This window comes from Phragmites australis, chromosome 19, assembly GCF_958298935.1.
Source record: "Phragmites australis chromosome 19, lpPhrAust1.1, whole genome shotgun sequence".
Taxonomy (NCBI): Eukaryota; Viridiplantae; Streptophyta; class Magnoliopsida; order Poales; family Poaceae; genus Phragmites; species Phragmites australis.
Genome location: NC_084939.1, coordinates 26051123 through 26181827, shown reverse-complemented (window position 1 = coordinate 26181827; position 130705 = coordinate 26051123). Strand labels below are relative to the sequence as shown.

At 46.4% G+C, this 130705-nt stretch overlaps 8 protein-coding genes across 11 annotated transcripts; 4 read left to right on the top strand and 4 right to left on the bottom strand.

Moving 5' to 3' along the window:
* Positions 1-35330: 35330 nt before the first annotated feature.
* LOC133899890 (uncharacterized) lies at positions 35331-38283 on the bottom strand. The gene is made up of 2 exons (XM_062340924.1): positions 36875-38283; positions 35331-35646 (listed from the first exon to the last, which is right to left on the bottom strand). Exons 1-2 carry the CDS (start codon positions 38172-38174, stop codon positions 35597-35599), a joined length of 1350 nt encoding a protein of 449 aa, XP_062196908.1. The 5' UTR covers positions 38175-38283; the 3' UTR covers positions 35331-35596.
* Positions 38284-42679: 4396 nt separating this feature from the next.
* Positions 42680-48803, bottom strand: LOC133900077 (nuclear pore complex protein NUP98A-like). Of its 2 annotated transcripts, none has more exons than XM_062341178.1 (11): positions 48574-48803; positions 47697-48005; positions 46416-46907; positions 45958-46173; positions 45163-45689; positions 44948-45017; positions 44785-44845; positions 44277-44415; positions 44014-44127; positions 43713-43890; positions 42680-43520 (listed from the first exon to the last, which is right to left on the bottom strand). In XM_062341178.1, exons 1-11 carry the CDS (start codon positions 48590-48592, stop codon positions 42913-42915), a joined length of 2733 nt encoding a protein of 910 aa, XP_062197162.1. In that variant the 5' UTR covers positions 48593-48803; the 3' UTR covers positions 42680-42912. The 2 variants fall into 2 exon arrangements, with proteins under 2 accessions (XP_062197162.1, XP_062197163.1); XM_062341179.1 differs by having other exon boundaries at positions 42680-43508; positions 48574-48802.
* Positions 48792-50756, top strand: LOC133900319 (uncharacterized). The gene is made up of 2 exons (XM_062341404.1): positions 48792-48872; positions 49143-50756. Exons 1-2 carry the CDS (start codon positions 48792-48794, stop codon positions 50754-50756), a joined length of 1695 nt encoding a protein of 564 aa, XP_062197388.1.
* Positions 50757-62782: 12026 nt separating this feature from the next.
* On the top strand, positions 62783-63680 carry LOC133900318 (uncharacterized). Its single transcript, XM_062341403.1, has 2 exons — positions 62783-63154; positions 63255-63680. Exons 1-2 carry the CDS (start codon positions 62783-62785, stop codon positions 63636-63638), a joined length of 756 nt encoding a protein of 251 aa, XP_062197387.1. The 3' UTR covers positions 63639-63680.
* Positions 63681-67534: 3854 nt separating this feature from the next.
* LOC133900513 (protein TONNEAU 1a-like) lies at positions 67535-75917 on the top strand. The gene is made up of 8 exons (XM_062341673.1): positions 67535-67795; positions 73433-73565; positions 74140-74228; positions 74316-74438; positions 75044-75174; positions 75274-75299; positions 75387-75543; positions 75622-75917. The coding sequence occupies exons 1-8, from the start codon at positions 67709-67711 to the stop codon at positions 75644-75646; spliced, it is 771 nt and encodes a 256-aa protein (XP_062197657.1). The 5' UTR covers positions 67535-67708; the 3' UTR covers positions 75647-75917.
* A 959-nt stretch (positions 75918-76876) lies between these two features.
* On the bottom strand, positions 76877-78874 carry LOC133900546 (WRKY transcription factor 44-like). Of its 2 annotated transcripts, none has more exons than XM_062341721.1 (4): positions 78763-78874; positions 78292-78507; positions 77538-78046; positions 76877-77217 (listed from the first exon to the last, which is right to left on the bottom strand). In XM_062341721.1, exons 1-3 carry the CDS (start codon positions 78856-78858, stop codon positions 77612-77614), a joined length of 747 nt encoding a protein of 248 aa, XP_062197705.1. In that variant the 5' UTR covers positions 78859-78874; the 3' UTR covers positions 76877-77217; positions 77538-77611. The 2 variants fall into 2 exon arrangements, with proteins under 2 accessions (XP_062197705.1, XP_062197706.1); XM_062341722.1 differs by having other exon boundaries at positions 77538-78040.
* Positions 78875-80172: 1298 nt separating this feature from the next.
* Positions 80173-88275, top strand: LOC133900111 (uncharacterized). 2 transcript variants are annotated; one of them, XM_062341238.1, is made up of 14 exons: positions 80176-80499; positions 80881-80980; positions 81067-81194; positions 81438-81606; positions 81707-81819; positions 83177-83260; positions 83336-83384; positions 83471-83562; positions 83989-84118; positions 84269-84345; positions 84429-86044; positions 86300-86836; positions 86917-87662; positions 87915-88275. In XM_062341238.1, coding segments are annotated over exons 1-13 (3639 nt in total). In that variant the 5' UTR covers positions 80176-80497; the 3' UTR covers positions 87459-87662; positions 87915-88275. The 2 variants fall into 2 exon arrangements, with proteins under 2 accessions (XP_062197223.1, XP_062197222.1); XM_062341239.1 differs by lacking the exon at positions 87915-88275 and having other exon boundaries at positions 80173-80499; positions 86907-87079.
* Positions 88276-88518: 243 nt separating this feature from the next.
* LOC133900112 (probable LRR receptor-like serine/threonine-protein kinase At1g67720) lies at positions 88519-102199 on the bottom strand. The gene is made up of 15 exons (XM_062341240.1): positions 101758-102199; positions 100911-101448; positions 100052-100557; positions 99793-99925; positions 99639-99710; positions 99490-99558; positions 94038-94109; positions 93722-93790; positions 93398-93549; positions 93082-93323; positions 92512-92638; positions 89657-89722; positions 89339-89522; positions 89111-89246; positions 88519-89020 (listed from the first exon to the last, which is right to left on the bottom strand). Exons 1-15 carry the CDS (start codon positions 101843-101845, stop codon positions 88667-88669), a joined length of 2808 nt encoding a protein of 935 aa, XP_062197224.1. The 5' UTR covers positions 101846-102199; the 3' UTR covers positions 88519-88666.
* Positions 102200-130705: the final 28506 nt, after the last annotated feature.

Below are 130705 nucleotides of genomic sequence, written 5' to 3'. Positions count from 1 at the left end.
CCCTAAACCCTAAACCCTAAACCCTAAACCCTAAACCCTAAACCCTAAACCCTAAACCCTAAACCCTAAACCCTAAACCCTAAACCCTAAACCCTAAACCCTAAAACCCTAAACCCTAACCCTAAACCCTAAACCCTAACCCTAAACCCTAAACCCTAAACCCTAAACCCTAAACCCTAAACCCTAAACCCTAAACCCTAAACCCTAAACCCTAAACCCTAAACCCTAAACCCTAAACCCTAAACCCTAAACCCTAAACCCTAAACCCTAAACCCTAAACCCTAAACCCTAAACCCTAAACCCTAAACCCTAAACCCTAAACCCTAAACCCTAAACCCTAAACCCTAAACCCTAAACCCTAAACCCTAAACCCTAAACCCTAAACCCTAAACCCTAAACCCTAAACCCTAAACCCTAAACCCTAAACCCTAAACCCTAAACCCTAAACCCTAAACCCTAAACCCTAAACCCTAAACCCTAAACCCTAAACCCTAAACCCTAAACCCTAAACCCTAAACCCTAAACCCTAAACCCTAAACCCTAAACCCTAAACCCTAAACCCTAAACCCTAAACCCTAAACCCTAAACCCTAAACCCTAAACCCTAAACCCTAAACCCTAAACCCTAAACCCTAAACCCTAAACCCTAAACCCTAAACCCTAAACCCTAAACCCTAAACCCTAAACCCTAAACCCTAAACCCTAAACCCTAAACCCTAAACCCTAAACCCTAAACCCTAAACCCTAAACCCTAAACCCTAAACCCTAAACCCTAAACCCTAAACCCTAAACCCTAAACCCTAAACCCTAAACCCTAAACCCTAAACCCTAAACCCTAAACCCTAAACCCTAAACCCTAAACCCTAAACCCTAAACCCTAAACCCTAAACCCTAAACCCTAAACCCTAAACCCTAAACCCTAAACCCTAAACCCTAAACCCTAAACCCTAAACCCTAAACCCTAAACCCTAAACCCTAAACCCTAAACCCTAAACCCTAAACCCTAAACCCTAAACCCTAAACCCTAAACCCTAAACCCTAAACCCTAAACCCTAAACCCTAAACCCTAAACCCTAAACCCTAAACCCTAAACCCTAAACCCTAAACCCTAAACCCTAAACCCTAAACCCTAAACCCTAAACCCTAAACCCTAAACCCTAAACCCTAAACCCTAAACCCTAAACCCTAAACCCTAAACCCTAAACCCTAAACCCTAAACCCTAAACCCTAAACCCTAAACCCTAAACCCTAAACCCTAAACCCTAAACCCTAAACCCTAAACCCTAAACCCTAAACCCTAAACCCTAAACCCTAAACCCTAAACCCTAAACCCTAAACCCTAAACCCTAAACCCTAAACCCTAAACCCTAAACCCTAAACCCTAAACCCTAAACCCTAAACCCTAAACCCTAAACCCTAAACCCTAAACCCTAAACCCTAAACCCTAAACCCTAAACCCTAAACCCTAAACCCTAAACCCTAAACCCTAAACCCTAAACCCTAAACCCTAAACCCTAAACCCTAAACCCTAAACCCTAAACCCTAAACCCTAAACCCTAAACCCTAAACCCTAAACCCTAAACCCTAAACCCTAAACCCTAAACCCTAAACCCTAAACCCTAAACCCTAAACCCTAAACCCTAAACCCTAAACCCTAAACCCTAAACCCTAAACCCTAAACCCTAAACCCTAAACCCTAAACCCTAAACCCTAAACCCTAAACCCTAAACCCTAAACCCTAAACCCTAAACCCTAAACCCTAAACCCTAAACCCTAAACCCTAAACCCTAAACCCTAAACCCTAAACCCTAAACCCTAAACCCTAAACCCTAAACCCTAAACCCTAAACCCTAAACCCTAAACCCTAAACCCTAAACCCTAAACCCTAAACCCTAAACCCTAAACCCTAAACCCTAAACCCTAAACCCTAAACCCTAAACCCTAAACCCTAAACCCTAAACCCTAAACCCTAAACCCTAAACCCTAAACCCTAAACCCTAAACCCTAAACCCTAAACCCTAAACCCTAAACCCTAAACCCTAAACCCTAAACCCTAAACCCTAAACCCTAAACCCTAAACCCTAAACCCTAAACCCTAAACCCTAAACCCTAAACCCTAAACCCTAAACCCTAAACCCTAAACCCTAAACCCTAAACCCTAAACCCTAAACCCTAAACCCTAAACCCTAAACCCTAAACCCTAAACCCTAAACCCTAAACCCTAAACCCTAAACCCTAAACCCTAAACCCTAAACCCTAAACCCTAAACCCTAAACCCTAAACCCTAAACCCTAAACCCTAAACCCTAAACCCTAAACCCTAAACCCTAAACCCTAAACCCTAAACCCTAAACCCTAAACCCTAAACCCTAAACCCTAAACCCTAAACCCTAAACCCTAAACCCTAAACCCTAAACCCTAAACCCTAAACCCTAAACCCTAAACCCTAAACCCTAAACCCTAAACCCTAAACCCTAAACCCTAAACCCTAAACCCTAAACCCTAAACCCTAAACCCTAAACCCTAAACCCTAAACCCTAAACCCTAAACCCTAAACCCTAAACCCTAAACCCTAAACCCTAAACCCTAAACCCTAAACCCTAAACCCTAAACCCTAAACCCTAAACCCTAAACCCTAAACCCTAAACCCTAAACCCTAAACCCTAAACCCTAAACCCTAAACCCTAAACCCTAAACCCTAAACCCTAAACCCTAAACCCTAAACCCTAAACCCTAAACCCTAAACCCTAAACCCTAAACCCTAAACCCTAAACCCTAAACCCTAAACCCTAAACCCTAAACCCTAAACCCTAAACCCTAAACCCTAAACCCTAAACCCTAAACCCTAAACCCTAAACCCTAAACCCTAAACCCTAAACCCTAAACCCTAAACCCTAAACCCTAAACCCTAAACCCTAAACCCTAAACCCTAAACCCTAAACCCTAAACCCTAAACCCTAAACCCTAAACCCTAAACCCTAAACCCTAAACCCTAAACCCTAAACCCTAAACCCTAAACCCTAAACCCTAAACCCTAAACCCTAAACCCTAAACCCTAAACCCTAAACCCTAAACCCTAAACCCTAAACCCTAAACCCTAAACCCTAAACCCTAAACCCTAAACCCTAAACCCTAAACCCTAAACCCTAAACCCTAAACCCTAAACCCTAAACCCTAAACCCTAAACCCTAAACCCTAAACCCTAAACCCTAAACCCTAAACCCTAAACCCTAAACCCTAAACCCTAAACCCTAAACCCTAAACCCTAAACCCTAAACCCTAAACCCTAAACCCTAAACCCTAAACCCTAAACCCTAAACCCTAAACCCTAAACCCTAAACCCTAAACCCTAAACCCTAAACCCTAAACCCTAAACCCTAAACCCTAAACCCTAAACCCTAAACCCTAAACCCTAAACCCTAAACCCTAAACCCTAAACCCTAAACCCTAAACCCTAAACCCTAAACCCTAAACCCTAAACCCTAAACCCTAAACCCTAAACCCTAAACCCTAAACCCTAAACCCTAAACCCTAAACCCTAAACCCTAAACCCTAAACCCTAAACCCTAAACCCTAAACCCTAAACCCTAAACCCTAAACCCTAAACCCTAAACCCTAAACCCTAAACCCTAAACCCTAAACCCTAAACCCTAAACCCTAAACCCTAAACCCTAAACCCTAAACCCTAAACCCTAAACCCTAAACCCTAAACCCTAAACCCTAAACCCTAAACCCTAAACCCTAAACCCTAAACCCTAAACCCTAAACCCTAAACCCTAAACCCTAAACCCTAAACCCTAAACCCTAAACCCTAAACCCTAAACCCTAAACCCTAAACCCTAAACCCTAAACCCTAAACCCTAAACCCTAAACCCTAAACCCTAAACCCTAAACCCTAAACCCTAAACCCTAAACCCTAAACCCTAAACCCTAAACCCTAAACCCTAAACCCTAAACCCTAAACCCTAAACCCTAAACCCTAAACCCTAAACCCTAAACCCTAAACCCTAAACCCTAAACCCTAAACCCTAAACCCTAAACCCTAAACCCTAAACCCTAAACCCTAAACCCTAAACCCTAAACCCTAAACCCTAAACCCTAAACCCTAAACCCTAAACCCTAAACCCTAAACCCTAAACCCTAAACCCTAAACCCTAAACCCTAAACCCTAAACCCTAAACCCTAAACCCTAAACCCTAAACCCTAAACCCTAAACCCTAAACCCTAAACCCTAAACCCTAAACCCTAAACCCTAAACCCTAAACCCTAAACCCTAAACCCTAAACCCTAAACCCTAAACCCTAAACCCTAAACCCTAAACCCTAAACCCTAAACCCTAAACCCTAAACCCTAAACCCTAAACCCTAAACCCTAAACCCTAAACCCTAAACCCTAAACCCTAAACCCTAAACCCTAAACCCTAAACCCTAAACCCTAAACCCTAAACCCTAAACCCTAAACCCTAAACCCTAAACCCTAAACCCTAAACCCTAAACCCTAAACCCTAAACCCTAAACCCTAAACCCTAAACCCTAAACCCTAAACCCTAAACCCTAAACCCTAAACCCTAAACCCTAAACCCTAAACCCTAAACCCTAAACCCTAAACCCTAAACCCTAAACCCTAAACCCTAAACCCTAAACCCTAAACCCTAAACCCTAAACCCTAAACCCTAAACCCTAAACCCTAAACCCTAAACCCTAAACCCTAAACCCTAAACCCTAAACCCTAAACCCTAAACCCTAAACCCTAAACCCTAAACCCTAAACCCTAAACCCTAAACCCTAAACCCTAAACCCTAAACCCTAAACCCTAAACCCTAAACCCTAAACCCTAAACCCTAAACCCTAAACCCTAAACCCTAAACCCTAAACCCTAAACCCTAAACCCTAAACCCTAAACCCTAAACCCTAAACCCTAAACCCTAAACCCTAAACCCTAAACCCTAAACCCTAAACCCTAAACCCTAAACCCTAAACCCTAAACCCTAAACCCTAAACCCTAAACCCTAAACCCTAAACCCTAAACCCTAAACCCTAAACCCTAAACCCTAAACCCTAAACCCTAAACCCTAAACCCTAAACCCTAAACCCTAAACCCTAAACCCTAAACCCTAAACCCTAAACCCTAAACCCTAAACCCTAAACCCTAAACCCTAAACCCTAAACCCTAAACCCTAAACCCTAAACCCTAAACCCTAAACCCTAAACCCTAAACCCTAAACCCTAAACCCTAAACCCTAAACCCTAAACCCTAAACCCTAAACCCTAAACCCTAAACCCTAAACCCTAAACCCTAAACCCTAAACCCTAAACCCTAAACCCTAAACCCTAAACCCTAAACCCTAAACCCTAAACCCTAAACCCTAAACCCTAAACCCTAAACCCTAAACCCTAAACCCTAAACCCTAAACCCTAAACCCTAAACCCTAAACCCTAAACCCTAAACCCTAAACCCTAAACCCTAAACCCTAAACCCTAAACCCTAAACCCTAAACCCTAAACCCTAAACCCTAAACCCTAAACCCTAAACCCTAAACCCTAAACCCTAAACCCTAAACCCTAAACCCTAAACCCTAAACCCTAAACCCTAAACCCTAAACCCTAAACCCTAAACCCTAAACCCTAAACCCTAAACCCTAAACCCTAAACCCTAAACCCTAAACCCTAAACCCTAAACCCTAAACCCTAAACCCTAAACCCTAAACCCTAAACCCTAAACCCTAAACCCTAAACCCTAAACCCTAAACCCTAAACCCTAAACCCTAAACCCTAAACCCTAAACCCTAAACCCTAAACCCTAAACCCTAAACCCTAAACCCTAAACCCTAAACCCTAAACCCTAAACCCTAAACCCTAAACCCTAAACCCTAAACCCTAAACCCTAAACCCTAAACCCTAAACCCTAAACCCTAAACCCTAAACCCTAAACCCTAAACCCTAAACCCTAAACCCTAAACCCTAAACCCTAAACCCTAAACCCTAAACCCTAAACCCTAAACCCTAAACCCTAAACCCTAAACCCTAAACCCTAAACCCTAAACCCTAAACCCTAAACCCTAAACCCTAAACCCTAAACCCTAAACCCTAAACCCTAAACCCTAAACCCTAAACCCTAAACCCTAAACCCTAAACCCTAAACCCTAAACCCTAAACCCTAAACCCTAAACCCTAAACCCTAAACCCTAAACCCTAAACCCTAAACCCTAAACCCTAAACCCTAAACCCTAAACCCTAAACCCTAAACCCTAAACCCTAAACCCTAAACCCTAAACCCTAAACCCTAAACCCTAAACCCTAAACCCTAAACCCTAAACCCTAAACCCTAAACCCTAAACCCTAAACCCTAAACCCTAAACCCTAAACCCTAAACCCTAAACCCTAAACCCTAAACCCTAAACCCTAAACCCTAAACCCTAAACCCTAAACCCTAAACCCTAAACCCTAAACCCTAAACCCTAAACCCTAAACCCTAAACCCTAAACCCTAAACCCTAAACCCTAAACCCTAAACCCTAAACCCTAAACCCTAAACCCTAAACCCTAAACCCTAAACCCTAAACCCTAAACCCTAAACCCTAAACCCTAAACCCTAAACCCTAAACCCTAAACCCTAAACCCTAAACCCTAAACCCTAAACCCTAAACCCTAAACCCTAAACCCTAAACCCTAAACCCTAAACCCTAAACCCTAAACCCTAAACCCTAAACCCTAAACCCTAAACCCTAAACCCTAAACCCTAAACCCTAAACCCTAAACCCTAAACCCTAAACCCTAAACCCTAAACCCTAAACCCTAAACCCTAAACCCTAAACCCTAAACCCTAAACCCTAAACCCTAAACCCTAAACCCTAAACCCTAAACCCTAAACCCTAAACCCTAAACCCTAAACCCTAAACCCTAAACCCTAAACCCTAAACCCTAAACCCTAAACCCTAAACCCTAAACCCTAAACCCTAAACCCTAAACCCTAAACCCTAAACCCTAAACCCTAAACCCTAAACCCTAAACCCTAAACCCTAAACCCTAAACCCTAAACCCTAAACCCTAAACCCTAAACCCTAAACCCTAAACCCTAAACCCTAAACCCTAAACCCTAAACCCTAAACCCTAAAACCCTAAACCCTAAAACCCTAAACCCTAAACCCTAAACCCTAAACCCTAAACCCTAAACCCTAAAACCCTAAACCCTAAACCCTAAACCCTAAACCCTAAACCCTAAACCCTAAACCCTAAACCCTAAACCCTAAACCCTAAACCCTAAACCCTAAACCCTAAACCCTAAACCCTAAACCCTAAACCCTAAACCCTAAACCCTAAACCCTAAACCCTAAACCCTAAACCCTAAACCCTAAACCCTAAACCCTAAACCCTAAACCCTAAACCCTAAACCCTAAACCCTAAACCCTAAACCCTAAACCCTAAACCCTAAACCCTAAACCCTAAACCCTAAAACCCTAAACCCTAAAACCCTAAACCCTAAACCCTAAACCCTAAACCCTAAACCCTAAACCCTAAACCCTAAACCCTAAACCCTAAACCCTAAACCCTAAACCCTAAACCCTAAAACCCTAAACCCTAAACCCTAAAACCCTAAAACCCTAAAAACCCTAAACCCTAAACCCTAAACCCTAAACCCTAAACCCTAAACCCTAAACCCTAAACCCTAAAAACCCTAAACCCTAAAAACCCTAAACCCTAAAACCCTAAACCCTAAACCCTAAACCCTAAAACCCTAAACCCTAAAACCTAAACCCTAAACCCTTCCGCCGCCCTATGTTCTTGGCGTGAAGTGCATAGGGTGGCGGAATTCACACCTTGGATTCTTAAAGGGCCGTTTGTGCACGATGATGGCTTGGTGGAGGTACATCGCTTGGGGAGTGAAGTGGTTTTTGAACTTCATTTTCGAGGTTTAGTCGGCGATGGCTGGGAGATGATTGGGGCCTCGAACAGACTCTTGATCATAGTCGAATGGTTGGTTCTCCGACCTTCCCCCGCTTTCTTATGTTGCGAATGGACAGAAAGCACGCTCATGACCGAGAGCGCGGCAATTCGAATTGAGTTTACACCTTGGAGAGTACTCCTGGACCCACACGACACGAGACAACCGCCCACACGACCCGTCAGTCGCGAGTGATGATTCAAGTATCAACCTTTCACGTACCCACACCGAACCTTTGTTCCCCGGTCGAGTTAATGTGGAGGCTACCTAGATCCCGTGCGTACGATGACTTACCGCTACAATCTCAGGCACCCCTAACAGCATTCTTGCTCACACCTAGACCTCGGGGTCAAATGAACGCGGCGACTAACGGTACTCAGCTTACCTTACCATTATATCAGCATGTGGCGAGTACGGAAAGTGCTTAAGCCAACGGCGGCCAACGATCGGTGCTTAAACGATGCAAGCGGTCTACAGCATCAGAGCTCCTCTCTCGAACCTCCCCGAGGAACTCCTTTGAGGCAGAGAATACCCCTAACACCGCCCACATCTTGTCTCATCCTCACGTCTCATCCCACCATAGACATCATAAATAATTTTATTGTGAACAAAGGTAAGCCCTAAGCTCGCGAACAATGGCAGCGCCGTCGCTCGACTTCTACTGAGGACCTAAGCATTGCTAAGCATTTCGAACGACTCTTAGTTAGACACCGATCATGCTACCAAGGCTACAAGTATATGGATAAACAATATCATCAAGGTAGAAGTAATGCAATCAACATAGGTTCTACCCATACAAGCCCGACACCGACTCGCTAAACATGTGAACATACATAAGTATAATTTATCAATTTTAGATTCCACAATTCAAATCAAAGGGTGCAATATGCTTAGATGCTTGCCTTGCTGCTCCAGGTGCTTCGCTCACGTTCAGACTTGGTTCAACGTCAATCTCGACCACGAAGAACTACATCGCATCACTCTCCAAACAAACATACGAATGCATCGAATAAATAAATGAATAATGGAAAAATGGGGTGCATATAATGCATGCTCATTTAATAATATAGCACTGATTTTCAAAAACACTTGTAAAAGAACACCAAAGGATTAGGGTCTTGAAGTTTGAAACCCCGGATAGGCTAACCTAGGGTTGCACATCTTTGCACGGCTGGCGGTCAAACCGACCTTGAGGTGACGGTTAGACCGCCGGCGTGATGAGGGTTTTGGCCTTTGGCAGCCAGACCAGCCCTTATGGCGGTCTAACCCTTGTATAGGGTTCTCACTTGAGATCTTCTGGCCTATAACTAGCGGTCAGACTGCCAGGCCTTACTGGCAGAACTTTGGAGGGGTCGCTGGTGAGGTTTCCGGCGAGGCCTTCGACGACGAAGGGTTCTAAAATGTTCTATGGGACTTGTTGAGTGCGTCTAAAGTGATTTGGACAACATTCACCGAGCTAAACTTGAAATACCCCATGGATGGGATCTAGGCTAGGTTAAACTTGGGTCTATACAACATGATGGTCGAATCGAGCTCGGAATCGACAGAAAAACGGTGGGGAATGTCTCACCGTGTCATATGGAAGCTTCTTAGTGGATGAATTTGCTTCGGGGAAGCTTTGATTCGGGGATCGGCTCCCAGAGTGGTGGTGGAGCTTGAAGTGAACGGCGGGTCTCCAGCAAGGGAGAAGAGGGGGAGACGCTTGGGGAAGTCCTTCGGGAGCTTGTGGGAGTCCCGTCCTCCGATCTCTGTCCTTCGAACGCGACAAAATGGGATCCCTCTCTCTTACTGAGGCTTAATGGAGAGAGAGAGAGAGAGATAGAGAGAGAGAGAGAGAGAGAGAGAGAGAGAGTGAAATGAGAGAGTGAGGGAGAGAGGGCAATCGACCACTTTAACCTGAGCCTCTATGCGCTGGTGGTCAGACCGTGGATAGCTCCAGTCGGACTGCGGGAAAATCCACGTGGCAGCCCCGTGGCAGCACAACTGGCGGTCAAACCGCGGGTGATCCCGGTCAGACCACGAGGGGGTTCTTGTGCTGAAATTGTCTAAGTGTTCCCTCCTCCCATTCTTCTTCACTACCAAAGCATTTGGGGCTTCTCCAAAGTGCTCTAAACCATTTCTATGGAATATTGAGACGTGTTGAACTCCTCTTTGATAGGCAAGCGCGCATAATCACATGCGATGATGATTAAGCTTTCCCAATTGCGTGATTAACTTTTCGGGACGTCACAGTCCATATGAACATTGCACTTTCTTTTTTCCCTCTATTTCTTTTCCTCCTATTTCCTACTCGAATTGAATCATCTAAAAGGCTCCAAAAATTATGGAAATTTTTGTGGTGATACTAGGTATCACACGAACCCATTTTAACTAAAAAAACTTGAGGCAACAAATAAACAAAATTCATCAAAATGGTCAGCTTTTAATTCTTGCATGAATTTTCAAGGGTTCAAAATAATTCCCAAAAATCTGGGGAAAACCATTTATATTTATCCTAAGGGATGAACTAAGTACAGAATTATTTTCAACCATAAGTTGTTTAGAGAAAAGTTGAGTTGCTTCACAACACACCATGTTTAACATTAAAACAGAATGCATAAAAATAAATGCTCAAAATTTAAATATGATGCTTATGAGTGCGCAATGACTTGAATTGGGTTTTTGGGATGTGATAATTAGGGAGAGATCACAAGTACCACAAAGAATGTCAGGAAATAGATTTGAATATCACATACATTCAGTCCTTACATAAAGGCAATTAGTCGTTAGATTCACGTACTAAAGAATCTGAACAAGAAGTTTAAGGATTCTTAAATTTGCAACACATTACAAATATCTGCCATATGCATTTACTGACAATAAAGGTGTCACTCAATGTGCCAGAAGGAGTGGAGGTACCTAATAAAACAACTCAACTCCCAAATAAAAATAAGAGAGAGAGAAGTATCGTCACAAGGGATAATGCTTGTTAAAAGCATCCGCGGAAACACAGAAAGTTAACTTCTAAAAGAATAAATGTAAATCAACCTGAAGTTAATAGACACCTTATGGATACTCAATATCCAAGGCCTACGGATGCTCTACATCCAAGACCCAGCACAAATGTGTGCACTACTTTAGGTGCTGGGACATCGGAACACCCTACTCTATTGTTGTGGGAAATCACAAGGAGTTGAAAGGGGTAAATGAAATATCCACAAATTATATTGATTCAGTATAATCACAAAATAGAAAGACTACAATTGCCGACAATTATTTCTCCTTAAAATAGCCAAAAACATCGAGGTAGATTCAGAACCAAAGACCATGGCAGAGTGCGTGAAGCGCTCAGACTGGATCAAATGGAAGAAGGCAATTGAGGTAGAATTATGCTAGCTTAAGAAAAGAGGGGTATTTACATCAGTAATACCTACTCCCCAAGACACCTTCCCAATGGGATGAAAATGAGTTTTCATCTGCAAACGAATGAAAACAATAAGGTGATGAGATACAAAGCGAGGCTTTTGCACAAGGGTTCATGCAGAGACCCGACATCGATTTTGATGTAACATAACATCTAGTTTGAGTGGAGTAACGTTCCGATATTTAATATTATTGGCAGAATCTGGTCACTTGATTCGAAAATCTATACGAAAGTTCCCGAAGGACTTAAAATTCTGAATTTCAAAGTAAATTTGCAACATGTATTGTATAAAGTCACTCTATGTCTTAAAATTGTCGAATAAAATATGGTACAAACCGACTGAATGAGTTCTTTCTACAAAAAGGTTACTCAAATAACGATGATTGATCATATGTGTTTATAAAGAAATCCTCAACTGAAATTTGTATCATTCCAGTGTATGTAGATGATCTCAATATCATCGGAATACACAAGAAGCTTGCAATCATCTTAAGACAGAATTTGAGATGAATAATTTGGGTAAAACCAAATTTTGATTAGGTCCACAACTTGAGCATATTCCCTCAGGAATACTTGTATACTAGTTTGCATATATCCAAAAGATATTGAAGAATTTCAATATGGATATATCATATCCATTAAAACACCCATGGTCATTCAATCCCTTGAAATGGATAAAGATCCATTCAAATCTCGGGATGATAAAGAGATATTTGGACCTAAAGTTCCATATCAGTACCTTTGAAGCGCTAATGTATCTTGCAAATTGCAACATGCTTGATATTGCATCTGCAGATAACTTACTAGCTAAATATAGCGCAACTCCAATAAACGTCATTGGGCAGGAGTAAAGAATATCCTCAGATATTCGCAAGGTACAAAGAATCTTGATTTTTTTTCTCGAAAGGACAGCACGAGCTCTACCGATTTTATCATAGAAGAATAGAGTTTGACCCAGTTTATAAGGGAAACCAGGCCCAAAAACCTTACAACTGCATGGTTAATTAGAGGGAAAACCGGCTAAAACCCCCAACAACAGGCGATGGAACAACTAAAACAACACGGCTTGCACACCACTCAAAATACAGCTCAAAAATGACGGAGTCCAAAGTAGGTCATCATTGCCAAGCTTGCTGCTCCAGCGGAAAACAGCTCTGACTTCCCGTAGAAGACCACAACCACTGCCTCAATGTCATCATGACTGCGTCCACGACTATCACTGGCACCACAAGAAGGAGCCATGCCTCGTGTCATTGTTGCCAAGCTCCGTCAGACCCCATTAACACAGCAGCTCCGACTCCACCACAACATGTTCCTCTTAGTGTGTTAGCTGTCCACCGGAACACAAAGCGAAAATAGCAAGAAGCAGCATCCCCGTTGATAACTCCAGAGCCTCTATCGAGGGGTGGTGTAGCGAAAGTTGTCGCCGATGAGACCAGTGAGCACCTCGGTTCGGAGATGGACCTCCAAGGCAACACCTCCAAGGAGGACATGACATGCAAAAATGCCACCGTCGCCCGTTCGAAAGCCCGGACTGGGTTTTCACCCTGAGAGTCCGGTAGGGGGGAGGGAGAGAGAGTCACCACGACAATGCCTCCTAGGAGGAGAACGACACCCAAGGGCGTCGCTGTTGTCGGTACCGGACAACCAGCCGGGCTAGGCTTTTGCCCGTGACTCACCAAACCCCACCCACCATGCAACATAGTAGACACCGAGGCAGCCGCCCACGTAGCCATGCACAGGCTGGAGCACCGCAAGCGAAGGAGTTGGCTGAAGCGCGGAGGGTGGAGCACGGCCAAAACTTGGAGCAACATGGCCGAAACTCAAAGCCAGGCCCTTGCCCCCGCTGAGCAACACCCCACCACGCAGCCCAGCCGGCGTGGATCCGAGGCGCCGAGCGCTGAAACCCGCTGGAGGACTGGCTAGATGTGTAGATCCGATCGGCTCCCCATTGGATCTGGTCACCCACGCCCGGGGCACCACGGAAACCAGCCGCCGACGCGCCATCCCAAACCGCCAGATGCAGGGGAAGCAGATCAGGCCGCACTAGCCACACGGATGCCCGCGCACGAACGAGGGAGGCACCACGACGGCCACCGCCGCCTGAGACCAGAATGGGGAAGAAAGGAGGAGGGCGTAGAAGGAGAAGACCGCAATGGAGACCGCTTGGCTCCAGCGTCGACCGCCGCCACTACCGTTGGACAGCAGTGGTAGCAGCTGCCACGCCAAGCCACCCGACGAAGAGGTTTGATGAGCGAGGCTTCGTCGCCCCCGAGTCGCCCAAACAAGCAACACGGGAGCCCCAAGGAACAGCTCCAACAATGATATGTTTTTCAAAGAAAGAATCTTGGTTTATTCTATTAGAAAACCCAAGATATGATTATGGTTGGATACACATATACTGGCTATTTATTTGATTCCGATAACGCCAGATTACAAACAAACTTTGTGATGAGGGGACGCCCGATCTTGAGTAGGTAATATGATAAGTCAATTGGTGGAGTTTCGACATTGATGATCCAAAGGCTCTGATCAGAACAAATTGAGAACCCTCGCAACTACTACACCACTACTCCGTGGTTATCAACCGTGCCAAGACGTGGTTGACCTCGCCAAGAAGGCTTTTCCTACAAGCGAATCGAGAACACAAGCAAGAACAGGTAGATGCAATCTGAATATTGCTAATTACCAATGAAACACTCGAGTTGGGGTTCAACAAACCGATAAATGGCGAAACTGTCTAAAACAGAATAATCTAAGCTAAACCCAAACCTAAACTATGGCGGCTACTATATATATATAGGAGGATGTGAGGAGGTCGACCTAGGGTTGTGCAACCATGGGAAGAGACGTGCACAACCTGGACTCCGACCCCAACACGCTTACAAGACCCGAAAAGGCCCACATCAGTGATGCAGCACCTTATTTCATCAACTCTGACTAAACTATAAGGAATATTTGGTCGAGTATAGATCCATTGGAAAGGGATCATCGTAAGCTTTCCAACGAGTCCAAGATCGCATCAATCGGACTTCGTATGTGAGAGTTATGCCAGTTTTTTTGACGTGATGTCCTGGGACTCCGAGTAGAATTTGGAGTTCGACTAGGACTCGATTTTGACTCCGAGTAGACTTGGCCTTCGAGTGATAACGTCCAGACTTGGTCTTCGAATGATGATGTCCAGGTGAACTTTGTGATGCTTCCAGGTAAGGCTGTGGTGCTTCTCCTATGTTCCTAAGCAACAAAACAACACGAAACTTAGTAGTATTCTATTCTCTACGAAGAAAATATGAGCAATAAGGAACGAATCTACCATGTGTGTATCCGAGGGAGCCATGGGCTCATCATACTCCCCTTCTTTACAACAAACTGTCCTTGGTTTGCGTATGGCATTATCTTGTCCATAAACTTCTACACAAAGCAAAATGCGCAAGGAACTCTCGTTATGCAATATCATAAGTTCTTTATCAAACAATTGTAATTCTCTTTGAAATGATTGTACCTGATCATCATTGGCCATAGTAGACAGCACTGGTACAATGTATGCATGTATAACTTCTTTCTCCCCTTCTTTAAAAGAAGTGATGTTGCAAGGCATCCTGTTATCAACATGCATCTTTTGCACAAAGAAAGGTGAAACAATGGTGGTGGTGTATGGCAACACTTGATGGTTGTATGGTGGCAGCCAACAACGCTTTCTTTCTTGACAACTATTCTGTAGATTGCAATTAGAACTAGAAAAACTTGACATGACATTATTAGTGCTACTGCAATCCTCTAAATGTTCACTTTGTGGCACAATAACAAAAGATTTCAGATTTGAACAAATATAAACTCGATGCACCATATACTCTAATTTATCATTGTATTTTTCAATAACATGAAAAGTATTTTGTGACAAGCATGGCAAGTCAAAAATTAGTTTTAAATTCTCCTATAAACTATTTAGATCACAAAGCATCAAATTCAATATAACCTAAAGTGTTTAGAGAAGATAGCAATTTCAGTTCGTCTTGCTCACTAGCAATGCATTGAACATGTTTAATTTCAGAACAAGTATTCATTTGTAAAACAGAATTAATATATTCATGCACAAGTTATGGTTGTGATATAAGTAAAGCATTACCACACAACTCTTCTTTTTCACAAGGAACAACAAGCAAACCTTCATGTGACAAAGGTAAATCGGCAATAGGATCCACTAATGATTGCTCTACAATATCATGGGCAGTGGTCAATTTCAGCACATCAAAGTATTCATCACCTTGTGTGAGTGTAGCACCTTGTTTATTACCTTTGTTTTCTTCCTCGGTTGATATAGGTGCTTTAGCATTTGTACCTTTTTGAAGCATGCATGGAGGAGCAACTCGCTCCTCTGTCTCCTTGCTCTTCTTCTCATTTTCCTTCTCTTATTTGTTCGTATTTTCCTACAAAATGTTAGGCACATATAGAGGTGCAGTAAGGGGTTGCTCCTCTGAAAGATGCACTTCTTCTTTACAAATAGATGCATGAGATTGAGTAATAATTTTTTCTCACATAAGAATTTTCATCTCTTTCCAAGTTCGTGGAACCTTTTTAGATGCACACAAATTCTTCTACCAAATGGATGCACAACTAGTTAAAACACAAGCGGCATTCCTAATCTTCCTCTTTTCACACATTCGACATTGTGCAAATATTTTATCTATCGCTATTTCCCAATCAATGTACTCTTCGGCACCAAAACCATCATAAGAAGGAGTTGAAGAAAGGATATTATGACCTGTGGGAGAAGATGTAGCAGTGGTGGTGTGGCTCTCAAGAAGCTTCTTCTTCTCTTCATTCATTGCTTTGTTGATTTTGCTATCCTGCAAAAGGTTAGTGATAGCAGGAGACAAAGAACTAGAAATATCCTCCGTTGGAACTAAGGATTTTTCGCATTTCAAAGCATAGCATGGCACCTCATTATCAACAATTTTAGCAAGGTCGGATTTAGTGGTAAACATAACACAGACTTGCTGATTTTCAGATTCTTGCTCAAGCGCTTTTCTCTCATTTTCAGCTATCTCTTTTTCAGCACATGGAGATGAAAATTTCAGCAAGGTGGCCTCCTTTGATTCTTCTAGTTCATTCTGCAAAACATTATTTCCAACAAGAGGCAAAGCAAAAGGTGGTTGAACTTCATTTTGTTCTTTGCAAAGAAAATCATCACATGCATTTGTTGTCATCTCTTTTTGCAACATCTCGGATTTAATTGCAATATCAGGGATATTCTTCTTATGACTCGATGCCTCATTATGTTTAATCTTCGCCCTTTTTAGTTCATCTTGCAAAATTTCAGCAGGAGTCATAGGTGTCAATTTAAATTTTCTACCCTTATGTTTGATCTTGTATGTATTATCTCTCACATGGTGCAAAACATCATTTTCATATATCCAGGGTTGACCTAGCAACAAAGCACATGCTTGCATAGGCACTACATTAAAATCTGCACTACCATGATAATTACCAAGTGAGAATTGGACTCTGACCATTTTATTTACCTTTAACTTACCACATGAATTGATCCACTTGATGTAGTAAGGATGCGGGTGTGGCTGCGTGGACAAGCCAAGCTCCCTGACCATCTCGGAGCTTGCAAGATTCTTGCAACTCTCTCCATCAATGATGACTCGACAACATCTCTCCATCACCACAAACTGAGTCTGAAATAAATTGTAGTTCCCCGAGGACCAAGAGAAGGGCATATTCGGGAGAGAGTGCTCGGGGCTGCGAACAGTAGCCCCCGAGCACTCACAGTTCCCCAAGGGCCTGAGAAGTCCATCGCCGGTGGTCCCCACAAGGGCTCAGCGGTGAGGTGTCAGCTGGTGAAAGGCCCGATGTTGCATTTAAGAGAGCGCGTGGCCTGTCACTTCCAACCACTCCCCCCACGCCTGTTGCCAGTCCATGCCACAGACTGGTAGGGAGGCGTGGGGGCATTTAATGCATGGGTCCCATCGCGCGTCATCCGGCGCCCCTCGGGATAACGTCGCAAAGCTCGAGGCACACCGCCTGTCGCCCTGCTATGTCAGGCCTGCTCTGATCGGGCGGGCACGCCGGGCTGCCCAGTGGCTGCACGGCGGGCCCTCCCCGCTGTACCGCTAAAAAGCGGGATGACGACGACGACGATTGAACGGGGGCGCGTTTTCAACCCTCCCCGTCACCTCGCGCAGCAGTCCATAATAGTTGCTTTCCATTTATGGCGCCTTGAAACTCGCGCCATCCTTTCTGGGCACGCTACCGCCCTGGTGGGTATATAAGCAGGGCAGGCTCCCCGGAGAAGGACCAAGTCTGGACATCGGACACACCCGCAGAATCGACGACAAACACCGAAGCACGGAACACATCAGCGAGTCTTGAAGAACAAGGAGCACGAAGCTCTAGACTTAGATATTCTTGTAACTCAGCAGATCCTCAGAGAAACATTCTCAGAGCATTTATAGCATACACACAGGAGTAGGGTATTACGCTCACTACGGCCTGAACCTGTCTAAAAATCCCCTGAGCATTTACTCCTTCCTGCATCCGATCATTCCACCTCCACCTGCATCTCATTTACTCCCATTTATTTCACGTGCAAAGTGGATTCAGAATCATCCCCCCGGCCGAATCTCAAAGGGGTCCCTCCGGATCCCCGCTTGAGGAGTTCACCCTCTGACAGTTACTCCTCACAAGAACTAGTGGTCGAACCTGAAAGGATAGTCGAATCCGACTAGATGGTCGAATCCGAAAGGATGGTCGAATCCGAGGAGGTGGTCGAAACTACTAGTGATCGACCCCGAGTAGATAGTCGAAACGACTAGTGGTCGAACTCGAGTAGATGATCGAAACAACTAGTGGTCGAACCTGAGTAGATGGTCAACTCAACTAGTAGTCGAACTCGAGTAGATGGTTGAAGCGACTAGTGGCCGAACACGAATTGATGGCCATTATTTCTACGCGCACCCAGTGCGCGTACCAGAAAGGTTACCAACACAACCTTTTGAGCTAAAAAATTTTCCATGCACCAGCCTCGTACCAGGGATTTCTTTTTTCAGAACCTATCACAAATTTTGATCTACAATTTTTTTTTCTCTCCAATATGTCATCTATTAAATTTGACATTGAGAAGTTTGATGGCAAGATCAGTTTCTCCATATGGCAGATACATATGAAAGCTGTTCTCACGCAAGTTCTTGCTTCTCCCGCTGCATCAACAATATACCAATGCTGTCGATGTATCAAGAACCAGGGGTCCCCGAATCCCGAGGCCAGGCCAGCCATCCGCCACATGGCGCCATCCCGTGAGGTCTCTCCTGTAGGATGAGAAAAGGTCAAGTCCCGGGAGAAGGTGCTCGGGGCCACGGTCGGCGGCCCCCGAGTATCCCAGTTCCCCGATGATCCACGAAATCCAAGTACCGGGAAGAAAGTGCTCGGGGAGGTGTCCGGTCACCCCCGAGCACCCTAGTCCCCCGACGATCAGAAGAGCAAAGTTCCGGGAGAGAGTGCTCGGGGCTGCGTGCGGCAGCTCCCAAGCACTCGGTTCCACGAGGATCCGTACAAGAGTGCTCGGGAGAGAGTGCTCGGGGCTGCACGCGGCAGCCCCCGAGCACCCGGTTCCCCGAGGGTCCGTGCAAGAGTGCTCGGGAGAAAGTGCTCGGGGAGGTGAACAATACCCCCGAGCACCCGGCATCTCGAGGACAAGGATAGGCATTCTCGGGAGAGAGTGCTCGGGGATGTGAACAGTACCCCCGAGCACTCGGTACCCCGACGACCCAGAAAGACCCCCGAGGGGCCTACCGATGAGGTGTCAACTAGTCAGAGGCCCGAGGCCGCATTTAAGGAGCGTGCGCGGCCTGACACCTCCAACTGCTCCCGCCGCGCTCAGCGTCAGTTCCTGCCATATTTTGGCAGAGAGGCGTGGGGTCATTAATTGCACGGTTCCCGTCCCGTGCCATCCGGCTTGTCTTGGGATAACGTCGTAAGGATCAAGGCGTTTTGTCTGCCGTGCTGCTGTGGTAGGGGAACAAGACAGGGCGAGCACGCCGGGTTCCTCTGCAGCTGCTCGGTGGACCCTCTCCACGGCGCCCGTTGCCAGGGCATTTATGGTGACGGGTGACCGGGCGTGCGACGCATTTTCCACCCCCGGTCACTTCACCCAGAAGAAATGATGACGCCCCTTCCATTTATGGCGTCTCGGAACTCAAGCCCCCTCCTTCCGTTCGGGGCATGTCGCGGCCGGCGAGTACTTAAAACAGTCGGCAGCACAGAAGCAAGGGGGCGACAGAACAAGAGATGAAGAATAGCAAAACAGAGACCAAGAGCCGACACGAAGAATACAGCACAAGAGAAACTCTATGAGGAAGGCTAAGCCCAGTTCCAGCCGAAGAACAAGGAGCTCCAAGCTCTTAGATAGGCCCATATTCTTGTAACCAGCAACATCCTTGAGGGACTTCCTCAGGACAGTTATAGCATCCATACAGGAGTAGGGTATTACGCCCCCGTGCGGCCTGAACCTGTCTAATTTCCGGTGCAGTTACTTCTTCTTGCACTAGGTCAACACCCCCACCACCGACCATTGCATTCATTCCCATTTATTTCTCCGACGAACTTATTCAGGATCATCCCCCCGGCCGAATCTCTAAAAAGGGGTCTCTCAGGATCCCTGCGACAGGAGTTAATCCTCCGACAGCTGGCGCGCCAGGTAGAGGGGAAGCATCCCTAAATCTGTTTGTTTATTTTCTTCCACAGAAAAAATGGCCGGTGGTCACCACCTCCAGCGTTCCGGCTCCAGTTCCAGCGGGGAAATGCAGCCCCTCGCACAGGAGGCCCTAGTCGCTGCTGCGTCCCAGCAGCAGCCGCGATCTGCACGTGCGGTGTTCCCCTCCCAAGGGGACCAGGGCGCTGGGCCCAGCCGGGCCGCCGCCGCCGCCGCCGGTGCACCATCCGACCCCTAGCTGGCGGTTGAGACTCCGGCCGCCAGGTCCGCATCTGGATAGCGCCGGGTGCCTCTCCGGCGCAAGCTCGCCTTCGGCGAGGCCAGCCCCGGGAGCGCGCTGCTTGCGGCGCACGCTCTCCTCCGGCACCCGCCTGTCCAGGCGACGGCGGAAACCCCGAAGGGCCGCTGGCTCCAAGAAGTCACTGCCCTGGTCGGCACTGCTCACCGCTAGGTGTTGGCCGAGAGTTCTCGTGCCACCACCCAGCGTGGCACCGCCAGAACCGGCCCATCGTCGGGTAACGTTCGCACAGGCAGGGGGCCTCCAGGCGGAGCGCCGCCCCCCTGGCCGCGTCCGGAGCCCAGGACCTCCGCTTATGTCTCAACGAGCGGAGGGGCCTCGAAGATGCACGTGTCACTCTCGAGCGCCAGCGGGAAACCCGGCAGGAGGCCGAAGCTGAGGACCAGGCTTTCTCTTTGCCGGCCTATAACCGCCAGGATTCCCCGGCTCACCAGTGTTCACCGCCAAGGAATGCCACCTGCGCCACAGGGTACGGCACCGGCTGCCGTGCCTTCACTAGCAAGCTTCGCTGGGTCAAATGGTCCTCCAAGTTCCGCCCTGAGCTGCCAAAGAAGTACGACGGGTCCATCGACCCCGTTGAGTTCCTCCAGATATACACTACGGTCGTCCAGGCGGCCGGTGGCAGTGAGAAGGTGATGGCTAATTATTTTCATGTCGCCTTGAGGGGCTCTGCCCGTTCTTGGCTCATGAACTTACCCCCAGGGTCTATTAGCTCCTGGGATGATCTTTGCCACCAGTTCGTGGCTAATTTTTAGGGCACGTTCACGTGCCCCGGCTTGGAGTGCGACCTCCACACCGTCAAGCAGCAGGAGGGGGAGACGTTGCGGTGCTTTATTCAGTGCTTCAGTCAGGTCCGCAACACTATCCCACGAATAGCCCCCCACACTGTTATCGTCGCTTTCTGGCAGGGCATCTGCGACGACCGGATGCTCGAGAAGCTAGGTACGCACGAGATCAAGACCACTGCGGAACTCTTCGTGCTGGTCGACAAGTGCGCCAAGGCGGTGGAGGCGCGGGCTTGGCACGCTCCGCTCCCCGAGCGCCCCGCCACCGACCAACCAAGTTCTTCCCGCTCCGACAGGCGGGAAAAGAAAAAGAGAAGGAGGCGGAGGCTGCTCCCGTCGAGCCGACCCAGGGCCCCGCCCACAGGCCGGTCCAAGAGGCCGACCGTCGGCAAGAACGCCAGGCGGCCGCCGACAGACGGCCTGCGCACGCGAGAGCCCCGGCCAGGGCCCCTCCTAGGACTCCGGCTCCCGCAAGGGCTCCGGCCCCAGCCCGGGCTCCCGCTCCAGCAAGGGCCCCCGCTCCTGCGGGGCCCGAGCCAGGCAAATGGTGCCCAATCCACCAGACCAGATGGCATGACCTCATAGAGTGCCGTACGGTCAAGGGCCTCATCGAGCAGCGCCAGAGGGAGCGCGACGAGTCCCGCGGGGGAGGCGACGCTGAGGCCGCCCCCGGCAACACAGAGCTCAGCTTTCAGGAGCCCGAGCACACCGTCGCCTTCATCGACGGAGGCGCCTATACGCCTTCCTCGCGGCGCGGCATCAAGACCATGCGCCGTGAGGTATGCTCGGCAACCCCGAGCGAAGAGGCCACAAGGCCCCTGAGATGGTCGGACGCTCCGATCATATTCAGTATAGCCGATCACCCTGCCAGTACTGCAGGCGTGGGGCGACTACCCTTGGTGGTGTCCCGCACCATCTGCAATGTAAGGGTCGGCAGAGTGCTGATCGATGGGGGTGCAGGCCTCAACCTCCTCTCCTAGGAGGCCTTCGAGAAGCTGCAGGTGCCCTCCAGGCGCTTAAAGTCGTCGCTTCCATTCTACAGAGTGACACCCGGGCACTCCCTGCCCCTCGGGCAGGTCGAGCTACCCGTGACCTTCGGGAGTTGGGACAACTTCCGCACGAAGAACGTCCTCTTCGATGTTGTGGAGCTCCCCCTCCCCTACAATGCCATCCTCGAGCGTCCGGCGGTCGCAAAGTTCATGATGGCTGCGCATTATGCGTATCTCACAGTCAAGATGCCGGCCTAGCAGGCCCCATCTCTGTGACTGCCGACTCCGGCGGCGCCGTCTCCTGCGCCGAGCAGTCATACCTGGCTTTGGTCTCATCTCAGGCCGAGGTTGAGGGCTGTCCAGAGGGCCCGGGACCCTCTTCATCCAAACCCCGACTCGCCGCCGACGCCTCCGTTCCTACAAAGGAGGTCGTGGTGGGCGAAGACGCCTCCCAGGTCATCTGAATCGGCGGTGACCGGGATGGCAAATAGGAAAGCGCGATTGTTACCTTCCTCCGGGCTAATGCTGACATGTTTGCATGGCAACCGTCCGACATTCACGGGATCCCTAGGGAGGTGATCGAGCACCACTTGGCTGTGCGTCCGGACGCACACCCGGTGAAGAAGAAGGTCCGGCGGCAGGCGCCTGAGCGACAGGAATTCATTCGGGAGCAGGTCAGCAAGCTCCTTGACGCCGAATTTATCCGAGAAGTCCTCCACCCCGAGTGGCTGGCAAATCCAGTTATCGTCCCGAAGGCCAACAGCAAGCTCCGCATGTGCGTGGACTACACCGACCTAAACAAGGCTTGCCCTAAAGATCATTTTCCTTTGCCCCGCATAGATCAGATTGTAGATGCAACCGGAGGATGTGATCTTTTGTGTTTTTTAGATGCAAACTCTGGTTATCACCAGATTCGCATGGCCATAGAGGATGAAGAAAAAACTGCTTTTACCACCCCGGTGGGGACTTATTGTTATATGTTAATGCCTTTTGGTTTGCGCAACGCTGGGTCTTCTTTCCAGCGCGCTATTCGCATGACCCTTGATTCGCAGGTTGGTCGCAACGTCGAGGCCTACATCGATGATCTCGTGGTCAAATCCCGAGACCGCGTCACCCTGCTCGAAGACCTTGCCGAGACTTTCAATAGTCTCCGCACTACCCGCCTGAAGCTCAACCCTGAGAAATGTGTCTTTGGGGTACCTGCGGGCAAGCTGTTGGGTAACGGGCAGGCTACGCTAGCACAAAATAAATTTTCTCTACCGCATTCAACCAGGAAGCCATGCGAGTAGGGGATCATGAATCGTTACCACTTGACGAGCAGTGCAGCAGAAGAAGAGTTGGAGCAGACCAAACCAACGTCGTGCGCGTCAAGTAGTCGATCGTCAACCTCGTCCCGAGCACGTCCCGAGCACCTTCCGAGTATTCACGAGTACGTCCCGAGTACTCCTGAGCAGATCAGCACCGCAATAGTAGCAGCGCCTCTACGGTATCCACACGTACAAGGATGGAATCGCCGTGCGCCGGTGTGCTAGCACCGCGCGCCCGGCTAGGGTTTCGAAGGGAGTTCGGGAATAGGAGGCGGCCAGGGTTTTTGGTGGCAAGATCTGTTTTTCTGGAAAAAAAACTCAATGCGCCTTGGCCCCTGCCTATTCTTATATAGAGCACGCTAATGGGCCTTTAATCAACATTAAAGCCTATTATGACTCTAAACCCTAATGGTCCTTTAATCAACATTAAAGCCCATTAGCAGATCCAATCCGCAAACTCGATCGCCTCTAGGGCACATCACCAACACAAGCTCCTCGGTTTCTTGGTTTCCAGCTGAGGAATTGAGGCCAATCCAGAGAAGATCCGGGCCATCGAGCAGATGCGACCCCCGGCTCGACTCAAGGAGGTTCAGTGTCTCGACGGCTGCATGGCGGCCCTCGGGCGCTTCATCTCCAAACTTGGGGAGCGGGGGCTCCCCCTCTTCAAGCTTCTGAAGAAGACCGGTCGTTTCGACTGGACGCCGGAGGCCGAGCAGGCCTTCCGCGATCTAAAGAAATACCTCACCTCACCACCCATGCTGGTGGCTTCGTCCGAAGGTGAGCCACTGCTACTCTACGTATCGGCCACTCCTCAGGTCGTAAGCATGGTGCTGGTGGTAGAGTGCGACGAGTGCGCGGGGCCAGGTGCTGGGTCCCAGCTCCCGGCCGCCCCCGAGTACTCCCCCGTCCTCTCGACTCCCCCCGAGCAGGGGGTCGAGCCTGAGCACTTGGCTCCCCCTGAACAGGGGGTCGAGCCCGAGCACACGGCTCCTCACGATCAGGGAGTAGAGCCCGACCACGTCGCCCAGCCTGGGGGCTGCAACAGCCCCTCGGGTGAGGGCGCGGTCCGGGCCTGCCGGGTACAACGACCGGTGTACTTCGTCAGTGAAGTCCTCCGGGAAGCCAAAACAAGGTACCCCCAGGCTCAGAAGCTGCTCTACGCCATTCTCGTCGCTTCCCAGAAGCTGCGTCACTACTTCCAGGCGCACAAGGTCTCGGTGGTTACCGCGTACCCACTGGGACCTATCCTCCAGAACCGAGAAGACACTGGGCGTGTTGTCAAGTGGGCGGTGGAGCTGGCGGAGTTCGACCTGCACTTTGTCAGTCGCCAGGCGATCAAAAGCCAGGCACTCTCTGACTTCGTGGCAGAATGGACACCCATCCCTGAGGTTGTCCCAGAAGAGATTTCTGCATATCCCGGGCACGATGCGCCCGGGTACTAGATCATGCATTTCGACGATTCCCTCTCGCTGAAAGGCGCGGGGGCCAGAGTGGTTCTCACCTCCCTAACGGGTGAAGAACTCCGGTACGTCATGCAGCTACAGTTCCGCGCATCCAACAACATGGCGGAATATGAAGGTCTCATCGCTGGCCTCCGAGCCACGGTGGGCCTCAGGATTCGTCGCCTCCTGGTCAAGGGAGACTCCCAGCTGGTGGTCAACCAGGTGTCCAAACAGTACCAGTGCACGGATCCTCAAATGGTGGCATACGTGGCGGCAGTCAGGAAGCTGGAGAAGCGCTTCGATGGCCTGGAGCTGCGGTACATCCCTCGCCGTGACAACGCTCTGGCCGACGACCTCTCCCGCCTGGCCTCCTCCCGTGCGCGCGTCCCTGCCGGAGTCTTTGAAGAAAGACTCACACGGCCTTCCGTCCTGCCTGCCGAACAGGGCGAAGGGGAAACCTCGAACTCAATTCAGGGGACCCCGGCGGCGCCCTCAGTGGGAAGCCCCGTCAGGGTGCCGCCGTCCGGCGAGTGTGCTGCACTTGCTGAATGTTCTCAAGAAGCCTCGTGGATGGACGACATCCGAGGGTACTTGAAGGAAAAGTTCCTCCCCGGGGATTAGGCGTCTTCCGAAAGAGTTGCTCGGCAGTCCAAACGCTATACCATAGTAGATGGGGATCTCTACCGGCGTAGCGCAGGCGGTATTCTCCTGAAATGCATCTCCCGGGCAGAAGGCGGCGAGCTTCTCGCTGAGATCCATGAGGGCGAGTGTGGTGGCCATGCATCGTTCTGCACGCTGGTCGGGAAGGCCTTCCGGCAAGGTTTCTACTGGCCTAAAGCCCTCCAGGATGCTTCCGAGCTGGTTCGGCGCTGCAGAGCGTGCCAGTTCCATGCAAAGCAGATTCACCAGCCAGCTCAGGCTCTTCACACCATCCCCTGTCGTGGCCTTTCGCGGTCTGGGGGCTGGACATTCTGGGTCCATTCCCCCGAGCAATCGGGGGCTATGAGTACCTCTACGTCGCCATCGACAAATTCACCAAGTGGCCGGAGGCGGTCCCAGTCATCAAGGTGACCAAGAACATGGCGCTCCAGTTCATCCGCGGCATCACCAGTCGCTTTGGTGTCCCGAACCGGATCATTACCGACAACGGCACCCAGTTCACAAGTGCCCTGTTCGGGGACTACTGCGAAGACCTCGGCATCAAACTCTGCTTCGCCTCCATCGCTCATCCTTGAAGCAACGGGCAGGTTGAGCGCGCCAACGCGGAGATACTAAAGGGGCTCAAAACCCGGACCTACGACGTGCTCGCAAAGCACGAGAAGGGGTGGGTCGATGAGCTGCATGCCGTGCTATGGGCCAATCGGATCACACCAAGCCGCGCTACCGGGGAGACTCCTTTCTTCCTCGTGTACGGCGCTGAGGCGGTCCTCCCCTCCGAGCTCACTCTAGGCTCCCCTCGGGTGCATGCCTACTCTGAAGGCGAACAGGAACAGCAGAGGCGCGACGACGTCGACTACTTGGAGGAGCGCCGGCGCTACCATCAGTGCCACGTCTGGGCCCGGTCTCTCGAGGTGGGGGATCTAGTTCTCCGACGCGTCCAATCACGCGAAGGAAGGAATAAGCTGTCCCCTATGTGGGAAGGCCCCTTCACCGTGATCGGAGTCCCGCGAGAAGGCTCCTTCCGGCTGGCTGCAGAAGATGGGCAACCGCTCCCCAACCCATGGATCATCGAGCACCTGCGCAAGTTCTACCCGTAGATGGCCATGCTCGCGGCTCAGGTCAACCAGGCCGGGGGCTTCCCCCCCCCCCCCCCCAAGTTGACCGGGGGCTACCACTAACTGGGTAAGTCACCCAACCTTGTAAAAAATTATCAATACAGTATGAATGTTAATGTGCAATCATGTGTCAATTTCATTTTTCTGGATTCCATATGTTTAATCTGTCTGGTGAGATGCTCGATTGTGCGAGAAAAGTTCGCTCTCTCTTTTTCCCCGCTGATAAAAGAATCCCGATCGGTATGCGCGCGGGCAGTTGCCGCTGGCTTACGTCTGTTGTGGTAGGCTATGGTGTTCGGGGTCGTGGCAGGCTCCCGGGCACTACCGAGCCCCTAGGGTTCTCGGGTAATCCTATCGCTCGAGCTGCTCGAGTAGTCCGGAGCCTAGGCCCCAGGGGCGGGCTGTCGGTGCTCGGTCTGGTCTGTCATACCCGGGCGCCACCGAACCATAGGACCTCTGGGTTATGCCTCTGCCTGCTCTTGTCCGCCGGTCTGGGTATTCGAGAGGTCTCAGGTCAAAAACGAGAGCAGTCTATAACGAGTACCGCACTAACAGAGCGCACCAAGCAAAGAATTTCTCCATTTTCTCTTAAGTCACAGATCGACAATCAAAGCTAAAGCAGCTCGACCGTGAGGGCCTCAGTGCCTAGGTCGCTGCTCGGCCCCAAGGGTCCTCGGGTGGTCCTACCGCTCAAGTGTGAGTGGTCGAGATCGCCTGACCCCGGGCTCCTCATGCGCCCCTTGATGCTCAGGTGCCCCGGCTGCGGGAACCGAGTCCCCGGGCACCCCGAGCTCGGAGCGCATGCCGCTCCTGGATCGGTTGGCCGAAAGGCTGACAGCTGTCCGGTGAGTGGTTAAATTCAGATGAATTTACATTCAATAATATTTTGTTCCCGAGTCATCCTCGGGGGCCCTCGTATTCTAATCTGCCCGGTGAGATGGTCTCCTCACGCACAAAACCCTACCGTGTGTCCACTCTTTCCTAGAACGACAGAACGGTCCATAGAAAGGTGTACCGTACGTGCGGTAATGTCCGATCGAAGTCTTTCATGGTGGTCGTGGTGTTCGGTCCGTTTTTAGGGCCCCGAGCACTACCGAGTCCCTAGGCGCCCTGGGTAATCCTATCGCTCGAGTTGCTCGAGTAGTCCGGAGCCTAGGCCTAAGGGGCGGGCTGTCGGTGTTCGGTCCGGTCCGTCCTAAGCCCGGGCACCACCAAACCATGGGGACTCTTGGTCGCATTCCCGCCCGCGCGTGTCTCCGGTCTGCTGACTGAGTGGTCGCAAGGCGGAAAAGTGTTCACGGGTCATGGCGTGCTCTGTGCTGGATCGATCTATCTCCCGAGCAAGGAAGTTCGTGCCTTTGTCTTTCGACTTAGCCGTTGCGGACTCGTGAGGGCTCGGGGGCTGAACGCACCGAGAAGGACAGCCGGGGCGACTTCGTTCTCGGGGAAGGAAAGGTCGGGGTCGGTCCGACTGAGTACTCCTCGAGGCATCAAGTGAAAACAGCGGAAACTACACTAAGTACTCAAAATACTGGAGTTGCGACCCCAAAGAAAGGCTTCCATTATATTCACAAAGAAGGATAGATGTTCTGAGGGATCACTCTCATATTTACATCAAGTCAAAAGAAAAGAAGAAGGAAAAACTACTACAAAAGCCTAGTCGGAGTCGGAGTCAGAGCCTTCATGGCCGCTCCTCGGGACTGGGGGCGGCGGCACCTCCCGCTTGAAGCCGGCCGCCACCGCGGCGGCGGTGCTCCGAACTACCTCCCGGGCGGCCTCCTCCTCGGCTTCAACCACCCCTTCCCGAGCTGGCTCCAGCGGGAAGTTCGGGTCTCGGCTCCGGTAGCAAGCCAGGACGTGTTCGGCCACTGCTTGGGCCAAGCCACGCCCCTCCCAGGCGGCGAGTTCCTGGACGGCCCAGGGCAGCGCCTCGAGGCCCTCGCAGACCTGCTGGAAGCCTAGGGCGTACCGGCCAGGGCCTCCCCCCTTCGTCTCCACGATGAGTTGCCCGAGTCCAGCCACCGCCACGGACCGCTGCATCCGCCGGAGGGTGTCCTCCAGCATCAGCTGCAGGCTGGCCCGCGCGACCAAGGCGGCCTCGAGCTCCTCCTTCGCTATCCACAGCCGTTCCTCGAGCCCCTGGCCCCCGACCGCGCCAGAAGAGTCGGCACCAGGTGCATGACTCGCAGCCATCTTTACCTGCCCCACCAGGACGGACAAGGCCTGCTCGCGGGCGGCCAGCTCCGCCTCGGACTTGGCGATTCGCTCCTCTCTAGCAGCAGCGGCCGCCGCTGCCTCGGTAGCCTCCGCCTCCCGACGGGCCAACAGGTCCTCGTGGGCGCCCAAGTCCGCCGTCGTTATCTCAGTGTCGGTCTCCCAGATCACGATGTCCTCCTCCCGGCGTTGCAGATCCCCATCGACGTCCTGGAGTTCCGCCGCAAAGTGCTGGAGCTCGGCGCGGGTCCGGTCGACTTCGCCTTTCTCGCGAGCTAGATCAGCCTGGAGGGCCTCCACTGCCCTCTCGCGGTTCCCCGCCGCCTCCTCCTGCTCCTGCGCGTGCCTCTCCCTGGCAAGGGCCTCAGCAGCCTGCGGCCGCGACGCCTCGGCCAGGCGGGTGGCGACTTCCCGCTCCCACGCAACCTCCGCGCGGGTGTCCTCTAGAACTTCCGCTCCTGTGCAACCTCCGCGCGGGCCTCCTCCAAGGCCTTCCGGCCCTCCTCCGTGGCGCACCGCTCGTCCTCATTAGTGGCGTGCGCCGCGGCGAGCTGCGCTCTTTCCGCGGCCAGAGCGGCGAGCTCTACCTCTCGCCGCGCCATCTCCTCCGCTACGGCCGCCTCCAGCCGCCCGATCATCTCCCGGGTGCTCCCCAGCACGACCGGGAGAGGTTCAGCAGGTTGGATGGGCGGCGGCTGGGCGCTGGGTCCCCTGCGAGCCTCCCCCGGGGGGCTCGGGGTCCCCAAAAATTGCCACGCGGTCGCCAGCCCCGCGCTCGGCGCGCTTGGGGCGGGCTCGGACCGCGCCGGACACTCGGGCGGTGGCTGCGTCTCTGTCTCAGCCGCCGCATCCGCCGGCCCCCTCTCGGTCGCCACGTCCGCCGGCCCCAGCACCGCCGCCGCGTCCACCGGCCCCGGCTCTGCTGCCGCGTCCGCTGGCTCCGGCTCCGTCACCGCGTCCGTCGGCCCCGTCCCCGCTGCCTTGTCCGCTTGCCCCGGCTCCGCCGCCGCACTTGCCAGCCCTGGCTCTGCCGGCGCACTCGGCTCGGGCGCGCTCGGCTCGGGGGCTAGCGCCGGCCTCAGCGCCTCCGGCCGCCCCTGGCCCTCAGTGGCGCCCGTAGGCGGCCTGCAGGAGAAGGACAAAGATCAAAATCGAAATCCAGAACTTAGTTCGGGCAAAGCACGCCCAAGAAAGAATGAAGGACAAGACTTACGCGGTTGTGGGTCTTCGGTACTGCCATCGTGCTGCCGGAATCCTGAACTCCGGGCTCGATGGCGCCGGCCTGGAGTCCTCCCTCCTCCTCTTCCACCGGGGGTTCTGCGGGGCCGTCGCATGGTCTCCGGGTGCCGGATCGGGCCCAAGCCGAACAAGGCGCTGTTCCAGAATCGCAAATGCCGCCCCCGCCGACGGCGACGGCTGCGACTCTAGCACAGGAGTGAAGAGCCGGGGGTGCTTCCCCAGGTCCTCCGGTACCGGTGCCGCTCTGCTGCCGGTGGTGCCTCCTCCTCCGGTGCGACGGCTGCTGCCCGCAGCGGCCCCACTGCTGGCCTGCGGCTCGCCGCTCGCGGCGCCCGGGCCACCAGTCCGCGCCGGACCGCTTGCGGCCCCCTCGCCAGCCGCCTCATCCAACCCGGGGATCTCAGTGGCCTCGGGACTCCGGCGCCTCGGCCGGTCGACCAACCCCTGGGCGTCAAACTCCGGTAGCTTCGCCTGGATCGCCACCCGCTCAGGATTGGCGCAGAGCGCCATTTCTTTCCACGGGAGCTCCGCCCGGCTCATCTCATCCACCCCGGTCACCACCCGGAGCATGCCCCTCAACTCCGCCGTGCCCAGGTCCCAGTCCTCACCGATTTGGGTCCGGTTGATGTCCTCAGGGCCGGTGTAGAGCCAGCAAGGCCGGGCCCCCTCCCGTAGGGGCGCCAGGCGGCGGCGTAGGAAGTCCGCCACCACCATCACCAAGGTGAGCCCGGTGTCGCGCAGGAACCCGATGAGCTCCAAGACTGGCTCCAGCCGCGCGTCCATCGGCGGCGGTACCTCCCAAGTCGCCTTCTGGGGCTCCGCCGCCACCTTCGGCAGGGTGAGACGGTCGTGGGGGTCGACGTCGACGTAGAACCAATCGCGCCGCCACTCCTCCCACTTGCTTCGCAGCACTTGGGGGATGTATCACTCCCCCAGGCCATCCCGCAGCCAGAAGCTGCAGCACCCCGCGACGTCCGCGGTGGAGAAATCCCTCTTCTTCCCGGCAGATCGCAGCGCGAAGAAATGCCGGAAGAGTGTCACCGATGGCTGCACTCCCACGAACATCTCGCAGAAGTGAGCGAAGACCGCCAGGATGACGACCGAATTGGGGCTCAGGTGCACCAGCTGAATTTCGTAGGTGTCGAGGATTTGAAGAAAAAACGTGGAGAACGGCGGCACCAGCCCGGCCACCACGAAAGAGGTGAACAGGACGATGCGCCCCGGGCGGGTCGTCGCCGGCGGGAAGCTCGCCGGCATCACCACCAGGGCCCCCTGCTGGCCCTCGGGGACCAACAACTTCCTGATCTTCCCCGCCGCCTCTTCGTTCATCAGGTGAGACTTCGGCAGCACGCAGTCTGGAGTCCTGTCGCGGTGGCTTCCTCCAGCTCTCGTCATTTCGTCGGGGGGGGGGAGAAGGTCTGGACGGTGGAGAGGGAGATGTGCTCTGATCGCCTAGGGAGATTCTAAGGGCTCAAGAGCGTGAGGAAAGCAAGGGCTGGATCACGAGATGGCATAAAGAGGAGGGCGGTTCGCTCCCCTCCTCCTTTTATACCTCAGGGAATTCAAACGTCTCCTGCCACAGCACACTCGGCGGGACGGTTTCCTCGATCGACGCAACTGCCAGGCGAGTCTCCCACAGGTCGTACGGTGTCAGCAGTTGCCAGGCGTATTTTCGTCGATTTGCGCGACTGCCGCGCGTGCCGCCTGCTCTGTCATCACGCACCGCCCGTCCCGTTGTCATACCCTTCGGGAGTTGTGTGGACGCGTGTCCATTCAGCTCCCCGTCGGGCCGTACCAAAGGCCCGGATCGAAGGGGCCACCTTCTGAAAGCTTGCCACGTGGCGTCCACGCCAGCTTCGGCCTCGTTCGCGACGAAGGGCCCATCCGCAGTCTCTGGGTCATCGCCTGCCAATGGACCCGGGGGCTACTGTCGGTGTATCAGGAACCAGGGGTCCCCGAATCCCGAGACCAGGCCAGCCATCCGCCACATGGCGTCATCCCGCGAGGTCTCTCCTGTAGGATGAGAAAAGGTCAAGTCCCGGGAGAAGGTGCTCGGGGCCGGTCGGCGGCCCCCGAGTACCCCGATGATCCACGGAATCCAAGTACCGAGAAGAAAGTGCTCGGGGAGGTGTCCGGCCACCCCTGAGCACCCTAGTCCCCCGACGATCAGAAGAGCTAAGTTCCAGGAGAGAGTGCTCGGGGCTGCGTGCAGCAGCTCCCGAGTACTCGATTCCCTGAGGATCCGTACAAGAGTGCTCGGGAGAGAGTGCTCGGGGCTGCACGCGGCAGCCCCCGAGCACCCGGTTCCCCGAGGGTCCGTTCAAGAGTGCTCGGGAGAAAGTGCTCGGGGAGGTGAACAATACCCCCGAGCACCCGGCATCTCGAGGACAAGGATAGGCATTCTCGGGAGAGAGTGCTCGGGGATGTGAACAGTACCCCCGAGCACTCGGTACCCCGACGACCCAGAAAGACCCCCGAGGGGCCTACCGATGAGGTGTCAACCAGTCAGAGACCCGAGACCGCATTTAATGAGCGTGCGTGGCCTGACACCTCTAACTGCTCCCGCCGCGCTCAGCGTCAGTTCCTACCATATTTTGGCAGAGAGGCGTGTGATCATTAATTGCACGGGTCCCGTCCCGTGCCATCCGGCTTGTCTCAGGATAACGTCGTAAGGATCAAGACATTTCGTTTGCCGCGCTGCTGTGGCAGGGGAACAAGACAGGGCGAGCACGCCGGGTTGCTCTGCGGCTGCCCGGTGGGCCCTCTCCACGGCGCCCGTTGCCAAGGCATTTATGGTGACGGGTGACCGGGCGTGCGACGCATTTTCCACCCCCGGTCACTTCGCCCAGAAGAAATGATGACGCCCCTTCCATTTATGGTATCTCAGAACTCGAGCCCCCTCCTTCCGTTCAGGGCATGTCGCGGCCGGCGAGTACTTAAAACAGCCGGCGGCACAGAAGCAAGGGGGCGACAGAACAAGAGACGAAGAATAGCAAAATAGAGACCAAGAGCCGACACGAAGAACACAGCGCAAGAGAAACACTGTGAGGAAGGCTGAGCCCAGTTCCAGCCGAAGAACAAGGAGCTCCAAGCTCTTAGATAGGCCCATATTCTTGTAACCAGTAACATCCTTGGGACAGTTATAGCATCCATACAGGAGTAGGGTATTACGCCCCCGTACGGCCCGAACCTGTCTAAATTCCGGTGCATTTACTTCTTCTTGCACTAGGTCAACACCCCCACCACCGGCCGTTGCATTCATTCCCATTTATTTCTCCGACGAACTTATTCAGGATCATCCCCCCGGCCGAATCTCTAAAAAAGGGTCTCTCGGGATCCCTGCGACAGGAGTTAATCATCCGACAAATGCCGAGTCACAGGCGTCAGTTTCAACCATAAAAGCATGGGCAAAATGAGGTAAAGCCAAAACGGTAATTTTCCAATTCCTGCCTCTCTTTTGATGATTAAGAAAAGGCAATCCAGTTCAAAAAATGGAAGCAAAAATTCTTCCCTTTTTCTCCTTGTCGTATGACGATGCAAAAATTGCCTATTTTTATTGAATAGTTGATAGATTTGGGTACTTTGAAGTTTCAACACTTAGGTGGGATCAAATTGGTGATGAATTCTGATCTTTGCTGTTGCGTGGTGCAATCAAAACTGATAAAACAAAAGTTTTGATGCAAATGTGGATAGGTATGCCAATTTAATGCAAGTTCAATCAGAAATTTGTTTTGAATATTAGTCCTACAGACTGCCTCCTGCAACGATGTGTGCGTGCTTCCGGTGGAGAAGCAAATTCTGGTTTTTCTGGTTTGTTGCATAGGTTACACTTTGCTATGGCCATATGTAATTGCAAAGCATGAATATAAAGTACGATAAGAATTATCTGGTTTGTTGACCTATCTTCCACTAATTTAAAGACAAGCATATAAATTATCTGGTTTGTTGACCATATCTTCCTCTAATTTAGAGACAAGTATACATATCTTCCAGGATAGGTTGAGATAATGAAAAATCTGTGTGGGGACCATGAGAGGGTTGAACTTCTGAATTTTCTGAAGTAGGAACCATATCTGTGATAGCATAACAAAAATTTGATTTGAACCTATGACATAACCTAACCACTAAATCATGTTGAAAGACGCCCGTTTTTATGTAGCAATTTAACAAAGATCTTTGAGTTCATATCATACATATTATGAGTAATTCAAAAAGAAACCGCCTACTCATTTCTTGGATTTTGCAGGATGGAGAAGTCATCAGGCCTCTCTTGGATTTTGCACGAACATTGCAAGAACAACAAAAAAAACATGATTCATCCCCCATTTTGTGATTTGGACATGTTTAAACTCTGTTTTGTAGTAGCAGATAACTTCTAGTGGAAGGCATACCGTGCTGATTGTACAAGTTCTTAGTTTCGTGGCAAAGTAATGTGTTCCTTCTTTTTTTGACGCAGCCGCAAATGAATTAGTCTCATTTACCAGTTCACTAGGAAGAAGATGAGCTCTACTGGTATTGTTAAACAATTTGTTGTGTAAACTTGTTGGGTGGCCATGATATTGCTACTCTCTTGCATGCTTATTACAAATATGGTGTATGTTGCTAATATGGTTGGTTCGCGATGTTAGTCAATACTTGGCCTATATTTGTTTGTCATGTGGAAGGACAACCAAAACATGTTCATAATTTGCGAAACAAGTCAATTAATTCATGTAGGGTGATCAAGCACATGAAAAAGTGCATCATATAACTGTCATGTGCATGTGCTCTGAGGATTTAGTGAAATCCATTCCATCAAAACTCAGGGTAAGAGGGTAAGCACACCACACCTTAGGTGTATGATCATCATAACCATGTGAAACAAACAACCTATTAGCTTCACAACGCATCCAACCCCCAACCCCCTACGGCCAACCAATCAAAAACCCAACTCGGCCTGCATCCGCAGCACTGGCCTACCAACATTCTTTTTTTTTCTCAAAATATAGCTTCCCTCAGCCTGCTTCTACTCATCCAAGATATGTGTCGCAGCTCTATGAAAACTCATACAGACAATCAAACATACCCTAAATATGCGCGCTGCAGCATATATTGAGGTGTTAAATTGACGGTGTTAAGCATCTTTACACTCGGGGGCAGCTAGAGCACATTGTTGACGATTCTGGTGGCATATATGCATGAGTTTAGGATCTTTCCGGTGGCAAATGTGCAGAATCAGAACCGAAGAGCCAAAAGTGCGAATCACCCACTATATAAAAGTGTTTTGAGTAGCAAGCAAATAAATCACAAAAGAACAACCAATTCTTTAACGGTGACTTCATGACCACAAGCTGGTTCGACTTAGAAAGGCAAACATAAATTCACAAGCATAGGTCCTCCAACCTTACTTCTATACATATGTCACAAGTGACATCATGAGATCACTGTGAACACTAAGATTATTAAAACACCCCTGGCAAGTGAGCATCACGCACATCATTGGAGCACAAATTACTCCGCAGCACTGTCTTGATCATTTAATCCCGCAGGACCCTTCTCAACTGTTATAGCACACAATGAAACAACATAAATACTTGGTGAAACAAGAAGCTTATAAAGTACATCTTTCTTTTTTGAAAGGAAACATCACTTTCATTGAGAATTTTAGATACAACAGAGCTTTCCCAAAAAATAGTTGCATTTCCATATATGTTTATCATGGTAGCTTCACAAACGCTACTAAATTCAACTGGGTTCAAAGGAAGCATAATCTCAATAGGACATGTACCTTGCTGGAGTAGGTTGTAGATAAAATAAAATGTTTTCCTTTAGCAAGGAAACATCATTTCAATTCATATGCAACAAAGCCTTCCTAAGAAATTGTTGCATTTGCACTCTGTCTTATCCTTATCTTTATATCTTCACATTCGTTACTAAAATCAACATGGTAGTAGGTACAAAGGAAACATAATCCTTCAGAACAATGCGCATCATCATGGACCTAAGGCTGGGCCACATTAACCGACACATGACACTAGTTATATTTTCAACTACGTCCACTGCCCGTAATATCTAGTTGTGCAATTTCAACCATGTCCGCTACCCCTAATATCTATCTAATTGTGCAACCATTTGTAAGATTGCTAATTGAGGTGGAATAAATGATAAAGAGTCTCATCACCAGCCATTTCTGACAGGGAAACTCTCGATCTCGCGGACTCTCTCGAGCTCACGAACACTCACGAACGGAAGGTGGAAGACAGAGAATTTTTGCGGGTGTACTGTTACCCGTTTGTTTTCTGGTTTTCTCCTCTTATTGACTCTGTTACATGCAAAACTGAAAGGCATGCCGTGACTCTAGGCCACGATCCGGATTCGCCGTGCAAGGCCCGACTTCGGACGTGCGACACTCGCCACGCTAGCACTACTTCTACGGCACGGCTCGCACACATGGAGTTGTGGGCTCGTGCGCTGCTAAGACTCAACTGCATTAAGGAAACAACTAACACGCAGCAGAATTAACCAACAATTTCTTGGAAAGCTTATACTCAAAGCAGTATAGCAATACACAAGAGAAACAAATGTCAATGTAGAACCAAATGAATTACAAAGGATAATTAATAAGAAACGAAACAGATGACAAAAGAATTTCACTGACAGATGCCACGACCGAAATTTGTTGAGCATATATCAGTACAGTATTAATTATAATGGATAATTAATTAAACACCAAGCAGATGGAAGTCAGAGGAGCAGGCATTTGCAGCAATAATACAAGAAGCTAATTACCTGGGGTAGTTGACGGATTAATGTACTTCGCAGGATTCGTATACTTGGAGATGCTACTAGGGCAATAGATGACAGTTGCACCAAGATGTATTTGAGCGCCAAACTCTACTACAGCTTGCAGTTCGCTATTCTCCATGTCAACAGCGAGAATCCATGCCTTCGGGTGCATAAATTTCTCCCTGGCCACCAAGTAAACAACATCTTTACCGTTCACGCAGGGAGCGGGCTGATACATCGAGAGGTTCTGCAAGGCTAGCTCCTCTGCTGCAGCCCCATTGCCCCGTGGTTTGCGCAGCAACCCAGATTCCAGCACCTCTGAAATCGCTGGGTTGTCGATTGTGATGTCCGAAGCTTGGACCATGTAGTCCTGGTGCCAATCCTCAAAGGAGTCAGTCATCTTTGTGTTGGTCCATGTGGTGACCGCCCAGTCATCCGTTCGGAAAGAGGGCGCTCCTGTTTCATCATCGTAGCCGGGAAGACGAACGTCACTAATTTCCAAGTGAACAAACTTGAGGCAGCCCTTGTCTCTGATGAAGGCAATGCCACGGCGTTGCCCAGCAGCGCCTAATTTCATTCCCATGCCATTGTTATAGCTCATCTCCTTCAACGGCAAGGGAAGTGACACACCACGGAGGGAGGGCTTGTTGTCGAGAACATCGCAGAAGAGGATGCCACGCCAAAGGTCGACCCAGCCCATAGTACCACCTTCACCTCCGATGGTGATCACGGTGGTTGTCAAATGATGATGAAGCCGACCCGAGTGACTGGGGATTTTCACTGGGAACTCCCTCTGTGGCGCCTTCACAGACAGTGTGCTGCAACTCCAGCTCGAGATCTTAGAGTGGAACAAGTGGAGTACGTACTGGTGAACAGGGCCTATGGCAATCAACGCGGCGACGGTGTAGTGGCCATCCGGACGAGGAAGGAGGCCCACGTCGGAGTTCTGGAAGAAAGGGTGCGGGCGCTGCAGCCTCTCAAGCGACGGGCGACTGGCGTGAGCCCGGTAGATGAAATAGTCGCAGTCCACAGGCGAGAGGGAGAAGGGTCCACACCCCATGTTGACGCGTAGGAGGAGTAGGTCGTCCACCGTGCAGACGATAACCGGGGGCACGCACACGTTCATATCGGAGCTGTGCACGAACAGGTTGGAGGGGTGTGGTGGGAGCGCGGGGCAGAGTGATACCTCGATGGTCTTCCCGTTCCTGGTGCTATCTCTGGCGGTGGTACCGTTGCTGTGGAAGCCGGCGACGGCATGGATGTTGAGGAGGACCCAGTCGGGACGGCGGCGGCACGAAGACATGTGGATTCGACTGGTTGGATGCCCCCCTGGTGTGGTGGCTGGGAGTTGGAAATCGCCGGGAGGCAGCTGGCGGCTGTTGGAGATGGCAGCGCCTGAAGCTAGGGTTAGAGGCCCCTTCAACGGAGAATTTTTTTATATATATATTTTTAATAATTTCAAGAATAAACGTTTTCAAAAAAAAAATCCATATCTAACCTACCGTCGCCCGTTCAACGGGCGAGAACAAGGTCTCGCCCGTTGAACGGGCGAGATGCTGTGGGCCCAGGTGTCTACTGTTTTTATGCGATTTAATTAATCGGAGAGAGGTAGATCTCGCCCGTTCACTGGGCGAGATGAAGTTCTCGCCCGCTGAACGGGCGAGACCTTCGTGGGTGCGGCGCCGCGCGGTCCCACCCAAAAGGTATCGCCCGTTGAGTGGGCGAGATCTTCTAGCTATTTAGCCCGGCGGTGCCGGCCCTGCCGACGTCAGCACTCATTTCCTTCCACACCCAAGCCAAGAGAAGAGGAGAGGAGAAGAGAGGAGAGGGGAGGGGAGAGGGGAAACTTACGGTGAAGCTCTGCCGGAGAGAAGAGGTATATTTTTTTCTCAGATTATTTCATAAACCTGGTAGGATAGCCAATAGTGTTAAATGTTGACATAGATATGATACGAGATCTAGAATTTTTTTACAAACTTGGTAGGATAGTCACTAGATTTATGTTAGAGTGTAGATCTAATTTTTTAATTAGGGTTAGATATAGCTTAGTAATTAGATACTGTTTAAACGTATATCTTAGTAATTAGATGTAGTATTTAGACATATGTTAGGTATTAGATGTAGGTTTTAGATATAGTGTAGTCGTAACTGAATTTTTCATTGTAGATGTAGTTTTACATACTTATTTTTGTTCGGTTGCAATAATGTAAGAGTTTTTGTCGATGGTTACCAGGTATGTCGGATATGTAGCAGTTTAGGATTTTTTATGGGGACAGTGAAATATTATATGGTCCGGAAGGGGTAGTATTGTCCGTATTTCAGTCAATGGACAAGGGTATCTCAAGACCTATGCACAAAAGTGTCGGACACTTGTATGCGTGGTTGATGCGGGGTTTCAAAATAGACCCCGAAGTTCAAGAGATGACTATTAGCATTGTGGGCAACTGTATCAGAGAAGGTGTGTACTAGGAGGTGTTCCCGCTCTGGGAAGATCATGTGTGGAAGAGATATCTGCGGAATGTTGTGCACAGAGGTTGGTCTCTGATGTTTCTTGTGCAATGGAAGAATAAGGAGATAGCTGGGGAGATGCAAGGTGTGGAGTACGCGGAGGAGGGTGATGAGGAAGATAATGAGGAGGATGTCGATCCGGATGGTGCACGTTCATCGGATTATCCGACTGAACCGACCGGTGAGGCAGATGAGGGGGAGCGAATTCCTTCTCTAATTGAACAGATGCAGGAGGATGATCTTCAGGCTGATGAGTCTCCTGATTATGACATCTCGGATGATGAGGACGATGCTCCGGTTCCCGTAGACTGGAACAATCCAAACTTTAACAACCTTGTGGTGAATGAGGGGAATCAAGTGGCCTGGGAGTATACGCAGAATGAGGTGACCCAAGGTTCTAGGTATCCTACCAGTCAAGCAATGAAGGATGCTATGATTCAACGGATCAGACCACGGGCCGAGTGCCAGGCCCAAACCAAAGAAAATTTCCTTCGATTTCTGAGATGCCGCCCAGAAATTTTCGGTCAATCATGGAACTATATTTGTAGTTAAAAAAAGAGTAAGGGCATAGGGCGACTCATATTCTATTTTATAATTTGATTCACATTTGCATGGCTTGTTGAATTAATTAGGCTTATAAATTTTCGGCTGAGAAGGGCATGTTTGATGTGGCAGACTTTGGGATCACGGACAACGCGATTCTTGGGCGGCCAGCGATGGCCCATGTCGAAGGTTAGTTCTTGACAATATGTCTGTAAATAGACTGGAGTACCTTCGAGATCAGGGATCGAGCACGAAACAAGACATACGATGCAGACAGGTTTGAGCCTCCGGTTAGAGTAATACCCTATGTCATGTGTGGGTCTTGATGTATATGTATTCTTATGTCTAAAGACCTATTGACTAACAACCTACAACTACACACTCGCAAGCAAGTAGATCAGGGCAAATCGCTTAAAATCAACTAGAACAAGAAAATATGCAAGAAAGTAAAGGAGACAAGAATTTGTATCCATAAGTTTGCCCACTCCATAAAGAAGTGCCTACGTCTCCATTGAGGAGCTCACAAAGAGCTGGGTCTCTTTCAACCCTTTCCTCACCCAAGCGACCACCAAGATAAGGTAGGGTTCTTTACTCAAATCGTTGGGGTAATACAAACTTTTCGGGACACTCCACAAGCTTGGATGCTCTCCGGGCGATGCCTAACCGTCTAGGAGCTCAAGGCTCCAAGAGTAAAGAATACGGATCGACGGCTTGACAATGAACTCAAGTGCTCAAGATTGGATTTAAGCTCACTAGCTCTTAATCTCACTCTCCCAACCCTACGCTCCAAATCTTCCAAGATTTGAGGTTTTAGAGGAGTTAGGAGGGCTATTGAATAGCTATGAATGAGTTTGTCCATGAGTTGTTTAGCAGCAAATGAAGGAGGGGGTGAGGGGGTATTTATATCCTCCCCTCAAAACTAACCGTTATTGTGCCTTTTGAACTGACCCGGAGTATCCTGGTCAACCCGGAGACTTCGGGTTGGCACAAATCGCACAACCACGAGCTTGTTCGAAACCCAACCGGGAGGGTCTGGATGAACACAGAACCCGGAGGGTCTCGTGAAACTTTTAGGCTCTAACCGAAACTCTCTGTCGGAGTATAGTCCGGAGACTCTGGTCACCCGGAGACTCCGAGTTAAAATATTAAACCCATCCCAAGAGCCTGGCTCGAAGCTTTACACGGAGACTTCAGGCTGCTGTCCAGAATCCAGAGTATCCAGTCCAACTCGGAGACTCCGGGTTCAGACAAAAACAGCACTTACCCGGTGTCCGTAGATTATTATGTCTCTGAATTTTTAGTTCTAGAAGGATACTTGAGCACTGAGACACCATCAAAACTATCAATACGTGTCCGTCTTGATAGAGCGGCATTTCTGAACTCAAATTCGAAAATAAAGCGAATTAAAACCTATTGAGGAACTACATGATGTTTCTCTTTTCTTTTGAGGGACGTCATCGTCGTTTAATTTCTCCAACGAAACTAAAACCTGTTCATAACCTTAATAAACACATTAGTCTCTTAATTGTTTGTCATCAATTAGTCAAAATCCACATAGAGAGCCTAGATGTCTTTTCAAAGAAGAGTTGGAGTAGATCGATCCAACATCATGCGTGTCAATGCAGTCGCTCCTCGACCACCTCCGCGACCACGAAGAGGAAGTAGTCAATTTCCTTGACCAGCCAGCGAACAGGTCTGCCGCGTCCTCGACCAGCTCCGGCCTCCGAGTGGTCGTTTCACGCTTTGCGACCAGTACCGAGTGATCGTGTCGTGCTCCACGACCATGCGAGCAGATGTGTCAACCAGCCGAGTAGGTCCTCGACCAGCCGGACAGAAGCGTCTCGATCTTCAAGCCAAGAAGATCAGCACCGTAATAACAACAGCGCCTCTACGATGTCCACACGTATAGGGATTGAACGCCGTACGCCTGTGTGCTAGTACCGCGCACTCGGCTAGGATTTCTCATGGAGTTCGGGAAAGAGGTGGCGGCCAGGGTTTTTGGTGGCAAAACTATTTCACTCATGGCCCCTACCTTCTTTTATATAGAGCATGTTAATAGGTCTTTAATTACATTAAAGCTCATTATAACTCTAAACTCTAATAGATCTTTAATCATATTAAATCTCACTCGCAGATCCAATTCACATGTGTGATCGTCTCTATGGTATATTACCTACACATTTCCGTCAAAGACAACTTTAAAAATTGTTGAAGAAGAGCTGGGGGCATTTGTTTTAGTAAGCCCCGATAATAAAATTACAGGCTCTGGAGATATACTTGTGAAAACGGACTAAAACAAGCGATTTTAGTGAGCAACGTGACATCCAAATTAAATATTTTTGTGCTACAGGACCACAAAAATATAATTTATGCTCTGCAGTAAATAATAATTTCCACGCTACATTTAATTTTCGCGGTTCCAAATAGTGAAAAAATAAATATTTTCGCTATTTGGAAGTGCAAAAATTCTTTTTTCGCTGAAGCGACCCGTGAATCTGTTAGTTTGGAAATAGACGATCCAGATTCAGTGCTACAGTACCGCTGCCTGTGCTGCAGTCAAATAGGCACAGTACCAGATTCACTGCAGATTACTGTTCACACAAAACAAACAGCCCAACCAAAAACCAAACAAAACAAAAAACATGCTGTGAGCAACAACAAAGGGGATGCTTGCTTTGACAGGCAGAAAGCAGAGACACACGTTGCGTTATGTTGCATTAGTGCCAATCAAGTTAATGCTGTTATTGCTACGGTTACTAAAATAATTGTCTTTTGTGCTTATTATTTTAGCAAAGCAGTACATGCACAATATGCAAACATTACAGCAACGAGAAAAACAATCTGTACAAAAGCATAACAAAATCCATGCATGACATTGACAGCACAGCGTGCAAATTACTACTACGCCAACAAAGCAAACAAAAACGTCGCAATGTGATTGATGACTACAGTACATCATTGATCCTCCTACTGCAGGGACTGCTGCGCCTTCACCAAAACCCGTAGGCGCTGAAGTGCTTCACCCTGAACTTCCACTCTCCCTTGGCAGCGTCAAAAGACACAAACTCAGCGCCCTGCTCCTCAGCCTTCTTCACCAGCATCTCCTTGTACTTGTCCACCCTCGGACCCTCAAGGTACTGCTCACCAGTCTTCTTGTTCATGCACTTGATGTTCAGAAGAGTCACCTCTGCGGCTTTGTTCAGCCCCTCACCCACCGGGGGCTTCTTGCTATCGTCCTTGTACACAATCACCTCGCGGTTATTGAACTCCACAATTGACTCCAGATCCAGGCCCCTTACATCTGTCTCCCCCAGGAACTTGATGCTGCCGTAACCATGACGCCCAACAACAAAGTCCCTCACCCGACAGCAGTAGCCTGGCTCAGCACGTTCCTTGGCGGCAAGCTCCTCTAGGCTAGGCTCCGTGAAGTAATCTGCATGTGGGAGCTTAGGCATCAGCCTCTCAACTGAAGTACCGTTCCCATGCCGAGTCACAGCCTTGGGCTCACGGTGATTGCCATTTTCCACTGGAGAAGGCCTGCTTGGTGACATGTCAGTCTTATCACGCTCACTTTCTGAGGAAGCACCTGCACAAGTTCCTGAGATCAGCACATTCACAGCCCAACAGATTCATACACCATGGAAGTTGAGTCAAAAGAAAAGCAAAAAGAATAATTCTAAAGAAACAGTTACATAAGCTGTCTTTTGCTTCAAACGTCATGGATCATGGTGCCTTATTTCAAGGGGGGCAATAGGAATTCCAGTACTGTAATGTAATGACAATATTTTACCTTTATATTTTTCCAAGTCAGCTGAGTCCTTTGGAATCAATTGCCTGTCGATTCCACTCCGTGAAGGCCACTGATCGATTGGACGGATTATCAGATTCCTCGGGTTCTCTCTAGGGATGAAGAAGGCATCAGCTTTTGGTGTTGACGGAGATTCTTCATCATCAGCAAAGAATGGAACCTACAGGAATAACAAAAGAAACTGAGTCACATTCCATGCTTTCTTCATGCCTTTCACAAGTTCCATAAATGAATCATAAAACAAAACTTTGCACACAAAATTTATGTGCTTACAGGTCATTACCTTGCCATCAGATATTGGATTATATTTTCTTGGGAGCAATTTTATCCTTCTATGTGACAAATGCCTAGGAACCACCATGGATAATGTTCTGCTCGGAAGTGGCTTCTCAGCAACCTGCAAGCCAGAAAAATGTTGCTCTTATGACACCTGCTCATAGCACCCTTAGTACCACACGTTGCTAATGAACAACCATCTTGCTATCTCTACAGTCCAGCCACTCTATAAAAACAATTGGAAATATTTAAGACAAAAATAAAACTAACTGGCAAACTTGATATTCCATATTGAACCGAAGGAGAAGATCCAGCATTTCCAATGGACATATGAGGCAATGCAGGAAGTGTCCCGAATGGATGCGGAACAGGAGCAGGCTGCATGACCATATTGGACTGGCTAGGAGTTCTGTGTCACATATGCAACAGGATACTTTAAGTTAAAATGGATAATGTATAAGTTAGAAAAAAGAATCATATGTGTTGCCAAAACTCATTTGTGAATTCAGAGGATAATTATGATCTAAGTCAAAACCATGTTCTTAAGAGAGAAAATAACCATACAGCAGTTTCAAGGCATCGCATATAAGCTATAGTATAGGCTCAAAGAACCATCAAATATTTTTCTTCTTTGCCAACACCATCCATCTCCACATTACACCGATCATAGTATTGTTTTCCTTTGCCGTATTATAGCTAATAAGTGTTTTAATCCATCAAATTACTAAAAAAGGAAAAGAATAATCACGCGCATTTGAGAAGTAGCAAGAGATCATACGGCTGTCCAATCAGGGCCTGATTTGTAGTGTTGGAAAAACCAGGGAATCCACCTGTAGGAGCTGCAGTATCCATGCAGCCATTGCAAAAGTAAGTTAGGCACAAATTATTTTTTGAAGATAAATTATAAACAACAGAGAATGATTTGGAGACAAAATACTGACCTGGTTGAGTCGGAGGTTGGAAGGAGAACATGCTTGAAGTTTGAGCAGGGGCAGATGGTTGAAATGTTGGCTTAATCATTAGGAGCAAAATTCAACTTGTTAACAATAAACTTTGCAAAGCAAAATATATACAGAAAAGAATTAAGTACTAATAATAATTGTAATATGATAAGAATTACCTAGCATAAAAAGTGAAAAATGCAAGGAATGCTTACTGTCGAAAAAAGTGAAGGCCCGCTCAGACCACCATAGTTAGGTGTGCTGAATAGGCTTCCAGAGGAGAAAGCCGGTGTACTTGATGGAGGTTGCACAAATGCTGGGGAAGATTGAAATAGCCCAACTGACTGAGTGTTAGCCAACGACAAGCTAGTGCTGAATGGATTTGCATTCGTTGATGATGTGCCAAATAACGAAGACGGAGCAAAAGCAGGAGTGGTATTTGGAAACAAAGATGGTGAACTACTTGCTGGAAATGCAGAACCACTTGATTGTCCAAATAGTGTGCTACCAGTGGACGATGGGAATGGACTCGAACTTGCAGCTGATGCATTATTAAACGAATTAAATATTGATGTGCTAGTAGAACCAAAGCCAGTTGAGGGCTTAGCAGCAAATGGATTGTTTGTTGCTGTCGATGGAAATTGGTTTAAAGTAGCTTGGCCAAATGCACCGGTAAAAGCATTCGGTTGTGTAGATGGAAAGCTAGGCGCCGCTGCTGGAGTTCCAGAAGGATTTGGTCCACCTGAGAGTCCAAACATTACGAAATTCACGAATAAGCTACAGGAACAAGTTACAAGGAGTAAATAAATCTAATCATAATACACAATTAATAAAGGGAGCATCAAATAGCACGTTTTATTAGTTGATTGTATTTAAGAAAAACACCAGCTATGCTGTAGCATAAGCCAGAACATAATAGTTACTTGGTTGCTCCAGTTCATACAAAAATAATCATGTTAAAAGAAATACATGAAATTAAACATGATGGTTTGAACGAGGGTTTCCCTCACCTTTGTCTCCACGCTGGTAATCTTCCCACCTCAATTCTTCGTGACTCTTGTCTTTGTATTCAGGCATTGCTGATATGGAATCCAGTTTCGCAGCAGGCTGAGTACCACTTGTAGCACTGTCAACATCTGGTGTTTGAGCATAAGGTTTTATTCTGGTTCCTCCAGCTTGGTTACCAAATTGTGCTTGCCCAAAAGTTGGCGCTGCTGTCTGTGAGCCTGAAACTCAAAGGGAATAAACAATTAGTGAAACGGGTAAAAGATGACATTTTTTCCAGGGTGAAAACAGTAAAAAAGAAAGATCCGCAATAAAATAGGGTTGCTGAAGTAAAAAAGAACAAAAGAATCTGCAAATAACCAACTACTATATCATATTGAATCGAAGACAACAATTCAGTTTCAGTGAGCATGTAATCATAACTAGCTAAGAAATAATGTGAATATCCAACGGGAAAACCTACCAAAAGGAGAAGTCTGCGCGCCGAAAGGTGATGGAGTTGTGCCAAAGGGAGAGCTACCGGATGAAGCTGCTGTTTGCCCAAATGATACTGAAGAACCAAAATTGAAGGCACTAGTTGATGTGCCAAATGAAGGCGTGCTCAAAGCTCCAAAACCTGGAGTACTGCTCGCGCCAAATGCTGTAGTTCCTGAAGATCCAAAACCAGGAGTGGACGAACCAAAGGCTGTAGAGCCAAACGCCGGGGTGCTGGAAGCACCAAATAAAGATGTTGACGTTGAACCAAATCCTGGGGTAGTTGTGGTGCCGAAGGAAGGTGTAGTTGGGGTGCCGAAGGCCGGTGTAGTTGGGGTGCCGAATGCCGGCGTAGTTGTTGCACCAAAAGTGCTGCTGCCAAATGATGGCTGTGTTTGCTGGAACGTGCTACCAAAAGGACTTGACTGGCTAGGAGATGATCCAAAACCCCCAAAACTTGGCTTTTGTCCGAATAAAGATCCTACAACAGGGGCAGAGCAGAATGTCACAACATAGACACTACATCACTATTGGTCTAAAGAGGATTAAGAAAGAACAACAGAATAACACATGAATCAAGTTAGCTTCAATTGAGTAGCCATGTAGAACAAGTGTAGAATGCATTATCAGACAGTAAAAAAAAGATAAACAAATCTTATGAAACATGGAAAAAAGAAGCCCCCCAAAAGTCAGCATCGAACTGTCATCCTCGTTAACACAATCTAGAAAGTGGCTTTAGAGTCTAGTGCCTCCACAATCTAGGACAATCACATCACAAGCACAGGGGAGCCACTAGCAACCCGACAATCCAGCAAGAAAAGGAAATAAATAGAAAATCCAGCATCGTAATTTTCGTTGGGCGTGAAAAAGAACAGAACATCAATATATGGAATGAGTAAAATGTGTAACACAAAATACAGGCAGTGTTCCCTTAGGCGGCCACATAGCCCCACCTAGTACCACCGACTAGGTGCTAGGCCCTGGTCAGTCACCCGCCTTGCGCCTAGGGGCACACTGAATGCACGTATTTACCCAAGGTGCACATAGTTACATAGTTCTATTGGAAAGTGAACATATTTGGTCTATCATCAGTTTTCCTTTGATATGTAGCATTCCATCAAAGTTTGATGGCAAACACTTAGCAAGTGTGTGACGAGTGGAGATTCACCAAATGCTGATATGATGAATAACAATATTTCTTCCAGGGATCAAGGAAACGTAACATAGGAAAAAAATTGACGAGCATTGAGATTGCTGGCATAGTACATACCAGAGCCAAAGGTGGAGGATGTGGCACCAAAGGCAGGGGTGGGCGATGCACCGAAAGCTGGCGTGGAGCTCCCAAACGGAGAGGAGGAGGATGGGGTGCCAAACGTGGGAGTGGATTGCTGCTGGCCAAAGGCGCCAGTGGATGTAGTGCCAAAAAGTGAGCTCCCAGTCTGTGCCCCGAAAGTGGTGGTTGGGCTGCCAAATGGTTTTGGTGCGAAGGGATTGTTGGCGGCAGTGGTAGCCTGGCCGAATCCCTGCTGGGTTCCGAATGAGGACTGGCCGAATGGGCTCGTGGATGACTGCCCGAATGCTGCAATGAAGATGAGAAGAGAGTTATGACAGTAATAAGTATACAACATTGCGAAAGTAAATAAGAAGAGTTGTGAGCAGTGAAGTAAGGGGTTGCAGCAAGTGAAACAAGAATCATAAGAAAGAAGTGCAATCATAATCAGGTGTGACATTGTATGAGCTAGCTTAAAAGAAGGGATGAGCAGCAGAACAAACATGCGTATAGAAACAGCATTAGGCATTGTTTTGTTTGCGAGTAGTATAAGATTGCATGTAGTGCACGTGTTAAGAGAGCCCGAACCCCTCCCCTATTAATTAAGTAGTACTCCAGCATAGTAAGAGGGGAAGCGCTTAGCGTAGGTATTCCGTTGATCCTTGCGAGTTTCCAACCTAGTGATTTATTCGAAATCGGGAAAGCAAACCCTAGCGTGCGCAGACATCCATCAATCCAGATATGGAATCAGATCGACTGAGGAGGTGACGGAATATAGCAATACAAACTTGAAATAGAGGATGAAGGAGCAAAGGAAGCATATCGACGAGAATAGGAGGCGAATCGAGAGAAGAAGGGGGCGGGGTGAGGTGCTTACGGTTGGTGGAGCCGAACATGGCTGCTGCTGCTGCTTCTTTTCTACTCGCGGGAAGGGAAGGGGAAGGAAGGGAAGAAGAGCCCCTCGATCACCGGCGGCGGCGGCGGCGGGGGAACGGTTGTTGTCTGCCCTCTTTCTCGTTTGCAGAGGCGGAGGGGAGGGGGAGGCGAGGGGGGATCTGGTCTGGCTGGTCTCTCTCTCTCTCTGTCTGTCTCTGAATGGAGGGTGGGGCCTCCTCCTCCTCCTCCTCCTCCTCCTTCCGCCGCGGCTTTATACGGCGATCTGAGGGTGAAATCCAAGTGAGTAGTAGCTTCTCCTCCCTTAATTGTTTGGGAGGCCCAATCCCAGCGTGAAATCCAAATGGGCTTTTTAGCTGTTGGGTTGCTCCCGCACCCACCACCTCTTCTCTTCTTCTTCCCCCCTCCTCTTCAGTCTCCCGTCTCCACGGCCGGCATCCCAAATCCCAATCCCTAGCTAGTAGTAGCTACAAGGAAAATCACCACCAAGTCCAAGTCCCCGTTACTTCTTAGCTCATCACCCCTGACATATACTTTGTTTGCACCGTGCAGGCTGTTGAGGAAACAAAGAAAGATGAGACCGCAGAAGATGCAGTACAAGCAGCTGTCTCGGTGCTGGAATGTAGTGATGCACAAGAAGAAAGCAAAGTTATTGCTGACACATCATTTGAAATAACTACTCAATCGGAGGCTGCTGAAACTGAAATTGGAACTGCTGAAGCTTCTGGTGCGGCAGAAAACCTAGGAGACAAGAGTAAAAACCCTGACGCTAATATGGACATGCCTGCTGACTCAACTGCCAAAAATGCAGGTGCTAAAATAACTTCCGAAACTGATGGTATTGCAGAACCGGAGAGCAAAGTAGTAGCGCAACCTCAAGCCACCCCACCAACCATGCAAGAGCTACCTGCAACTCAAGAACCAGCCGGAGACACAAAAGTTACTGCTGAACCTGAATTACCAGTGCATGGCTTCACACCTGCTGAGGCAGAAGCTATACACAAGTCAGAAGAAGAGGACGGTGACAAGGCTTTGCGTAGTGGCAGAGCTCATGCAGATGCTGAAAAACAAGTCCATTTTATTGGGGAAGCTGCGACTGATGGTGCCACACTAGCAGCATCAGATGCAACCGCTGGTATTGAGGATCACCAGGAAGCACCTAAAGACGAAATTGCTGGCGAGATATTTGAAGCATCAGCATCAAATTTAGCACAAGCATCTTGTGTGACAACTACTATTTCTGACCATGCCAATGAAACGGCTAACGATGGTGCCAGGGTTCAAGAATTGACATCACAAGTAGCTGATGGACCTGAAGCAATAATCCATCCAGATGTCACCGCTCCTATTGATGAAGCGAGTGCTGGTCAAGATACTGAAGCTGTTGGAGAATCAGACGGTGTTGGTCAAGAACTTGTTCCGGTTAGCTCTATTGTGAATGTGCAAAATGATGAAGCAAAGCCATGTGAAGGTCAAGAGGGTGTTGCTGAGGCACCAAATAGCGTTGAAGAGAAATTCTCAGAAGCTGAAGCTATGAAAGAGAAGAACGATGATGGGAGCCCAAGTGATGACATGTCCTGTGTTGCCGAGGTATCAGTTACTCCTGAAGTTGTTAACCAGATCAAGAGGAGAACGTTGCAAGGCCTGCTCATGGCTGAGAAGAGCACTGAAAAACTACCGATTGGAGACCAACCCATGAAGTCCACTGATGTGTCTAATTCCACGACAGCCCAAGAGTTTGATTCTAACAGTGTGGAAACTTCTGACTTGTGTAAAGAAAATATTGCTGCAGACAGTAGCGACTTGGTTGTAGCTACAACTAAAACTGCTCAAGCCATTGAGGTGAAGGACTACTCGACCATCACTGAGCAAGTAGTGAAGGAATCAGTTCCTGAGGATGCTAAATCTGCTGCAGAGGATACAAAAGAAGCGAAAAGTGTTGCAGAAAGCAACCTAGGACATATGTCTAGTGAAGTGGAGAAAAAAGGAGAGGCAAACAAGGCAGACTCCACTCAAGCTGTGAAGCCTTCTCAGCGCCATTCCATCAACATCGTGTCCAAGGTGAAGCAGTCCATTGTCAAGGTAAAAAAGGTGATCGTTGGAAAGTCACTGAGCTCCAAGACCTTGAAACCACCGGTCGAGGCAGGTGAAATCAATGTAAAGTGAGCAGCATTTGAAGTATACCTAATATATTTACAGGTTTTGCTCCTTTTCTCTTTGATTTATGTCAAAATATGTAAAAGTCGTTTTGAATGGTAGCAGATTTGTGTATGTTTCATCATTGTTGTATCCTCTTAATTAATTTTCATGGTGCGCTGTGGCATCCTCGGCAGCGAGGTGGAGCACCTACGCAAGCTTAGAGAGAGCTAACTCCTCGTCTGTAAAATATTGATGTATTGAATAATATTGAACATAGATACATGCTTGAAGGGGTCATATGCAAAATGTAATATTGAACATAGATACATGCTTGAAGGGGTCATATGCAAAATGTATCTTCCTCAGTTATGATTGGAACAGGGAGACCCGTCACTAATACCAGATCATAAGTAACGGGTTGTAATATGATCCGTCACTCATGAATAGCTCAAGAAGACCCGTCACTAATATGTTATATATTAGTGACGACTTTAGATACGACCCGTCACTTATTACCTATCATCAGTGACGGGTCATGATCCGGTCCCGACCCAAGACTACATAAGTGACGGGTTGTATAAGGACCCGTCACTAAATTATATCTCATTTATCTGTTTTTCACCTAGTGAGTGGACCTGTTAGGGATGGCACTGGAGGATGGTCTCGGGGTAGAGGTGGACTCGGTACCTGTGGACGAGGGTGTAGGGGTCGTGGGAGAGGGAGGGGAGGGTGTGGCGGTCAGCAATTTTCGAGTTCGTGATTCAAGTTGCTGTAAGGTGTTCTTCGTTAGGTACGACCCAGACGGAGCCGATATGTCCCAAACTCAGGACATCGGATTAGGATCCGAGGGCTCCGAGAGGCTGCTGAGGCATCCATGCTCCCGGCGCCAAGGAGAGCTCACGAACCGCAAGCTCTGGGGGAACGGGTTTCTTCGGTGGCAGCCCCACCCGGAGGATCACTCACCGCGCAAGGACTGCCACCCCCAGCTCCGTGACGTGAACCAAAACCATCGGGCAGGTATGATTCGATCCGACAAAAGAATATCAGGGAACTAATCGTGTGTGTCGTTTCCCCGAGCAGGCTCAACCCCAGGACGAACAGAAGGGTCTACACCTCGAACTTCGGGCATGAGTAACGATAACTCCCCACAGGAAGGGGAATCCTTGTTCTACCTTACAGGATTTCAAAGGGTCACGTACGCGGTACTGGTCGTCAAGCGGGGCATGCTTCCTCCTGATCAGGAAGGAGCAAGCACAGGACCATGTATCGTCAGGTACATGGTTCAATTCCATTTTTCCCAGTTGTTAAATGCGAAGCGGAGTATGAGGGCCTCTTAACCGGAACACGAGCATCGCCCACGCAGGGAGAAACACCTACTGGCGATGAGGGACTCGCTACTAGGTGAAACCCCGTCGCCAAGGGGTCTTCAGTGCTCGGATCGGACGATGGCGACATACCTCTCTGAAGTGAGAAAGCTAGAGCAACGCTCCATCAGCTGGGAAGTTACACACGTCCCTCGCAAGGATTTCTTCCCTGGCCGATGGGCTGGCCCGTCTAGCCTCTTCTTGCGAACCTATCCCGATCGGAGTCTTTGAGAAAAAGACTCATACGCCCACCCGCTGCGGTCTCGGGCCGGAGTGGAAGGGATGCTCCGCTTAGAAACAGAACACCAGAGGCAACAACTTTGGAGGCAATGCCTCCCTTGGTGTTGTCGACCTCGGGTGGACACTATGTGGACGCCCTACTCGATTCAGGTACGATTTGAATGGATCAGATCTCGGACTACCTTCAGAATCAAGCAACCTCTGACGATGATGTGTCAGCAGAAAAGGTCAGCGGGCTAACCGCGAGAATCCTCCTTGGTAGAGGGACGCCTCTACCACCAAGTGAGCAACGACCCTTTACTGAAGTACATCACTCAGGATGGGGGGAGCACAACGCTCCCTAACACCCTCGGAGGAAGACGTGGAGGCCGGACCTCCCACCGCCCTCCAGGGTGCTCGTGAGCAGGTGAAAAGGTGCGAGTCGTGCCAGCACCACGACCGGAATACCTACCTACCAGCCCGGGCACTGCAAACCATACCACTCTCTCGGCTTGTCGTTGTCTAGGGGCTGGACATTGTGGGACCGTTCTCTAAAGCCCCAGGCAGTCATAAATTCCTGACCTCAGGTATGGCCATGACCACCACACATGAAATTGGTCGCGGGTCACTAACAACCTCCAGTTTCTCGGCCTCATGTAGTCGGGTTGACTGGTATGAGGCAGCTCGGAGACAAGCCTGTTTGACTATTTTGCAAGACCTTCTGGACGAGCGTGGACATGACTTGTAAGTTTTTCCAAATTAAAGCAATCAAACCCTTTATGTTGCAGGACTCTATGGACAAACGCGGTTTCTCGCCAAATTCTGAGATTTGTTAGCCCGCTCGCTGGTGTTGACGGGACGAGATCCAAAGCTAACCCGCTTGCACAATGACAGGGTAAAGGTGCCTAAGGGTTAACGACCATATTGCCGCAAGTACTAAATCGGGTTGAGCGCTGGTTGCCACTGAAAGGCTCGTCGTGCTAAAGGTCTCCCTCAACACCAAGAATGTTGCTCGCGAGCGGCTCAATGCAATCCTCCCCAAGCGATACAGGCACTTCGAAGACTATTCATCATCCAAACATGGAGAAAAACCACATAAGGGCCAAATGGTCGTCAGTACAAAGCCCAGGGATTGGTTCCAGATAAAACTACGACATTCCTCCTAGGACCCAAAAATACCCCTAAGGGGGTCGAACCGGATGGTCCACAGACAGGAATGAACAGCATACAAAAATGAATCATCCCGGGCGAGTTCCTCCACGATCATTCGAGTACCTTCAAAGCCGGCGCCGACTCCCGGCAAGAGGTCCAGGTCGGGGAAGTGATCACTGACTCAGGCAAGGACCAGGCAGGCGCCAGAGACTCCGACCTCGAAAAGATGGTCTCCAACGGTCTCGCGAATCCTCTGCTCAAGGCCACCTGCCCTCGGATGTCGCCAGGAACCACTCGACATGACCGGCACGGTGTTCCCAGGGGTCAGACGGACTTGGACGCCAGCGGACCGAAGCAACGAGTCAAAGGGGGTGAAGGCTCGGCTGAGTTGGTTGTAGAACGCCACTCGCCGCTCGTCGCTCTCCTTGGTTAGCCGCTCGAGTTCCTTTCGTACCGCATAGAAATCTTCCCGGCAGCAACGAAGGCAGTCATAGAACTCCTCCCTCTATTGGGTGCTTTCCCTGGTCACCCATTCCAGATCCCTCTTCACCCCGAGCAACTCCTCCCGGCAGGCTAGTCGAAAAACAAAGCGCAACCCACACCGGTGTCAGCCGGACGAACCCTACTGGTGTAACCTAGGACCATCACGTGGTGCGAGTGGTCGGTGCAACGCACCTTGAAGGTCGCTCGAAGTACTTGCCCATTCGGCCACAGACCCCCGCACACATCTGGCCGCCACCTCCAAGGATTGTCAGTCGGAAGGGTGGTCGACGGATATGGTCGGGGATTCGATGAGGGCTCGAGGGCCAATCGGCGTGGGCGACAGATCGGTTCGGGCGGGAGGCTCGGACACTCCGAGAACTCTACGACGACAACAACACAATCTTTTCAGGAAATAAAGGCGTGGGGCTCCATTCAAAAAAATTTACATAACAAAGGTTACAATTGAGTTTTTTACTCTTCGGCAGCCTCCACCCGTAAGATGGACGTCACGTAGTCCACCGCCCCCTGGCACTCCCACTGAAGTCTCTCCTCGGCTTATGGTCCGGCATCCGTGGCCCCTTCCCGGACCTAGTCCAGGTTGAAGTTGGGGTCACGGTTGTGGTAGCACCGGAAGACATACTCCGCGGTTGCCCTCACTGCATGCGAAACGTCCTCCGCGCCCCTAAAAGCCCGGGTGGCAAGGAGCTTAGAGAAGTGCTCCGCGAAGACCCGGAGGGCGTAGGCCCAGACTCGGGCGGTGTGGTCATCCTTCGGCTCGATCACCCGTAGCCCGTGGCTACCTAGGGGATCCGTCAGCGCTCCGAAGGATTCCCGGAGAATGTTGAGGGTAGTGCACTCATTCTCCTTGAGCTGGGAGCGCTCAGTGGCCAGCGCGGCTTTTCTCTTGGGAGAACTCGCCGCACCTCCTCTACAATCAGCCAGCTGCTTCTCCAGCTCGGCGCATCTGTTGGTCGTTGTCTCCTTCTCTTCAACCAGTTTGTGAACGGCGGTCAGGAAACGGCTGACCCACGAGAGCAAGTCAGGAGTCGAAGCAGACACCTTGACCTGGCCCGTGGGTCCTGGAGCCACCGTCAATACGCCGAGGGGCAAATCCAACTCTGGCAGAGGCGCTGGGGTATCAGGCCGGGGCACCATCGGGGGGGAGGGGCGGTCGTGGCAATCGTAGCGGCGCAGCACGAGGTGGCCGTGCCGCAGCTGAGAGCTGGGGCCTTTTCCACGCCGCCAACAAGGGCATGTGTTGATTACTCTGGAATCGAAATCACGGGAAAGAAATAGATGGATAGTTAACGAGCTTGTTAAATTGCACAAGCAATCCTTGAACGGAAGACTGCCTGTTTGTGATGGAAGAAAGGGCCTGTTCACAGCTGGTCCTCTCCCGTTCAAGGAGAAAGAGGGAACGAGATCCACATTCTGGAAGCAATTCAAGAGAAACAAGCTCAAGCAATCCGAAATTCGACAAACTAAATAGACAACATTATCAATCACTCATCAGATATAAATTAAGACACATTTCAATTTGATTTCTCACGCTGCTCCACGATGATGATGGCTGATAGCGTGGCCGCCACTCCGCCGGTGGGGCCGTAGGCACAGCTTCGTTTGTGGAAGGTGGCGAGGACCATCCAGGGGAGGAGGGCCAGGAAGCGTCAGTCCATCGTCAGGAGCCACTGCTGCGAGATGAGGAGGCAGCCCAGCACGCCATAGACAGAACTCATGGCGGCGCTGTGGGCGCGTGCGATTGCAGCCCACGTGGAGTCGCGCCCCTGCCGTGATGGTGGTGGCGACGATGAGACCCGACCAGAAGCCATGGTCGTTGCCGAAGAGCAGTCCCAGACGGTGAGGCCGAGTGAGAAGTTGCACTTGGCCGCCGCCATGAGCGGCTTCCTCTGATGACGCCCTAATATTTCCACTAGGCAGAACATCGAGAGGTCCAGTCCATTGGAGTGTGCGCATTTGGGACGCGGCGGAGCGAGGGAATTTAAAGCATGCATGCGATAGGATGCTCACACTACTAGATGGAGTACTATATAATATATAGGAGTAGCTAGCAAGGATATGCATGGATTATATGGCCGCAAGGAGTGCGTGAAAGGTTGAAACGGCATGCAGCACAGCACAGCACAGCACAACACTCTGAAGGGTTAAAGATGCAAAAGTTGGCTAAAATGGCTAGCAGATGTCCGACGGGAATCTCCGAAATGGATAGTTCGTTACATGGTAACTTCCTATTGTGTGGTGTGGGCGGCATTAATCCGGTCCACTTACGCTACACGAATCTGGCCGTCACACAACCCCTCTTCGATGCTCCTCTTCAGGCTCGAGGAGCGTCTGCGGACACGTACCTCTGCATGTTCTACTTGCCTCCCTGGTCCTTTCCTTCCGGTCATTGCTTGCTCTCCCCACTCCGATCCCTACTGTGTGTCGTCACAATTGTTGTCCTACCCCCTTCACTAAAGTAGTGTTTGGTTTGTGGAACAGGGTGGGACGGAGCGGTTCTATCTCGTTTTTGAGCTGTTTGGTTGGAGTTCAGTGGGATGAGATGGTTCTGAATCAGATAATATTCTTTAAAGATTCGGGACGGATCCGTTCAAAAAAAAGGCTGAACGCAGCCATCCCACTTGGGACGTGTCAGTGACGGTGGGCTCGAAATCTAAAATAGACTTGTTTCATCCCACCCAACAAATAAATATCTGATTTCGGACCATCCCATTCCATCCCTAAATACATGAATGGAATCATATCATCCCACGTCGCTCTCCAACCAAACACTACCTAAGGCATTATTTGAGAACAAGGGAAAAGAGTCGAGGGAAAAAATCCCCTAGAGGGATTTAGAGGGCATTTCATTTTACTAGGGAGAATTTTTCTCATCGGGTTATGTTCCCTGCCGTTGTTTTGGGACCGAGGGGGTAAAAATCCCAGGGAACAAGAAGTCTCAAAAAGTCAGAAAAAATCAATGAAAATTTAGAATAAAAGACATAATAAAATGAGAAACTTGACTCATTAAAAATTCATAAATCTGCACCAAAAGTACAAGATCATCCATACATTCAAATTATGGTTCCCTCCATCCCATTAAAACTAAAAAAGACTAGCTAAAATCTACACCAACACTTAAATTACGCTCTCTTCATCCATACATCAGCATAGATAGCTGAAATAGATCCGAATCCCTCCTCCCGCCCCGTGATCAGGATAGAATGCCGCACAGCCAGTTACTCAATTTTCTTGAAGAAAGACACCTCTAAATAAACCACTGTGTCTCAGCGCCACCAAGTGCAAACATAAAATGATGTAAAGGGAATATATATTGTTCACAGATTATCCTTTGTCACATTGTACAACCAAGCAGCTAACATCAAATCTTATTATGTCAAGTTTTCCCCATTATGTATTGTATCATCTAGAAAGACACAATCACAGCTCCAACCTCTATCACAGGGAATGAGATGCAACTCTGAACCATGTTTCAGAAACACGTTGCCTCAAGGGGGATAGTAGTTCATGTCAGAAAACAGAAAATACAAGTGGCAAACATATTAGAAATATGGCATCAGTCAGGTAGTCTAGACACTATTACAAAGCTATTTTTTGAGACATCTAGTTTTTATTTTTCAGTGGTTCATAGAATAAACCGTCTGAGTAAGTGACTGTGGCCCCGTGCAGTTATAGAGCGTCTGTGAAAACTAATTTTCCCAGACAGTTTCTTATGTGAACCGTTTATGGAAATAGCTCTATTTTCACAGACGATTTACATAAGGAACCGCCTATGAAAATACTCTATTTTCACATACGATTTCTTATGTAAATTATATGTGTAAATAGAGCTATTTACACAGGTGATTTACATAAAGAACCGCATATGAAAATAGCTCTATAAATAGTGCATCCAATCGGGTAGCTCCATTCAGACAGAGAGCTCTACCGTTCCAACAGTAGAGCTCAAGGTGGCGGCGAATTTGGAAAGTAAGGGGGAAATATTTTGTTTTTGAATTCTTTGGAGAAGCCATCTAAAGTAAAGGTATCTCATCCCTAGCTAGTATTTTTTTGAAGTTTAGATTTAGATTTAAGGTTTAATTAGGGTTTAGATGTGATCTAGAGATGCTCATGATTCTTGCCATTTAGATCATCAAATTAGCTAAAATTAATTGCCAATATTGATTCAATTGTATAGATTCATATGATTCTAGCATTATATTTTAAAAATATAGCTAGAATTTGAAGTTTTTTAATCTTAGGAGGTTTCATCATGAATGGGAATTTTTTCTCTCTCTAGATCTATATCTCTAGGGAGAGTGAGAGAGAATAATGAATTTACATTATTTTTGAGCCATAAATTTGCGTCAATGTAAATATTTCTGGTCTTGTTGTTAGACTCATACCGTTCGATTTGAAACTGAATCTTGCGAGCAACAGTGATATCGTAGTTAGAATCAACTACCTCTCAAATTGCACTTCCTTGGCTTAAGAGATAAGCCTTCATACGCACCTTCGGGTATGAAAAATCACGGTCATCAAACAGCGGAATCTTTCCACTTCTCTCCATATCGCCTACGGATCACAAAGCCGGTTAAGATCAACAAGTGATCGAACCAGTTCTGATACCAATTGTATGATCCAGAGTGGCGACTAGAAGACGGTGAATAGACGCCTCAACAAATTTCTTATGAAACAGATGGCGTTCTCCTATTTTATCACCCAACGCACCTCTAAAAGAGAATCAAACCATGGAGAAACAAGAACTCAGCGGAAATACAGCACGCAAATCAGAAAGTTCGGAGAGTCCGAAAAAACATCCGGAGAAAAAAGCGGACCCTCTGCATATCTGCAGACTATCCGAAAAGAAATGCGGATACTCCGCATTCTGGAAGCAATTCAAGAGAAATAAGCTCAAGCAACCCGAAATTCGACAAACCAAATTGACACCCTTATCAATCACTCATCACATATAAACCAAGGCACATTTCAACTTGTTTCTCATCTTGTTAATTTTGCAGAAAAGCAGAGACATACATTAAGGTCGCATCATCCAGCTTATCGTCCTTTCTTGGGTTTCCTTAAATCTGTGCATTTCAAGAAGAAAGTATGAAAAGTAAGATGCCTGGTCAAGCCTGTGTAAGGTTCGATTTCACTCTGACAGGAATGTGTTGCTACCTACAGTAAAGAAGAATGATAAATTTGTATTTGAAAACGCAAACTTATTTACCATAACCTGTAAACATGTAAAAGAGAATCATACCTAAAAGTTTGCACATAGTGCCTCAATTGGAGCAGCTTCTTCTCTTAATTGAAATGTACCTGCACTTAGATCGTCATCTATGGCCAATATGGAGGATCCGAACTCCTGTTACCTTTCTGAAGTAGCGTCAAGTTATATTGCTACCTGGTTCCTGCAAAATTATAACTTGGAGTAAATGACATTCAAAAAGTGGTGTGCCCCCATGTCGCCTAAAGTATAATAAATCAAGACAAATCCTTTACTCTCTTCTGAAATGCCTTTTGGAAAGATTAAGTTGGATGTGTATTTATCTCATTTTCTCTCCTTTCTATTTTCTATTTTATCGATGTAGTTTTCATGGTAACATAGACTACATGATGGTTTCTCTTAAAAGAATAAACTATATTGAAAGGAAACAGAAGCACGGGCGAACTTTAGTAAGGCTTTGTTTAACATTGTGGAGGTTTTTCAAAAGCACTTAATTAGTTTAAATTTTGGATGCAGTTACTAATTAGAAACACCTTTTATGGAGGTGTAAAGCAAAATCCTATATTAGAATCTGTAAAGATTCCCGTAAAAAAAAAAGAATATGTAAGGATTCCTCTAACTAACAAGATTCCACTGTAAAACACAGCGAATGCAAACTGGCCTTGGTTCTACTGAATTTGATGTGAAAAGGTTCTAGAGACCATGACCACGATAAAAGGTCTAACTCCATTAGTGCATATAGAGGAAGGTGTGGGGGCAGAACCGAAATACTTCCTCCATATCATGCATGCCACCGAAATGAGAAGTCATATCATCCTCTATCTATGTGGTCTCATTAGGCTAATGCTTATGCCATTTGAAACGATCGGTTGGTTGTATCTAACTTCACATTACTTATGAATAGTGATTTGCAATTTGCCTGATGGTAGGAAAACATATCCTTTTGGCACTCCAGGTCGATGGCCAGGCACCTAGAAACATTGCCAAAACCTTACATGCAAAGTCAAAAAGAAAGAATTCGACGGTGCACAAAAGTCTTACTGATCATAACTGGATTCGAAACTTAGGACAACTATCCACTCATCAAAAGCGCGAGTAACTAGTGTGGCTATGGGAAGGAATACTCCCTAAACCCTGATCTTAGTGATACAATCACTTGGAGATGGACAGCACACGGAAAATACACGTGCAAGAGTGCTTACCAAATTCAGTTTACAGGTACTTACAACAATTTTGATATGAAACTAGTTTGGAAAGCGAAAACAGAGCCGAAATGCAAATTCTTTGCGTGGGTGCTTATCCAAAACAAAATCCTAAGTGCGGACAATCTTGCAAACGGAGGTTGGCCTCATCATCAACTCTGTAAGCTCTGCCTAACACAAGACGAAATGTTGAAGCACTTATGCAAAACCTGCCACTTCACTCATCATGTTTGGATGAATATCACAACTTGGATGTCGTTTACAGGGCTACCAAATCTACAAGGCTACAACACCATCGGAATAGGGTGGAAAAAAGCATGCCTGGAATTTGAGAAGCACCATCGGGAAAAATTTGATGGAGACATCATGTACTGGTGAAACATTTGGAAGGAACGAAATAAGAGAATTTTCTAAGGAGAATACGGTGGCGTACAAGATAAAGGGAACATTGATATGCATTCAATGGCATATGGGCACGCTTGAGACTGACCTAAGTTGTTGGTAATCAAGTTTGTAAGCGTTTAATTTGCACTTTCTACCTTTTTCAGTTTCTGTTTCACCTGAAGGGGGGTAGTTATTCCTTCATGGCTACCATGAGTTGCTACTCTCTCCAGGAGCCTCTATGATGTACTAAACCTTTCATTTTTTTTCCTTCTTCTAATAATGTTGGGCAATTCTCTTGCCGTCCCTTCGAGAATTTTTTTTTACCTGATGCATCATATTGTAGTTAATTTAGGATGATAGCGAAATTTTGGTTCTTAATTCCCAGTTATTGGTATAGTTGCAGATCTTTCTATAGTCCGATGCTAATTTCTATACACTCTTCATACACATCAACTAAACAATCATTGCATGGCCACTGATGCTATAGTGGTGTGACTATTTTTATAGTTGACCCAGTAGAAGAAAAGCAAAATCTAGGGGGACTGCACGCTATCCTATTAGTCCCACTTGTTTTCATCCTACATGAGTGATACAAACAGGCAACCCTCAGTGAAACAGTCGTTCCTTCTTCCCCACCTCTCTATGATGCATCCTCTTAATTTTTCTATGCACTGGAGTGGTTTAGTTGGTGTGGTTGCAAGGGTACTCTTCTTTAAATTCAGAAATTGATGCTGGTTGTATCTAAAAGGAAGCCGTAATAACTGTAAAGTACATAATTGAAGCAATTTGCTGCATGTCAAAGGCTGATGGTGCCCTTTGACTTTATCTTGTCGGTTGGCTAAGCCCACTTGAAGGTTGGCGACCTTGTGTCGTCAGGTTATGTCAATGTGATACACAATTCTTGAGTGGGCTACTGTAGAGATTCATCAGAAGCTGTAACCACAATAGGTGCAGGGAGTGCTGTGATTGGCTAAGGACACTCGAGTGATCTTACCAACCAATTGCCAACTGAAAGCAGCGTCCTGGGCTACTGGGTATATAGCAGCAAACTTGTGTCCAATTGATGCTCGAAACCACACAGATTCCTGTGGGGCTCAATCTTGTAGGCTGCATTGTTCAAAGGGCGTATCATATCATTCTTCCCCACCGAAATCTTGGGAGATGTCACTTCTGAAGCTAATCATAGGAGCTAGTGCGGTTGGAGGGACAAAGTTTTGCCAATGACGGTCTGTCATTCTTGACTTGTGTTAAATCCTGATCATCATTCGGTGAGCTTATTTGTTTTTCCAGATATGGATATGAATGAATTGCATGAGTTCCTTACCTTTGCCATTTTGTGCCCATGCATCCTGTTCTTCTGACTAAGAAATGATCAGGAAATGTTGAAACCTTAGTTAGAATCAAGCAAATATTTTGGCATTTGAAGTCCCTATAATGCGCACTTGGCGTCATGGATCAAGTGGTAGGTCCTGTTGCTGCGTTGCAGTCAATTGCAAGTTGGGCATACATGTCTGTAGGCGTGCTGGAAAAAATAAAATAAAAAGGCATGTCTTCTGGTGTCCAGGGCATATCGTTTAAGGATACCAGTGGAAAAGGTAGGACATATCCCCAACTTGTTCATGTCTCCTTGCTAATTGCTATGCATGCAGTCGTGACTTGCAGCTTTTATTTATTTTTTTCTCTGCTTGTGATGTGTTGAGAATCTATTGAGATTTTCCTCATTGTCAGAAGTAACACATGCATTGCGCTTTTGGTGTTGCGTTGGTGCCTGCTGCATTCAGCCAATTCTTGCATAACATGGAGGAATCGTGCACACCAAAATTAAAGCTGCTACGCCTATACGTTTATGCGCAACAGCCTCCGTTTTGTTAGGTTTGGATGTCACACGTTTTCTGACGTATCCCCTCCGATCCTTTGTTTAAGTAGCAGGGTCCGGTCCGGTCCAGTCTATAAAACCGTAGATGGTCTTCTTCACCAGGCAGGACTTGGACTCCTTCCCAAATTACCCAGAGCCAGAAAGAAATGTATCACTCAGGCAATCCTTCTTGTTGCTACGGCGTCCATGGCGAGGTCAACAACTCCGATCTCATCATCCCTGCCTCTCGACCGGACGCCTTGCTTGCCGACGGAGCAGTATTCCTGCCGCCGTCGAGCTACATGTTGCACTACTCTCAGCAGGGGCGTGTTGGTCCACCCAGACCCAGCAGCCAGACATCGTCCGGCATGGCTGCAGCAGCGTCATTCCGCCGTGTGTTGAGCACGGGAGACCTCCTCAGGCCTGAGGAGGAGCAAAGGGTGGCGGCGGCGGGAAGGTACAGCGTGGAGGAGCGGCGGGAGCGCATCGACAAGTACCGTAGCAAGCGCAACCACCGCAACTTCCAAAAGAAGATCACCGTACGTGACGTCTCTCGATCGATCATGCATGTTTGTTTGAGCTGCTGGCCGGCGAGATCTACTATATATGTATGCATGCATGATACGCCGTTTCGTGCAGTATGCTTGCAGGAAGACGCTTGCAGACAGTCGCCCCAGGGTGAAGGGCCGCTTCGCGCGCAACGGTGCTGATTACACGGAGGCGGAGCAGGCAGATGTCGTTCAAGCATCATGCGGGATAGCGTCAGAGTCGCCGCCGGTGAATGATGCTGCTCTCGACCGCGATACGATGATGAACCTCGATGTCATAAAGGATAGCGACAGCGGGAGCGGCACAACGCAGTGGTGGCCGGCAATGCAGGAGGCGCTGGCCACCGGCATGGACGACGACCTAGATAATCTCATCGACCCTACTGACGAGGAGATGCTCGCCGCCTACCTTGGCGTCTCCTCCATCAGCCTCTACTCACCATCATACTCCTCCCCCTCCGGCTCCGGGCAGTGACACATCTCGATCCAGTCTCCAATATATATATAATAATATATACGATGATAAATATATCTGAGTGCAACAGTCCTCAGAGGATCGGACCTCATTGATCAGTAGCTAGCAGCGCCGTGTCAGCCTTCATTAGATACATGATCGGTTACTATACATCAGCACTGGATGCATGCATGCTTCTTGGCTTCCTTTTACTTCAACTTGCTGTAAGAAACGCCACTTCTACGTTTTTTTTTTTATCTGCATATCCAACATTATGAATTTATGATGCACACAACATTTGCCAGATGTCTCAGATTTTCATGCTGTCACTGTATTCCACTGTCCTTTTTCTTTTTGTAAACCTATTTAACTATTAGGTGGGTGGCTGACTAAGGTATAGACTTATGTATGTCCAACACAATTCTCCCGTTTTTTTTTTAAAAAAACAGACAATTATCCCCTAAAACCATATTTTGATTAAATTGCAACCAACAGAAATAAAATGCAAGACAGATAAATGAAGAAACTTGCAACTCCTCCACATGGAAATAGTAGATCCAGACTCTTTCGGAAGAGAAAATGCAACATTTGAATTGCAAAAAAGAAAAAACAATCCCTCAGGTAAAAAAGGCAAATATGGAGGGAAAATGCAACCATTTGGAGGAGGTGATACAACAATTTGTCAGGGAAGAAGCTCTTATCAAAGAAAATGAAATACCATAAGAAAAGAAAATTGCAATAGTCCATACGAAAGAATGTAATCCCGATAAGATGATATAACTGCTGGCATCAGTTACGTGCACAATATCCGCAAGTGCACGGATCTTCTGCCTAAAGTTCCAAGATTATCTACGTCCTGTGTTATTACTACTAGAACGTTGTGATTAAAGGAGTGAACACAGTAGACTAACCCTAGAGAACTAAGGTTGTGACAAAAAAATTATGAACAATCCTCCCTCAGACTTACGTTCACTTGCATGCAAGTAATGATCAACTACATCTATCATGGCACTATGAATTGCTAGCTTTTACGCAGTAGACGATGCGTTTTTCCCGTCTAAACCTGTCACAAATGAGCGTAATCATGTTTATCATCGGCATTCCACATTTGTCGGGGTATGTTTGATCAGTACCATGATCTAAACTACTATACCTTTTATTATTATGTTCCCCGGAAGAAAATGTGCCTTCATTCTTCATTCTTGATTTTTGCAGACAGGTGCGTGGTAGTGTGGTCATTGCAAAAGCGCTTGACTTATGGGACGTCCAATTACGTCCAAATAGAAGAACTTTGAAGTTGACGTAACATTTTTTAGTTGGCAAGGATAGTTCAGGACTCATGAGTGCAATGAGTCCATACACTACTATAAAATCAGATTTATATGTCGATCTATCGCTACCGATTACTAATGGACCGGCAGTGATGAGGCATTACTACTGATTCAAAAGTCACGCGGAAAGAATCAGCGAATGTGGCTTACGAACCGACAGTAATAAAAGACATCATTGCCGACTGATGGTTTGAGCCGGTATTGATGCTTCGCTGCCGGATGAGGGCACCAGCTGGCAACGATACGTAAACTATTATTGTCGGATCTAGCTATGACCCGACAGTGATAGTTCGTCAAGTATCACTACCGGTTTGTGTTATGAACCGGCAGTGATAATGGGTATCATTATCGGCTCGTATGACAAGCCGACAGTGATAACGGATGAGATCTACAACTTTGTAGTTGAAAACTTTTTAATTTAAGATTATTTAAATATCCAAATAATCTAAATAAAGTTTCAGCCGTGGTCGATAACAGCTCATCTTAAAAACTTCATAACATTTTCATACAAAATCGGATGAAGACAAATTTTATATGAAATTATAGCTCTCGATAAGATCTACAACTTTATAATTGATTACTTTTTATTTGAAGTGATATAAATGCACAAATAAATATCTAAAACTAGTACAAAGGAAGCCACATATCTAACCATAAATTTTTGACCTCGATCTAGTGTAAAACACTAGTAGGAATCATTGAAAAAGATACACACAGACTCATAAAGTTGAAAATTACAAATTTAAAGATTTTTATCGTGAGTTTGGTAACTCGTATTGATGAAATATTTGCGCAGCACTAACTTTCAGACGTAGCACTATATCTCCAAAAATTTCAGGCCCGAAGAAGGTCAATTTTTCCAAAAAGCAGAGGTCTTGCAGAGGGTCTTTCGAGCCTTTTTTGGGGGTCAAGAAATGTACAGGTCTAAAGATATATATTTTTTTCGGATGTGGCTCCTCGTTAGCTTCGAAAGTAGAGGTCGAACGTCGAAATCGGACTCCGTATGCAAAAGTTATGGTTGTTTTACCGAACACTGCACAAATTGGATATAAACTTTTTCATACGTAATCGGATGGAGACAAACTTTATATTAATATTATAGAACTAGACGATATGTACAATTTTGTAGTTGATAACCTTTTCATTTAGAATCACTGTGCAAATAGCCGTTCAAACGTTCTATCAGAATAGGTCAAAAGGATTGATTTGCTATTATACTCAAGAACGAATGTGAGGTTAGATGGTTAGATCAGGCACGCGGAGCTTCTGATCGAGATCATGAGTTCGAATTCTGAAACTCGTGTGAAAAAATAGTAAGTGGGCAGTGATTTATACTTGAGCTTCTGATCGAGGGCGGGTGAGCAGTAGTTAGTCGGGTGCCTGGTCGAAAAAAAATATGTTTTGCTTTTTTCGGCCACAAACACGTTGAGTCGCGGACCGGCAAACACTGTCGGTTGAAGTCTTCAGCCGACAGTGATAACCGACTTTCACCGATGGCTAAAACCTTCGGTCGGCAGTGATAATCCCTTTACTACCAATCCTCAGGCCAACAGTGATAGTTAGAAACTATCACTATTCGTTGCCTACTATCAACTCTAGTTACTGTTGTGTCACCCTCAGTTACAATCTAAAAAATAGTAGAGTTTACGAGACAAAGAGTTACAACCAGACGTAAATAAAAAAAAGAGAGTTACAATTGCGTTATAGATGAATGTAATTCCTAAAGATGTACAACTTAAAAAACACGATTGTAATCGTAGTACAATCTAAAATGTAACTCTGGTCCTTATATATATATATACACACACACGGTGAGGCTATTCTGTGTCTATGCGTAGTTGCTATTCGTACTGCGTGTGCCGAATATCAACCGTATTTGACACACGGTATGCCGAATATGAATATGGGCTACAGTGCCGTATTCGGCACACGAATACGGCACACGATGTGCCGAAAACGACACTGCGTGTGCCGAATACGACACTGTAGCTCATATTCGGCACACGGTGTACCGAATACGGTTAATATTTGGCATACGGTGCCCCGAATATGAGCTACAATGCCGTATTCGGCACGCGGTGTGTTGAATATAGGTTTTTCGGCGTACGGTGTTCATTTTCAGTAAATGATATGTCGAATACGGATGCTAAATTTGTAAATACGATAATATGTTATCTATTTCGATAAATACACTCATGTATATTATCTAATTTTAGATTTTCACCATATATAAGCCATTGATCTCTCTGTATGAATAATCCTACAGGCTAGGGTTCGTTGATTATGTGAAGTGTTTAGGAGGGGGGAGGGGGCAAGCAGAGCAGAGCAGTGCAATGAATCAGAAGATGATGGATGGTATTGGTGGCGAAATGGAAGCTGCTGCTCGCCTCGCCTCGCCGCATCTCAATCTCAGCCCCTTGATCGAGTTGTTGCAAAATGCATTTTACAATTTTTATTTTTCAAGATGTTCTCTCAGTCGTCATCTTTTGTGAAGAAAAAAAATATTTTCCTTTGTTAAGGAAAAAAAAGGAAACAAGGGCTATCTTGCAAAAAAGAGAGGCCCACCTGTCATCCGTTCACCGGAAGTAACGGCTGCTCCGGTTGTGTTCCCTCTCCCTCTAGTGGTGTGTTCGTCTTCGACAGCGAGAAGCTGCCTGCTCCGCCACCCCCAGACCAGAGGGGCAACTTCCAGAAGCTTCGAGAAGGGCCTCTCCTCCCCTACCTTGGGAGTACAAGTACCAGGGGGCTTGCAGAGGAGAGATGGACGACTACGCGCGGGAGATGATGGAGCTCAAGACGCTCGTCACCCGCACCCTCGAGAAGAAGGGCGTCCTCGCCAAGATCAGGGTCAGTTCTTCCCCACTTGCTGCTTTCGTTGATGCACCTCCCCACTACAATAGGGTTTCCTTCCCAACAGTTGCCACTACCGCGCCCCGCCCCGCGGATCTAGCTTTCCCTCCCCTCTGGTTTTGGGGATCTGGACGTCCGGCTCCGCGGATCCCCTTCTCAAATTTGCGAATTATTTTTGCAATCTAAGCGTGTTAGCAACCCCCCCCCCCCCCCCAAAAAAATGCCCCCTTTTTGTAAGAAAGAATGGATCCTGGGGGAGGGGCCTATTCCGTTAGATTTACTCTCCATTTCAAATTGTAATGTGCACATTTTGAGCGTCTTGGTGCTGTTGATTCGTATTTAGGATATGAGGATGCTCACTCCATGCTGAAGAAAAATTTCACCTTGCATAATTTTGTTGTTCTAGTTGCAGTTACATTATGAATTAGTGTGCACTGAAAGAAGGAGAGCGATCAACCACACCTTGTATTGATCTCAGGTGTATGAATTTATACACGTACAAGGGAGCCATGGACTCGATTGGCTATCCTACAATCTCGGCATGGCGAGCGAGCGCAGCGCGTGGGCGTGCGGGGCGAGGTGAGCGCTGCGGCATGGCGTGCGAGACGAGTGGTGGAGCACGTCTGGCCGTTACAAGGCAGCATGCAGAGACTCAGTCGCTAACACCCCCCCTCAGTCGCTGCCGTAGGTGTGCCGACGCAGAGACTGTCTCGGAAGTCGTTGAACAACGCTGACGGCAATCCCTTGGTGAATATGTCAGCGAACTGGCGGGCGCTGGGAATCTGCAGAACGCGGAGCTCGCCGAGGGCCACCTTCTCGCGAACGAAGTGGACGTCGAGTTCGATATGTTTCGTCCGCCGATGATGCACTGGATTGCGCGCCATGTAGACCGAGGAGACATTGTCGCAGTACGCGATCGTGGCGCTGGGCACGTTGCAGTGTAGCTTGCCGAGTAGTTGCCTGAGCCAGGAGCATTCGGCGACGGCGTTCGCGACGCCACGGTACTCGGCCTCCGCACTGGAGCGGGAGACCGTCGTCTGCCGTTTGGAGCTCCACGATACCAGCGACTCGCCGAGGAAGACCGCGAACCCAGACGTCGACCGTCGCGTGTCCGGGCAGCCAGCCCAGTCCGCGTCGGTGTACGCCGTGAGCTGGAGCGCCGTGGCGCGGTGCAGATGAAGGCCGAGAGCTGTCGTACCCTTGACGTAGCGTAGTATCCGCTTGAGCAGCGTCAGATGAGCGTCCCGTGGCGCGTGCATATGCAAGCACACCTGCTGCACTGCGTATGCTATGTCCGGTCGGGTGAGTGTCAGGTACTGGAGCGCCCCGGCCATGCTTCTGTACCAGGACGCGTCGCTGATGAGTGCGCCCTCGGTTGCCGATGTCTTCGGGCGAACGTTCGCCGGTGTCCCAGCCGGCTTGCAGTTGCCCATGCCAGCCCGTTCCAGAACCTCCTTGGCGTACTTCTCTTGTGAAAGGAAGAAGCCGCCATCGTCACGTCGAACGTCGATGCCGAGGAAGAACCGCAGAGGCCCCATGTCCTTGATGGCAAACTCTAGCCGCAGTTTGTTGACGATGTGTTGAAGAAGCCTTGAGGACGAGGCGGACAGGATTATGTCGTCAACGTAGAGGAGGAGATATGCGGTCTCGTTGCCGTGGCGGAGCACAAACAAGCTGGTGTCGGCGCGCGATTGAACGAAGCCAAGGCTGGTGACGTAGGTGACGAAGCGGAGGAACCACTGACGCGGGGCTTGGCGGAGGCCGTAGAGGGATCGGGAGAGACGACACACGGCGTCAGGCCGATTGGGATCCTCGAAGCCAGTGGGCTGGCTGCAGTACACTGTTTCTTGTAGATTACCGTGCAAGAAAGCGTTGGAGACATCCAGCTGATGGGCCGGCCACCGTTTGGATGCCACCAGGGTGAGAACCATCTGAATTGTTGCCGGCTTGACGACCGGCGAGAAAGTTTAGCCGAAGTCGATCCCGGGGCGCTGGTTGAAACCGCGGACGACCCACCTGGCCTTGTATCTGTCAAGTGAGCCGTCGGGTTTCAACTTGTGTTTGAAGACCCATTTGCCGGTGATGATCCGAGCGCCCCGCGGCCGATCGTGGGGTGTCCAGGTGTTGTTGGCGATCAGCGCATCGAACTCGAGTTGCATTGCTGCTCGCCAGTTCGGGTCGCGCAGCGCGGCTCGAACCGACGAGGGGATGGGCGACGGCGAGGTGGACTTTGTCTGTAGAGCGTACCGTGGGTTAGGCTTGAAGATGCCAGCCTGCGCCCGGGTCATCATGCGGTGTGCGGGTGCCGAAGGTGCCGGAGGAGCCGGGCTTGGGGAAGGGGTTGGCGTGGCCGCAGGCAGGGGCGTTGGTGGTGCAGGGATGTCCGGCGAGGAGGGTGGTGTCGCTGCGGCTCCAGCATCGGGCGGTGTGGCGCGCGGCGAATCCGATGGCGAGGCGACGGGCGGAGTTGTGGGCACCGGTGGAACAGGTGTCGAGCGCGCCGTCCGAGTTCGCCTCGGGTGTCGAGGTAGAGCCGCGGCGAGCTGGGCGGGTGACGATGCTGACGCCGCAGGTGTGGCGCGCGGGTGATGGCGAGGTAGAGGATCATCGCACACCGGTTTGTGCCTGGTTGTAGTCGGGGTATCCTGGACCGTGCGGAACGGGAAAACCTGCTCATCAAAGATGACATGGCGCGAAGTAATGACCCGGCGCGTCGCAACGTCGTAGCAGCGATAGCCACGGTGATCCGTGGGATAGCCGATGAAGACGCAGAGCGTTGAACGGGCGGCGAGCTTGTGTGGCGTGGTGGCTGTGAGGTTGGGGAAGCAGCGACACCCGAAGACACGAAGCTCGTCGTAGGTAGGATTGACGCCGAAGAGGAGGGCGAACGGCGTGGTGGTGCCGGTGGCGCGACATGGACGCCGGTTGATGAGGTATGTCGCCGTGGACAATGCCTTAGCCCAGAACGCCAGCGGTGCTGCACTATGAAGAAGCATTGTGCGAACACAATCGTTAAGTGTACGAAGCACGCGCTCAGCCTTCCCATTTTGCTGCGAAGTATAGGGACAGGAGAGGCGGAATTGGATCCCATGTTCAGCGAGAAGAAGCCGAAGAGCAGTGGAATCAAACTCCTTGCCGTTGTCTGTTTGCAGAGCCAGAACGGGGAGGCGGAATTGAGTTTGGACATAGGCGAGGAAGGCACGTATAGTGGGTAGGACCTCAGACTTTTGCCGCAGAGGGAAGGTCCAGAGGTGATGCGTGTAGTCATCAAGTATAGCAACATAATACTTGTAACCTGAATGGCTTAAGATAGGAGAGGTCCAAACATCCGAATGTATTAACTGAAAGGGAAAATATGTCTGTGTTGTAGAATTGTTGAACGGGAGACGAACATGTTTGCCTAAGCGACATGAAGAACAGGAATGTGCTACTGATTTATTACAACTGAAAGCAAAACTATCTAGAATTTGTGAAAGAACATGATGTCCTGGATGTCCAAGGCGCTGGTGCCACAAGGAGACCTCCGAGGATGACGAAGCGGCGAGGGCTTGGTGAGACGGGAACCGAAGTGGATAAAGATCCCCACGGCTATCACATCGGAGCATCTCCACCCGTGTTGGAAGAGCCTTGATTGAGAAACCAGAGGGGTCAAATTCGATTGAAACATTGTTATCATGAGTAAGACGCCGGACAGAAATCAAGTTTTTAATCAATGATGGAGAAACAAGAATATTGTGTAAATGCAGTGGAGAAGATGCAGTGGGGATAGAGCTGAAAGTCTGATGAGTAACAGGTAATTGGGCACCATTGCCAACCGTGATGATAGAAGAGGAGGGTTTTAGATGGGTGGGAGGAAAGTTACTAGGCGACGAGGCCATGTGAGTAGTCGCGCCTGTGTCGAAGTACCAGTTGGCGGCGCTTGGAGGCTGGGTGGTCACGCCGACGGTAGACAGTGCTTGGTAGAGAGGGGATGTATCCCATGGCCCGGCAGAGCCGCCAGGCGGAGGAGGAACCTGGGAGGCCGTCATGGCCTGTTGCGACTGGAACGGTGGGCGAGGGCCAAGAACTCCGGCGCCGGGTGCACGGAAGGGTGCAGGCCAGGCCTGCACATAACCCGTCCACGGGTTGTAGCCGGCAGGCCATTGCCCCGCTGGTGACTGAGGGCGGTTGCCGCCGCCGCCGGTGTTGCCGAAGCGCTGCCCGCGCCCGCGCCCTTTGTTGGATTTCTGGGGGCGGTTGCGAGAGCCTCCCACCCCGGAGGTGTTGTCGTGGGAGGAGGCGGCGCGGGACTGGTCGGTGGAGCCGCTGCTGCTGGAACCATGCCCGGCGGCGAGGGCGTGATTGGCATCGGCCTTGGCGTCGTGCTTCTCGCTGAGTTCTTCCAGGATGAGGAAAGAGCGGGCGCTCATGAAGGTGTGGGGTGGGAATTTGGCGGTGATCACCGGCTTAAGATGGCGATAGCGGGGGCTAAGGCCACGAAGCAGATTAAGAACCTGACTCGGCTCGGAGACGGGGTGGCCGATGTCGCGAAGTTGATCGGCAAGGCGTTTCAGCTTGGTGCAGTAGTCGTGGACGGACAAGTCACCTTGACAGGTGCTGCGAAGCTCGGCCTCAAGGTAGACAGCACGCTGAAGTTCGTTGTCGAGGAAGAGCCCCTCGATGGCAGACCACAGGGAGAAGGCGGTGAGGTGCGGCGTGTGGACGATGTCGAAGATGGACTTGGAGACGGTGTTGAGGATCCAGTTGACGATGCAGGGATCAGTCAGCTGCCACTCGCCGTCGCGCTCAGCCGGCGGGGTGGGCGAACGGACATGCGCCGTGAGCCCGAACTTGCCAAGGACGGAGTCGAAGAAGCACCGCCACTGGGAATAGTTGCCGTCGTCGAGATCGAGCGCCACGGGAACATGGGAGCGGATGTTGACTGTCTGGAGAACGGCGGCGGCGGCGGGCACAGGGGCATTGAGGTCGGAATCGAGGGAGGAGTCAGAGTGGTTTGAGGGGGGCGCCATGGATGCGGCGGCTGCGGAAGCTGTGGCGAAAGGATGCAGGAGAACTTTCGCTGGTGACTGATACCATGAAAGAAGGAGAGCGATCAACCACACCTTGTATTGATCTCAGGTGTATGAATTTATACACGTACAAGGGAGCCATGGACTCGATTGGCTATCCTACAATCTCGGCATGGCGAGCGAGCGCAGCGCGTGGGCGTGCGGGGTGAGGCGAGCGCTGCGGCATGGCGTGCGAGACGAGTGGTGGAGCACGTCTGGCCGTTACAAGGCAGCATGCAGAGACTCAGTCGCTAACATGCACATTGTGACCAGTAGTGCGCCTACATTACTTGGTGGTTTTGATCCCAGTGGTACGATTTGAGCGGATCTTTGTTTGTACTGTAAGCAAAAAACTATTTCTCAAGTTTTTTTTTTGAATGAATGCTTCTTTGGTTGTCTTGCGAAAACCTCAGTTACTTGGTGTTTATTCAGTTAAATATATGCCAAACTTAGAGAAATATAGTTTTGGCAAAAGAAGTGGGTTTCTATCTTTTAGTTCTTCCTTATCTGTTGAAGCCAGGCTATGCTCGATCAAATCTACATGCTTATATTTGTTTCCTCATGATGTGTCTCACTGCATGACTAGGCTGAGCTGAGAGCAAGTGTGTTTGAGGCCATAGAAGAGGAGGATCGTGTGGTAGAGAATGACGATGGTGGGAATCCAGCTTTGCTTGGTAGCTGCAATGACAGAGCTAAGCAATTGCATGCTTCACCTTCAGGTTTGCACTTTTAATGGGTAGTCAATTAATCATTTCAAATTTCTCTGTTAATCAGAACTTGTTTCGGTTGCTGCTACATATATGCATCTTTCTGTCTGCTGTGCAGCTGTGTAGAATCTTTTCATGCTACTTTTCTCATATATTCCTGAACTATTGAAGGTTGCTATTCTGTTCCATGATAGTTTCTATGCTGCTAGAAATTTTGGCATTTTTAAACTTTTTTTTAGCTTGCAATACTATATCTGAAAGATATTTGTTTGTTCCTCCTGATTGATAACTAGTGTGAGTCTTTGGCTTTGTATGCTTCTGTGCTGATGTTAGTTGAAAAAAACATTACATATATCTCGTATGTTTAAGGTGTCCATGCTAGGCTAAAATGATTTGTAGTACTTGGCTCCGTATGCTTCTGCGCTGATGTTAGTTAAAAAAACATTATACATATATCTCGTATGTTTAAGGTGTCCATGCTAGGCTAAAATGATTTTTAGTACCTAATGGTTATGCTTAGCCATATGTTTTGCAAGCTGCATGTAATATCAAATGGTTTACATTCTAGAATTTCTTTTGCTTGCAGGTAGGTTATTAACAGCACTTGTATGCGAATACTTGGAGTGGGCTCAGCTAAGTCATACAATGAAAGTTTACTTGCCAGAATGTAATCTGGTAACCATTATTTATAGTTGATGTATCTTAGTTGTGCATTTCCAAAATCAACATCGACTAATGTGTGTCTGTTGCTTTGCAAATCAGCCCAAGGACTTTTGGAAGAATGAACTGAAAGATTTTTCTAACAAAAGTGGAGCTGAAGGGAGCAGGAGTGCTGAAAGTGGTCCCATGCTTTTAGATGTTCTCGAAGGATATCTGAAATATGAGGTTTATCTCTTGCAGACTCAAAATCATTATAATAGATGTATATGGAGTTGATGAACGGCCACTTCTTTATTTTTGTGTTATCTGAATTAGTCAAGCTGACAAAAAAGTTGGGTGTAGTTGCATTTACAGCATAAGAAAACAAAAATCACCAAAATCAAGCACATCTTCTCTATTTATAAGTTCACAATATTTAATTGGTTATTTTACAGTGCAATTGCTCCAATGGCATTTATATCAGTTATTTTACAGTGCACTACGTTACTCATCTCTGTTTACATGAGATTTGTCAAATCTCAATATATCTATATAAAGATATCTAGTTGAGGTACTTTTGACGGACATGTGGTGCTTGGGATGTGAGCCGCATGCATATGCAAGGTTGCTTTCTGCCTATGAATTCATTGCATATAACCAATTTACTCTTTCTCACCTTGCCTTTCACTGTTCTTGAGCATGCATAGTAGCATGGCACTTTTTTCTTGTTAAGGTTTTTGTTATTAGCCTCCTAATAGTGTCAACTAATTATTGTCTCCTTAGACATTTAGCTTAAAAGTAGTCTGTTTCCATTGCATACTTTGGTTCTCTAAATTTGTTCTGTTGATTAGAATTTGTCCCAAACAAGGATGGGCGGTAGGAGAATGATCTCTTCCGAGTCTGATCCAGCACTAAATGTTGAACATCGGAACATGAGGAGGCCGCCATCATCTTCAGTTGGGAGCCTGCCTCCTATGGGAAGGTAACCGTGATGCCATATTGTTCTGCCATTGTAATTATGCGTCAGCTATTTGTTTCTGCCACTAAATGTGAGGGTAACATTTTACTTTGAATTTGTCAGGCCAATCTCATCATCACAGACATCAGGCGCGTGCCGTGCTATGTAATTCCTTCAGTTTTGTCATATGTAGTTGTGTTGTTCTAAATTCTCAATCAAGCTCTTTGTACATTCAGACCGAAGAGGGGGTTCTTCAGCTTCCAATACGAGGAAAGATGAGTACAACTGGAGATACGATGCCGATAATATATCTGAAGAGGTACTACGGGCGTCAACTGCTCTAGAAAACATCCAATTAGACCGGAAATCTCGCAATCTGCCGACATCTTGGAGGTGGGATTGATTGCTCTTCATAATGCCTGTGATAATGTCTGTGTGATAATCTGCCATGTAAATTGTGTACTTTTGCAGGCATACAGGGGATGGTAGCGAGTAACAAGAATGTTATACTGCAGTCTAGTTGACGGTGTGGCTTTGAGTTGTTTGTAGGCTTGGTTGGTTGACCTGACCTTGTATTCTTTGTACCGTTTGCAGTGCTACGATGCCTCGCTTTGAGTGCGATAGCTTTTAGAGAGAGATGCTAGCTAAATTATGCTTGTTTGTAAGAAAGAAAGAAGCAAATATTGCTGTTTAAGGCCAGGGTATTTGATTTGATAAGATTATGGTTTGATAACAATCAAATACAGCGTTTGTGTTGTTTTTCCTTTTGTTCCTGTTGTTTGCTTTTTGTTGCGGGATTTTCCTGTTCGAAAGGATAGTTCTCCTGCCGGTGCGAGAAAAAAAAAACAATTAAATACAGTTCGAATCCGATTTGCTGCCCTGCCTGTATCTGTATGTTATCTTGCTGATCTGCTCATATATAAGAGGAAGAAGGTGTCCAGCTCCAAACCCGACGAAGAGAAGGTACCTGCTGCAATCTGAAAAGCCGCTGCCGAATCTGCCTTTGGGGATTGGTGCTGAATCATCTTGGAGTGGAATGGAAATGGAGGGAGGCTGGGAGGATCCCGTCGAGATGGAGGAGGACAAAGTGGAGTGTTCGGTGGCGAGGCTGGAGATATGATTCACCCTGACAACCTCCTGATCGAGGCATCAACCTCCGGACGGAGCTGGAGCGGTGGGTCGAGCAAGTACCACCACCACGTACCACAGTGGGAGAAAGAACGCACGAACGGAAGGGCAGGGAAGGGAAGGGAAGAGAAGGACCCCCGGCACCAAGGGAGGGGCATCGAAGAACACCAAGAGAAAGAAGATGTGCTTGATCTTGTGTCTGCATGCATAGTGGACACATTAGCTCTCCCTGCGCTGTGGGTAGATCCATTACAATTGTCCTGCCCTATCTATCTCGACTCAATTAGGTTGGTTGGTTGCACAATCTGAGAGAATTATTATAGACTAGAGTGTTCATTTCCCCAAGAACACCACCATTCTACATCACAAACATACAAGTACTAGCTAGGAACACCACCATTCTTTAACTCTTGACGACTCTAACCAGTTTCTTCTCTGAGGAATTATACATACTTTGTTACCTCCTTCACCCTTGAAAACGATACCATCTACTCGTTCAGGTACACAGCACTTGTCCAAAACCAAATCAAGCTGCGCACCAACTGTCGTCTCACAAAATAGTAAGGTTTCTGGTTGCTTTACGCTTTACAATTATTTACGCTCATATTGTAACGCTACCTCATGTCTCAATTTCTACTTTGTTTCAGCCCTACCAAGTGAGCCATTAGTTGCTAAGCACCGTACCCATCGGGCCAACTTGTGCAGTTCTATGTGCTAGAATAGAAACAAGCCAAAAAAAAGATACGACACCTGACGATAATAGGATTATAAAGTTGTGGACATGGTTAAATCCAAAAGGAGTAGCAACTAGGTTCAGGGCTACAGACGCATACACTTCTCCCTGACCATTAGTTATAGCACAGTAGCGAATCTTCAGAGAAATATTACCTCGGAAGTGAATTTAGGTTGCTTGCGTTACTTGATTGCTTCTCCTTTGTGCTGAAACGGCAAGTATTCATGAACCGTGAGATGTATGCATATGTTCTTTGGAATATGGAATTTTCGACACCCACATATATGCAGATCTGCATTTTTTTTTCTTTCTTTCTTCCTTCCTTTCTTTAATGAATCAGGAAATTAGTCATCAGGATGATTTCTCTGGCAGTTTTGCAGTTGTGGTAATACCTCAACCTTGCAACTTATTGGATGAGGCACTATGCTATGGGGCAGCCAACATTCTATGCCACCACTTGCACATGCTCCGTAAAGCAATTATAGTAAGTTCTGAATAGCAGAATGTGTTAGCACCAAAAACATACCTTTTCTTGTTGTCAGTGAGCTCACTCATTTTTTTACACTTCGTCAAAGCAATTAGAACTGCCTCCAGATGCTATTACAGCAGTACCAGGAGCCAATTGCGTCCTCCTATCTGGTTTTCTAGTCCTGCATAGTTCGTACCATGCAGGTCCACGACCACAACCTCTGTACTTGGCGATGACAACATCTTCTTGGGAGGATGAGGCTTGTGGTGGTTGTGCTCACCGCTGTATACAATTTCAGCAATCTGTCCATCTATTGCTGTCTCCACCTTTCTCTTGACAGGGCAGCTTGGATGAGTGCACTTGTAGTAGCTCCGTGGGAACTCGCTCCCTTTCACTTGCTTCTGCCCATACTTCCTCCAGCTGCAGCCATCATATGGCAAACGGTTCTTCACACTGCTCATAGGCTTCCTGATAGTGTGGCATGTTGTCAGAGGGCCACAAGAGACGAACTGTTCTGTATCTTCTTCCATGTCTTCAAGTGTGGTACCTGGACCAGCATCCTGCAACTTAAGTTTAGAACATAGTTGAAAGATGATCATATAACTATGTCCTGAATAAGTTCAAAATAATCTATCGGGTGACAGATGGATGCTTGAATTTTTTATTTTATTTTATTTTTGTGGGGGAAGATGGATGCTTGAATTTGAAGTATCACTTAGAGACAACCGCAAAAACAAACATCGTTATTAGAAACATGAAGTTTCTTTCTAAAGTCAGAAAAATAAGAACTGAATTCCAGTGTGAGACTTACTGTGGTTGCAGTTATTTCTGTCGGAAGATTACTCGGTACCGATGTGAACCGTGTTGTCTTTGGCCTAATTAGATTTGTCTCCTCCAGGACGGTGATTGGTGCAGAACCAGTGGCGGTGAAGTCTTTTAGGAGCTTTAAGTAGGTCCAGAAGCTTGAGAAAGGCCTGGAGGCCACAGGCTTCAGAGCAGCAATCTTCTCGTGACCTTGCATCTTCCACTGAAAAAAAAACAGGGGACAATTCATAATCGCAATCATCGCAGCAAACGGTTTGCTTATTTCTAGAGAAGGACATTAAAAAAGCTAATACAGTGGGGAACATAGAAAAGTACTCGACCATATATTTCAGCTAGTAACTGTACGTTTTTGTGCTGAAAATTGAGAACATACTAATGGTACGAAGGTCATTCACATAGGTGACAAATTGAGCAAGGAAAAAAAGTACGGAAACAGAACAGTTTTCATAGGTGATACCTTAATCTTGTGCTCTGTTGCAGCTGCAGATTGGTAGAAACAATGCAAGGGCGAGAAGGGAGTTGAGAGGAGAAAGAAAAGGTGGTTAGGGTGCATGTAAGACTGTTAGGTAGACAGATGCCAGATCTGCCTTCTTCACTGTACGCTGGTTTCAGTACAACAAACCAAACCAACAGAAAGTCATAGAACAATGGTGGTAGAACTGTTGAGATTAAGATAAAAAGAACAACAGGAATACATAAACTACAGTTTGAGAACATAATGAATCCCAATTCGAAAAGCTTTGAATTTATCTTGTCCGCAGCCTGCATTTCTTGGAGGATCCGACAGACTACATTTTGTGGCGAAACAGTCAAGTGGACAGATGGTTAGACTAGACACTCGCATGTTTTGTAACACAATATGCATATTCACTGAAACACTTTAGTAAGAGACATGCAAGGACATGTAATATTGACCTCAAATTCTGAAACTCTCATTGACAAAAGTTGAACTGTTGTACAAACTAAACAGCAGTCTCTTCTCAACTCTCAAGTGTCATCCAAACAAAATAAATAAATAACACATTCACCTGCACTTGATTAGCATCCAAAAGCATAGATTATGAACACACGTGTTAAATAGTACTACTGAATTAGGCAGTCAAGCATAGGCCCATGAACTCCAACACCAATCCATCCATACTCAACTAACTTGTAAACATAGGCAGCAGCATTGCATTGCAGCATTAATCATACACAAGAATCGATAAGTCACCCCGGGGTTTTGCCCAAAACTTTGCTTACTCAAGTGTGTTTTGCCAAAGCTTTACTTACACAAGTGTGTATGCTCTACATGCTGTTCGTCTTCCCAAACCAATTGTTCAAAAATGAAAACAGAGCAAGCAACCCCGTCATTAAGGTCAACAAGAGCTACGGAACTCGAGAAATCACAAACCACGGCGGCGAAGGAGGAGGAGGAGAGGTGGGCGAAGTAGAAGGCGACGATGCGGTCGTTGATGAAGTGGGACCCACGGAGGTGGGAGCAGATGAGCACCACGCCTCCATGGCTCAGCCTCCTAAATCTCGACCGGCGGTGGAGGATTGCATTAAGTATATGGTTATGATAAGTGGACATCGACTTATTGTTGGATAAATAGTCGAAATATAATAGGGTATCCTAGTCTTTAACAAATCACGTGTAGTTCTACATCGTCTTCTTCATACTCATCAGGCTATCTCTCCCTCTCTTGTCTGATGTAGGATTTGTAACTCCGCTATTGTTACCATCTCAGCTCATAGAATCAAAGACTATAGTCCCCTGTTATCCTTGATCCAATTGTAACAAACGTTACTTCTAAGTAAGACTTCGCTATGTTATGGATGTCGCGACTAAGATGAGCTATATGACTCCTCCATAGAGAGAAGAAGTGGTATGCCATCGCCGAAAGAGGAAAAGGAAAGTGGAGGAAGGGAATGGGCCACATGGTGACATGGGAGGGCACACTTGATCCGGCTGCGCTTGGTGTGGTTTGCGCTTCTCTCTCCTCCTCTTCTTCTCTTCCTCCACAGCGGAAGAAGGTAGGATACAGACCAGCCGGCGCCTGCCCACCCAAAAGCCAAAGGGAAGTCCACCCCATCCCTCCCTCCTCCTCCTCCTTCGATTGATTCGTCCCCTGCACCTCAATCGCCGGCTCCTCCCTATCCGTCTAGGGTTTCCCCGCATCCCGCAATCGGAGACCACCCGTCCGCCTCCAATGTGAGTTCCTCCGATCCCTCCATCTACACGCCTTTCCTTTCTTTTTGGCGATTCCACCGCCTTCCTTCACAGGCGATTTGGTAGAATCCGATAGGAATTTCTGATTTTTTCTTTCCCCTGGTGCGCCCGCCCGATGCAATCCGCTTTGAAAGATGGGATTGTTTTTCTCTATACGTTTCTACCGATTGATTGAGATAGAATGGCTGACTCGGTTGAATCCATGTTCTCTGTTTCTTTGCCACTTCAGTCTTTTGATGTGCCCAAATATTTGGGATCTCAGGTTTCTGATAGCTTAGGGATTGATGACTGTATGCCTTATGTGCTCCTGTCTAAGTGATGTTCTTCATACTTGGATTACTGACAAATGTTGTCTTTCCTCAGGACGACCATGAGCGATGACGGAGACCGCACCTGCCCGCTATGTGCCGAGGAGATGGACATCACTGACCAGCAGCTCAAGCCATGCAAATGCGGCTACGATGTAATCATCCTATCATATCGATCACGCTGCCCCCTTGCCTCTTTGTCCTTCACAGGCTGCTATTTACTAATCCTTTTTGTATGCAGATTTGTGTCTGGTGCTGGCACCACATCATAGATATGGCTGAGAAGGAGGAAACGGAGGGCCGCTGCCCTGCATGCCGTACGCGCTATGACAAGGATAGGATTGTCAAGATGGCTGCCACTTGTGAGAGGTCTGTCGCAACATTTATCTATCATGCATTCGTTGACCCTCCAAATGCTTCTGTGCTTAGCAATCAATTTGTGTTATACTACTACAGCATCTGCGGTTATCCTTTTAGCTTAGAAAACATGCATATATCTTTTCAGTTTTTCATTCAATTTGGTTAACTTGACTGATGTGTGGAAGTTGACCGATATGTAAAAGGTGTATTTTAATAACAAGTTCAACGAAATGTTTATTTTGATGGAAACAGGACGGTGGCAGAGAAAAATGCAGAGAAGAGGCAGAAGACCCAAAAGGTCAAGCCAAAGGCTGCAGCAACAGCAAATGTGGAAGCTAAGAATCATCTGGCTAGTGTCAGGGTTATCCAGAGAAACCTGGTGTACATAATTGGGCTACCTGCGAATTTATGCAATGAGAGTGTGAGCACCATATCATTGTTCACAACTAGATTGGTCCAAGTTGAGTGATATGTTTAAATTTTAGTTCTCATACCTACACTACTTCTATTTTTTGTTTTAGGTACTTGAGCGCAGGGAATACTTTGGTCAGTATGGGAAAGTTCTGAAGGTTTCAGTTTCCCGTCCGACTGGGCCTCCTTCCCAGCAGGCATCAGCAAACAACAATATCAGTGTGTATGTCTCTTTGAACCTCATGCCACACATGCATGATCTGGTCATATGCATAGACATTATTTAGTTTTGTTTCGGTACTGATCCTACAATCACTTGGATCGAATAATTATCCTTGGTGTTTTTGCAATTGTATGTTCCAAGGTTTTATGCTTTCTTGTACTTCTCATTCTTTCCTAGTACTAGAGCATTGATACTTAAGTGTTATAGGAAAGTAAAGTGAGGCTTCAAATGTGTTTAATTAAGGTGGTTATCCATCAAACTAGGTGAAAAGAATGAACAATTATGTCCATGTTCCTGCAAGTAGCACAGTCACTTTCAGCAGGTTAATCTGACCTAGTTAGCTGTGTGATTTGCCTGAGGGCCACTTGATTTACGTAGCCATGCATGATATCCTCATAGCCAACATAGCAGATGTAGCTTTCTATTGCCGTGAAATTCTCGGAGTTTCAGATAGATGCGAGGTGTCTATTTCAGTCATGGCATTATTTCTGCATCATCTGTGATAAACTTATCTGATTCTTATGGATGGAGCATTCCCATTTTTCTGGGCTGAGCTCAGAACCTGCAATCCTGCATGTGTAGCTATTGGATTTTTCTTAGAATTTATCTCTATGAATTGCCAGATTTTCTTGGTCCTAGTGCTTTGTAGTTCTCCCAGGAAATATAATATTTGTTTTTTTTTATTTCTGGGCTATTTCTCTTGGGAATCCCAAGACATTGGCTGGATATATTTGGAAACTGTTTTATGCCAGAAATATGAAAACATGGATTATAGAATGACTTGGGAGATACAAAGTGAGGCCCTAGTTTGAGTGCTTTGTAGTTTTCCTGTATATATTTGTTAAGGATCTTGAGAGTCATGGTTCTCTGTTTTACATGATCAAGGATCACAACCTTTCATCAGCCTGTCAATGACTTACATATCTGAAAAATGCTTGTCTTCTGATTTTGGTTTGCTAAACTGTTTAAAACCATCTTGTTATTGATTTTCTTGGGCATTGTTGCAACAAATTATTCCCTCCTGTCACAAATATAAGTGATGGTTTGGATTGCGTGCTGTCAAAGTATGTAAACTTTGATCACCAATACCTCTTGACATTTTGAGATTGAATATTTAAAAATGATGAGCAGGTTTATCTTGAATAGTAGTTCCATAATATTATAATTTTTCTGTACTATGTAAATATATTACAATAGAAATTAGCAGTCAAAGGTATGTATTGGTGATCTGTGACCGTGTCGATGTCCAAAACGTAATTTATTTGTGACTCTAGGGAGTATTCTGTTTGTATAAGATTGAGATACAGAAGTTCGGCTCTTGTTTGAACAATGGCTGATTACTATCAAATTTGTACAGGTATATTACTTATGCCAAAGCAGAAGAGGCCATCCGGTGTATTCAAGCTGTACACAATTTTGTCTTGGAAGGAAAAGTTTTAAGGTGACCTTCTATACTTTGTTCTCTTCCAGACGTTTTACACAACAGATTTAGTCTAATGGTTGTTGACTGTTGCAGAGCATGCTTTGGTACTACGAAGTATTGCCATGCATGGCTGCGGAACATGGTACAATTGTTGCTTCATTCTGATAGCTTCATCTACCAGTACTCTACCCAGTGCTCTCATTCTGAGTGTTTCTTGATTTTTCTCAGACATGTGGAAATCCGGATTGTCTCTATTTGCATGACGTAGGCAATCAGGAAGATAGTTTCACTAAAGATGAGATCATCTCAGCATATACGAGGTAATACTGAACTATTTTTTAACTGGCGTTGTGGAATCGTTCTCTTTTTCTGCTTGCTTCATCTCTTTGAGCTCTAAGCCACTGTGCCGGTCCTGGCTATAGCTTTCCTTTTCTGCATAGGCTACTTGTACTTGTATTGTGGCTCGGTTGGCATTGCTGTTGCTTTTGAAAATCACCTTTTATTTTTCTACTTCTGGATATTGTGGTTAGTTGAAAGCATATTCCTTGGAGCCACACCATCAAAATTTTACTATATATAAGCTGTTGGTGTTCCATATTAGTCGATTTAGAAAATGGTATGCCTTCTTTACTGTGGATGTTTAATATCATAATACTGTTTTGGTGAACTCTTGTCCCTGTTCGCTAAAACAAAACTTTTATAGTTTCAGTTGATACTTTCCATTCACTCTTTTATATTCCTATCAGGACTAGGGTGCCTCAGATGGCATCCAGTGTTTCGCAAAGACGTTCAGGGACTGTATTGCCTCGTCCAGCAGATGATTTCTCTTACAGTGCGGTGGTTTCAGCCAGGCACACAGTCAAGAATGGAACACTCGTATGTTCTTTATACTGAAAAGTGAAAATGCATTGGAAGATATCCTTTTTTTGTTTCATGCTGCTTTCTGGTCTAAGTTAAATTGTTGATCTTTTCCGTATTTGTTGGTTTACATTATGTTCCTGCATTTACTGGCCTTCTTCTGTACAGAATACCACCAACCAGCCCAGACTTTCACCTCCAAAGAGTATTTCTGGGAGGTCCACGCTTCCACCAGCTGCTTCGTGGTATGGTACTTCTAGGAGTCTTTTGTTATATTTTCATATTTTGAAAATGCAAACTGTGTTGCTGATTCTTTTTGTATGTGCAGGGGGCATCGTGACTTGAATGCCAGGACAACAGGTACTGGGGTGACATCATCAGAGTCTCTTACAAAATCAAAATCAGAGCCACAAAGTAATTCATTTTCAATTACAATAATACCTTCTTCATGGAATGATGAAACAAGTACATTACCAAACATGTCTGAAGGACGTCATGTGTCAGAACAAGATAGTGCATGTAAAACCGTAAAGCCATATAAGCCTGGTATTGCAAAGGAAACACAAGCTCTATCGTCAGTGGAGTCGCTGGACATAGACTTCTCCACAATACCTTCAGCTTGGAATGATGATGACATTGTAGTATCAGATGGGATGTCAAAAGGAAGCGAGGAAAATCAAGTTGTGAATGGAAATGGAAAGCTAACCCATCTAGCGACTAATTCACCAATATCACCTAAGCAAGACACAACAGTAAACAGTACCAGCAAAAGTCCTTCAGATTTTGTATCAAGCCTAGCAATATCTAAATCAGATGGAAAGACTGGCGATGGTGACCACCCAGTTGCTAATGGTGCTCCTAAAAGCTCTATTTCAAAAGATGTAAACTGCCAATCTAATCATGCTGCCAGCAAGAAAATATTGGAGGATACTGGACCTAGGGACACTGATGTTGGGAAGCTATCTGTTTGGATATCTTCAGTAGCATTAGATGGCAAAGATGAGGTTCAGAGTATGGCAGGAAATCAACAGCCAGATGCAGTGCCATGCACTTCTGTTGCAGTGTCCATGGATCAGAATTTTGACAAGGACCAATCTCATTTGAAGCTTTCTGAGCTCCTGCCTTCAGAAAATAAGGACACTGTTCTTTCTTGTCTATATAGTTCTGATAAGCATCTTGATTGGAGTTCAGAGCTGCAAAGTTGTAGTGTGACTCCTTTAAATGATTTAGTAAATACTCCAATGAACACTGACAAAAATCATATTACGCTGCTGGATGGTTCAGAACAACCATCATATTCATCATTTTCTAATACATCACATACTTCATTGTGGAATGATAAAGAAAGTAACCCTACATTGACAATTGGCAGTAGAACTTCCTCAATGATGCAGACTGGGTTGTCTTCAACCGACAACACTTATGCCTTGTTAAATGGAGGTCAAGATGGGCTAGGAACTGTATATACACTTGGTAATATTTCTGGACATCCTGGAATGGAAAGTCATCAGCCTGGAGCAATTGGTTCAGTAAGAGCTGATAGCTTAGGAAGTTTTGACAAGACCGTAAGCATAAATGAGGATGAGAGCAGAATAATTTCTGATATCTTGTCGTCAGAGTTTAATCCGTGGGATGATTCGTGCTCGACTGCTAACAATTTTGTTAGGATGCTCAGAGAATCTGAAAGTAATGATGTGCCTTTCACTGTGCCTTCATGGAAATCAGGAACCAGCAGCAAAGAGTCTAGATTTTCATTTGCTAGACAGGATAACCAAGGAAACTTCTTAGATTCATCTTTCAGAAACTGTGATAGTGAGCAGAATTTCAGTTTGCTATCCCAGAATTCTTGTGGAAATGTTTATCAGAATGGTCTTGCACTCCAATCCCTAGAAAATGATTTTTCAAACAGCAACTCTCTTGCTATGTCGGATATGGCAACTACTGGTGAGTACAATGATACCTGTGACTTCTGTGTCTGACTGAGCGGAATGATGTGTTTTATTATTGTAATTGAATGTTTTTGATAGGATTCATAATTTATCTCTTTGATCTTATTCTGTATGCTGCACTTTGGTTCATTGAGCATTGGTAAATATTCTAACTCATGCAAATGGATTGTTGATTTATTGGTGATAGTTCTGTGATTTGATGTTTTCATCAGCGATAGTTTATGTGCTTATGAAGAATTTGCTTTCTCAGGCACATCAAGGTCTAAAATATCTGCACCTCCTGGATTTTCAGCAACAGCAAGAGTCCCCCCTCCTGGATTTTCTTCTGGATTTCCATCCCAGGATGGTTTGAATCCCCCTCCTGGGTTTTCTTCTGGAATTTCTTCTCTGGATGGGTCTATTCCCGCTCCTAGATTCCCTTCTGCATTTTCTTCTGGAATTTCATCTCAGGAAGGGTCCAATCCCCCATCTAGATTCCCTTCTGCATTTTCTTCTGGAATTTCATCTCAGGAAGGGTCTAATCCCCCATCTAGATTCCATTCTGCATTTTCTTCTGGAATTTCATCTCAGGAAGGGTCTAATCCCCTTTCTGGATTCCCTCCTGCATTTTCTTCTGGATTTTCATCTCAGAATGGGCCTAATCCCCCTTCTAGATTCCCTCCTGCATTTTCTTCTGGATTTTCATCACAGGACGGGCCTAACCACCCTTCTAGATTCCCTCCTACATTTTCTTCTGGATTTTCATCACAAGACAGGTCTAATCAGGTGTATGGCTCAACACTCCCAGGTTTGTTTATTGTCTCAATATTTTTTTGCTTCTTCTCCTAAAACAAGTTCAATTTCTCATACTTTTGCAGTGCTTTGCAGAAAGTTGTTTCCGTGATAATCTTTTGGGTGGCAACACTAATCATTATCAACCTCAGTTAGCGAGACACACAAGTGACATGGAATTTATTGATCCTGCTATATTGGCTGTGGGCAAAGGGCGGATGCCTGGAATTGGCGAGTCCGTGCTGGAGATGAAAAATACCCCTGCTTTTCCAGCACACTTGCAAGCATCAAATAATGATCCAAGGATTCAGTTACTTATGCAACAGAACATGCAGTCTCATCAAAATGCGAGATTCACAGACCATAGTCAAGATGCATTCAACGCTATGAATGATAATTATCTGGCATCCCGGCTTTTACCACAGAATCATGGTTCTCTGTCCCCTTATGCACAGATGGGCCCCCAACAAGCTAGAAACTCACAGTTTACAAATGGTCAATGGGATGGCTGGAGTGATTTGAGACAAGGGAATAACGCACCCATGTCAGACATGCTGAGGATGTTATATCCAAGTGAAGCGAACAACTTGCACATGCTGGGTTCAAATGATCTTTATAACAGAGCCTTTGGAATGTGATTGTCCTAGGAGATGCGACTTTGACTTGTCCTCATCTAACTTGAGCGTTTCTCTAGTTCTGAAAGTAACAGAGTGCATAGTATACCTCAGCTGGATAATGGTGCAGTGCGAATGAGCTTGCACATGAGTGTTTATTGGGATGAGTGGATTCAAACTGCTGACCAGCATGAACCCGAGTTTTTGTCCAGCCCTTCCAAATACCAGGTATGCATGTCTCTGTACTATTCAGTTGGTGGGTAGTATGTGTAGGTTTGTTTTTTTGAAAGGGTATGTGTACTATTCTTAAATGTCTAATGTCAGTTTTATCTTCGTGTAACATTGATTAGTTTTAGTTTGGAAGAACCTTTTCCTATGCCTTTTTGACTTGTTCCATTTAGTTGTTGATTTGTGGGGTTGTGAAAGTTGCTCTATGTGCGAACAGTTTAGTGACCTTTTGCTTTATTGCTTGATCATCAGGTTCCCTTTTATGTGAAGTAATAGAAAAGGATGCGTCCAGAACAGAACAGGTGGGCGTTGAAGTGCATATGTACATGTGGTTTGTGAGGGAAGGAGGCTGGCTTGACAAGATTGAATCAAATGTGTAACATCTGGGTTTCTTTCGTGGTCCATAACCTACCTAGCTGGGGTCGTGGGTTTCTTTCGTCTGTCCCTTGTTTGTACACGTTGATGTGTGTTAGTCTGTAACTTGGTGGTGATTGCTTCTTTTGTTTGTTGGTGCACAGAAGCTTGTTAAACAAATGGCTGGCTAGTATATGCGTGTTGAGTTGAGTACTATATCAAAGAAGGTTAATAATGAGACCACACATTTCGGATGCTATACTACATGGTTGCAACAAGTTGTGTTGGCCGGCCGGCCGGCCGGACGGACTGCTGCCTGTTGGTCAGCAAGGCAGGCAGTCGGGCAGCATCATCTGACGGCTTGCGTGATACTATGATTTTGGGCAAAGGGTTTGTTTGCTGACCATTAGCAAGGCAAGGCAACAAAGGGCTGCTAGCTCAAGGACCAAACATGCCCGGTAACATCCACTCGAGACCTCGCTTCATGATGTTCCAATCAAACTCCGACAGACGATCCATCACCATTCTTTCGCCTCTTCTAGTCAGTCTTCACATCGATGGATACTCAACTGATTTGCCAAAACTTAATTTCCCCTTGCTTGCTAGCTACAATTACTGACAACCCGTACATGCATACATACAAGGAGGGCTCATCTGAGACCCGGCCGCATGAGCAGCTCGTCCAAGGATGATCCGTTCTGCTCCAAGTCCACCGCCACACTACTACTATCCCCAGTGTTGTTCACGGACGACGAACCCTCCATGGACCTGTTGGACATGAGCTGCTGTTGGATAGTGCGATGCATCTGGGGTCCCCGCTCGATGGCGATGGCGTCCTGGATCTCCTTGAGCACCTCCGAGATGGCTGGCCTCTGCGCGCCTTTGGGCTTCACGCACATTATAGCTACCTCCGTGATCTTCCACACTGATTGCAGGTCGTAGCCGCTGTCCAACGATTCATCAACGATGGCGTGTATGTTCCCGCTCTCGATGTGCGATCTAGCCTGCAAATTTCATTCATTTTTCCACTCATTGTTCAGCAGTAATTCATTGTCAGAACAGGAAACAAGATGCAGAAAAGTCTCTTCTCTTACCCACGCAACAATGTTACGGCAGTTGAGCCCAAAGTTGTCATTTGAGATTGGCTCGTGCCCTGAGATTAGCTCAAGTAAAATGACGCCAAAGCTGTAGATGTCGCTCTTCTCTGTCAGCTGCTGCGAGATATAGTACCTATCCACACCAAAAGATTAAAGTTTTCAGACAGAATGCATTGGAACCAGATGTTGCCATGATATGAAGACCCTCAAATTGCTTGGCCTTACTCTGGGTCCAGATACCCAACTGTTCCTCGAACTATACTTGATACATGAGACCCGTCGACTGCAGGTTTTGACAGACCAAAGTCTGCAACTTTTGCTCTCATGTTCTTGTCGAGGAGAATGTTACTGCTCTTGACGTCTCTATGAATGATTGTTGGGGAGCATCCTGTATGGAGATACTCTATACCTGATATTTAACATTATACATTCAGTCATTCAGAATGGCACATGCCAAGTTGCGGACAGGTGCGAGGTGGGGAATTCATAATTGTCCATATTGATATACAAGTAGGGAATTGCAAAGGTAGAAAGAGCGCAGACCTTTTGCAGCATCTTCTGCAATCTCAAGACGCTTGAGCCAGCTAGTTATTTTTTCATCAGCAGCTCCTGTGAACACCATTAATAGTTAACACTCATCTGTATATGTTTTTCTATGGGGTGCAGTCATCTAACAGTCGAAGGGTAGTACTGAGGTTGATCGTTGAATAATCAATCTCAAACTGGAGATATTCCTTTTGGGAGGCAAACTCCTGATATCTGACGCATGGATAACGAGTACATCTCAATCTGTGGGTAGTACTGAAATTTCTTAATGTTTTGTTGTTGGAATATTAACAGAGTCCGGCAACACGCGGACTGCTACAGTACTCCGGGATGAGGATGCTAACCGACTGATCAGATTGCAGTAGTTACAGATAACCATATCTTGTTATTGGAGATAAACTCTTAACTCTTAGAGATAGACTCTAACTCAATTTAAACACCTGTACAGATGTACTATATAAGCCTACGGGCTATCTGAGAATAATCAAACCAATTATTCTCCCAAATTCCTACTCTTTCATTTGTATTAACTATTATGCTTCAGTTCCAAGGGTATAAATCGGCCAAGATCGACATAGAACAAAAGCTTGTCTATAATTGAGGAGAATCTGATCGAATTCCATGTTTGAGCTCAGTTAATTAAGTATGCGTGAATGCGCTGCAATCCTAAAGATGTAAAATCAACAGTCCAAGGATCTTTTTAATCAAAGTACTTAAATGCATTTAGCTTAAAAAATAATATCTATACTGAGAAATCAAGTTAAGATGTACCTTGGTTTATCTTGTACGATAAGTGATTGATGTTTGTGTGACTTTTGTTAGTTAGCATATGCATGGTTATATACTACAATGTTGATTTTGTCTAACTAAAGAATTGGAGTTTGTATCGTTGTCACGGTGCAGAAAGTTTACACTCACCGGATAGTTCGGTATGAGGGTTTTTTGACCTCACCGGATAGTCCGAGGTGTGGTATATGTGAGCACCGGAGCTTTTCAGAGCAGAGACAGAAAAATTTATTCACCGGAAGATTTGGTGTGGATGAGTGAGCACCGGACTAATTTTTCTAGAGAAGTATGCAAATATGAAAGTCTGGTGCGGTAGCCTCACCGGATGGCCCGGTGTGTGCACGGGTAATCACCGGAGGCTTCACCGGACGAAGATTTCCAGAGAGGTTGGAAAACTAAGTTCGAGTGATGATGTACTCACCGGATAATCCGGTGATGGGCGTGTTAACACCGGAGAGTATCATTGGGAGCCTTTCAGTTCTGAAGCAAATATTGAGATGTTCACCGGATTGTCTGGTGTTGGAATTTTATGATTACCGGACTAATTTTCCTAGAGAGGAATGCAAACCAGGTTCCAGTGGAGTTGTACTCACCGGATGGTCCGGTGTTGCACTAGTGTGAACGCCGGACCATCCGATGTTCACATTTTTGTTACGTCTGATCTTTTCAACTTGATTACGATTTGGACTAACATGTGATTGTGCTATTTGGTTCTGGAGATGCATGTTTGCTAGTCTCATGGTGTGCAGGTGATGAATGCAACTTGGCGATCGACAGCGGGTGATTGGGGCTAAACGGGGTGCTTGGTGCTAGACGATCAAGGAGACAGGGCGGAGTCAAGGATGATCCTAACGGTACATGTGGAGGTCAAGTAAGGCAAGGGATGAAGATTGATGAAGTCGACGTGTTAACAAAATCAAGTAAAGGGGATGCCAGTGCAAGTGATAAGACAGTCTAAGGGATCGGGAGCGGGAGAGACTTAGCGGTGGTCAAGATCACAAGACGAAGGACACGCGTCAATATCGAAAGACTTGCTTGAGGTCAAAGCAAGCAGCTGTGAGTCACGCCTTAAGAAGCGTGCAAGTTAGTTTTCTGATTTGGCCACAAAACCGTGGGCGGATGGAGTGCACGTGACATCATCGCGAAGCTTGCGTCGAGACGAAACTAAGTCGTGAAGACGCTACGGTCCTCCAATAGATGGAGGAGAAAATAGACCAAAATATTCCCGGTGGTAGGTAGGAATGTACTAGAAGAGGGTTATTTTGGGAACAATCAAGGAAACTTTGAGGTCAAGTTTACTAGGCTATAAATAGAGGGGTATAACTGGTTGGGGAGGTGCCCCCTTGAGCCATCCATATAAAAGCCTTGTGCTAGGATTTTAGAGGAGAGGGAGATGAGTGCTTAGCCTATGTAACAGGTGAGTTTTGAGAGATAAATCTTTGTAATCTGTCTAAAATATAGCTGATATTTTTGAGGAATGAAATCTAAGTTTTTACATATGCTTGAATTCCTCTTTTTCTAGTTTTCTTCTATTGGTTTCCTTACAAGTTTACAGGTTCTTAGTGTTTTGTTGTTAATTTTCGTTTTTTAGCTAAAATCTCAACACCTTGGAAAGTTATTTTTCTTGATGCTAGAGGTATATAATTCACATACACATACATATGTGATGGAGTCTTGAATTCTCTTGCCTTTAAACCATCATCTTGGAGAGTTTACTTGCCTGATGATCTTGTCTCTGTTTCGTCCATCTTCAAAGTTACGAGCTTTAGGCACAAAGACACATAGAATGATTTTAAATAGAACCTATAGTTCATATTCCATCCGTAGAGTTATATTGTCTTGAAACTCTCCATCTTATTTTGTCTCTCTGAGTATTTTGCTTCCGCTCAAGGTTTGAGATGCGTTGGGTGATTAAAAATAAGAGAAACCTATCTATTTCGCAAAAAATTATTGTGGCGCCTATTTACCCACCTCTGATCGTCACTTTCGGTCCTACACATCCATTTTTTGACAGTGTGCTGTTGATCCTACAAAGTAGATTTACCATCAGTTGGAAGTGTACTTACCACGAAGGTGCTCTTTTAATGTCCCATTATGCATGAACTCATATACAAGTATGTTTTTTCCATCTTGCTGACTGTATCCAAGGAAGGTCACCAGGTGTCTATGATGTATTCTGGAAAGCAATGTTACCTGAAACAAGAGCTCATCCAAGTAACTTATTAATTCATCACAATAACCATGCAGAAGAAAAATCATGCATGAAAAAGATGGTGCAAGCAACTCTGTCGTGATACAGCTGTTCGGTATACATAGACACACAAGACAATAATGGGCATGAATAGTGATAAAAATGCAAGAACACTTCAAATGCCATCCTTCAGGCAGCTACTCATTATGAATCGCAGGAAGATAAACAGAAGGGTTACATCTGACTATTTTTTAAAATATATTGTGATTAAATACATGCAATTTTTTTTTCACCTTTAGCAGGCAAAACAACACACCATGGCATACCAGGCTCTAGTTTCACCTCAGGGTTTCATTCTTCCAAGTTCCAAGCAGTACTAAATAAGCTATCTTTATTTCTTCAACACTTGTAGGAGAAACTAAATAAGGCTAGAATGGCAACAGACCTCATTCAAGAATTCTCGGATGCCCTGATAGGAGTCATTTGTGAGAAGTTTGACTGCAATCTCTCTCCCATCTGTCAGCTTTCCATAGTATACTATGCCAAATCCTCCAGAGCCAATTCTTCTTTCGAATTTGTCAGTAGCATCTTCAATTTCAGACAACGAAAATCTGTGCACTGATTCTGTAGCTACTTCACTGAAATATGAGCCTAGTTTTTTTGCTGGTGCTGCAATAAGAACAGTGTCTGCAGATGGCAAAAAAATCACTGCAAGCCCTTACATAATATCAGATATGTCAATTGAGCTAAAGAACACATACCATCTGAAGGTTTCTTGTTTCTCCTACATGTAAACAAATAACATCCAATAGCACCTAATAATATAATGGCCCCAATCACGACACATATAATAATTATTACAGTGTGGCTAATGCCATTGTTTACGATGTGAAGGCCACTGTTGCCTGCAAACCTACAGGCAGGTAACAAATCAGAACAAATGGGACCATCCTAAGAACAACATAGCTATTTGATCTACATATGGAAACATTTTAGTGTCGCTGAAGAATGAAGCATGTCAAGACACTGTAGTGCTCAAAAGCACGATCTGAAATTAATAATATGCTTGAAGGAAAGTTACTAACTTAAAAATGATGCTTCTCCTCAAAAGTGCTTTTGGAACCTGTCCAGATAGCTTGTTGTTCTGAACATACCTGCCAAAGTTTTAGTTCATAAGAACAGCCCGTTTGTTTTCATAAAGACCCTTGAACAGTTGTACTTGTATGAAAAAAACCTAAGCCACTAGCATCAATGGTATTCGAGTTTCTTGAGCAGAAAAACAACATAAATGAAGACAAATAGAGAAAAGACAGATTTTTTTTGAAGAAATACTGTACTTCCTCCAAACTATGGAACGAATTTAATGGAATGACAAAGTGCACACAAAGATGTCGAACTTACAACTCTTTCAAGTTAGGTAGGTCTCCCAAAGAAGGTGGCAATTCACCAGTTAATTGATTGTTCTCAAGGTGACTGGAATGACGAAAAACACCCTATATTAGTAGAATAAACGAGGAATAATGTATTATCAAAATTGTTAGACAGCTGCATAGGCGCATGCATAGGCGCATGGGCCATTGGCCCATTATGGCTAATCATAGATTGATTGGTGTTATATTAGGCAAGGAGATCCCACGGTGGTCATGATTCTATAAACCAGCCCAGGGTCCTCCTTGCCTATATATGTACCCTGCCTATTGGCCTCCTAATTACCCTAACAATTTCCAGTGCCATACAATTGCTTTCATGGTATCAGACGCCTAGGTTCTCTCCTTCCGCTGCCCTAGCCCGCGCGCCTCTCGGCTGCGCACCCCGCGCCTCCCGGCTGCGCACCCTTCCCCGCCCCCATGCCTGGCTCTGCTCCACCCGCCTCCTCTGCCGCCGATGCCGAGGCAGCCCTCGAGGCCGAGCGTGCCCGTGCTGCCGAGGTCGAGCGCGCCCGCGCTGCTGAGGAGCGCCGCCGCCAGCAGGAGGCTACTCGGGCCGCCGCTCTCCAGCGCGCCCAGGCCGCCGAGCAGGAGGCCGCGGTCGCGGCCCAGGAGCGCGATGCCGCCGCCGCCCGCGCTCGCGACGCCCTCGCGCGTGCCGCCCAGGAGCGGGAAGCGGCCGAGGCCGCCATCCCGGCAGACGACGCCGCCGCCTCCTCTGCCGGCGCCGGTGGCGCCGGTGGCTCTCCTCCGCCGCTTCTGGACGCTCTCCTGGCGCACAAGGCCGCCGCCATCGTCAACCTCCACGCCCAAGCCGTCGGCGTCTAGAACATCCGCACTCTCGTCCCCGCCGTCCTCGACATGGAGACCAACAACTACACCCGCTAGCGCCACCAGATGCTCCTGGTTCTTGGGAAATTCTCCCTTCGACGCCATGTTCTTGCTGACGCCGCCGACCACACCTACCCCGACTGGGAACGCATGGACTGTGTCGTCATGACGTGGCTCCTCGGCACAGTCTCTCCCGATCTCGAGGAGATTGTTCGGGACGACCATGCCACTGCCACTGCCCGCTCCGTCTGGCTCGCCCTGGAGCACCAGTTCCTCGGCAACCGCGAGCAGCGCGCGCTCTACCTCGACGCCGCCTTCCGCAACTTCGTCTAGGGCGATCTCTCCATCACCGACTACTGCCGCAAGTTCAAGTCCATGGCTGATGCCCTGGGCGACTTGGACGAGGTCGTCACTGATCGTACGCTCGTCCTCAACATCATCCGCGGCCTCAACGAGCGCTTCGCCTCCATCGGCATGCACCTTCAGCGTGGGCGCCCGTTCCCCACCTTCCTGGAAGCCCGGAACGATCTGCTGCTTGAAGAACTCAACATGGCTCATCGCTCGGCGCCTTCCCGGACCGCCCTGATTGCCTCCGGCGCTGGCGGCACTGCTGGTCAGCCCCCCAGCGCCTCTCCTGGAAACGGCGGCAACTCCAGGAACTCCGGCAAGGGCGACAAGCGCGGCACGCGCGGCGGTGGCAAGGGCAAGGGGCGGCAGTCTCGCCCGCCCGCCCCTGGTCCAGCTCCTCCTGCGCCGAACCAGCAGCATCCTGCCCAGGCTCCGCCAGGCGGTCCATGGCCCAGCTTCTACAAGCCCTGGTCCGGTTCCATCAGCATGTGGCCTGGGAATCGTCCTCCCCTGGCTCCGCTACCGGCTGCTCGTCCTCCTCTGCCGGCCCCTCCACCTCAGCCGCAGGCCTTCGTCGCCGGCGCCCAGGGGCAGTGGGCTCCCCCCCGGCTACTACTACCCCACGGCTGGCGTGCCATCCTGGAACGCGCAGGGTCTGGCTTCCTCCTTCAACACCGTGTCGCTGACTCCGCCTCAGCAACACGACTGGATCTTCGACACCGGCGCCACCTCGCATATGACCTCCGATGCCGGTACTCTTTCCCACACCTCTTCCCAGCGGTATCCTGTTCCATCTTCCATTGTTGTCGGCAACGGTGCTTTACTTCCCGTCACCTCCACTGGCACAGCTCATCTTCCCGGTTCATTATGTCTTAATAATGTCCTTGTTTCTCCGGGTCTTATTAAGAACCTAATTTCCGTACGTCAGTTCACTTCCGACAACAATTGTTCTGTTGAATTTGACCCTGCTGGTTGTTCTGTGAAGGATCTGCATTCCAGGAGAGTGATCACCAGGTGCAATAGCTCCGGGCCGTTGTACCCTCTTCGTCCCTCTGGCGCGTCATCACTTCCTGCTGCACACCTCGCCACCATCGCTGAGTCCACTCTATGGCATCGTCGTCTCGGTCATCCTGGACTTGAGACTCTATCCAAACTTTTGGCTTGTAATAAAGAAATTAGAAATTCTATATGTCATGCTTGTCAGCTCGGGCGTCATGTTCGTCTTCCTTTTCCTGTGTCAGCATCACGTGCTTCACATAGTTTTGACCTCATACACTGTGATTTATGGACCTCGCCAGTCCCTAGTGTCTCGGGTTTCAAATATTATTTGGCCAGTCTCGATGATTGCTCACACTATATGTGGACGTTCCCTTACGCCTCAAGTCTGACACCTTTTCGACTCTATCTAATTTCTTTGCTCTTGTTTCCACACAGTTTGGCCGCACCATCAAGTCTGTCCAATGCGACAATGGGCGCGAATTTGACAACTCTAGCGCCCGCACCTTCTTCCTAACCCACGGCACTCACCTCCGGATGTCGTGCCCTCACACCTCTGCTCAGAATGGGAAGGCTGAGCGCGCCATCCGCTCTCTCAACAATGTGGTTCGGTCCCTCCTCTTCCAAGCCTGTCTTCCACCTCGGTATTGAGTCGAGGCACTGAACACCGCCACCATTCTACTCAACATCTTACCAACCAAAACGCTGCGCTCCCGTACGCCTCATGAAGCCTTGCTAGGCTCCCCGCCTGCGTATGACCATCTGCGCGTCTTCGGTTGTCGATGTTATCCCAACTTGTCCGCCACCGCTGCCCACAAACTTGCTCCGCGCTCCACTTCGTGTGTCTTCCTTGGCTACTATGCTCATCATAAAGGCTACCGCTGTTTAGACACCAACTCCAACAAGATCATCATCTCTCGCCATGTGATCTTTGACGAGTCCTCCTTCCCTTTTGCCGAGCAGCCAGACACCCCATCCACCGCGGACTTCGAGTTTTTGGACACCTTTACTAATCCCGTTCCGGTGCCCATAGGCCCGACACGGTCTCTTTTGCCTGCAGGATCACCATCACCGGCTTCTCTGCCTGCTGCTGCGGATTCTCTGCCCGCACTGCCATGTGCGGATGGTTCTCCAGCAGGCGCCTCACCTGCACTGCCACGTGCGGCAGTGTCCACCGGTGCGCCCCTGCCTGCTCCTGCCTCGACGTCGCCAGCACCCTCGGCGTCCCCCGCACAGCCACGTGCGGCTGTTTCGGCGTCCCCTGCGCCTCCCCGCGCGGCTGCCAAGCTGCCGCCGCCGGCTCGCGTCATCACCCAGGTGTACAGCCGGCGCCCTCGCCCAGCTGCGTCTCCGGTGCCTCCAGCCGCCCCTGCGCCCCTTCCAAAGGGCGCGGTTGCCATTCCCCCTGTGGTCAATCAACACTCCATGACCACCAGGGCGAAACATGGCTTCCGGCTACCTGCTGCGTACAACACCGCGCTGCTGTCTCCCGTTCCGAGGACATATCGGGCTGCTCTTGCCGACCCGAACTGGCGCGCTGCCATGCTGGATGAGCATGCTGCCCTTCTCCAGAACAACACTTGGGATCTTGTTCCGCGCCCCCCTGGCGCGAATGTGATGACTGACAAGTGGATCTTCAAGAACAAGTTTCAGGCTGATGGCTCACTGGAGCGCTACAAAGCTCGCTGGGTCCTTCGCGGCTTCACACAGCGTCCAGGAATTGACTTTTCAGAAACCTTCAGCCCCGTCGTCAAACCAGCTACCGTGCGCACTGTGCTCTCGCTGGCCCTCTCCCGCAACTGGCCTATTCGACAGCTTGATGTGAAGAATGCCTTCCTCCATGGCAACCTTGGTGAGACAGTTTACTGCGTGCAGCCCTCCGGGTTCGAGGATTCCTCTCATCATGATTACGTCTGCAGTCTGAACCGTTCCCTCTACGGTCTCAAGCAGGCGCCTCGAGCATGGTACAGCCGTTTTGCAGCTTACTTGGTGTCCCTCGGGTTCGTGGAAGCCAAGTCTGACACCTCGCTCTTCGTGTTCCGTCGTGGTGCTGAGCTCATCTACCTGCTCCTCTATGTGGATGACATCGTCCTCACAGCTTCGTCGACCACACTCCTCCATCGCACCATCACTGCTTTGCAGCAGGAGTTTTCGATGAAGGACTTGGGTGATCTCCATCACTTCCTCGGGATGCAGGTTCAGCGGCGGTCTGATGGCCTTTTCCTCTCGCAGCGCCAGTATATGCAAGAGATTCTAGACCACACGGGCATGGCTGAGTGTAAACCCTGCTCCACCCCGGTGGACACCTGTTCCAAGGTTTCAGCGCAGGATGGCACCCCCGTCAGTGACGCCACAGATTTCCGGAGTTTGGCTGGTGCTCTTCAGTATCTCACCTTCACACGTCCGGACATCTCATACGCCGTCCAGCAGGTCTGCCTTCACATGCACGATCCTCGGGAGCCTCATCTTGCCGCTTTGAAGCGTATCCTGCGGTACATTCGTGGCACTCTTCACCTTGGACTGCTTCTTCGACCTTCAGCACAGTTCGATCTGGTTGTCTACTCCGACGCTGACTGGGCCGGCTGTCCCGACACCTGCAAGTCCACCTCGGGCTATGCCGTGTTCCTCGGGGATAGCCTCGTCTCCTGGTCCTCCAAGCGCCAGAACACTGTCTCCAGGTCCAGCGCCGAAGCCGAGTACCGTGGTGTGGCTAATGCCGTGGCTGAGGCATCCTGGCTGCGCCAACTCTTATGTGAGCTCCACTCCCCACCCAGCAAGGCTACCTTGGTGTATTGCGACAGCATCAGCGCCGTCTACATGTCATCCAACCCGGTTCAGCACCAACGCACCAAACATATTGAGATTGATCTTCACTTTGTTCGGGAGCGTGTCGCCATCGGTGCCGTCCGCGTTCTTCACGTACCGACGTCATCGCAGTATGCCGACATCTTCACCAAGGGTCTGCCTTCGATGGTTTTCCAGGAATTCCGGTCCAGACGTTCACTCCGACTGCGGGGGGGTGTTAGACAGCTGCATAGGCGCATACATAGGCGCATGGGCCATTGGCCCATTATGGCTAATCATAGATTGATTGGTGTTATATTAGGCAAGGAGATCCCACGGTGGTCATGATTCTATAAACCAGCCCAGGGTCCTCCTTGCCTATATATGTACCCTGCCTATTGGCCTCCTAATTACCCTAGCAATTTCCAGTGCCATACAATTGCTTTCAAAAATAACTGGAAACTCACATATACTGCAAATTGCGGCATTCTCTGAAATCAGGAATTTGGCCAGAAAATGAATTATCATCGAGCCTTCTGCATTAACAAAAACAAGTAGATCAGACAACAGAAGCCAAATATTTAGACAAGGAAAATACAAACTATTCAGTCCTTACAGCTCAATCAGCCCTGATAACTTTGTCAGCTCCACCGGGATACTTCCTGTAATGTTCTTCCCAGACAATGTGCTGCAAGAAAAATTATTCGATCTCAAATACTATTACATTAAGCAAGAAAAAAATTGAAGGCAGAACAATACGACTATCATACATTGAGAATACCCTTGGAGCAGCTTCTGAACTGCATTGCACCCAGGACCATGATGCTGGTAAACATGGATCACCACCCTCTTGTGCCCATCCTGCTTGTGAATATCGTGATACCAAGCTAGCCATGGTATTTGCTGCCAATTTTACATACACCAATTTAGTACCAAAGTGGATTTCTTGTTTATTGTACAATGCTGAAACATAAGATTGTTCTAGCCAGGAAAAAAGAAACAGTATAAAAAATGTGCACAATTGCTCACCATCTTGAGATCCCATAGTAATTTGGACATATTTGTAAATCTCCATGGCATTCAAAATAGGCCCATTTGAAGAATCATTCGTTTTGTTGAACCCAAAGGAAAACACAAAAGGAAGTGACATATTCGTATAGCCTGGTTCATACAGACGATATTTCCCCTGAGCATTCTCCTCCACATCAACAGTCGGTTTACTGAATGCTGGCATGCCTGGGATCACTAGCTTAAATTTTCTAGTTTCATTTGGTGTCAAATCTTCAATTTCTGCGAAATATGAGACTCCCCATGCATTTCCTGGGAATCCTTCCAAATCGAGGCGGTAGTTTAAGGACCCATCCTGGCCAACTACTGCTGTTTGCATGACCTTTTCAGGTGGTTCTTCATTGGTACTGACGAATATGGGTTTTGTAGTTGATATTCTTTCAGTCCCTGGAGCAACATCAACAAGGTAATTTGCTCTCCTCACAGAATCGGATTCCCATATTCTATCAAATGGATCATCAGGGTATCTGTGTAACAAGAAACAGTACCCTTCAGTCATCTGTTTGCATGAAACAAGACATAATTCTGGTTATAACTTTTGACTCATGGCAGTAAAGTGAAGTATGATTAGAACCTTGTTATGTGGCAGCATAGCACACAGTCACAAACTACAGTAGACCTTTGACCTCATCAGGAAGGAGAATCATAACAAAAATTACACGCGACCGTAGTTTTACTCACAGGGTATTCTGTAAACTGTTAGTGTTAAGTTTATAAGTGGAGTAAATCTACATTTGGACAGAGAATTCTAGCCTTGGACTCTGATCTGAAGCTATCGACAATGTAAAGGCATGGGTATGGCGTTGTGCAGAAGTAGTACCTGACAGACTCATTGCTTTCTGCTCCAAAATTTATCCTTGCAGACAGTGTAAGAAAGAAGCGAGTTTCATCAGTGGTGTAGTAGAGTGAGCCGTTAAACTGGCGAAGCTCCAGAGTAGAAATGAAAGGCTGCCCTGTACTGGCATTAGAGAGGCAAACGCTCAGTGTCGGTGCAGCGGCTAAGATGATTGCCTCCTCGACTACCGGGGTGGTCGCATCATCGATTACAATGGTGGACCAGGGAGTTGCTCCGAGGGAGAGGTCGAACTTTGGATAGACGTTGCTGTTGTCAAAGTTGCCATAGAGGAAACTGGCTCTGACGAGGTAGCGCGTCCTGTTCCTGACGTTCATGGTATAGCAATACTTCCTGTTGTCTGCGGGGAAATAACGCACGGTTGTGAACTGCTGCTTCTGCTGGTCGTTTTTTACCAACAATTGTGCTGTCTGGCCACCAGAGACAAAGGTAGTATCAGAAGTCCACTGGATCCCGATGCCATCTGTGTAATCATCAGCTCCCCCACAGTCCAAGCTAATGAAACCTGCAGGATGGAAAGGGGCAAGGTGGAGAGGTTACTATACAACAGTGTCGTCTGGGAAGCCTGAGCACCTAGATGCTTAGTTTAGCATAGATGTATGGAGTGCAAGCTCAAGCTACGGGGTAAATCAAACAGCAAGGAATTGCAACTGTGGTCATGCACACGCTGCCCGCAATTTCGCAAATCTCCTAGGAAAGTTGGAATATTTGCCCATCTATGGCTATGGGTCCGAAATATGTAAGGAGAAAAAAGGGCGGCGGCGCCCTAAATAAAATCTGACCTTTGGAGATGAGAATGGATGGAAGGGCTCACCAGGCTGGGCAGCTGACGGTGAAAGGAAGAGCAGCAACTGCAACAGGAAGTGGAGGAGGAGAGCGGCGGCGGCGAAGGCGGAAGCCATGGAACTTGCTCCACGCTCTCTCTCTCTCTCTCTCTCTCTCTCTCTCTCTCGAAGCCGCAGGGAGGAGAGGGGAGGAGCAAGAAGGTAAGCTCCTTTTCTTCCCCAAAGCAAAGCCGAAGCTCCTACCTCCTACTTAGTCGATAGCAATGGCCTGAATCTTGGACAGGGTTCGATTCCTCCTGCAACTTAAACTATCCTCTCAACTGAGTAATTGACCAAGGCGAGCTAGATGGAGATGAATATGATTGTGCTTGTGCCAGCGGGAGTAGGGGTACTTCATGGTGCGCTAGCTCGTCTTTAACTAATAGCAATAATAAAGTAAGTGTTCGGCCGATTGGGACATAAATCGAGAGACAGACAAGGACACAAGACAAGGGGGCAACTGGCAAGAGTGAGTGAGTGAGAGAGAGAATGTGTGGAAGACCGGGTGGGAGTAGAAACCGGAGCGGCGGAGAATGGGTAGACGACCGGACTCCTCGTTAAAAGGGATTTTTTTAAAAAATATGTTAGCTCTATTTTATAAAAAGGATTTATTCAAAGCTAGTGTAAGATTATATATAGTGTAAGCTTTTTATTATATATATACTTCTTATAATTTGAGTTAAATCAAATACACTTATCTAATTATAGCTCATGTGAGAAAATCAAGCTATACAATAGGAGGTTAAAGAGGTTTAAAGAGATAACAAATAAGATTTTGAAAGAAAAATACCAATTTAAACTTCAAAAGATATTAATTAGATATCTACAAAAGATACCAATTGAAAATCAAAGTATAAGAATAAAGAACTAGGCTCAAAATTGAACATAGCAAAATAGTTTATATTATAATGAATATCTTGTAAGTATATATGTTCAATAGAGCCAATCAAATCGGACTAAAAATAAATTTTTATCAATATTGTATATAGGAGTAACTTAAGCATTTAATATGATTTCTTTCGCATATTTGGGATTGGATGAATTATGAATATGATTATAGAGATCCTACAAAAATATGCTACTTCAAATTGATCATATTTGCAATATAGAGATTTTTAAATATTTGCATGAAAATAAATTTTTGCAAATCATTTTCATGCTATGATGCAATCTATACAAGATTAAATCTTTAAAATTAAATACATGAATTAAGAACAAATTATTTGATCTCAGTAGTTTGTTCATCTCAGTAATTTGTTCATCATTGCTTTGTATTATTTTGATATAATCCCCCCTTTTAATTTCAGTTGAAGAAGATGATCTTCTTTATAGATACCAATTGAAAGGTAAAGATCATCTTCATAAATTTGAATTGAGATGATCTTCTACTTAAAAGAATCTTCATTATGATTAATCCAAGCATCCAATGCATCTTTATTGTACCTAAACTCATTCAAGTACAAAATTATCCCCAAACTCATTGTGTCCAAAGAGATTAGCAAAACTCAACACATAGAGCAAACTCTCTCATAAACTTGTGCATATTGATATGACATGGAAATGATAACAACTGAAGTTCATACTAATATATAGATACTAATTGAAAATATATAACATGAAGGTATATACCAATTGAAATCAAATGAAAGCTTTATGCACCTTTTAGACAATAAAAACACGTAAGAGAGGCTTACTCGAAATGTAGGATCAAAGAAAGCAAACATGCTATAGATTTCAATATTTAGGTCAAACAAGCATGCTCGTCACTTTCAAGATTCGATAAAGATATAATTAGATAAAAATAGTATATGAGATTTGAAGATACCAAATGAAAGACAAATATCAAAAGTTATTCAAATTACATCTAAGACAAAAAAAATCAACAAATGATCGTTCACAAAGTTCAACAAATGAACTAAGTGAAGATTGAGCATATAGAGACATAAAGAAGTTCTAAACATGCTCAAAAATTTATCTCAAGCGAGTATATTGAACATGATATAAGCATTGAGATAATAAGCTTCTATGAACTCCAAGAGGAAAGTTTTTTTTTTTTTTGAAGAAACCAATATTCCTAACATAAGAGTTAGATGAAATCCTTCGAAAAGAAAGAAGTCACAAAGAAGCAAAAATTGAAATAAAGATGATCAACCAGGATTACCACTTGTATTACTACCAATTGTAAGACAACAATGGTATATGAAGATTTCATAAATCGGTAATTTCAACAAGGTATGGATCAATTTTCTTTCAAGAAGCATGAGAAGAAGGATTTTAGAAATTAAACATCATACTTCAAACACATTCTTTACAAAGTCAACTATTACAAGTAAACATATAAAAATTATAGTTGATTTGATCTAAATGAGAAATGATTCAAATTAAAATCTTAAGATTAAAAGATCACTAGAGAAGTACCAAGAATCTTAAGTTTCAATTTAAGATTAAATATAGATTAATTAATGAATTTTTGCAAAATTAAGCTTTATATGAACTTGACATACCACATAGAAACTAGATAAACACTGATATCAATTCTAAGTGGTATTGTTCAAATATTCACACTTTATGAGTATTTAAGATGCATAAAGCATAATACTCCCCTATAATGTGATATTTTATTAATTTCTCTAGAAAAGCCAAAATAGAATTCAATAAGACGGATACGATCAAATAAGGCTCCAAAACCACAATTAACATATGAATGTGTAATGCATCCTACACTAAAGATGCCCAAATGGGTCATGCCTACTCGACCGACCCGATGCACGACACTGTAGGCACGACCTGGCTGAGTCGGGCTGGCACGGGCATGGCCCAGCCCAGGTCGGCACGGCCAGGCACGATCCGGCTCGGCACGCATGGGCCCGGCTATTTTCTATTTTCTATATATATTTTTAATTTTGTAGCTATTTTTTATCTATTATATATATTTTTATCTATTTTCTATTTTTTTTAATTTTATAGCTATTTTTTTATTTTTTCAGGCTGGCTGTGTCGACGGACCGCCCGTGTGTTGTTGGGCCGCCCGTGGCACCATACCCGCCGGGCTAAAATCGTGCCCGGACCGACCCAGCACGACACGGTGACCGACAGGCCGTACCGTGGGCCGAGGGTGAGGCATGCGGCTGGCACGACCCGGCCTGTTACAGTAGCTAGGCCGTTCGGGCCGGATCGTGCCGAGCCGGGCCCGTGCCGGGTCGTGCCAAGCCGGGCCGGTCCGAGTGGCCTATTTGGCCATCTCTGTCCTACGTAGATTAGTTATATGACTTACATATACTAGTTAGTAAAAAAAATTAGATGCACTAGAAATAAATTTATAGCATACTTAGCAAGCAATCAAGACATGTATGGATATGAAAAATAGATATGACAAGATTGTAATAAAGTTTACACATGCTAGGATAAGTACAAGCTTTAAACAAGCAAAGATACACAAACTACACATGCAAAGAGCTAAAAACTTCCAGAATCTGGAGTTTTAAGATATCACCTGGAACTTTTGAGTTCTGAAGCACTCGGATATTCCGGTCTGACTCGGAACCTACGAGTTTTGGAGCACTCGGATATTCCGGCCTGACCCAAAACATTCGATTTTTAGAGCACTCTAGAAAATTATGTAGAACAAAAAATCTAACATAATAAACAAGAATACGAATTTAAGGTATTGTGATAGAATGTTACCTTCATAGAATAACATTGGATAGATAGTAAATGCATTTCTATATAACTCGATTCTTTAAACAATTAGATAGCTCTTCAAATAAATAGCCAAGTATCCAATCCCAATTCTCATTGACATTCTTGAGGATATTCATTTCACAAAGAGACTAAACACAAATTTATTTGAAAAAATATTAATCTCAAAACACAAAACATAGGATGAGCTCCCCCTAAATATATGCATCCAAGTAATTGAATGAATTATAACATACATATAGTTCATTCAAGAATCTAGAGAGGTTTACCCTATATTTTGAGTTTAAGGCACAAAATGAATTTATAAAGAAAAATACTTGTACCAAGAATGAACTTACAACCATGAGATCATGTAGATTAAGTTCATCTTCCATAGTCATCACCAAGTCTAAATCCTCTAGTATTTTTTTTTACCTTATATAGCTCACAAAGAAATAAAAGGTAAAATTCACAAGAGATTGTAACTTGAGATTTTAGCAATTATCATCCATTTTCCAAATGTCTTTTTGAACATCATTGATGAAGTGGTATCTTGGACGCTTGATGAGATTTTAACGAAGCACTTGAGGTGGAGATCCAATTTTAACTTCTTTCTTCATCTCAATATACCTCCAACCTTATGCAGATTTCGGAACTTTTGAATTTAACCCATAATGTCCGGTTTACAAAGACCAAAACTTCCGGATTCAATCTGGAATATCAGGATTATCCAAAAATCTAAGATGCTTGGGGGTTTTGTAACTCTTGATCTTTTCTTGATAATCACCACCAAATATTCATTTTCTGCATCACTCATAAGACTTTTCTCTAGATAGTATTATTGAATGCATCACTTTATAAGAATGTAGACATTTAAGTAAAAAACTACCTAGCCAACTTTAAGAGTCCACAATCACAAAAAGATTGTGAACGACTCACACATACACAAGGTTAAGGAGGCTAGATATTTCAAAGTATGTACTTGTTACCGAGATGTCATTGGTTTTTAATGTTGTATTAATAATCTTCATACTTGACGCTCTTTCCACAAATGATGAGAAATACGACTTGAAAGGAAACTTGATATGAGATGTGCAAGAAAGTTCTTCTCAAGTGAGCCAAGTATTCAATTCATCTCCAAGTAACTATTTAGCAAATTAGGCACTTTGTAGTACCCAAACTATGTTGGGTCCTTTAAGGTTAGTCACGAGAGACTTAAGCATCCAAATGGCTCTTACATTAACATAAGGTGAACTAATTACCTTAGCAACACAAGTATCACTCTTAGCCTTCCTAAGCAAATATTGATCATTATTGGAAGAGTTAGATTTAGGAATGTTACTATTGGGGCAATTTTTATCAAAATGTCTCTTGGCCTGAAAAGTGTAACGAATGCGGTGCATATCCTTGCAAGATGCCTTCTCATATAGCTTCTTGCTTGCTTTCTCGCCAGTGAGCCTCTTCCTGGATAACATAAGGCCTTCATTCTTCATGTAGGGGTATGATGCAACTTCATGTCCCTTCTCATTGCATCTATAGCACTTCCTTTTGCTTCTTCTTGTTTTCTTCTTTGTAAGTGTGGTCTTGTCATCAATCTTGTTAGAATACATATAGGCATAGTGTCACATGCTTGAGCACTTGAAGCACTTTACATAAGCTATTTTATTAACTTGGCTCTTGCTCATGTCCTTATCTTCCTTCCTGTCCAGGTTCCAGTTACCGAAAAGTCCAGTCTTCACCGGAGTCTCCAGTAAAGTATGAGACCCCGGAGACTCCGGTGAAGATCGAAGACTCCGGGGTCTCCAGATTTTTATATACCCCTCTACCCGAACAGTTGCTCAAACCCATCTATTCTCAAATCCTCTCTCCCCAACTTAGTCTCTCCTGTGATTTTTGAAGAACAACCAAGGAGTTTCAAGTTTCTCATCGTTTCTCACTTGGATTCAAGGCCGGAAACTCCGGACATCTCTATTCATCAAATCTCCGGAGTGATTTTTGCTCCAAAAGGTACTTTTTCCCAAAATTTCCCGATCTCTCAATGCTCTCCTCTAGGATCGATTTTCCTTGGTAGAATAGCTCCATATACTTCTTAGAACTTGTTCCTCTACCAGATTCAACTCTTGTTGGCCAAATCTCCCAAAACCCTAGGATTTTGGGATTTTCTCGGGCTGACCGGAGTATTCGGTGTTCACCGGATACTCCGGTATCTGCCAGATTTCCAGCAGCAGCTTTTTCGTCAATATATCTTCGCATCCTCCTAATTCCTTCCATCTCTCTCAGGTAGTTCGTCATGGCCGGAGATCGTTTTGTGAAGGGTCACACTTTCGAGCGGAAGAAGAAACAGAAAAGCGATCCACGTGCTCAAGAGCCTAGAGCACCGGCTCATTCAGAGGATAGCAGGAGTGGACATGCGAGCGGTGAAAGAATTCGCAAAGTGGCCACCAGAAGGGGGATTCACATCGAAGAAGAGACCTTTGCTGGAGAATCACAAAGAGCCGATGTTACTCTTTGTAGGACCAAGAGTCAAGCTATGTGAGGCCGCGAGAGTGGCCGTGGAAAGCGTTTAGCTCTAGTAACAGTAGGAAGGGGAAGAAGTAGCATGCCTTCTCGAGAAGAGAGAGGGAAAAGCATTGCTATTGAAAATAGTTTGAGTCCGATGCAGCTGAACAAGAGGATGAGGAAGAACAAGAGGCAGATGATGTGATTGGACCTCTGAAACTTCACAGGCCCCTAAGGACAGCTTCAATCTTTGATACTCCGAAGCAGACAGTGAATTACATGAAGCACGTATCCAGGGTGATCACTGAGAGGATGAACAACCCTTTTGACTATGAAAAGAATATCACGGATTACCACTTCTGGAATGATTTCCAAACAGACTTCTATGATACGGTGATCCTATCAAAGAAGAAGCCGATCACACACATGCAGTGGATAGATTGGAACTACATGGCAAAGAAAAATGACCCTGTGTTTAATGAAGTCATAGCTGCATGTGAGAGCAAGAAGGTAAAGAATATAATGGCATTCAAATATGATTGGTGCAAAAAAGTCATCGCACAATTCTATGCCACAGTTTGGTTTGATGGATCGGAGAATCCCTTCATGCATTGGATGACCGAGGGAGTACAGTACAAGGTGAGCTTCAGAGTCTTTGCTTATCATTTCCGTTTTGATACTCGTGATACACATAAGGATCAAATTCATAACGAGCATCAACTCACCTTGGAAGAGCTCGGTTCATGTATCTTAATCACGGAAGAGTCGAATTTGGAAAACTCACTAGGATGAGGCCATTCTACAGATGCTTGAACTCTTTATTTCGACTCACATTGGCACCAAAGAGCGGGGATGCGACAACAGTGTAGAGCATCTCAAGGAATCTCCTCGCTGCCATGTCCAACGATCATGCTCCTTTCAGTGTGGCTTATTTTCTTTGGGAATAAATAGTGTTCACATCAAAATCGCCCATCAAGAGTTGTGGATATGCTCCATATATCATGTCTATCATCGAGCGTGTATCCAAGAAGACTTTTGTGAAGGAGATAAAACATGAACCTTATCGGATGAGGCCTCTAAACATTCGAGCTCCATCTCCCTCGCCATCTCCTCCTCATGTTCCCCCGAGCTCAAGGAAGATTGCCTCGAGACGTGCTCCTCCTCGAGGGTCATCTTTTATAAAGAGCGCTCTCAAAGCTATCTTTAATGTGTGCACTCATAATGCAACACAGATCAAGGAGCAGAGTGTTCGTTTGAAGAAAATTGAGAAACGTCAGAAGGCAATGTATGCCTCCATGAAACTTCAGCCACCTTGCTCCCCTATCGCTTCGGATGAAGCAGAAAGTGCACCCATTAAATTTGAAAATCCATGGACTTGGTATGATGAAGCCCAAGCAGCTGCCGAGAGTTCTCAAGCTCAACCTCATGATGACTCCTCCGAAGCCGTTCCTGCAGTGAGCTCCTCTCCTGGCGGCAACACTGATGGAAGTGAGGACGATGATGACGACAACGACGACGACGAAAACAACAGCGAATTGTTTCTCTCTCTTTTTGGTGCTTGATGCCAAAGGGGGGGAGAGAGATCATATTCTTAGTTTCCTTAGTTTTTTTTCTTTTTTAGCTTTGGACTCTCTTTATTTCATCGCTGTTGGATATTGGGACTATCCTGTGTGTGTAATGAACTATGTGAACTATGTGCTCTATTTAAATTTGTAAGACTCTTCATGTTAGTGTGATACTTGTCATATTTCTTAAATTAAGTGTGATTCATATCTTGTCATATGCATCTTGAATACTTAATATTGCATCCCACAGATCCTAGGATATAGGGGGAGCTCTTGCAAAAAAATTCTCTTGAATATGTGCATTTGAGTGTAACTCAATCCTAAATCAATGCACACATTTAAGGGGAGCTCACCATATCTTCTAGAATTCAAAATCCTGTTTCAAATATCTTTTGTAAGCTTTAATCGTGTTGTCATCAATCACCAGAAAGGGGGAGATTGAAAGTGCATCTAGGCCCCCCTAAGTGGGTTTTTGGCTTTTTGATGGCAAAATGATTAATGATCTAATAAATTTACCTAAGTCATGAACATGTCTTAGTCTAAATTGAGAAGACATATGGCGATTGACACCCTTCGAAAAGAAAAGAGAAGCAACGAGGAGTACTCAATAGGATTTAAATTTCTCTATTTTTGAAATTGAGTCTAAGATAGCCACTCTATTAAGAGGGTTGCACTTGATTGCTTGTTTAGTGTCTCAATGTTCAAGATATCCTTTAGAACCAATAAGTTGAGAGACACACTCACCCACGGACACCGGGATGTTAGACAGAAGTTCACTGAGTCCGGAGTCTCCGGTGTTCACCGGATACTCCGGTACTCAGTATTTAGACCGGAGTCTCCGAGACAGACTCTGGCAGAGGGTGCTCGGTTCCGAATTTCTTTTTGCCCGGAGTCTCCGGTGTTCACCGAATACTCCAGTAGTTGGTGAGTTTTAAGGCCGGAGTCTCCGAGGGAGACTCCGCCAGAGAGCCTCGGTTAAGCATTTATTTTTTGTTAAAAAAGACCGGAGTCTCTGGTGATCACCGGATACTCCGGTAGGAGAAAATGTTTTTACCGGAGTCTCCGAGGGAGACTCCGGCAAGGGTGGCTCGGTTAATATTTATTCTTTTGATAAAAAGGACCGGAGTCTCCGGTGTTGACCGGATACTCCGGTACCTGGAGAAGCTGGAGGGTCCGGCAAGTCTCCGGACTTTTTCTGAGTGGTAGCCCTGTCAGGACCGGAGACTCCGGTGTTCCCTGGAGACTCCAGCAACTTAACAGAACCGTAACGGCTAGTTCTGACACAGTTCTGTGACCGTTCTGATGCCGTTTTGGAATTGAGACCGGCTACTCCGGGTTAGGTCTGTCAGAACAGTAATGACTAGTTTTTGAGAGAGGGCTATATATACTTCCACACCCCATGGTATTAAATGCTTGCTGTTGCTGCTGAACTCTACACTCCTAGAGCATTCCAAGAGCATTCAAAGTCCCTCCAACCATCTCTAGTGCTTTGTTTTGCGCAAATTTAGTGAGTTTGGGTTTGGAGTGAGATTAAGGCATTTGAGCATTGAGTTCTTCATCGAGCATTCGCTGTGATCATTTCTTTTGGAGCCTTGTGCTTCTAGACGGCAAGGCGTCGCCCATAGAGCACCCAATCTTTGTGGAGTGCCACGGGAGTTTGTAATCGACTTCAAATTGAGTAAGAAAATTCTAGCTTGATCTTTGTGGTCGCTAGAAGAGGATAGGGTTGGAAAAGACCCGGCTCTTTGTGAGCTTCTCAACGGAGACGTAGGCACTTCTTTGTGAGATGGCCGAACTCCGGGATAATCCCTTGTGTTCTCATTTTTGCAATTTACTTAATTGTGTAGCTTTGAGAATTTTCCATATAATTAGTCCTAGTGATCATCTTGCTAGTATTTATTATTGTTTAAGCTTTGTGATATCTAGTAGACTTAGTATCACCTTTAGATTCTAGCTATTCGCGTTAATTCTTAGTTATTCTCGAAATCCTGTATAGACCGGAGACTCCGGACTAGACCGGATACTCCGGACTGACCGGAGTATCCGACCTTCACTGGAGTATCCGGTATCTTTTAATCCGCTATTTAATTTTAATTTTCAGAAAAGCCTATTCACCCCCTCTAGACACTTTCAATTGGTATCAGTGCCTAACCTCATACAAGGCTTCACCGCTTCGAGGAAATCATTATGTCGACATCTGGAAGCCTGAGGGATTTAAAAGATGATCTGTCGAAGAATGATGATGGTAATGGTAAAGGAGAGGGAAATGAAGTTCTTTTCAATTATGATCGTTTAAATTCTTCGAGTAACTATATCTCCGTGCCTTCCGGGCGTGCAACATTCTTCGATGGTACACATTATGCTGCTTGGAGGCACAAAATAAAAATACATTTAATCTCTCTTCATCCAAGTATTTGGAAGATTGTTTGCACAGGCTTTGACTTGCCGGATGAAGATCAAGAGCTCACGTCAAGTGAAGAACAAAATATGCATCACAATTCTCAAGCCACAAGTGTATTGCTTAGTGCATTGAGTCCGAAAAAATTCAATAAAGTGGATGGACTCGAAGAAGCCAAGCAAATTTGGGATACTCTCCAAGTTGCTCATGAAGGGATAACAAGCGTGAGCGAATCTAAGATAGAGCTACTTGAGGGCAAGCTAGGAAGATTTGTGATGGAAGATCATGAAACTCCTCAAGCTATATATGATCGAATGATGGTGCTTGTGAACAAGTTAAGAGGACTCGGGAGTGAGGACATTGATGATCAAAAAGTGGTGAAGAGATTGCTTAGAGCATTTACTCCTAGAAACCCCACTTTGGTGACACTCCTCCGAGAGAGAAGAGACTACAAAAGGCTTACACCAAGCGATGTGCTTGGAAGGATACTTTCTCATGAGCTCATGGAAGAAGAAGCGAATGAAGTGAAGATTCATGCCAAACAAAGCTCAACCTCCAAGAACAAGGAGGTTGCATTCAAGGTAAGCAAAAGCAAGCAAACTCAAGAATCAAGTACAAGGGAAGAGGAAAGCTCTGAAGATGAAGAAATGACTTTCTTTGTGAAAAGATTCAAGAAGTTCATGAGAAAGGGAGGCTACTCCAAATACAAGAGAGACATGCCCAAGAAGAGAACATCAAGAAGGGCATGTTATGAATGTGGCGAAGTTGGTCTCTTCATAGCTGATTGTTCGAACAAGAAGAAAGGAAATGACAAGGAAGACAATAAGATCAAGCCATACAAGAAGGACAAAAACAAGATATAGAAGAAGAAGTATTCGGGTCAAGCACACATTGGAGAAGAGTGGGATTCAAATTATGACTTCAACTCCGATGATGAAGGAGTCGCCATCATTTCCATCCATGAGCCAACACCAAGAAAATCACTCTTAATGAGTGATGATGATGACAACTCCCCAAAGTGCGACATACCTATACTCAATTTAAAAGATAAAACATGTTTGAATCACATTGAGCCTTTGAATACCTTCAAGTACCACTTCTTTTCTTCAAACTTAGAGGGTTGCCAACTTTTATATCATTGTCACTCCATCTCTTCTTTATTCTTCATGTGATTGATGTGAATCATCGGTAGCTTCACATGACCTCACACGGTATGGGCGCAAAGCCTTCACTCGCTCTTCACCACCGCCTTGGTCCTTTGGCACCAAGCCTTTGCTTGCCCTTCACCACCGGATGGTCCATTGCAGCCAAGTCTTGCTTGCCTTTTACTGTCTTTCCATAGAAAACCAATTTGTATTCGACATCTTCAATAAATTCACTTTATCATATATGGAGTCCAATCTTGTTCTTCACTCTTAGCATATAGAATATCTCAACTCAAATCATACATTCTTATGTATCCTAACCCTAACTCACTCTCAAGCACAAAGCACATGGGTTAGTCTATAAACTCAATTGATAACTTTTATACCTTAAATTACTTGATCTCCACAAGTAAGTTATTAGCCTTCATGCATATTGTCAATCTTATTGAGCTTCTCATCCTCCTCATGAGCATAACCTATCATCACTAAGAGCTCATTCATCTTGATGCACTCTCAATTTCTCCATTTACCTAGAGCTCATACATATCTCTACTCCATATATCACCTATGAAACAATCTACTAACAATTCTCAACAACGTTGTTAATCTATATGTATTATCATTAATTACCAAAACCACATATAAGGGCTGGATGCACTGTGAGCGGCGGCGGGTGGAGGCAACCAGTGAGAGCAGTGGCAACCGGCGAGCAGCGGTGGCCGGTAAGGGTTTTTTCTTTTATTTTTTTTAAATAGTTAGAATTAGTTCGAAATCTAGGAGTATTTAGAAAGTATATGTAGTTAGAAAAATTTGGAATACTTAGAAAATTAGAAAAATTTAGAGTAGTTAGAATAGAGTAGGGAAAATTAGTATACAATAGTTAGAACAGAGTAGGAAAAATCTAGAATAGAGTAGAAAAATTAGAAAAGTTAGGATAAGAAATTTAGAATAGAGTAGATCTTGTTCAGAAATTTACAATAGTTAGAAAAATTAGTATAGTTAGGTAGAAAAATTAGTATAGTTTGAAAATTTAGGTTAGAATAGTTTGAGTAGCTCAGCAATGTAGAGTATTTAGAAAAGTTTGAATATTTAGATAATTTAATGTTAAAAAATACTTAAAAAATAGTTAAAAATGTCGAGTAGAGTAGATAATTTAGGAGAATAAGAATATGAAATTTAGAGTAGAGTAGGTATGGTTTGGAAATTAGCTATATATAGGAAATATAGTATAGTTAGTTAGGAAATGTAGAGTAGCTGGAAAAGTTCAAATATTTAGGTAATGTAGAGTTAAAAATATGTTACTTAATATGATCTAAAAATTTGATATTATTAGACATACATATTTTTTGTCGGTGTTGGAATTGTATATTTAAATTGTTGTGGATTTTTTAGTATTGTAATTAGAATGGAAGGAGAAAAATATGATTCATTTAGAATTTATAATAGAAAAATTTAGATACGTGTAGAATAGATAATTTAGTATAGAGCATACATAGTTTGTATTTTTTCAATCTTTAGTAGTTTAAAATCAAATTGTTATGAATGAAGTAATTGTTTTTGGCAGCAATACATTTAGAATGATATAGTATCAACAGAAAGAGTATGTTAGTGATGATATTTGATGGTTATGTAGAAGACAAGTGATAAGGTTTGAATAGAATTTGTGATCGTAACTGTTGTATGTTGATTACAATTATTTATCCTGATGGAGTACAATATGGTTATTGAATCAGGAATGTTGACCGTAGTTGAGTTCAAGGTTTTTTACGGCCCTGGATATGGCATGCATTGTGACAGTGGGGTGGATCTGAGTAACTTCCAGTATGTGGATAGAAAATTGCATAGTCCGGGAGAGATTTGGCGGTCCCAAGTGTTAGGTTGATTGTATAATCTGCTGCAACTCAGTCCGGCACATCAGCGGTTGATGGTGAAGGTTCTAATTTCTAGACATTGAGAAACCAGCTGGTAGTGGGAGATCTTGGAGGTTACATGTTCAAAGCAATGACATTAATTTGTGTCACTGGGGTTGAGATGGGGTTTTTCCTATTGTATCCTTATAGAAGCGAGCGATGTTGGGTCCACAGAAGCTGGACCTAACACCATAGAAGTTGTTGGTGAAAATATTGTCCATAAAGAGGTGCAGGAGAGTGTGGTTCCAGAGGTACCCCTGCAGACTAGTGCACCGGTTAAAATACAGACTGCAAGAGAAGAATGTAATGATGGAGAAGAAAATCATGTCACGATGCGTACTGATTAGGGAGAGTAGGATGAGGCATTAGTGGACCAGATGGAGGTAGATAACGATGAGTTCCGCACATTTGTGGACTCAGATGCAGGAATCCCTGAAGAATGGTTGAATTTTGCTTTGGAGAAGTTGACGGTGAACGATGGACACGAGTTGGCATGAAAGTATGATTCCATTATGGTGACCAAAAGCCAGATGTTTCATGACAAGGTCCATCTACAGCATGCAGTGAAGAGATGGTGTTTCTCAGAGACGAGGGAGTTCAAGGTGGTAATATCTAGTCCTTGGACATACGATGTCAAATGTTTAGCTGAAGGTTTCACTTGGGGAGTTCATGGATTGTTGGCACAATATGGTTAGTGTGTATTGTTGAGCCACATACTTGAAACTTGAGCCGACCTGTGCGTGTGCACAGGAACATGAGTGTTGATTTTGTTGAAAATGTGATGTACCCAGAGGTAGTGAAGAAGACTAGTATCTCTCCTTTTGGAGTTATGCATGCTATCAACACCATATTTAGGTACGAGATTTCATATGACATGGAATGAAGAGCGAAACAGAAGGTGTTAGAGAAGAGGTTTGACATTTATAAGGACTCATACCACAACTTGCCTTCACTGCCAGAGGTTATTCAGGGCAGGAACCCGCACACTTGCATTGTTGTTCATGATTTTGTCAATCAGAATGGAGATCGAGTCCTTCATCGGGCGTTCTGGTCATTCGGCTGTATGATTGAGGCATTTTGACATTGCTACCGGTAATGTTCATGGACATGATATTCCTCATAGGCAAATATAGGAGACAGATACTCACAACTCGAGTTAAATGGTGAGAACCAGGTTGTGCCTTTGGCTTTTGCATTCATCAAAAGTGAATGTATGGATAGTTGGTTGTGGTTCTTGCAGTGGGTTAAGAGAGGTGTTGTTGGTAACAGGCCTAACGTGTGCGTACTCCATGATTGTCATGCAGGCTTGTTGAACGCTATCTACACATTACAGAGTGGTGCGGGTGAGGTATTGCCGTGGCCAGATTTGCATAGCTATTGGTGAATGTGGCATCTTAGAGCAAACTTCTACAAACAATTCAGGAGCAAGAGGCTGATGGATCTTTTTAAGAAGCTATGCAAACAAAACAAAAGGAGGAAGTTTGATGCATTATGGGAAGAGCTGGATAAACTTACTGAAAAGAACATGGACAAAATTTTGAAGAAGTCAGTTGTACCAAGGGAGGAGGAGCTCGAGGGCCTAAAGCCTTTACCACTTGAGCCATAGAGTGTGACCAGCAGAAGGAAGGGTGGAAGGAGAGTTAAGTGTTTCTTCCACTGGATCAGACACGAACCAATGGAGAAATGGGCACTCATTGTGGATATTGATGGTTCACGTTATGGAATCATGACAACTAACCTCATCGAGGTTTACAATTGGGTAATGAAGGGGAATAGGTCACTGCCGTTAGTGGCAATGGTGGAGGGAGTCACTCGTGGAACGCAGCGGTATCTCGAGAGCATTACAGTAAGGCCGCGCTATATATGGCCAACCCGCAAATGGTGTATACGACGAAGATAACGTCTTACATGGAAGAGAAGAGCGGGAGGGGCCAGTCACACAGAGTTCATATTGTTGGTAATCGTCAGCACATCTTCGAGGTGATGTTGCGTGACAAGGGCGGAATGGGTATTGCAAGGTAGGAAATTACAATGGAACACAGGTTATGGCCAGAGGACAACAAGTGTGAGTGCACTTGCAACAAGCCATCATTGATGCATTTGCCTTGCTCTCATGTGCTAGCTTGCTGCACGAAGGGCGGCATAGAGAGTGTTTTGTGTCATTGTACTTGGTTCCGCGAGTTGCTTGGGTGGTAGATAGTGAAGGACTTCCCAAGCTGCCTGAAAATCGTCCATTTTGGATTCCTGATCCAAACAACAAGGTCGACACAAAGGGGCGACGCAAGATTCGGTGTATCAGGAACGATATGGACAATACTCAGGGAGCACGTCTTCACAAGGAGTGCCTGGTATGCATAGGTCCACATGCGAGGGAGCAGTGTGAGCAGTATTCGAATTTGATGTGAGGGGGTCAGTTCGTTGCCGCATTCAACCAGTTGTAGATGGACAGGGTGCGCTAGACACCATACGACCAAGACGCGGTCACAACGTGCGTGCCTCTTGGCCTCTCCGACTTGTGCCATAGGGACCAGGCTTTATGGCTTACGCGGTGATGGCTAGTGTTTGATGTCAAGCCCTATTACCCAGACAGAGTGTTCATGCAGTTCGGGTATCACCAACACTTTTCGCTGCCACGACGACCGACGTACAACACTCACTTGTAAGTATTTATTGTTATAGGTTCTACACTATTCACGTATGAAGTTCCAAAATTGTAACTTTGTCCTATAGTATGACACGGAAGGGTCAAGGCATCGCGTATGATGCAACTTGGAGGGGTAAGTTGCAGGCATGGGTGGACAACTGGGCGGACGCGACTGTACATGTCCACGTTCCCCGCGGACCTTACGACCCTAGGACAGAGGACATGTACTTGCACTGGTTCCACGAGGTGACGTTGGTTAGGTGCTTCCCAGTGCCTCCAGAGCCACCGCAGCACAAGCTAGATGTCACCGACATGTTTGGTAAGGAACTTGATGCGCATTTGCCCAATCTTCCGAAGGTACTATGATAAGTCGATTGGTAGAGTTTCGACATTGATGATCCAAAGGCTCTGACCAAGACAGATCGATAACCCTCGCAACCACGACACCACTACTCCGTGGTTATCAACCGTGCCAAGACGCGGTTGACCTCACCAAGAAGGCTTTTTCTGGATGTGAATCAAGAACACAAGCAAGAATAGGTAGATGCAATCTGAATATTGCTAATTATCAATGAAGTGCTCAAGTTGGGGTTCCATAAATCAAACAAGCGGCGAAACTGTATAAAATAGAATAATCTAAGCAAAATCCGAGCCTAAACCACAACGACTATTGTGTATATATAGGGGGACCGTGAGGAGGTCAATCTAGGGTTGTGCAGCCATGGAAAGAGGCGTACACAACCTGGACTACGATCCCGACACGATTACAAGACCCAACTAGGTCCAAAACGGTGGTGCAACACATTATTTCTTTGACACTGACTAAACTATAAGGAATATTTGGTTGAGCTCATATCCATTGGAAAGGGCTCATCGTAAACTTTCCAGAATATCCAAGATTGCCTAAAACAGACTTCGTATGAGAGAGTTATGCCCACTTTACTGACGTGCTATCCTGTGACTCGAACACGACCACGACTAGAGCTCAGCCTCAAGTCCGAATAGACTTGGCCTTAGAGGGGTGACATCCGAGTAAGATTGTGGTGCTTCTCCCACGTTCCTAAGCAATAAAACATCACAAGAATTTAGTAGTAATCCATTTAAGGAAGCATGAACAGTGAGAAACGAGTTCACTTGGTGGTCTAATTGTCGTGCACGTACTCTTGTAATTGGATCTTGTATGATTTGAGGATTATTGCGGTATTGATCGTATCCGAAGAAGCTATGGGCTCATCATCCTCCCCCTCTTGAATTGAAGTCGTCCTCGACTCAATCTCTTCTTCTTCTCCTAAGTAGGGTTTCAAATCTGAAATGTTAGATGTAAGACTAACCCCAAAATCTATAGGTAGGTCCAATTTGTATGCATTATCATTGATTTTCTCAATCATCTTAAATGGTTCATCAGCTCTAGACATCAATTTTGACTTTTTTAGTTCAAGAAACATATCCTTCCTCAAATGCAACCAAACTAAGTCACCCAATTCAAATTTTATTTCCTTCCTACCTTTACTTCCAGCAATCCTATACTTTTCCGTCATGCTCTCTATATTCTTTTTAGTGGTTTCATGCAACTTAAGAATAAATTCAGCACATTTCTTAGCATTTAAATTAAGTCTTTTAAAAGTAGACAAATGTAGTAAATCAATAGGAGCACGGGGATTAAATCCATACACTACTTGGAACGAACTTATCTTGGTGGTGGAGTGTACCGACCTATTATAAGAAAATTCAATATGTGGTAAACACTCTTTCCACATCCTCAAATTCTTCTTTAGAACTGCTGGTAACATGGTCGATAGTACGGTTGACAACCTCTGTTTGACCATCGGTTTGGGGATGTCACGTAGTAGAAAACAACAGCTTCATCTCCAATTTATTCCAAAGTGATCTCCAAAAGTGTCTCAAAAACTGTGTCACGATCCGAAATGATAATATTAGGCACTCCATATAGTCAAACGATTTTCCTGAAAAACAAATTAGCTATGTTTGTAGCATCATCGCTCTTGTGACAAGGTATAAAATGTGTTATTTTAGAAAAGTGATCCACAATTACAAATATGCTATCCCTCCCCCTCTTTGTCTTAGGCAATCCTAAAACAAAATCCATGAAAATATCCTCTCAAGGTGCACTAGGAATAGGAAGAGGCATGTTAAGACCATGTGAATTTAATCGAGACTTAGCTTTATTGCAAGAGGTGCAACGTGACATGTAGCGCTCGACGTCATGTTTCATTTTTGGCCAAAAGAAATGAGCGGATATCACATCTTCGGTCTTCTTTGCTCCAAAATATGCCATCAATCCTCCTCCATGTGCCTCCTGCAACAACAAAAGACGAACGGAGCTAGCTAGAATGCATAACTTGTTAGCATGATAGAGCAATCTGCCATTCAACACATATTTATTCTATATTTTCCCTTCTTTACAATGTTCAAGCACTTCTTGAAAGTCTAAATCAACAGCATACAAGTCCCTAATGATCTCTAAACCTAAAATCTTATGATCAAGTTGAGATAACATGGTATAACGCCTAGAAAGCGCATCAGCAATCACATTGTCCTTTCCTTTCTTATATTTTATGACATATGGAAAAAACTCAATAAATTCTACCCATTTAGCATGTCGATATCCGTCTCATGTTCGTCCTCATCACCTGCATGGTTAGCTGCAAGAGTATATTCATCCTCAACATCACTAGCACTTACATATTCACCGTCTTCTGTTACAATGTACGCTCGCTGACTTGGGCAATCCTTCATGATGTGGCCCATTTCCTTGCATCGGTGGCATACAATCCCGGTCGATCGGCCTGTAGAAGCAACTGAAGAAGAGCTCTTGGCTGGACCCTACACACTTACGAATTTGCTTACCTCGGGAGCGTAAGATGGTATCGAAGGTACTGTTGAACGTGTCATACTCGAGAAGGGGGTAGCAGGCTGTGTAGCTGAACATTGGGCTATTTTGACTTGTCCTGGTGTTGATATTGATGTGATCATGCTTCCAAAATTGCTCCTTGGCCTCTATTGTCATCCCCGTAATTCTTTTTCTGCCAGACATGCAAGTTGAAACAATCTAGGAACACTATTGTATTCTTTGTAATCAACTATGTCCTGAATTTCACGCTTTAATCCTCCATAAAAGCGTGCAATTGCAGCCTCTTCATCCTCAATAATATCACAACGCAACATACTAATTTGTAGCTTCTGATAAATCTATCACCTTAGTTTAAGCGTTGCAATTTCTTATACAGATCATGTTTAAAAGAGGGTGAAACAAATCTGTTACGCATAGCAACCTTTGAGGCATTCCATGTGGTAGGCGTTAATCCATCGATGCATACTCTATTCCAACAGATAATTGCAAATTCCTTAAATTCACTAGTGGCTTGCCTAACTCTATGCACTTCAGGACTAAATGAGCATTAAACTTCTATTCAACCATCATCTCCCAATCGAAATACTTTTCAGCATCATAAGCACCCACAAAAGATGGTATGGTAAACATAACCTTAGAAAATGGATCATCATTAACATGTGGGTTATTTTGCTAAAAATTATTACCTCTCATACCTTGACGGTTAACGTTGAATCAGTCCTGTTGTCGTGCATCACAGGTGTCTTGTTCTTGCCTCAAAATTTCATCATCTGCGACGGACTACTCTTGCTCATGGTTTGCGCCATGAGGATCCAGGCGCCCATGGTTTGGTGGCTGATTAACCACTCGATGAAACCATGTATTGAGTATGACAATACTATCATTAAGTCATTGCAATGTAGTGTTTGTCTCCGCAAGCTTCTTATCGAAGTCATCAATAATAGCTTGTCAATGATCATTCAACACCATTGTGAGTTCTTCCATCAAAATACACTTATGTGCATTCGATGCTTCTCCTGCCATGGTTAGTAGAAGATAGAAAACAACGATAGATAAATTATCCCTATTAACTACTAGGTGGTGGAGGTGGAGTCACACACTCTCAAACGTCTTACCACGCTTTGGCAAGTGTTCTTACCAATAACCACAGTTGGCACAACCGGTGGCTAGTTCGTGATACCTTATTGGGTGCAAGTAAGGTAGTTGCAAGGGGAAAAACCGTTCTGATCGAGAGAATGTGTAGCTTGGACAGACAATATTTAGTAGTAAGGAATAGCAATAATTGAAATCAGATTAGCAAAGCTGAATAAAAGTCCATAGTACTCTTCACAGTTGCTTGCAAAAACGCGTTCCTAGAACTAGCTCAAACAAACCGAAAACTATAACAGATACAAGCACAATGGAACAAAATTCGCAACGCAAACTGATTTTTTTTTTTTAATTCTCTCTCTCTCTCTCTCTCTCTTTTATGCAGTCTTTGCTTCTTGCTTGCTTTTCTTTTCTTTTCTTTTTTTCTTTTTGCAAATGTGACACAAACTCAAAAATTCTTCTACTACCTTTTCTAAGACCAGTAAGGTATGTGGGTCACAAACTTTTTTTTCGGAGAGAAGGGGTATAAAGGTAATAAAATGATAATGTCTCTCTCTGAACTTTGGCTACATTTGTTTCGGCTATGGATTGCTACTTGAACTTTGTCGGACAATGCTCGATATGAAGGGTGTATGGGGGTGTCCGAGAGCAGCCAGAAACAGATAAACTCGATTGGATTGTAGAGGCAAAATCGAATGGATAGTCGAATCGGAAAGGATGGTCGAATCCAACTAGTGGTCGAATCTGAAGAGGTGGTCGAAAATGACTAATGATCGAACCCGAGTAGATGGTCAACTCGACTAGTGGTCAACCTTGAGTAGATGGTTGAAGTGACTAGTGGTCGAACTTGAGTAGATGGTTAAAGCGACTAGAGGTTGAACACAACTTGATGGTCGACTCAACTAGTGGTCGAATTCGAGTAGATGGTTATAGTGATTAGTGGCCGAACACGAGTTGATGGTCGACTCAACTAGTGATCGAACTCGAGTAGATGGTTAAAGCGACTAGTGGTCGAACACGAGTTGATGGTCGACTCGACTAGTGGTCAAATTCGAGTAGATGGTTAAAGCGACTAGTGGTCGAACATGACTTGATGGTCAACTCGACTAGTAGTCGAACTCGAGTAGATGGTTAAAACGACTAGTGGTCAAACACGAGTTGATGGTCGACTCGACTAGAGACACAATCTTGGCAATTGTAGACAAGGGCAGGCCGAGATACATGACGACTAAACAGCAAGACTCGACACTAAAAACTAGATCACGATGACTCGACCAGCAACAAAAGACACCAACGATGGACTCAAACTCAACAACGCGAATACTTGAAACAAAATCGTGAAGGCACAAAGTGGTTTGGACAGCGGAAAAACTAAGATGGAAATATTTTTGTGGGGCAATTTTCTGAACTCTAGGTAATGGAAAACAACGAAACAAAGGGGATAACTGAGATTACTTAACGGGCAACCGAGGCTCTGATATCAGTTGGTGCGCGTTTGCCCAATCTTCTGAAGGTAATATGATAAGTCGATTGGTGGAGTTTGGACGTTGATGATCCAAAGGCTCTGACCAAGACAGATCGAGAACCCACGCAACCACTACACCACTACTCCGTCATTATCAACTGTGTCAATATGCAGTTGACCTCCCCAAGAAAGCTTTTCCTGCAAGAGAATCAAGAACACAAGCAAGAACAGGTAGATGCAATTTGAATATTTCTAATTACCAATGAAGTGCTCGAGTTGGGGTTCCACAAACTGAACAAGCGACGAAACTGTATAAAATAGAATAATCTAAGCAAAACTCGAGTCTAAACTATGATAGATACTATGCATATATATGGGGGATGTGAGAAGGTCAACCTAGGGTTGCGTAGCCATGGAAAGAGGCGTACACATCCTGGACTCCGACCCTGACACGATTATAAGACCCAACTATGTCCAAAACGGTGGCGCAGCATCATATTTATTTTACTCTGACTAAAATATAATGAATATTTAGTAGAGCTTATATCCATTGGAAAGGGCTCGTCGTAAGCTTTCTAGAATGTCCAAGATTGCCTAAAACGAACTTCATATGAGAGAGTTATGCCTGTTTTACTAACGTGCTGTCCTGCAACTCGACAATGACCACGACTTCAACCACGACTACGACTAGAGCTCAGTATCGAGTCTGAGTAGACTTTGCCTTCGAGAGGTGACATCTGGGTAAGGTTGTGGTGCTTCTCCCACGTTCCTAAGCAATAAAACATCATAAGAATTTAGTAGGAATCCATCCAAGGAAGCATGAACAGCGAGAAACGAGTTCACCTAGTGGTCTAATTATCGTGCACGTGCTCTTGTAATTGTACCTTATATTATATGAGGATTATTGATGGTATTGGTCGTATCCAAAGGAGCCATGGGCTCATCACTTTGATCGTAATCAAAAGTCAAAAGCTGGTTTAAACATTCATCCTGAAGCAAGCAATACTTGTGTGTTGAATGATTCATACAATCACATGGTTCATGCTAGAGCTGCAATTAATTAGTCCTCAAGGTGCTGGTGATACAACCCAATCTATGCTAGTCCCCAAGGTGCTCGTGCTACAATATTAGTCATAAGAGGACACTAGCACAAGCATTGTTTTTTCTAAAGCCTGCGTCAGGACAGAGGTGTTGGCATTTCATAGTTAAAGCTAAGGCATGTGGTCACTTATAGTCTAAAGATTGCCTCACAAAAGAGGTGTTATCATTTCATGCTTAAAGTTGTGTCGTGTGGTCACTTCGTGTGTACAGTGTGATTCACGATAGAGATGCTGTGTTGTCAGCAGGGGTGCTGTCATTTCTTGCTTAAAGCTGCGTCGTTTGGTCACTTAATGTCTTTTTATGCTTAAAGTTGCATCGTGTCATGTAACATAGTAATGTGTTCGCATGGTAATCGTGGTAGGGTTTGTAATGCGAATGGTTTTGATATGGTTCCACGATTTATTGCATGAAAGGATGGCACCCAGATACGTTCACAAGCGGATAACATTGCACGATGCTGCACTTTAGGATGGAACGAGAACACAAGTAATAAAACCATGCCACCGTGAGCCGTGACATCTTGTGAAATTAAAAAAACATTGTTCGCATCTGTGAAAGCTATATTGATATAAGACACTAACCATATACACATAGAACTGATGCTAATGAAATGGAAATGTAAACACAATAAAATTCATGCCTGACATTTGCATAGTTTATAATGCATAGATGTCGAGTACCTAGATCATCTCAAGATGGTGGAGGAAAGTACCTACAAAAAATAGTGGAAGAATGCTCATTGTGCTAGTCAATGCTATTAGGGTAAGATAGTTATCGTCTCCGAGGTGGTGATTGGTAGTTGTATGAACGGGTACAAGCAAATCCACCATCATCTTCAGGGTCATCAATGTCCCCCGGAGTTGTAGGCCTCGGAGGGAGGCATCGTTGTGGTATGAAACCGCTGTCGTCGTCATCATCTTGAGCGATCACTGTACGAGCATGTCCTATTTTGATGTTCGTCTTATGCCATCTCAATGAGGTGCGTGGGCGTCCTCTTGTACTGTTCCTTGAACCTTCTTCTGTTTTGCTGCTGGAACGTCGAGATATTGGTGGCATGAAATCGTCATCTGCATCGTCCTCATCATTTTCTGCGTGAATATTAGAGGGTGGCCCTATACACCTTAGGTTCACTAATCTTCGTCGTCTTCTACGCGAACCAGGCATCACACCACCACCAAAGAGCATATACATTGCCAAGAAGTTTAGGATTTCTTGGTTGATCAACTCTGCGTCTTCCAGTAACACCTAACGCAAAATAAGAGAATTAGAATCAATAAAAAAAGATAAGTAGAGAGATCAAATAGAAAATGACGAACCTGAATGTGGGATGCATACTAGTCGGGTAACATCTCTATCCTTCTTTGCCTCCTAGAAAAACCTAGCACAGAAGGATGGTCGGCTAGTTCGCACACCCTGAGGTACCTTTGATAGCGCTCATGCAAGAGGGCCCTAAGGTCTCGATGGTTACATGTTGGAGTGGGGTGGTTAACACAGAGCAGAATGGTCTTGCATGCAATATGGACACAGCTTGGATTAGACTGTTCTCTTTGAAGGGATCATCCTTTCCTCCACGCACAATCTGCAACGAGGCATTAAGTGATATATCGATCGTTGTAGGTGTCCATGGAAAGCCTGCAATAGAAGATCCTGCCATAGATTTATTGATCATTGACTGCAAAGTTCTGGCTATGCACAAAAGCACGAATCCTTGATTATTTAAAAACATTAAACTAGTATTAAATATCATAATTGAAATGTAACAATGCTTAATAAATAACTACTAAATAAAGTTATGTGCCAAAATTATTTGATAAATATTAGATAAATTAAAAGTAATTACAACAACAATGTAATGAATGAGACATAATATGACTGACTGCTACATTATAGTAAATAGTACATGTGTCATAAAGAATTACAAGTACAACGAACACCATCACTGCCTCCTCAACGACGATGACGACGCACGTAGTCCCCAAGAGTGTAAGCATTTTGCGGGTGTGTGGCCTTCATCCCAGATGCCTGCGCTGGCCCCTGCCTCGTATCCCCTTGACCCTCATCATCATCGTCCTGCCTTGTGTGACCCCCATCGAACGTGTATCCAGACTTGCTAACTCGGCCCTGTATGTACCACGATAACGGATCCTCATACAGAAGTGTCGACGCCCCTAGAATGTGCTCCTATGGAGTCCAGTGTCCCGAAGGCTCAGCATGCTGGTACCACTGTGAACCCCAGGTGCATTGGAATGTTGGGGGTACTGTCCGTTGAGGAGATTGGTGAAGCTTGCAGCCTGCATTGCAGCAGCCCAGTTAAAATCATATGTACCGCTCCAACTAGGCATCTGTTGTGTACAGTCAACAACGTCCTCATGATGCATCGAAGCCGCAGGCGGAGGTGTCATCGTAGTATGAGGAGGTTGTGTCCATTGGGGGGCTATGAACCCAGTGTACACTACTTAGGCTCAGGCGCCTACGTGCACTCCTTGGTCTCAGCACCAGAACGTGACACATGATGTTCCGAAGCTGAAGGTGCCTCTCATGACTATGCGCGAACGGGTTCATTACGAGCACAGGACGAGCGCCTGCTATAGGAGGCACGAGATGTGTCCATTGCTGGTACGTCATACCCCCTCGAACACGGGTCACAACCACCTAGACCATATATAGCGGATAGGAAGTGGGACCCTCTCGTCCCCATGTACTCCCGAGAGGGTTCCGATCCCTCCGCATTGATGACCCGCTTGGTTCCCCACAAGCTTGTTCCGCCTGCGTATGTATCGTGTATGCCTCTTCGGTCTATATAAGATGAGGGACATGTTAGTAATACGGAGGTTTAACCAATTAAAATTATTTTAAGTACCGCATCACCTACCACAACATGAAGATGATGCCCAGCCCCGCATGCCTCGAGCCCCCTGTGCACTCCTCCTGTAAGTGACATACACAGTTATAATATATTAATATCAATCACCTAAGATATTAATGCTACCTACAATAACACACTTACTCATGTGCCCGACTAGCGTCTTGTGGATGAGGTACTGGCACCACCTGTCAGTACCAGAACTGCCTCTATACACGCTCATAAGAATACTTCCACGTTATTCATGTACAACAAGAAGCATCTAGTCTGCCATAATCCTGAGTCGTGCCAATAACATGATGCGATGAGCCCACTAGTCGCAATTTTGGCCACTCGTGCCATACGCCATAGATCCAACTCCACGAGATCTGCGCTAAGGACGTCCAAATCACTTATCACCCGGGAGTAGCTACCATGGTCTTGTTGCTGACTCTATCTCAGCCTAGCATGCATCCACCGATACCATATCGTAGGCCTCATATCATCTGCAATGTCATCAAAGATGGGAACTGGATAGTAGCTCTTGAGCACCCAAGGCCGACAAACTAAGAGGTACTCTCAGCTCTATAGCTGTAAGAGGTGTAGGCAGCCTGTTACAGATTATTTCTTCTTTGATCGCTGGGTTGCATCACACAATCCTCTGTAGGTGGCAGCCAGCATAGTAGATCCCCAACTGTAAGATGTCAGCTCATAAGGATGTGAAGCAAGCTGACTTACTAACCATACAATATAGGAAACGACATAATCGCCTACCGTGTTGCAGGATATGATGCCTTCCAGTAGGACATACAAGTACACCTTATAGTGTTGTATAATTGTAGCCTCGTCCGCGTCCGGTGGGCATGGACCGAACTGTGGCAGCCCATGAATCCAGGACATAGAGAGACCAACATCCTTCTTTTCATATGGCACACTAAACCTACAAGATGCAGATGGTCAAAAAGCTTGAATATCACTACAATATTTTAAGTACAGTACATAAAAAATAATTACCTGCCCTCAACGTAACCCTTCCACTGTTCCTTTGCTGGTCGCAAAACTAGTAACGTGGTGCCCCTGATTGGCGGCCCGGTTAGCATGGCCACGTCCCTCAATGTTACGGTCATCTCGTCAAAAGGAAAGTGGAACGTGTGTGTCTCAGGACGCCACCGGTCGACGAGACCTGTGAGTAGTGGTTCCTCAATTGACGGGAGAGGTGTCCTGCCAGCACCCGCCATGGGAGCTCCAGCCATCATGAGAGCAAAAGGTAGTAAGCCTGCTCGTTCGAGTGGCTCGTGGAATCGAGGGTCCAACTCTTTAATCGTGTGGACACTCTGGGCTTGTAACAGAAGCAACTATAAAAGGTATCCAATACATGTACTGAGTTAGTAGTAAATTATCTTGGTAATTAAAAAGCACATATAATCGTGGTACCTGTTGCCCTGTGAAAATCATCCGTCCTCTATGGTTTTCATCGTACCGTAGCTGAAAAAGCTTGGGAAGACCAACATGACTCATGACAATGATTTCAAGCTGCATGGTTCAATAAGTAGGTGAACAACAAATATGAATACATTACAAGCTTCATGGTTAAATATGTATGTGAATACCAAAAAAGAATATGCTACACCCTTCATGGATAAGTATGTGAATAACAAATTAGAATATGTTACAAGCTTCATGGTTCAATAAATAGGTGAAAAACAAGCTTCATGGTTCAATAAAATGCAAAAACTATAAAACAATATAGTTCGATACTGCATGATAGTTTACTAACGGGTCGGGCATGTCCTCCTGTCATGATCAGATTGTTTGCAAAGTTTGCACTTGCGTAGGCCATCAACAGCATCTGCTTCATCCATTTTACCTTGCAACCTCGTGGATCTAGGCCTTTCAGGATCCATGTGTCGTGCTCGAGGATAAGGTACCCACGTAGGCCCCTTGATCGCTTTGTAGCTTCTTCCGATATTGAAGGACCGCATTTTTGGAAGCCATGTGCTCCTTAATGCATCTATCGTAAAGTACGGTGCTACGTACTATGATCCGTCATTGTCATCCATGTCCCTACAAGTGGCTAAGACATGCGAACACGGGATATGGTGCAGTTTTAGCTTATTGCATTGCACTTCACCTCGTGGGACCCAAGTTGACATTGCTGCACGGTGTCCCCTGCGCTATAACCTGAAGCATACCTACGACTGCACATGACCTGAAAGTCATTGTTGGCCATATCGTAGATCCTCGTCCGATGAAAGTGTGCCTTGTTCCTCCTTCTGGATAAGATTGTCTCCACCTTAGGTGCGAACCGCGTGCTGCAATTCATAGTAGCATTACCACGACCTCGAAAGTAGCCCACCATTCTATATAATGTGAGCTCAATTATCACACACAACGGGAGGCCCCGTACTCCCTTTAGGACATTGTTGAACGCCTCTGCTATGTTCGTTGTCATGATGGTGTACCTACCATGGGATACAAAAAATTTAGAAGGCCTATTTGCATAAGATAGGGTACCTAACATGATCATTTAAATTCTAAGTGCTAACATGGTGCCGTGAGTGTCATGGATTAGGGCCCAAAGCTCTGCTGGCTTCCCCGCTATCCACTCGCTAAACGTAGCACGTGAATGACTAACGATAGTTTGTCCCCCAACCATTTGCGTTCACAGATGGTCCTCATGTTCTTGTGGATCTGTCATCATCTTGCGAGTGGTATCTTTTAACTCTCTTCATATCTCGTTAAATTTCGCCTGCTGGTTCTGCAGACACAAACCTTTGAATCTCTTTACAAGAGACTTGCTGCTTTCGCTCCCAAGTGGCTCATGCATCACCTTCTCTCCACATCAGGCCATGCAATGGAGTAGTTTGTACTATCATGCAGCACGTCCAACGCATGAAGAAGGCCCTAGTTGCGGTCAGAGATGATGCAAACTCGTTCCCTGTTGCCCACAACTCGTGTCCTCAACAAAGTGAGGAACCACAAATAGCTATCATTGTTCTCACTCTCAACCATTGTAAAGACGAGAGGAATGATATGATTATTTGCATCCTCCATCATCGCTGTCTTAAGGGTACCATGGTACTTGCCGCTAAAAAATGTGGCATCCACGCATAGAACCGACTTACAATATCTGAAAGCTTCGATACATTGTCCAAAGGACCAGAATAATCTAATGAGGTATCGGTCAATAGTGCTATATGACCCATCCTCTAGCTTGATCGGCTCATCCGCCATCGCCCACTAAGTCCCTGAATTCGTTATGGGAATCTTCTATAGTAGCCTCGGAGCATAGTTGTAAGACTCCTCGAAGCTTCCAAATAGCATCTTCAACGTCTTCTGCTTCGCTCGCCATGCGGTGTGGTAATTTATTAGCATATTTGTCTTAGTCTGCACCTCCTCCATAATGGATTTTGGCGACAAACAAATGTTCGTGCCAACAAGGGTGATGAGGAGTTAGGCTATGAACATCTCATCAACGGCGGGGCTCACATTCCTAATAGCCCATTCGCTGCATGTATGTGGGGTGTGTCTACTGATCATAAAATAGTTCTCATATTTTAGCTTATATGCTCGTACGAAGTAAGGACAAATTGGGTGTTTGAAACACCTAACCTCATACTTCGTAGGGTTAGACTGGGCGTACTTGTGGTCTCTTTTTGTCATTATAGCATAGTTGCTAATAAAGTGGACGACCTCCCCCCTGTTACAAAATTGTTGGCCGACCTGGATG

What these genes read in the sequence shown, in the direction of transcription:
- LOC133899890 (XM_062340924.1), bottom strand. Translation starts at nt 38,174, where the DNA reads ATGTCTTCGTGCCGCCGCCGTCCCGACTGGGTCCTCCTCAACATCCAT. An exon ending in TAATCCGTCAACTACCCCAG is followed by an intron (nt 35,647 to 36,874) that starts GTAATTAGCTTC and finishes GTGCTATAACAG; the next exon opens with TTGAGAAGGGTCCTGCGGGA.
- LOC133900077 (XM_062341178.1), bottom strand. An exon ending in CGCGCAGACTTCTCCTTTTG is followed by an intron (nt 46,174 to 46,415) that starts GTAGGTTTTCCC and finishes TTTGAGTTTCAG; the next exon opens with GCTCACAGACAGCAGCGCCA. An exon ending in CAGGCCCTGATTGGACAGCC is followed by an intron (nt 44,416 to 44,784) that starts GTATGATCTCTT and finishes TATGTGACACAG; the next exon opens with AACTCCTAGCCAGTCCAATA.
- LOC133900319 (XM_062341404.1), top strand. Translation starts at nt 48,792, where the DNA reads ATGGAGGGTGGGGCCTCCTCCTCCTCCTCCTCCTCCTCCTTCCGCCGC. An exon ending in GATCTGAGGGTGAAATCCAA is followed by an intron (nt 48,873 to 49,142) that starts GTGAGTAGTAGC and finishes TGCACCGTGCAG; the next exon opens with GCTGTTGAGGAAACAAAGAA.
- LOC133900318 (XM_062341403.1), top strand. Translation starts at nt 62,783, where the DNA reads ATGTATCACTCAGGCAATCCTTCTTGTTGCTACGGCGTCCATGGCGAG. An exon ending in ACTTCCAAAAGAAGATCACC is followed by an intron (nt 63,155 to 63,254) that starts GTACGTGACGTC and finishes CGTTTCGTGCAG; the next exon opens with TATGCTTGCAGGAAGACGCT.
- LOC133900513 (XM_062341673.1), top strand. Translation starts at nt 67,709, where the DNA reads ATGGACGACTACGCGCGGGAGATGATGGAGCTCAAGACGCTCGTCACC. An exon ending in GCGTCCTCGCCAAGATCAGG is followed by an intron (nt 67,796 to 73,432) that starts GTCAGTTCTTCC and finishes CTGCATGACTAG; the next exon opens with GCTGAGCTGAGAGCAAGTGT. An exon ending in CTCATCATCACAGACATCAG is followed by an intron (nt 75,300 to 75,386) that starts GCGCGTGCCGTG and finishes TTGTACATTCAG; the next exon opens with ACCGAAGAGGGGGTTCTTCA.
- LOC133900546 (XM_062341721.1), bottom strand. Translation starts at nt 78,858, where the DNA reads ATGCACCCTAACCACCTTTTCTTTCTCCTCTCAACTCCCTTCTCGCCC. An exon ending in CAACAGAGCACAAGATTAAG is followed by an intron (nt 78,508 to 78,762) that starts GTATCACCTATG and finishes TTTTTTTTTCAG; the next exon opens with TGGAAGATGCAAGGTCACGA. An exon ending in CAGAAATAACTGCAACCACA is followed by an intron (nt 78,047 to 78,291) that starts GTAAGTCTCACA and finishes TCTAAACTTAAG; the next exon opens with TTGCAGGATGCTGGTCCAGG.
- LOC133900111 (XM_062341238.1), top strand. An exon ending in ATGCATGGCTGCGGAACATG is followed by an intron (nt 83,385 to 83,470) that starts GTACAATTGTTG and finishes GATTTTTCTCAG; the next exon opens with ACATGTGGAAATCCGGATTG. An exon ending in GTATGGCTCAACACTCCCAG is followed by an intron (nt 86,837 to 86,916) that starts GTTTGTTTATTG and finishes AGTGCTTTGCAG; the next exon opens with AAAGTTGTTTCCGTGATAAT.
- LOC133900112 (XM_062341240.1), bottom strand. Translation starts at nt 101,845, where the DNA reads ATGGCTTCCGCCTTCGCCGCCGCCGCTCTCCTCCTCCACTTCCTGTTG. An exon ending in GAAAGCAATGAGTCTGTCAG is followed by an intron (nt 100,558 to 100,910) that starts GTACTACTTCTG and finishes CTTGTTACACAG; the next exon opens with ATACCCTGATGATCCATTTG. An exon ending in ATTAAAAGAGCACCTTCGTG is followed by an intron (nt 89,723 to 92,511) that starts GTAAGTACACTT and finishes TGGTGTTCACAG; the next exon opens with GAGCTGCTGATGAAAAAATA.